General features: G+C 44.8%; 1 protein-coding gene across 1 annotated transcript; it reads right to left on the bottom strand.

The window, feature by feature from the left end:
* Positions 1 to 50,827: 50,827 nt before the first annotated feature.
* On the bottom strand, positions 50,828 to 143,958 carry TACR1 (tachykinin receptor 1). The gene is made up of 5 exons (XM_005312244.5): positions 143,116 to 143,958; positions 101,395 to 101,589; positions 58,800 to 58,950; positions 57,432 to 57,628; positions 50,828 to 54,822 (listed from the first exon to the last, which is right to left on the bottom strand). The coding sequence occupies exons 1-5, from the start codon at positions 143,658 to 143,660 to the stop codon at positions 54,531 to 54,533; spliced, it is 1,380 nt and encodes a 459-aa protein (XP_005312301.2). The 5' UTR covers positions 143,661 to 143,958; the 3' UTR covers positions 50,828 to 54,530.
* Between the last annotated feature and the right edge of the window lie 221 nt (positions 143,959 to 144,179).

Raw genomic sequence — 144,179 nt, 5'->3', positions numbered from 1 at the left:
GAACTTGTGCACATAGTCCTGAGCTTTGTGAGTGTGAAGCACCCACAGAAGGGAATGGAGAGCATAGGTGCTTGGCACCTCTGAAAATCTCTTTATACACACACTGCTCCAAACACCTCTGGAATCAATGGGAGTATTTAATTTAATATGGAGAAATACCTCTCTCATAGAACTGGAAGGGACCTTTAAAGGTCATAGTCTAGTCCCCTGCCTTCACAGCAGGACCAAGTACTGTCCCTGACAGCTATTCCCCCCCCCATCTCTAAATGGCTTCCTTAAGGATTGAACTAACAACCCTAGGTTGAGCAGGCCAATGCTCAAACCACTGAGCTATCCCTCCCCCAGCTGTTGTGGTTCGGGGAAGGACGCAATGTGTGGCAGCAGAAACTCCAGGCAGCTCTGGATGGCTGGTGGCAGAACAGACGGGCAGGCTGCTGCTCACAGCAGGCTCTCGCGTTGCTGTGGTATGTAATGTTTAAATGAAAATAAAGTAGTTGTGAAATACAAGCTCTAATGCAAAACACACCACAAGAAGGAATGGTATCTGGCCATTTCAATTAGACAGGTTTTTAGACTAGCGTTCATGGCATCCTACAGCTTTCATTTTTTTTGGACTTTTCCCAAAGCACCCCTTATGGGAAAGTGGCCCCTGCCTCTTCCCCACTGTTCAGGCAGGGTTGGTGGGTCAGAGTCTACAGGATTCTGTAACCCCTTCCTATTTCTCTTGGACACCCCTAAAAGGGGATATCGGTCACCCTGAATTCTCCTCCGTCCTGGAGGTGCACACCAGGTATAGAAGCAGTCTCAGCTGCATCTTACACAGTCACATGGAGGATTTTAAGTCCTCTATATGGATAAATGTCATCCTCTTTTTTTTGAGTTTTATTTGCAATTGCAAGCTCTGCTCTATCTCCATCACAAATCCCTTAACGTCTTAAATTTCCTTTCTATTAAAGAGATTGAATTAATAATGTTTGACTTACGAAACAGCAATTCTCACATTTTAACCATTCTACTTAGCAATAATTATTTCCACCCACCACACTCCCACTCCTAATAAGCTCCATTGCTGTTAATTTTTCTGCTTAAACAAAAGCATTACCCATGAAGAAAGCAGAGCCTTTGAGTTAAGTGCGTAGCTCCCCTAAACTCAAACAACAAAAAAGGAGCATAAACTGCAGCTATCCTCTCACACTTGTATTTACTTAACGAGTTTGTTCTCAAGCTGTCTTCTGCAGTTGATGTTTTTCAAACTTTTCATTAGGAAACAGTCAACCCATTTTCTTCAGTAATAAAAACTAACTGTGGTTTGTCTAAACAGGTCAGACTGCTGGAAAGCCGTATCTGTAATCTTCCATACTGTCACCACATTGGTCATTAAAGAATTGGCGAAGTCTGTCGTTTTGATAGTAGAACAAAAACCCATGTGCTAAATGATGGGTTCTAAATGAGCTATTACCACTTAAAGAGATCTTGGAGTCATCTGGATAGTTCTCTGAAAATGTTCTGTGAGCAGCTATAGTAAAAAAAAGACTAAGGCCTGGTCTATGCTAGAAAATTAGGTCAGCTTAACTGTCACTCAAGGGTGTGAAAAATCCACACCCAAGTGGTGTGGTTAAGAGTCCCCAAGTAGGCAGGGCTAGGTAGATGGAAGAAGTCTTCTGTTGACCTGGCTACCGCCTCTTGGGGAGGTGGATTTCCTACGCCAATGAGAGAACCCATCCAATCGGGTAGTGTCTATGCTGAAATGCTATAGCGGTGCAGATGCACTACTGTAGTGTTGCAAATGTAGACAAGTCCTAACAGAATGTTAGGAACGATTAGGAAAAGGATAGAAAAAGACAGAAAATTATTGTAATGCCACTATAGAAATCCATGGTGCACCCACGCCTCGAATACAGTGTCCAGTTCTGGTCGCCCCATCTCCAAAAAGGTCAGTGGAACTGGAAAAGGTTCAGAGAAGGGCAACAAAGATGACCAAGGGTTTGGAATGGCTTCCATACAAGGAGACACTGAAAAGATCAGGGCTGGTCAGCTTAGAAAAGGCACAACTAAAGGGGGGGTATGATAGAGGTCTATACAATCATGAATGGTGGGGGGAAAAAGTGAACAGATAAGTGCTGTTTAAACCAGGGGTCACCTGAAGAAATTAATAGGCAGCCAGTTTAACACAAACAAGAGGGCAGAACTTTTTCACATGATGCACCGTTAACCTATGGAACTTGTTGCCGTAGGCTGTAGTGATGACCAAAAGTATAACTGGATTAAAAAAAGAACTGGATATGTTCATGGAGGACAGGTCCTTCAATGGCTATTAGCCAAGATAGTCAGGGATGCAACCCCATGCTGGGGGTCATCCTAAACCTTGGATTTCCAGAAGCTGGGAGTGGAAAACAGGAGTGTAGCACTCCTAAATTGCCTTGTTCTGTACACTCCCCGTCAGGGTGGCTAAACACTGGAATAAATTGCCTAGGGAGGTTGTGGAATCTCCATCTCTGTAGATATTGAAGAGTAGGTTAGATAAATGTCTATCAGGGATGGTCTAGACAGTATTTGGCCCTGCCAAGAGGGCAGGGGACTGGACTCAATGACCTCTCGAGGTCCCTTCCAGTCCTAGAATCTATAAGATCTGGTACTGGCCACTGTCCAACGAGGTACTGGGCTAGATGGCCCATTGACCCAATATGTCAGTTTTTATGTACAATATAACTTCAGAACATCTAACCTGAAAAACGAATCCTATGAAAAATCCATCCTATTTTTAATTTAGTTTACAAAGCTATAATTGATCATAACAGACTTTTTTAAATGCTATGGAAACTCTTGTAGAGTCACAGTGGTGCATTGCTAAAGCTAATTAACTCTCCTTAATTTTCACATACTGCTGATATTTTTAGTTACTTTACTTCACGCAAGCGCTTTGGAATCTATCTATGTTAATTAAGCTGAGCTAGCGTCTTTCCCAATGCAGGTAATTAGGATGACGGCGTGATTTAATATCCTGCCAACCTGTCTGCCTTCTGTGTAAGCTGCGAAAAGATGTACCAATGTCAATAAAGGAGCACAACTTCCTGAGCTAATTTGCCTTGGAGTATTGACATTAACATCTTTCTACGCGAGATACATCTCCAAGGCAATGTCTTTCCTAAAAGCCAGTCAGATCCCAAAGGGAGCCCATCCATCTGTAACTACAGGGCAAAACCCTCTTGGAGCAGAGTTAATTTTTCATAGAAGAAAGTCACTTGATGCGGAGACTGGCTAGAACCAGAATTGGAGTACGGGTGGTGCAGTATGTTAAAGGAACTTGCTTCCACTGCAGTGTAGGCCAAACCACTGTGGTTCTCACTTAGCCAGAACTCCCTTACGGATCTCTGAAGACTAGGGATTGGCCCTTCTACATCCACACATGAAGGGACACTCTGCTCAGTGGGCTCCCCACTTCCTTGCAGCAGAGGGACCCAACCATCTCCATGATCAGGCACGCCATTTGTCCCTTTTAAACCAATCAGTCCCGTTTTTTCTGACCTACTGATAGAAAACCAGATGTGGTTTTGTCCAAGATCCCCATGGATGCACAGCAGATACCATTTTTCAGAATGCATTGCCCTACCCCACCTCTCTGTCCCCAGTGTGACTTCACACAGGGTGCTTGTGAGATCATGCCTAGGGGGAGTGAGGCGGTTATGCTAGTTGGGCATGCCCATGTCGTTCTGTAAGTCCTGTATTCTGGGGATGCATCAGCAGCTACCCTATCCATTTCACCTGGTCCTTGTGGAGGCCTTTCCTAACTGTGTCGTCTGGAGGAGAGGGTAGAGAGTAGGCAGATCAGGGCTGGGTAGAAGATATGTAGTGCTGTATTTGCAGCCAATATGAGCAGCTGTTCCAGCGGAGTCGGAGCAAGCAATGCATATGGGCCTGTGTAGAGGAGCGGACTCACCCCTGCAGCGCTTCCTGCTGGTGACTTCTGAAAATTAGCTTGTTCCAGCTCTGGAGCGCCCTCTGCATGCCAGTGGTCTGCCTGTCCTCTGGCCCCCGTGTCCTGCCCTGGACCCCGGTGCCCTTTTACCTGGGGTGCTGCCCCCTGGCAGTAACCCTTCAGTCTTAGGGTCTCCCCTCCCCAGGGAACCCCCCACCCACTATTTCCACCTTGCCTCAGCATAAGGCTACTGCCAGTCATTGTCTAGCCTCACGCCCTGGGGCAGACTGCAGTATCAGCCTACTCATCGCTGGCAAGGTTGGGTTTGGACCTGCTGCCTTGGCCTACCACTGGGCTGCCCTCTGCAACCCCTAGTACCCTTTGGCCTTCTGCTAGGCCACAGCATGGGGCTTTCCCGGCTGGAGCTCCCCAGCCCTGCTCCACTCAGGTACTCTGTCTCAGCTTCCTGCAGCCAGGCCCTTCTCCCTCTACAAACAGAGAGAGGGACTCTTGAGCTCCTGGCTCCCAGTCTCTTATATAGGGCCAGCTGAGGCCTGATTGGGGCATGGCCCAGCTGCAGCCACTTCCCAATCAGCCTAGTAGCTGCTTCCCCCTGCAACAGCCTTTTCCCAGGGCTATTTTAAGCCCTTCAGGGCAGGAGCGGGTGTCCACCCTGACTCCCAGCTCCTTCAGGAAAGATGATGCTGTCTCGGGCTGTCTGGTTCTTCTCCATATCCCCACCTCACGGCTGCTACAGCCAACAGGTCAGCCTGGTAGCATGGCTTGGATAGACTCTCACTGCCAGGGAACTGGGATGGGGGCCAGTGCAGGTGCATGCTGCTGTCTTAAAGGGTCCATTACATTAATTCAAGATGGATTAATCTGTTGGGAAGGAAGGACTCGTCTGACTCGCAGCCCGAATAAAATATTTGTTAAGGGTTAGGGAGTGTTAAGATGTGTTAACTCCAGAATCCTAGATAGGACAGGACATGGCAGAACCGGAACACCAACCCATATGGCCTTATGGGTCGTGTAGGTTGCTAGGACTGATTTTGTTTTCTGTGTACTGCACCTTTAAATATCTAGGCGCCTGACAGGCACAGCTGCCATTTTGTGGTCCTGTTGGATGTGGCATGTTGCACACGAGATGAGCACACTGCATGCTTGCTCTGTCTGTCATGGAGACCTTACTGTGTTGTCTATTGGTTTTCTATTTTCCTTTCCCTTGTGTATTGGGGAAACCATTGCATGGCCCTCTTGAGCAGAGCAGAAATGCCTGAAATCTTGCAAAAGAACCTGTTCTCCCTCTCATAAGATGTTGCAGGCAGGAGAGAAATAATGCTCAATTTATTCTGCCTTCCACTAGCCTCTCTATCGCTTTTGCTCTTCATTCTTGCCCTCTCTGGTTTTTACATGGAAGTAGTGCACAGGTATCTACCCACCTCAGCAGCTCCCAATAAAGTCAGCAGGTTCTTGGCACCTTGCAGAATGGAGCATGTGATCCTGAGTGGCCTGCAACGCCAGGAGCTGGCATTTATTTCAATAGGAGCCGTGTGGGTGCTCCGCATAATTCTGAGTGCAATGTGGCTGTGCTCGCCTGCTCAAAGCTGTTGTACATTATGCCACACCAGCTCGCTAAAGTGCTCCTTGAGTGTCCTCCGGCACATCAGATACCGCCATCAAAGGAAGTACTCATATGCCCTTGAGAATGGAGTGCTGTGCATATCCCGCTTCCTTGGTGTAAAATAACAGGCCCTATCTCAGATGCAGAGTATCAGCAAACAATCCATGCAGATGATGCTTAAGGGACCGATAGCTGTAATGACCAGTTGGGGTCTGTCATTTAAATGGATACCAGTTACTCCAGGGAAGCCATGTTTTATGCTGCTAACGTTCTGGTCAGACAAACCAACCGAGCAGAAAAATTACAATAGCTTATAAAAGCAGCCTTGAAATTAGAAATTAATGGAGATATCCCATCTCCTAGAACTGGAAGGGACCTTGAAAGGTCATTGAGTCCAGCCCCCTGCCTTCACTAGCAGGACCAAGTACTGATTTTGCCCCAGATCCCCAAGTGGCCCCCTCAAGGATTGAACTCACAACCCTGGGTTTAGCAGGCTAATGCTCAAACCACTGAGCTATCCCTCCCCTTGGACCAGCTATTTAATGTTGATCTGTCCACACCACTAGCACTTCAATCAGAAAAGATGAACTTTAGAGCTCACGGCTCTCAGTGTTTCAACACCGGTATTTGCTTGCACAACAGAAGAATGATGAGCAAGTTGGTGGTTATCGCTAAGCACCAAAGATGTGCCAAAATCCAGGGATTTGGGCTGATCTGATTGCTGAGCATCAGACCTGGGCCAGATTGTCAGCAATGCAGGGTGTGACAAAGTTCCTCTATCTTGGTGGGTCCTGCACTTATTGGTGGATTTTCTTGCCTCAAAGATTCACCATGTGGGTTGGGGAACAGCCCATAGACCTTCCCCTCTGGAAGAACCCACAGTCCAGGTCAATTGGGAGGTTTGGGGGGAACCCAGGCCCACCCTCTACTCCAGGTTCCAGCCCAGGGCCCTGTGGACTGCAGCGGTCTATGGTGCCTCCTGTAACAGCTGCATGACAGCTACAACTCCCTGGGCTACTTCCCCATGCCCTCCTCCAAACACCTTCCTCCTGGTGTCTGATAACACTTGTGCTCCTCAGTCCTCCAGCAGCACACCCTCTCACTCTCAGCTTCTTGCTCCCAGCTTCTCACACTACAAACTGAAGTGAGCTCCTTTTAAAATCCAGGTGCCCTGATTAGCCTGCCTTAATTGATTCTAGCAGCTTCTTCTTAATTGGCTCCAGGTGTCCTAATTAGTCTGCCTGCCTTAACTGGTTCTAGCAGGTTCCTGATTACTCTAGTGCAGCCCCTGCTCTGGTCACTCAGGGAACAGAAAACTACTCATCCAGTGACCAGTATATTTGCCCTCTACTAGACTCCTGTACCCCACTGGTCTGGGTCTGTCACAAGGGGAATCGGAGGGGGAAGGTTCCTATTCAGCCCTGCTCAGTTTGTGACTCCAGACCTCGGGAGGAGAACAAGGCGAGCTGCTCACGAGCCATTTCTCGCTGCTAGCAAGTGGGCAGAGCCGTGACTCCTGTCCTATCCACACTCCGGGATGCCCGGGAATCCCGATGTGATGGAATGATGCCGAGTCATCTTTCGGAGACGTCTCTTTTACAGCAGGTATTTATATTCATTCAGTTGCCAGACTAGCTAGGAATGGGTAGACCCTAATTTTCATTCATTCCAGTGTAGCTGCGGTAGCATCCTGATGGTTACCTGAGTCTGTACCCAGGATCCCAAGCAGGATTGTATTCAGGGGACTAGCCCAGGCAGCTATGCTGTCTCTTTTTTTTAGTGAGCTTGCACTCTCAAAGCTAGCTCCGGTATGCCACCTTCCAGTTGCTGTGTAGATAGACCCTTAGCGTGCTCAGAACTATACCCCCAGCAAAACTCTTCCTCCTGGTTCTTATGGGGCGGCTGCCCTCTTGGCCAATGCACTGGGGATTGCACCAGGGACCTCCAGAGCAAAAAGCATGAGCTACTACAGCTTGAACTAATGAGCCAAAGCTTGGTAGCTGAGAGCTGTAACATCCTCAGATCTGAGGATTGGCACAGAGGGGGACCTGTCGCATGTGCACACCAGTGGGTTACGCTTGCTTTAATTTTCTATCCGGCTGCTTGCCTGATTCAGGGGCTCCTCCTCGTTCACAAAATCCAGCTGGCACATACAGCCAGCAAAGGGTTGTCACAGGTTTTCTCTGCACCAAGCACACAGCCCTGTTGAATGCCATCAGTGTGTGAGACACCCCCTACAAAGTTCTCCTTGCCCATTTGCATGGGGAAAAAGTGGGAATTAGGGCTTTTTCCATGATCCCACTCCTCATAAGGTTGGGCAAGTATATTTTATTCACCTTCTGCCTGATTTCTGTCCTAGATCAGGAGCTCTGGGAGGCAGGGACGGTCTTTGTGGCATTTGTTGGTACAGTACTTTGAACAAGGAGGTCTTTTTAGTTCAACTGAGGTTGCATAACCGATCTGGAGCTGGGTTGATGATTTGGCATGACAGGCTGGTAAGGCTGGTGCACTAGTGTTTTTTTTTTTTTGTTTGTTTGTTTGTTTTAAACCATTCTTTTTCTCTTTGGTGTTACTTTGTAGGAGGTGTCTTTATTTCTATTGATCTTTAGAGACTATCCTGGGAGTAGGAGGAAAAACAAATCAATTATCAGAATTTTAAACACAAGCATTAACAATCTAACAGCCATTTCCCCTGGGTTCTGATTACAGTCAGGGTTGAAACTATTGATTCATAAGGAAGCCCCAGGAAGCACATAGTCGGCTCTGACAAGCAGCAACAAGTTTATCGCAGCACCCGTATTGTGTGAAAGTAATAAATCCCCAAATGGCAGGGCTACAGAAACAGTGCCGGAGGGAGGCTGCATTTGACGAGAGACATCATTTTTAATTTCCACATTTATCAATAGCTCTCAAAAGATCTGCACAGGAGAACTGGGTCCGGGATTGTGCTGAAACAAGTGCACTTACCTCCTGTGAAAATGTTCCACCCGTACTGCCCAAGCATGCTGCTTCTGCCATGCTAAGCTACGTCCTCATGAGAGGAACAATCTTTTTCAGCTTCAATTGCCCAGTGCACACAGCGTCCTCGTCTGCTTCTCAATGCAGGCAGACCATTAGTGGGAGTTCCCACCTTTTTGTTTTACAGGGACTTTGTCCAGCAATTTTTTATTTTTTTTTTTTATTAAGCTTCCAGCTCCTGGAGTGCTGCCTTTCACCATCTCAGAGCTGTTTAGCTGTTATTTTAGATTGCTTGGATTCATTTCACTTTTTGTTTCATAAAATGCTGCCCAATTTTCTTCCTGTTGTCTTTAGATACATCCACACTGCAGCCAGAGGTGTAATTTCCAGCATGGGTAGACAGATGTAAGTGTCCTGGATTGTGCTAGAGCAGGGTTTCTCAAACGGGGTCCATAACTCGTGGACCCCCTGGAGTACCCTTATGTCCAAGGCCGCCGGTCCCACTGATCAACTCCTCCCTCCCAGTGCCTCCTGCATGCTGCGGAACAGCGGCATGCAGGAGACACTGGGAGGGAGGGGGAGGGGTGGGTCCTTGGGGGAAGGGGTGGAACACTGTGCTAGAGCACTAAAAATAGCCGTGTAGCCACAGAGGCAGTGGGATGGCCTAGCCCTAGCCACTCAAGTACAATACTTTGAGACTCTAGGTACATACGAGGGTGGCTTGCTCCTGTTGCTGCTATTTTTAGCATGCGAGCTCAGTCAAAACTAGCAGGTGTATGGCTATAATAAAAGTGAGCAATAGAGCCTTGCCTTATTAGTTAGGGAGAGGGGTTTCAAAGGCGCCTAAGGGTCGGTCCACACTTTATCTGGGAACAAGCCTCCCACCCTGGGTTCCAGCAGGGCTTGGGGTAGTGCGCTAGAAATAACTGTGTAGATATTGAGACTCAGACCCTCAAGCCTGAGGGAGGGGTTGCGTGAGAGTCGGACCTCACGTCAAAGCAATATTTACACGGCTAGCGCAAGCCCCAGGGGCATGAGTCTGCAGACCCAGGCTGGCCGGATCGCTCCCAGATGAAGTGTAGACATGTCCAGAGTGGTTTAGGAGCACGCATCCCATTGAAAGTCAATCAGTCTCCTCCTCCTAGCTCACTTGGGAGCATATGAAAACCCAACCTGCAATGGCTAATGGAGGAGACGGGTCAGAGAAGGCTCTTCATATACAAGTCTGTCTCTGTTTCCCTAGCTATCTTCCGATCCTATTCCCTCTCCAACCACATGTTCTAACAATCCCAGCACCCAATAATGAATTGCATGCTGTACGGAAACATCAGGTGTTTTCTGTGCCCCACTTCCTTCAGGTGCAACCTGTGCACAGGTGTAACCTGTGAGACAGCGTTGTCCAGTGGTTAGAAGTGAGAAAACCTTGGTTCTATTCCAACTCTGCCCCTGTCTCACTGGGGCAACCATGGGCGACTCCCTTCACCTCTCTGGGTCTCGGTGTGCTCATTTGTAAAATGAGGCTAATACTTACTTACCCATCGTAACATCTCTCACAGGAGTCTTGTGTTTGTAAAGCAATTTGGGACATATTTAAGGGCTTGATATGCTGGAGGTCAGACTGCATGATCTAACATCCCTTCTAGCCTTAAAATCTCCAACTGCAAAGCTACATCCTGAGCTCTCTGAGTGACTGTAATGCTGATTGTTAGTTATCCATGCAAGCTCCATGGTGTTGGTGAGGGAGGAGGAGACTTGTCCCTCCCCATGCACAGATCTCAAACTCCATGGAAGGACTTCCCTATGTCTCTGGAAGAATCACTCCAGCCTGCTGCGATTCTGGGGCTGGGATCCCCTGCTCACAGATGCATAGTGTTTGAAACAATACTATGTTAAAGCACACATTTAGTGTGCACCAGCAGTGTCAATGTGGATCAATTTAATGTGCAACATGTTGGTGGGCGTTAGTGTGCATTACCCTGCCTAGTGTGCATTACCCTGCCATGTTGACATTCCCATCCTGACCATATGGCCCTAATCTATATCTTTTACTAAACAACCCTAGAGAAATAAATTTTGGAATGATTGCACTGAATTTACCCATTCCACTTAGTATGAAAAGGTCTGGGAATGGGAGGATAAGAAATGTAGGATTTCAGGCCATTTTTCACTGAATGGCTCATAAGCTTTTCTGCAACACCTCTAGATTATATAACAAGGCAGCAGGGCAACATACTACTCCAATGATCTATTCAACAATTAAGGTCTAATGTCACTTGTGCAAAACAAGGAGCTGAACTCACTTGCACTGTTCCAGATATAGACAATTGATGGGATTGGGTGCAGCTTTGCACTGTATGGCTGCAAACTCTTATGTAGCATTAATAAAAAGCAAATCCAACATAAGAATGCCCATACTGGGCCAAAGCAGGGGTCCATCTAGCCCAGTATCCTGTCTTCCAACAGTGGCCAGTGCCAGATTTTTCAGAGGGAATGAACAGAACAGAGCAATTTTGAGTGATCCATCCCCTGTCCTCTAGTCCCAGCTTCAGGCAATTGAAGGTTTATGAACAGCCAGAGCACAGAGTTGCATCCCTGACCATCTTGACTAATATCCATTGATGGACCTGTCCTCCGTGAAGTTATCTAATTCTTTTTTTCAACCCAGTTATACTTTTGGCCTTCACAACGTCCCCCGCTATTGAGTTTCACAAATTGACTGTGTGTTGTGTGAAGAAGTACTTTCTTATGTTTGTTTTAAACCTGCTGCCTATTAATTTCATCAGGTGACTCCTGGTTCTTGTGTTGTGTTGAATGGGTAATGCTTCTAACCACCTCTTTTAATCAGCTGTTTAGCCAGGGTAGTACTTTTTTTTTTCCTGGTCCTCTATCTATCTATCTATCTATCAAACCTCTACCTCAATATAACGCTGTCCTCGGGAGCCAAAAATTTTTACCGCGTTATAGGTGAAACTGTGTTATATCGAACTTGATTTGATCTGCCGGAGCACGCAGCCTCTCCCCCCTTCCCCCCCCCCCCCCGGAGTGCTGCTTTACCACGTTATATCCGAATTCGTGTTATATCGGGTGGCATTGTAACAGGGTAGAGGGGGGTGTGTGTGTGTGTGTGTGTGTGTGTGTGTGTGTGTATATGATTTGGCATATACATTTCATTTGAGCCTCTTATGGTGGTTGTAAATAGTCTCCATGCAGTTTGCAGACAGTTCACCCTTGTTACAGTACTTTTTTAGTTTTCATTTAACTAGCTTCCCCTTTTTTGTATAGTTCCCCTTTCTGAAGTTAAGTGCTACTGTGCGGAAACCCCTGTGTTAAATACTACTGTGGTGGCATTTTCCTCCTAGAAGGCTGTTAAATGTAATTAAATTATGGTCGCTATTACCAAGTGGTTCAGCTACATTCATCTCTTGTGCCAGATCCTGTGTGCCACTTAGGACTAAATCAAGGATATAAATCAACTGTCACAATCTGGTTTAATGGGAGGCTGACTACAAAGTCTGCCTAGCTTGCATGTACATTCATCCAAATTTAGCTGCTTCTACCAATTCCAATTTTAATTCACCCATTCAGAAAGGCAAGGGCAGCAGTTGTTAAAGGGGACAAATGAATGTTAAATCTCTTAGACACATGAGTGAAGCAGACCTTTCAAAGCAATGAAGAAGGCGGCGATGATAAATCCTTTTGTCATTTTAGCTTATGTACAAAGAGGGTCTAAGGTAATGAATATGGGCACTGGACCGGGATTTGGGAGATCTGGATTCTATTCCAGTTCTGCCACTGGGTGACCTTGGGCAAGTCACTTCTGTGCCTCTGTTTCCCCCTTTTTAGAAATGGGGGTAGTGATACTTGTCTCATCATTGGAAATGTGCTTTTGAGATCTATGGATGAAAAACAATCAATTAATGGCCCCGGAATCAGGTTCTGTAAGAGCTAGGCAGTGGTATTGATTCTTTTGGGCAATTTTTAGTTCACGTGAGAAGTGCTGCATTGACTGCTGGAGTTTAAAGCTGCCCCTCTTTAGTGGAGCAGAACCAAGGGTGGCTGCAATAGTACAAATGGTATCTCCTACACCTAATGGGATGAATCCAGTCAATGACCAGATGGAATATTTTAGTCTCTGTTCACGACAAAAGTGATGTCAGCTGGAGAATTCTGCTGTCGGTTCAAATGCAGCACCTGTCTTTCCTGTGCTGTACTAATGATCCCATACCAAAAGCCCTGAAATATATGGATTGCCCCGTTCATCTCAATGGAGTGTTGACTCTGAAGCCTAACGACACACATTTAAATATCCGCATTAAGTATTTCACTAATGACCATTTAACAGAAACATCCAGCTGCTTGGAGCTATGGATAGAGGTTAAGGAGAGCACTGTCACTTTCCCATCTCTCTGACCCAAAGAGAGAGAGGCATGCGAGATTCCAAACTGTAAGTGATTATGTGGGTGACTGGGCAACAGATCATTATAGGAAGCATAAAAGAGATGGGTTTTGAGTTTGTAACATCTCCCTGATTGAGCTGTGTCTGGGGATTGGGCAGGGGACTTCTGAATGCAAACGCATGAGCCTCTACTGCAACAGTTCCCAAACCTTTCACTGACATGACCCTATTTTAATGACTTATTTCTCCCTAAACGGCATGGAAGACGTCATTTTGTAGAGCAACGTGGCATCCTCCATAGGTGTGAGATCATACTGAATGAAGGATGCCATTTGCTCTGTAAAGTGGCATCCTCTGCAGTGCATGCGCCGTACACGTGAGGTCCCCCTCTAGTGGCTAGAAGTTACTGCTTGGGGAATTGGAAGGAGGCAGCAGTAAAAGATGGCTCTAGCATGGGAAGAGGGGGAGTGCCGGACTGAAAGCAGGGCTGCCGTAGCATTATGCACATTAAGCTCTTCTGAGAGGATGACAGTAACCCCCCCCACACACATACCCCACGTCTGTCTGTGTGGTTTAATCCCCTCCCACCATGCCTGTCTCCATTGCACTCTCTAAACTGGTTTTAGTTTACTTAAGACTTTTTCCTGTTTCAAGTACATTGCAATCTCTCTCTCCTCTCTCTCTCATAGAAACAACTTCCCATTTCAATTCATCCCAACTCCTGATGAAATACTCAGCTCGTTAATTCTTTTGCCACAGACCTAGGCAAGCGAGAGTCGAATATGAACTGAACAGCTTAAATGACCTCGATGTGTAATGATGGGTTAGGTTTCCTTTCACTTTCCTCCTAATAAATTCCATTATCTTTCCCTTTTCAGCCAGGGACTCGGTTGCTGTTAGACACAGTAGCGATGCGAAAGCTTGGGTAGCTTCGGGCTCTTATCAAATTAGGATCACTCTGTGCTATCAAAGGTTGTGCGTGGCTGTAATGAAGTCACTATCCCCCTGGCCCTTTCCCCACAGAAATAGGATGCAGTAACATCTCCTAATGATACCGTAGGATCTTCTATTACACAAAACACCATTGGTCTGAGAACATAACTTTTCATAGTCCTGAAAACAGAACTGAAGATAAAGCTGACTCGGAGCTCTAAAATCATGATGAATTAACAGAGAATATTGCTTTTCTGTGTAATTAAACCTCTTGAATAATGTGAATCACCATTCCTCTGTAGACTGTTATCTGTATTCCAAGACTGCAGCCTCATTGTCCAAGGTGTTAGACATACATGTAGCAAGAGCCAATCCTTGACCTGCAGAGCTTATGACCTTGTTAAACCAGACGGGCAGAGGTTGGAACCAAGTGGGGGGGAGTGACTTTCCCAGCATCACACAGCAGGTCAGCAGCTGAACCAGATGTCTTGAGTCCCACTCCACACTCCCTGGTCACTAGATCATGTTGTCTCCCTGCCATGGAGCTACAAATAGAACCTTTTAGCACTTTGTATCCAGTACCGGGGCAAATTCCCAAAGGAGATGTGACCTTTTTAAAACATCTCCCCTTTCTAACTTCTGATGATCCAGAAGCATCAGGGGCCCAATTCACTCTTGGCATGGGGTCAGCCCACAGTCTATGTCCCCATTTAAGCCTTACTCAATCACCAATTCCACTTCTTGAAGCATCTCGGTATTCCTTGATGGTCTTCTATCCAAGTCCTGAATGAACTGTGTCCTTCTCCACATGCAAATCCTAATAGAATCTAAGGGTACGTCTTCACTGTAGCTAGTGTGGGTGATCAGCACCCAGGATAGGTTAGCCCAGCTGGGAGCAGCTGCACAGTAAAGCCTTACCTGAGTTACTGCGTCTTTGATTGTGCTACACTCACCTGTGTGTGTCGCAAGGACATGTGGGGACATGTCACCTGCTGCAGTCAGCTGAGCTGCTCTGATTCTTTCCTGGCAAATGGTAGAACGTCTCCGTCCATCCTGGGCACACAGGAGGGATTGGGGAAAGGCACTGGAGGATTATCAGCGCTGGTCATTTGGCCTGCGCCCTCACCACAAAGCAGGTGGATTACCAGCCCGAGTGAAAGCCTCCTTCTGGCTTGAGCTGAAATCTCAAATGGGCCAGCTAGCCCTGGTTGAAAGCACCACCGAACTTCAGTGAGAGGGTTGTGTGTGGACAGGAGCAGGATTAGAGACAACACCCAGGTAAGAGCCTAGGCCAGTGGTTCCCAAACTTGTTCCATTACTTGTGCAGGGAAAGCCCCCGCGGGCCGGGCCAGTTTGTTTACCTGCTGCATCTGCAGGTTCAGCCGATCGCGGCTCCCAGTGGCCGCGGTTCGCTGCTCCAGGCCAATGGGAGCTGCTGGAACCGGCAGCCAGTATATCCCTCTTCCCGCTGCCCCCATTGGCCTGGAGTGGCAAACTGCGGCCACTGGGAGCTGCGATCGGCCGAACCTGTGGATGCAGCGGGCAAACAAACCGGCCCGGCCCGCCAGGGGCTTTCCCTGAACAAGCGGCGGAACAAGTTTGGGATCCACTGGCCTAGGCTAACTCTACAGTGAAGAGAGACCCTGATTTGAAGGTGATGGGGCTGCCAAAACATATGGTTTGCTACTCTCTCAGAAGAGATAATCCGAGCCAAGATCCTGATTCAAGACTATCCTTGAATGTTAGGAAATTTTGGGTCCAGGTCAAGCCTTTGCAGGTTGGGCTTGCGTCTGATCATGCTGCAGTGAACCTTCTGATTATCAGTAGAACCCACAAGAATTTACCCACCTAGAGCCACGTGAGTATAACTCCTGGCTTGATCAACTCCTCAGCTGTGTTTATGAAAATGTGTCATGTGCACACAGAGCAATGCTTAGTTGTTTTTGCTGTTATTTAGGGGCACGTTATCAACTGGCTCCATTAGAAATAATGAGGTCTGATTTACAATAATTGCACATGTGTGCCTGTAACTTCCCCACATGCTGCTTTTGAAAATGTCTTCCCAGCTCAATCTAGTAGTTCCCAGATAAATCAGACCCTAATGAGCACTCTTAATAAGGGATAAGTATCATAACGCGGGGGTATTTTATTTGATTTTATATTTTGGCAAGGACCTTCTCTGAGTTTTCGAAGCATTGAAATTGCCCATTCTCACGTTTGATTTAGCCCATTAATTGCACATGGCGTACTTAATCAATCAATGTACATGCCAAGATGAAGGAGAGGGACAAAAGCAAAAAGGAATATCCTTCCGTTCCAAGCTTAAACTTATTTTCTCATAAGTCCTTAGAGAGAATTTTAAATGAGGCATTCTCAGCAAAGAAACCTGCCTAAATCCTAGAAATTTATGGCTGGGAGGGACCTCCGGAGGTCATCTAATCCAGTTGTGTTTTTTAAAAGTGAGTAAACTGTGGGCTGGTATGCTGCTTTCCCAGCCCAAGATAAGTTAGGCAGCCTTCAGTCAATTGTGGTTCCTTCTTCCCATCTTCATGGGAACTTACAGAAAGTCCAAACAGCGCGAAACAGTGCTAGCAAAACAAAATCAGCAACTACAACCAACAGTCTCCACTGTCCTACACATCTGCAGGTGGGCATCTAGCTCACACTCAGTTGTTTCTCCCCACCCCCTCCTTCCCAAGGCAGCCCCTTATATCCCCCCTGGTCCTTCTAGTAAGTCAGTTAATTGGCTGATGCATTAACTCCTTAGGTTCTGACTAGGGACTGCCCTTATGCCCTGTCACACTAACCTTTTTGGGGTTCCAGGCTGGGCAGTTAGGCACTAAGGCTGTGCTGAGATGCCCCTATTTGGAATTGGGTTTAACGTGGGATAAAATGCTTTTTTGGCCCTCACAGTAAACAGACTGGCCACTCACAGCCAGCCTTTGCTTATCAGAGGAGAGCAGACGTGAACCAAAACCATATTCCTCGAATGAGAAGTGAGAAAACTCGACTCTGCTACTGAATTTCCATCACAGACGGGGGCAAAAAGTCCTAAATATCTAAACTTGTTGCGAAAAGAAAAGTGGGGGAACTTTCCGATTTGGTAGTGTGAAAACATTTCATTTCAACATTTTTTGATTTAAATCGTTTGATGTTCCTGAGGAGAAACATGACAGATTTTTCCCTGTGGAAAATTCTGCTCAGACTTATCTCTGTTCCTCCTTCCTCCTCCCCTCCCCTCCCCCATCCCCCGGAAAAGTTCCATTTTGATGAAAATCTGTTTTCAAGCAGGGAAAATGTTTTTTGTTCAAAACTCTTCAACCAGACCTGGTTGTTGCAACCTTTTCTTCCTGGGTCAGGTAGTGCCTCCATTGCACATGGCTCCACCTTTTTTCCTCCAAAGCATCCCCTCCAGTAACCAAACTGAAAGAGAAACCCAGGTATACACCCCGAGATCAAAAACTTCTGGTCTCCTCCGAATGGGATAGAGAACTGATTCCCTTCCAGAAGCATGTCGTCGTAATCCTGTACGGAATAGCTGTGATGCGCAGTACTCTAAAAATGCAGATCACTAACTTCTTTTTGTCAAATCTTACAGGCAAATGTTCTGTGCATATATGTTTTGAAACCCCTCTACCAGGGACCAAAAGAGAGAGCTATAGAGACAAGTTTAGGAAACTCCTAAACAAGCTGCAAGATTCATCTGTGTTGGAGGAAGACTGAGCAGGGTCCCAGTAGGAAAAGGCAAAAGCTGGGGGGGGGAGCTGACTGGAAAGCAGAGAGCAAACTCTATTCTTGCCATTTCTTGCAAACTGGATTCTTAACTCCTCTCCGGCTTTGATGGGGGATGCTGGAATATTTAAAATTAACAAGCAGCAAAGTATTCCAGCAGAATCCCCTTCAGATTGAGAAGGTGGGCAGATACTTGGTATCTCCTTGCAGACATTAACCACAACAGTTCATCCTCTCCATGCCCTTATCTGACATTCACCTTGGTATGTAGGGGCCAGAACAAGACCATGCACCGTGTAAGTTTTCCAAAATAAGGCTCAAGTGAGGTAGAGGGGTGAATTTTTCCTCTTCACTCTGTGAGAAGTGGGGCGGGGGGGAGTGGAAATCTTAGGTGGGTGGGGCACTGCAGCTCCACCTTGGCTCTCCTTGTGGTTGAGAGGCTCCTTTGACAGTGCCCCTCAGTGCTTTGCTGTGGATCTCAAGTTGTTAGGGGAAGTGAGGCTGCTGTCGCTTCACTGGTTCATGCTAGTGGAACAATATCTGGGGTGCCAGAGCAGCAGCGTGGCAGGGTTGCTACAGCTGGCAGCACTATCCAGGGATAGCTCAGTGGTTTGAGCATTGGCCTGCTAAACCCAGGGTTGTGAGTTCAATCCTTGAGGGGACCATTTAGGGAACTGGGGTAAAAATCTGTCTGGGGATTGGTCCTGCTTTGAGCAGGGGGTTGGACTAGATGACCTCCTGAGGTCCCTTCTGATTCTATGATCCTGTCAAATCAATAGCTGTAAATTGCTGTCCTGGAGAACTGCTGGGTGCTCAGCCTTGTTCTGACCCTCAGACCAGTCATTTCAAGGGTGGATATGGATTTAGGAGCCAAACTTCAAGATCAGTTTTTTGGGGGTTTAAAATCTTAACCTAAATGCTCATAATGATGAGGGGTGCTGTGTAAGAACCTAGAAAGAGTACCAGTAAGTTACTGTGTTGTAAAGTACCACTGTTGTAAATTACCTACTGTTACCATGTAGCCCATCGTCTTCTAAACTAAAACGGGATTGTTCCCTACAGTTTATTCTGTAGAAAATAGCTGAGCTTAGTTTTCGGTGTCACATGTGCTAAGGCTCCTAATACAAACAATGGAAGTGGAACAAATTAATTTTTCTGCCATAAATGGGTTTCATTTTCTTTATTTTGTCCAGATAATCATTTAACAAGCAAATGGTTTTAGAAAACCATGAGAACTTTGCTTCCCCTGCACTGCTGCCCTCCTCATTTCTCAATACACCAAATAATCTTTCGGATTGAAATCTTCCCTTTTAAACAAAGCTTTATCTTTCTCTTCTAACAAAACAATCCCACATTTGATATTTAAAATAGAATAAAACTTTGAGGGAGGGAATCAGTCATTCCCCTATAATTTTTCCTTCACGTTTTCAACAGGAAAGATAATTGTAGCTCAGATAAGAACTCCTACAAACTCGATTACTTTTTTTTCCTTATTGTACCCACACTAGTGCAAAATGAAGGCTCTGGACAAGGGAGCGGGGATGGGATGTGTAATGTGGATTGTGATAGGACCAGGCAGGCTAGTGGCTAGATCATTGGTTAGGGAGGCTGTAGGGTGACCTCACCCCTCCTTCTTCCTCAGGACCTGGCCCACGGTCCTGTATTGCTCAACCCCTAAACAGGGGAGATGGATCTTCCTCCCAGCCGTGAGGGGGGAGGTTCAATGCCTGTTTTCCTGGCCTGCTCTCTATGCAAATCCTTTTAGTTTGGGGCGTGGCCCCACTAGTCCAGTTGCCCCGCAGTAGGGGCTTCTCTGTAGGATCCCTTGGCCGGGAAAGACTTGCCTGCCAGCGCAGCCACTGGAGGCAAGTAGGTTGCTGGTCTATGCCTTCAGGCAGGCATACAGAGAGCTCCTGCCTCTTCGCTAGTCAGCCCCTGACTGAGCCAAGCTCCCTTCTTTTTTCCCCCCCTCCAGGCCTGGCACTAAAAATACCTCTGATCTATATTTATCGGTAATTGTTCCACTCTACTGGGTCTTGGAGAGGCTACAGGTGGTGTCCTTTTTCCAGTCTGGGGCTCCGCACTTTAAGAAAGCTAGGGACAAAATAGGGAATCCAGAGGACAGCAATAAACATAAGAGGTTTGGAACATATGACCTATGATGAGGGGCTGAAAGAACTGGTCATGTTTAGTCTCGGAGAAAAGGCTGAGGGAGAATGTACGTCTACACGAGTAAAAAGTTCTTATAACAATGATGGTGATCAATTGTTTTCCATGTGCACCGAGGGCAGAACAAGAAGTAATCCGCTTAGTCTGCAGCAAGGGAGATACAGGTTAGGCATTAGGAAAAACCTTCTAACTCTAAGGATCATTAAGCACGGGAACAGGTTACTTAGGGAGGTTGTGGAATCCCCATCATTGGAGGTTAAGAACAGGTTAGACAAATATCTGTCAGGAGTGGCTTAGGTATATTTCATCCTGCTTCAGCATGGATGAGAAGGGACTAGATGACCTCTTAAGGTCTGTTCCAGCCCTCCATTTTATGATGCTATGATGATTTGTTCCCATGCAACTTTACATGCATTTTACATATTGCGCTGACAACAGACGTTAAAAGCCAGAGTCATCTCCTCATTCTTGCCCTTTTGTTACTGCACTCCAGCAATTCCTAGCTGGTCGAAGGCCCTTTGGGAGGCCACAGCCAGTTGGCATAGTGCAGGGCAGCTTTTGGGTTGATCTAAACTACTCTGAGGCTGCAGCCAGCATAAAACTGGCCTCCGATTTGGGCAAACGAAACTGGCTCATTTGCCGAATTTTCTTTGGAAATAGAGTGCAGCAGAGAATCCAATTATAAAGCATTTGTCTGCACAATTGGGGTAAATCAAATTTGCATGAGTTAATTCAGTTGTACCCATGCAAGTGATGTTGCAAAAGATACTGCATGCTCACAAAGGCCAAAGCGAGTTATCCTTGAAAATTTAGCCTTGAGTTTTCAACGCCTGAGTAGACAGGATGCACTGGGAAACCCCAGAGGTGGGAATGACCAGTGTGTTATGTTCTTGTTCTTGTTAATGATTCACTTACTATTTGTGTGCGTCAAGGTTCTGTGAAAAGAGGAAATGATAGCTTCAGTCTTTTGTTCCTGGCCCATCCTTCCAGGGATCAAAGGGATGTTTGTCTGAACTAGAATGTTATACTAGTTTTCTTCCCTAACCGAAGGGCAGGGGTTAGGGGAAGGCAATATTGGTGCTGTTGAATCCAATCCAAGGAAACTTCATTTCTTTGCTGATTTTGAATTGATAATTTTGCACAGCCAAAGAACTATCCAACATACAAATCATTCCATAGAGTGTTCCTTATTAATCTGGTAGCAGTGCACCTACTAAAGACTTTTAAATGGGTTTGGTGACTTATGCTGGGTTAAAGATTTAGCAAAAATGACTTGTTCCCTATAGGCAGGGTGTGTGAGTTGAATGTTGAACTAAGGTTGTAGGAATGTGTAGCTACAGACTTCAGATTAAACCATGAAAACAATCCATTGACAAAAGACATGCACACCCCAGCCTTGGCCACTCTGCGACATGCCGTCTGCCATTGGAACGCCAATATGTACTAGAAGAGTTTTTGGTGCAGTGGTGTTACTACTAGACACCAAGTGGCATGATGAATGCAAAGAGTTAAGAATGTCCTTGCTCCCCAACTCCAGAAAACGAGTACATCGTTCAATGGGGATTGGTGTATTTTCTTGGCGTCAGTTCTTCATCCATTATTACATTTGGGATTGTTTAGTTAGCAGAGGAGAAGAGTGAGGGGGGATTTGATAGCTGCTTTCAACTACCTGAAGAGGGTTCCAAAGAGGATGGATCTAGACTGTTCTCAGTGGTAGCAGATGACAGAACAAGGCATAATGGTCTCAAGTTGCAGTGGGGAAGGTCTAGGTTGGATATTAGGAAAAACTTTTTCACTAGGAGGGTGGTGAAGCACTGGAATGGGTTCACCTAGGGAAGTGGTGGAATCTCCTTCCTTAGGGGTTTTTAAGGTCAGGCTTGACAAAGCCCTGGCTGGGATGATTTAGTTGGGGATTGGTCCTGCTTTGAACAGGGGGCTGGACTAGATGACCTCCTGAGGTCACTGCCAACCCTGATATTTTATGATTCTATGATCTCCATAAATAATACATTTAACTTATGTTCATTGCCTAACTAGTAGGATCTCTATAGAACCTAAAGAGAGAGCCCCGTTCTCAGCATGAAGCACCTGACAGCTCAGTAGATCTATCCTCCAAGATTCCTCCAGAGTGGTGGGCTCCTCTGGTGCCACCAGTGGTGGCCCATGCCACTCCCCCTTCCAGCCCCTCGCATCGGGTGACTTCCTAGGAGAAAAGGGGTGTGGCCCAGACATCCCTAAGGATGGCTGTAATTTACGTTGGGAGCCATTCCAACTCCTGGATTAGGGAAATGCAATGAGACATGAAGACTGACCCTTTTGCTTCTTCCTGTCTGATGCAGGGTCAGAATACTGGATAATCTGGGCTCATATATTCATTTAGAGGGAATTTTTAATTTCTGTTTTTAGGTCTTAAATAGTCCTTAGGCTTTGTATTGGCCCTCTGCATGGGGGTGCATCTCAGCCTGACTGGAGTGTCAAATGTTAATGCATTTTTCTGTTTAAATACAAATTTGGCCAAGATTTGAGAAGCGTCCAGTTACTTTTTTTGGGGGGGGGGGGAGTGCCTATCTTGAGAGACCTTAAAGATGCTTGATTTTCAGAATGGGTGCTTGGCACTTTGACAACTGGGCTCCTTTAAGATATTTCAAGTTGGATTCTCAAAACGGGAGGCCCCCAAAATCACTAGTAGTGTCTAAAAACCTTGGCTTAATTTTCAAGGGACTGTCTCTTGCTATATGTGTATCCTGCACCTAATTCAGTGGGGCCTGACCCAGTTGTTCCCTCCAGGGATGGTTTTAGGGACAGGCGTGAAGGGTGGTTTCACCCTAGGCACAAACTTCCCAAGGGTGTAGAAAACATTTTCTGCCCTGACTGGTAGAACGCCAAGGGCAAGTCATGATTCTACAAATTATCAGGGGGAGAGAAGTATGGTACCAATTTGCAACTTCTGTTTATTTTGTTTCCATCAGAACTTGAATATGTCTTGGATACTCTTACATATTTTATGACATAGGTATTTTCTTATAAATCAGACAGCTGCTTTCCTGAACTTCTCACCCCGCCCGCCTGAATGTTTGGCTTCAAATACCGAGCTCTCTGCACGCGCGCACACGTGCTGATTGACAGTGTATATAATAAAGCCAAGTTCTCTTTCCATTTATTGAGTGAAGACATGCTCCTCCGCACAGTGTTGAGCAAGCAGATGAAAGCCGTCAGACCTAAATTCCCCCTATGGCAATAGGCAGTCGGGTAATGCCTCTGCTGTCAACTCTGGCTGTAATTAAATATCTTCTCTTTTCTATTAAGAGCTTGCTCTGTGCTCTTCTTCTTTAAAGATAGATAAATAAAAATTGGATGTTCTGAGTTTTGGCCCTGCCTGTTGGAGGGAGCTGAAACTAGCCCAGGCATTGGCAAACCGGAGACCAACTTGGGGATTCAACATTTGCACATGCATATGGGATTGCAACTGGACTGGATTTCCTTTTCTTCCTTTAACTTTGTGTCATCTTGGGCTTAGAATAAGCAGTAAGACCCTTCCTGCTCCCTGCCCCCCCTGGCTTGTATTTCTGGCTCTGCTGCTAATTCTCTGCATGCTCTGGGGGGGAACAAGTTCCCTATTCTGTGCCTCAATTTCCCCATTTGTTAATGCTTGTTCATGACACAGTGATGTGACCGTGGGTTCCGTCCTGCAAGGTGCCAAGTGCTTCCTATGAAGCGGAATTGGGTTTGAATTCATTAGGCACATGAGGGCATCCAACACCTTGCCACAGGTGCTCAGAAGAATCCAGTCTAATGTTTGTAAACCTATTCTGAGCACCTGTATCTTCCAAAGAAGAGGTGGCTCTGACATTATTCTCCATTATACTTTTTGGCTGGAAAATTGGATTTTTGACCAAAATGAAACATTTTTGTGGAAAGTCCTATCCATGAAAATTTTCCTTTATAAAAAAAACAACAACAACAAAAACAACCAAAACTGAGACATTTTCTGCTGAAAATGTTGACAAAAACAATTTTTTTCATTTTTTGCCAAAGCTTTCCATTGGGCGTATGTGACATGGGAGAGTGGAGGGGGCAATAGAATCTTCTGAGCAGCTCCAGGGTTGTAGGATTCTCTCCTGATCATTCCACCATACTCAGTTATGACTATTGACAGCACTGAATACAAGTAAAAACTGACCCTATCTCGTGAAGCTGACAAAATTATTTTCAGGGAGAAAGTAGTTGTTTTAATGCCAGTTCTGCTAGAGATGAGGCTAGGCCAAAAATGCCAGATCCAGATATCGCCCAGCTTTGGCAACATATGACCCACCTTCAGATTCAGAGTTAAGTTTGGGGTCCACCTCTCTCATATAAAGTGATGTGGGACATTGAGTTTGAACAAGGTTTTGTAATGTAGACAGAGCACAGGCAAGCTTTGAATCCTGTCAGAAGTGAGCCTTTGATCCTGGGTAGGGGGAGTCAAAAGAATTTCAAAGGAAAGGGAAGGACGGCTGTACAGATGGTTTAATGAAGAAATCAACGTGGCAGCAGTGTTGAAAGAGAGTTAGATGAAAAATGCATGCCGGACCCTTTGGGTCTTTCTGAGGTTTTGGGAAAGCTCAAAAAATTTAAGTGCTGATCTTTTCAGAGAAATAAAACAATACTTGCACTAATTTCTCTCCTGAGCCTGAATGACCTCCCTATAATATCAAATTGTTTAAATATTACTCAGGCCAATAAAAAGCAGAAGGAATCCCTCACCACTACCGGACTCCAGTTTCACACTGGATTAATGGAGTTTGCCCAGTGTAAAATGGAAATAACACCGTGGTGATTTGGGCCCAGGAAATTCAAAGTGACTTTAATTCTGCAGCCTCAGCCCATGCTGCTCGGGTGAGATACTTATGCAGAATGGGCCGAATTCACATTTTGACCCAATAACCAGAGCTGTGAGAAATGAGTTTTCCCCTCCTGCATTTCCCAGTGTGTCCCATCCTCTTGTGTCTATTATTAGTAAGCTCTTTGGAGCAGGGGGGTCCTTAATTTGTGTGTATTGTTCAGTGCGGAGCACAGATTTGACTCAAAAAGGCACGAGATTGGCCGGGGAACTCTGTCTCCATTGTCAGATCAGATCAAAAGACAGGGTCCTGACCATTTGTGATAATCTCAGATTTCATGGTACTTTCCCCAAAACCCTAGTCAGAGAGATTTAAGGGTAGAAGGAATTGGCTATCAAGTAGTCTGACTTGTATATCCTAGGCCACCCATGCTGCCCAGCATCTGTGCACTCAACCCAACAACCGAAATCAGACCAAAGTAATAGACCCCACAATTTCAGGCAGTTTCATTCTGCCCTATCTAAATTCTCCCATGGAGTTTCAAGTGAATACAGTATTCTTTGCTTGCCATCCAAAATTCTTGGGTGATGGTGCTTGTGCACTGTGAAAGAGCTGCTGGTTTTACCGCTAGGGGTTTGCATTTCAGTGGGGGGAGAGGGGGAGAGATGATTGTTAGATAGCAAAATTGATTTGTAAAACACTTGGAAATCGTCTGGATGGCAGTTGCTGTGTAAATGTAACACTCAAGTCTGTTCATACCACTGATACATCAGCCCTACAAGTATAATAGAGGCAGATTGCAACACGGTTGTCCTGAGATACGAATAGAGGGTCACGCAAGTCATTGCTTATGGAGGCTGAGCTGTATACTAGTAAGCGAGAGTAGCATATTAAGCTGTGATCTATAAAGGCAGTAGCAGGGGGCTGTCAGAGAGAGTCCTCTGCCTGCAGCCCCAAACAGGCCTTCTGAGCCTGATTTTCCTGACTTACACCAGTGGAAATTAGACTTTTCTGGCTTTCCAGTTTTCACCAAAGTCAATAGGGCTCTGCCCACTGAGGCCTGGGATGTTCCCAGAAGCTGTTGAAGTGATCACTGGAAAGTTGTTGCATTAGACAGAAAGGCCATTGAGTTGAGTGTAGGGCCTTGTTTCATTTGGCTAATGGAAAGCCTTTTGTAGTGGTAGATAGTCTTAATCATGACTGGGCTAAAGGTTTGGACTATCCAAGGTTTTTAACCAAGTCTGAGGGATACGGTTGGGTCCTGTCTCCACTGCCGCTGTGAACAACGGTGTAAGGTAGGTCACGGAACAGCCATTCTGGAACAGGGCCTGTTATGCAGATGTGAACAAGCTCATTCCTTCATAGGTTGGTGCCAAGATACAGGGTCAAGATTTTGAAGAGTGCCCAGTAAGCTCTAATTTTTGGGTGCTTGACCTGAGACCTCTGTGAGGAACCTGATTTTCCAGAGGTGGTGGTGGGGGGTGCCCAGTACTTGCTCAAAATCGGGTCCCTTTAAAGGGAAATACCAAGTTGGGCATGCAGGCACGTTTTTTGTTTGTTTGTTTTTGTTTTTAAATCTTGGCTTAGATGCATAAACCTTGTCCATGTATAAACCACTGGTGAGCCTATGTTACAGGTCCTTGTCTGTGCCAATCCATAGAGGATATAAATTGTTTCAGCTCCCACTTATGTGGTTGCCGCCATTTTCACTGACACACTGGGGATTGAACTGGCGATCTCCAGAACTGAAAGCATAAGCTGCTACTTGAGCTACAAAGCCAAGACTCCCTAGTTGGGGCCTGTAAAAATTCATCTCCTCTATGGATCACAGAGTGGGATCTGTTACACCTGCTCAAAGGTGAGCCATTGAGAATGCAACCAGCCAGATGCTGCTGATAGGAATCTCAGCAAATGGGAGATTGTTTTGGAAGTGCTGATCCAGCCCTAACAAAAGCATCAGAAAGATGAATGCTGCCTCTTTAATATCTCATCTTACTGTATAATTTTGTCAGTGCTGTTTCTTTGCCTTCACCTGTGGGTTCAATTAAAGCTATATTTGGATCTTTTCCAGATAGTTAAACTTGTCACTCGAAAAGATGAGAGAGATTTCATTTTACAGATACAGAGATCAAAGCTTTTTCTGCTAAGCTGTCTAACCTGACCAGTGTGTCATCATTATCTTCAAAACTACAGCTTGTCAGGGGCCTTATTAAGGGGCTACATTTCTGCTTCAGATTGTGTTTAAAAACAGGTAGCTTTCCAGTTAGTTCCTCCAAGTAGTGCCCTGAATTTGTGGGAACTAAAAGTTTTCATTCTAATAAATGAAAAGTTAATGGGGCTGGGAAATCACTTAACAAAGTTTGTTGGGAAAGAAGACGGCCATGAGGTTGAGTCATGGTCTGAGACTTGGGGTTCAATTCTGGTCTCAGCCTCTGTGCAATGTGCAAACACTACAGCGATGGGAGGGATTCTTCAATTGTTGTAGTAAATCCGCCTCTCTGAGAGGAGGTAACTAGGTCTTCAGTCGACCTGACCTACATAGTGCTAGGAGTCAGGTCAGCTTAACTACCTCTCTCAGGGTGGGAATTTTTCATACCCATGAGCGACATAGCTAGGGCCACCTAAGTTTTGGGTGTAGAGTAAGACGAGGTCGCCCTTTCTCTCTTTCCAGGTGGTGTCTGTTTTAGCACTTGCCCTGGAAGTCATGTTGGTGGCATCCTTAAAGTGTGTCCCAAATATGTCCATCATTGTTGTTTTACAGTATTGGACGCTTTAGATTGGTTTGGTCTGCTTACAGTTTCTGATGTTACAAGAAACTCTTTCCAATGGACTCTGCAGACCTTTTGCAGGCATTGACTCTGGAATGAGTTGATCTTATCAATTTTTTGTTTCAGATTTCCATGTCTCTGATCCACAAAGGAGGACAGACAGGATGCCAGTATTAAAAAATTTGTCAGCACCAGTCGGGGTACTTTTCCAAATCTTTTTCAAGTTTATGAAAGGTGTTTGCTGCTGTTGATTTACTTGTCTTCTCTATTAGTCTTTTTTTTTTTTTAACATGTTAGTTAGCATATGTTTGCTAACCCATGGCAACATCACATCTGAAGTCCAGTGCATACAAAGCCTCTGTGACCTTAGTGAAGTCACCTAGGATAGGTTTACACAACCTGGGGCAGCAAGCCTCCCAGCTTGGGTCAGCAGACTTGGGCTCATGTTACCACACTAATGAGAGCTGCATAGATAGTGCTTTGAAGTTGTAATTTGGGCTCTGAAGCCTAGGGTGGGTTTCAGAACTAGTGGCTCAGCCCAAGCCGCAACTTCATGCACTGTCTACGCAGCCACAGGCTGACATACCCTTTGGGTTTTCAAAAGTGCTCTGCACTGACTGAATTCAGCTCCCACTCATTCTAATGGGAGTTCTACTGCCAACTTAACAGGGAGCCATTAGGCCAATGATGAACAATTATGAAAATCAAATCCTAGCCCTTGCCTGGTTCCCTGTGCCTCACAACCAGGGGTGTCGGACAGGGGACCAGGGGCCCCCCCACTTTTATAAATGGGAGGGCTGTGCCCTTCCATTCTTACTGGGCATAAGGGCAAACGACAGGCAAGAGGGGGCAGAGAGAAGCGAGCGGGGGTAGGATCTTGGGGGAAGAGGTGGTGCAGTGTCTTGGGGGAAGTGGCAGGTGGGGGAGGGCGGTGCCACAGTTTGGGTACCTGTGGCCCCCCCACTTTCAGGAAACTTCTGCTGCTCCTGCGTAGTATACCATCTGTAAAAACAGGTCTAATACACCTTCCTTTGTCTGGTGTGAGACTGTACGTACAGCACCGGGCATGATGGAGCCTCAATCTCAGTTGAGACTGCTGGATGCTACTGTAATAATAATACATTCCTGCCTTCAGCAATTTATATTCTTTCTCTCCCCTCCTCCCCATCCACAGTCCATTTAGCTCTTTGAATTAGCATTTTATAATTAGCATCTCTGCTTTCTTTGGCATGTTTTCGATTTCTTTTCTACCCAATCCTTTGTGGTGGTTGCTGGTTTGTTTTTTGAAAAGGGACTTGTGAAGTAAAGGCACATCCCAGGGAAGGTTAAGCTTGAGTCCAATTAGGCAGCTTTGTCACCTCTAATTGTGCTGCGTTTACGTGTGTGGCTTGACTAAGAATCTGCCCCTGGCTATGAAGGTGCCAGAGCTTTGCCAATCTACTCTTGACTGATTAAATTGATAAGCCCATACATACCTGAACATGGGGAGGCCCTGATGGGGAAAATGCAGCCTAATTTAGCCTAAAAATGGCTGTGCTGAAAAAGTCTCTCCAAGGCTGCAGACATAAGACATCATAACATTTACAGTTTTACAAGTGAGAGTAATTAAGCATTGGAACAATTTACATAAGGTCGTGAAGGATTCTCTCCATCACTGGCAATTTTTAAATCAAGACTGAATCGGAGCAGAAAAACGTGTTAGAAACCCATCCTAGCAGGAATTGTTTTGGGGAAGTTCTCTGGTCTGTGTTATACTGGAGATCAGATTAGATTATTTCATTGGTCCCTTCTTTGAATCTATGAACGTGGGCAGGAGGGAGTCTGGCTTTTAATGCCACTAGTGATTTAGGGAGGTGCTGGGGCAGTGTCATTGTGTTGTACCTGGAGAGGACACAGTGAGGCAAACACAGCCGGGGAACATACTCGATCATAGTATTCTGGCTACCTGATGTGATGGAGAGGGCTTTCTGCTCCTCATTGTGTTCCCACACAGGGGAGCCAGACCCTACCCCCGTTGATGTCCCACCAATGTTGTCTACATTGGAATTTTAGACACTAGTGTGGCTGTGATTGCATTATTTATGCCAGTGGCTAAAATCCCAGCACAGAGAAGGCATTGAAAATTTATTCTTTGTTTACAATAATCCCCAGGGGCAGTTTTAAGATCTCCAGGGTCTTCAGCAAAAGTCCCCTCATTCTGTTTTTGTTTCATGCACCGTATGCTGGATAATAACACGAGAGGGCTCCAGGCTTGTAAAACTAAATTGACTCTTTATTTAGAGAACTATTTACAGAGGTTCTGCAGCTGCAGTTAATTTTCCAGCCATTTGCACACAGACTGACTTCCTGGTGCATCTTCCAAACTCTTTCCTCTTGCAACCTGTGCTCTTCCCTCCATGTTTCATGCAAGTGTCTCTTCTGTTCCTCACCATTGTGCTTGCAGGGCTATCTCTCCGAGTGACAATCAGTGATCCATGACTTCAGAAACCCTGTTATCCTAGAGTTAATGAAGATCTTGCGTCCGCTTTGAAGGTCGGCTGGTTTTGGCAAAGCTTCAAGCCCAGGAAGATTGAAAGAAAAGAGGGATGAGGGGGAATAAGGAGGGAGAAATTACATATATTTTATGCAACTGCTTGGAGAAAGGCCTCTCTGATGAGCTGTGAACTGACAGTATTGTTCAGGGAAATACAGTATCACTGGGGACAAGAAGAAAACTCATGGAAGGATGGGAACTTCAAGCCCCTATGCAGAGTTCACAAAAGCCTCAGGCAGAAAATAGTATGGAAAGAACAATATTGATTCAGTGTGAGAAATGTTGTTCTGTAGACAACCAGAGCAGAATTGGAAGGTACACTATGAAAAGTGAATGAAGAGGTTCTTGATGGCTGCTAACCTTTTACAGAGCTAATTTATAAAACAGAACTGAAGAGAATTCTGTAATAACCATCAACAAGGAGCCTCTACAGCAGGTCTGCTTTCCAGAATGGCAGTTGACGCTGCAGAAAGCCAGCTCCTAGAGATTTGAAGCCGCTTTTCACGCAGAGCAAAATAAGTCACATAACTGCAGAACATCATGCAATGTTGTCAGGCTGACATTTTCTAACCCAGCTAGGGGATTTAGCTACACAACTTTCATTAATTTCCAGTGGGAGTTGTAGGCGGTAAACCTCAATGTTTGATGCAAAAATGGTTAGTTTAAAAAAAAAATTTATGTTGGGTTGGAATAAATTTTTCTGCACCTTCATTAAATTGGAAGAAATACTTGGGGCTTGGCGATTAATAATATACAGCAGCTGTGAGGAAAGGTGCCAGGGAGTCATGCTGGCTTCTTCCCCGCTGGTGCTTTCTACCAGGCAAATTAGTCTGTCCCTGCAGCCTCCAGCAGATCGAGGGATGTGATCATTCCCCTCTATTCGGCATTGGTGAGGCCTCATCTGGAGCACTGTGTCCAGTTTTGGGCCCCACACTACAAGAAGGATGTGGAAAAATTGGAAAGAGTCCAGCGGAGGGCAACAAAAATGATTAGGGGGCTGGAGCACATGAGTTATGAGGAGAGGCTGAGGCAACTGGGATTATTTAGTCTGCAGAAGAGAAGAATGAGGGGGGATTTGATAGCTGCTTTCAACTACCTGAAAGGGGGTGTCAAAGAGGGTGGTACGAGATGACAGAACAAGAAGTAATGGTCTCAAGTTGCAGTGAGGGAGGTTTAGGTTGGCTATTAGGAAAAACTTTTTCACTAGAAGGGTGGTGAAGCACTGGAATGGGTTACCTAGGGAGGTGGTGGAATCTCCTTCCTTAGTGGTTTTTAAGGTCAGGCTTGACAAAGCCCTGGCTGGGATGATTTAGTTGGGGATTGGTCCTGCTTTGAGTAGGGGGTTGGACTACATGACCTCCTGAGGTCCCTTCCAACCCTGATATTCTATGAATGTGGGGAGGGATAGCTCAGTGGTTTGAGCACTGGCCTGCTAAACCCGGACTTGTGAGTTCAATCCTTGAGGGGGCCATTTAGGGATCTTGGGCAAAAATCTGTATGGGAATTGGTCCTGCTCTCAGCAGGAGGTTGGACTAGATGACCTCCTGAGGTCCCTTTCAACCCTGTGATATTCTATGATTCTGTGAATGGCCACTTGGCTGTGATTGTCAGTTGTATGTGATGGCACCTGGATGGAAGATTCAGCCTTTGTTTTGGTGGGAGGGGAGGCTGTTTATGTGCTCTCCAGACTTGTCTGATTCAACCACATTTTTGTCTCATATTTGTACAAACCTTTTGGCATTTACCATACATACACCACACAAGAATATTGATCAATGTGGTGGTGGTGGTTTTTTCCAGTGATACTGTATGTAACCCCTATTAGATCCATATTATTGCATAAGTGAATTGGGGTCCACTGACCCAACTGACACTCACTATCCGATACCAGTGAGCGAGTCCCTTGCCCTCTGGCATAAGGATGCTCTTAGGGTCACACTTTGGTGGGAGCTTTTAATTGTGAAGCTACTGTCGATTTTGTAATCTTGGGAACCCTTTGGTTAAAAGGCAAACCCCCAACAGGAGTGTCTTCTCAAAGAACTAGCCACCTCCCCCTTTGTTATGAAATGTGAAGATTCTCCTCCTTTTTCTAAGATCTTGAAGGGAAGGGATGTATAGCATCTGGCATGTCAAGGCCACAAAAGCTAAGACAGGTGCCTCCTTTCTCCAGCTTCATAAAGAAAAACTTCAGTTTTAAATTGACACACAGAATTTTCAGAATATTCTTATTAAAAATGAATTCATATTTCCCTTAAAGTTACATGCATAGTTGGGACACCATTTGTAGAAAACTTTTATTTCTTAAATCCTTAACAATAGCATAAGCTTCCTTGAGATGTTTATTTGCAAATGTTTTTTGTATTTAAATGCAAGCCTTACAATAATGGCCTGATGCCATTGTTATATAAACAATAGTATGTTGTATGCACATATATACTATTGCCGACTGCTAATATAAGAAGCCATTTGAGTACAAGGTATTGATTGGGCAATTAATTAGTTACCTAGCAGCGCTTAAGCAACTTCCCTACCAAACTCAGAAAGCTAATGCTTGGAGAGGTGGTTGTTAAGACAAATCAATGCCTTTATGGAGGACTATTTAAGCTATAGACTTTTTAAGAATCACCTAAATTTAAAAAGACTATTTCAAAGCTAAGAGACTTGTTTGAAACATGGTTCATGAGTTGAAGTTCTAATAAAACTCAAGGAATATCTCAGACATTGGATTTAATACAAGAAAGAGCTAAAAGGCTCTACAATTTAGAGATAATCGGAGACTTCAGAATTCTATACTTTGGTCCTATCTAGAGCTACCAGAGGCAGGGACACTCTCAAAGGTGTAATGCCTCATGGCTGTCTGCAGACAGACATACAAAAGAATTTGTAACTAAAATAAACATGGTTTATTGTTTGTGTTTAATTTCCTCCCTTTAATAATAAAACAGCCAGTTAGTCATTGTAATTATTTTGTTTTTAATCATGGCATCTCCTAAGGCCTGGCAAAGAACCTCATGAAATAGTGGGAATCACATCCCTGAATGGACATTTGAGAGAGAACTTAAGATTTGGCCCCTGTGTTTTCTTGTTTCTCTAGTTTATACATTTTAATAATTTGTTGGAATACCATTACTTGGTGCTCAACAGCTTGGATCTAGTTCATGCAGTCTTGTGACTTAACTCCCTAGTCGTCCTGCAAAATCTCAACCTCAGACTGTGGAATCAAAGTGAAGAACGAGACTCCAACACATTGGCAGTGTTTTGCTTGATTTGAAAGGACTGGATAATTTTATGACCCACACCATTTGCAGCGTGCAGGATAAAATAATGTAAACTAGCTCTTGCGTAGCTGGTCATTGGAGGTGCCAGGGAGGAATTCTCCACCCAGGCATAGCAACATGTATAGCACTGTGTAATTGATTTAGATGCATTAGTTTTCCCCCTTCCTTTAGAAGCATCTGATATTGGCCCGTGCTGGAGGCAGGATACTAGACTTGTGATCCCATAGCAGCAGCTCTATCCCTGTGTTAATATGGGGGCAGAGGGCAGGTGGTTGGGTCTCCCTATTAAGGAGTTACTGGGGGCTGGGTCAGCTCTCAGTGCATGGTAGGGCAGTTCCATGGGCTGCTCTTACTTGTGGCCATGGTGCAGTGGCCTTTAGGACACAGGTCACCCTTGGCCATGTCTCCATCTGCCCCTGGCCAATTCTAGGACTGCTGCAGAAGCAAGACAGAGCTGATGGATTCAGCTCTGTGCCTGGCATAAAGAGGATGATACCCTGGGAGAGGTTAAGACCAAGACACACCATAAGGCAATGACTAATCTGGCCCATAGCAGGATCAGGGGAGCAAATTTTTTTTTTTAAATGAGTCTGGAGGAACCCCACGCCCTTGTGAATCAGGTTGGCATGAAGCTGGTATCTCTTTGGTCAGCTTCCATCCACAGAAAGGGCACATAACAATGCAGGTACCAATACACAGTGTAAGTACCCACAAACACAATGGGATCTGGGGACCAAAATAGAAGCAGCCCACTGCTTGCTAGTGATTCTCTACTGGGATCAATCATGTTTTTTGGAGCTCGGTAGTAACTTTGCAAGTGAACTGATGGTAGGTGGGTATGAATTTTTATAATTAGTAGAAGTGGACTCTGCTTGGAAATAAGGAAGATGAAGTTTCAAGGCGAATAAGTGGCTGCACAGTAACTTGCTAAATTGGAGGTAGTTCTCCAAGCATGTAGAAAATAATCCCTATGCATTTTTCTCTGTTAAAATTTTCCATGCAGTTTGGATTCAGTCAAAATTGTGTTACTCTTGTTTTTGACAGTTCCTAGATATGATTGATGGTTTAGTTCGAACACCAAGTTAATTTGTTTTGTTGCTTCTTTAAATCACTCTTTTACGGATTTTGGCAACGTCTTTAATCTTCCCTTGGATATAAATTACTTTTCAGCAGTTGAAATATGATTTTCTTTTGTGGTCTCTCTGTCGGAAATGTAACCACCAAAAAAACAAAAACAAAACCCTTTTTCCTTTGCACAAAACAATTCTCTCAGGAGTTTCTCATAAGCTGTCAGCCAACAACCCATCTGTGTCTATTTGTTCTCTGCCGTTTCCGCATGCCAACATTTAGTTTCACACAACGTAAAATCATCCAAAGATCAGGGTTGAGGCCACATAATAGTAAACCCAAAGTCTATTTGTTTTTATACAACTGTACTTTAGGACCAAAATGCCCTCATAGAAGTGAATTGGTATTTTGGCAGTTCATTTTTGTAAAGGAAGAACCTGGGTTTTCTGTTCAGGCCAATAATTCTTGCATTTAGATTTAACCTTACAGTATCTTAGATTAGATTTCAGAAGCTCTTCCCTTCTGGTACCTTGCCTGTGATCTAATCGTTTGAAAGCACAGGGTATTGGTTGCCTGAATTCTCTGCCTGTCTCTGCCACTGACCTGCTGTGTAGCCTTGAGCAATTCTCTTAGGCCAACAATTTTCAAAAGCGTCCCCTATTTTGGGATGCCTCAAGTTCTTGGGAGCCCAATTAACCGCCAGGACCTGATTTATTCTCCCCCTACCCCGCGAGGTGCTGAGCGCCATCAGATCCCAGGGACTGCAGCTGGGGCTCTCAGCATCTGAATCTCTGCAAACTGGGTCAGACCAAAGGTCCATCTAGCCCAGTGTCCTGTCTTCCGACAGTGGCCAATGCCAGGTGCATCCTTAGTCTTAGCTAATATTTGTAAAACACATTGTAATGTTCAGGAGTTAAAATAATTCTCTACTCATCCCCGTCCCATGCTCCTGGCTCTTGTCAATTTCTCTTCAATTAGAGCTGACCCAAAATTCCTCTGTTCCATTTGTGTTATTCACAGGTAACATCAGATACTTTTGAGAGCACACGCATTTGCTACAGGTCCAGTTCAGAGCACAGAAATTCAGAGGTTGGGTAAAGGTCATTTTGAAAATGTGGCCCAAATTTAACAGACCAAAATTAGACTCTGAAACTAGCATATAAAATTAATCTCCCCTTGCTAATGGAAGTGTTTTGCATATCCCTAAACTTTTCTGATATTTACTACTTGTTATCAAAGGCACCTATTGTGTAGACAGCTGTCCACACACAACAAAAATATGGTCTGTGCCTGAAAGGGATTTTGCTGTGTTGTGAAAAATAAACCCAGACTTATAGGTAATGTGACAGCTCCGGTTTCTGTGCCTGCACATCTGATTTATAAAGCTATTAGCTCGGTTCTCAACTGGTGCAAATTGGCATATTCACATAGCTTGAACTGGGCATCAGAGCTGCATGGATTCACACCAGCTGTGAATTTGTGTTCTAAATCTAACACAAGTTACTCACCCTTTGAAGACTGATTCTTCTTCCTGACATCTATAAAATAAGCATTGCAGTATTTAATATCTTCTTAAATGTATATGTGGGCTTTAACGTTCAGCGGTGCCCATTTTATTCTAGAAGCCAGTGACAAATTCAGACTTGTCAAGACTCTGAATGCTCAACTCTGCTCGGTTACATTTGAATAAAGTGGCCTATTGGTTGTTAATAGAGAGAATGAATTTGTAATGCATAGCAAGTCAGTCTTGTAAAACATTTTTGACTTGTCCCTTTTCAAACTCTACATAAAACTGTTTCATGCTGTGAAGTTATACTTTAGTGGTAAAACACATGGGGCTTTTGATAATGCTAAAGCAAATATTCTTTGACTGTAATTTTTGAGGGGCAGGGACTGTTTGTGTGTGTACAGCTTTATACACAGCAGGGAAATACTGGAAAGTGACTAGTAAATATTAGGGCAGGTGTCACTAGGTGGCACTGTTACAAAGCTGCCAAGTTCTTTTTTTTTTTTTAGCATGCGAGCAAATGTTCAGTTTTGGGAAGACATTCGGTGGTGGTAGTGTTTGAAAGTTTTGGGTTATACAAAGTCCTATATGAAGGCAATGCTTCTTGGGGAAGGAAGCTGGATAGCAGCAAGAGTTTGCTCTCTCCCTTAGCCTCTGTTGGAAGTTCATTCATAAGGCAGAGTTGTTCCTTGGGAATTAAGCTTTGGTGTGGGGTGGAGTCTCCTAGAAGAAGAGATTGCCTTGCATGTTTTTTGACCATCTCTGTTCCAGGACAGGTGTAAGGCCCGATCCGGTGAGTGCCTTGTGGCGATGCTGAGCATGCTGAAATCTCACTTCAATAGCAATTGAGGGTGCTTGGCATTTTGTGGGATTGGGCCTTAAGAGGACAGCAACATACTGCAGTAACTAAAGTTCTTTACTGGTTTTGAAGATGTGCACCATGGGGTGGCAGGTGAAATTCACTGGCCCAGGTAGGCCTTCACAATAGAACTCAGGTGCTGCTTAGGTCTTGTTTTAGCACTTTACACAGAGTGTGCTTTGCACTGATCTAATCCTTGAGGGGGCCACCTAGGGTTCTGGGGCAAAATCAGAACTTGGTCCTGCTAGTGAAGGCAGGGGCCTGGACATGATGACCCTTCAGGGTCCCTTCTAGCTCTATGAGATGGGTATATCTCCATACATTATTATTAATCGGGAGGGGAGAAAGCCTGGTGTGGTCCTTATCTGTGAAGAAAAGTCGCAATCTATTAGCAGGGCAAATTGGAAGAAATCACTCCCTGGGAAACCAGGACCTCTGGCTTGTTAATCTCCACTAACAAAACCTGACTAACCATACCGGATGTATATCAGGCTACAAACCAGCGGTGTAGCTAGGAGTGGAAATTTGGGTGGGCCCCGACTTTCAGGTGGACAGGCAATGACAGACACTGCTAGCTCAGCCTCTCCACCGATGCCTCGCCCTCTTCCTAGCCCTGGTGCCCCCAGCACAGGGCTTCACCTGCCGAGCTGGGCATGCACATGGGGCGGCTCAGAAAATGGCCAGGCAGAGCTGCCGGAGCGTAGCTTTCTGAAGGGCAGGCGCAGAGCTCCATCCTGGATTTCAGGTGCCCGAGTGACGCTCCGGGCTGCTGTGGCAGCACTACACCCCTGCTCGAATTTGGGTGGGCCTTAATGCTAAGCGGCTGGGCCGCAGCCCACTCAAGCCCACCCGTGGCTACGCCCCTGCTACAACCTCTAGCTAACGATGCATTCAGCTCTGCAGCTGTTTAAAAACACCTGTAGCATGGCATGCCAGTCCTGGCAGCAGCAAAGAAGTTGAAATTGTTTCCAGCGTAGAAGACTGCCCACTTCGTTCTCTCTCAACACCGGTGACCTCTTGCCAAATGAACGTGCTCGTTGCAGGAGCTTTATTAGCCAGAGTGCGAATCTCTTCCCCCTGGCAGGCTTGCAAAAGGAAACACATGTAGGTGTTGCCTTTCTGGTCCGGAGGAAGCAAACAATTCGTCCTTTCAGAGCTGAGCAGAATCTGCATGGAGAGAAGAGCCTTCTGCTGTTTGCTCTCTGTCTGCAGAGATTCCATGGAGCACTGATGCGCTACCCTCTCCTGGAGTCTGTTCTTGCCACAGCCAGCTGGTTTGAGGGGTGGGATGTCCCATACTGAGAAACCATGGTGCTGGGCATATTAAAAATACCTAGCAATTAGGATTTATTATTTCTATTGCAGTACAGGCAAAGGGGCCCAATGAGGACCATTGTAGTAGGTGCTGTATAAACAAATAATACAGATAGCCCCTGCTAGGGGGTTCGCAGTGTAGGAGACAGATTAGATAAAAGAAGCAAACAGGTTGACAGCTTCCCTGTATTTATATAACTTCTTGGCACTCTTAAGGGGTTATATGCAACTCACTATATCAATCTTAATATATCACACACACACACACACACACACACACACACACACACACACACACTGGTTTAGCAATTATTTATCCCTCCAAGGTGTGGCTCTTCAAGCCTTGCAAATGCTCATAATATGAGATCACTCGGTTAAAAGTCAGAGACATTCTACTTCCTGAAATGTAATAACACTAATAATAATCCTTAGCTTTTACATCAACAGATCTCAAAGCACTTTACTAGGAAGGTCAGTCTCATCCCCTCCATTTTAAGATGGGGAAACTGAGGCACGGCAACTTGGTTCGAGGTCACCCAGCAGGATCGTGACAGAGCTGGGAATAGAATTTAGGTATCCTGAGTCCCAGCCCTGTGCTCTGTTTACTAGGACACCCTGTGCAATTTATTTCGTGCTTTTCAGCTAGGAGATCTCAAAACACCCCTCAACAAGAAGGATGTGTCATTATCCCAATTTTTGTAGCTGGAGGAGCAGAGACTTTTCCAAGCAAACTGGCAGAGCTCTCCTGACTCTAGGTCCCATTGTCCTTACCTTATCCACTGGACCATGCGTCCTCTCACTTAGGAGTTTCTGAGACCTGTGCCAGTCACACTGCCCTGGGTTCTGAGCGATTTCGTCACATCTCATGCACTAAGGAGCGAATCCTGTGAGGTGCGGCCTCAACCCGAGCTAAGCACGTTCAGACTTAAGGGCATTCAACATTCTGTTTCAAGGAGCCCGATTTAAGCAAGGCCTATACTAGCTGTAGAGATGTGGGGTGGAGGGACCATCTCTCTGGCTAAGGGGTAGTTTCCTACAATACATTTTTCTAGTGCTTTGTTTGTTCTGTACTTAATGCCCAAAGCGATGGGGTTTCCAATCCCATTCCATTGGGAGACTATTCCATTGCTTGAATGTATTTTGCTGTGAGGAAGCTCTTTGGGATAATCAGGCTACACAACCAAGAGATCGGTTCTGCAAATCCTATGTTCTTAAGTACTAGACAAACTCTAATATTTTCTGAATGGCACAATAACTGCGCTCCTGAATGTAATTATTTCATTGAGAATGCAACTTTCTTCCTCCATAGACTTCAAACCAGGCAGGGCTGATGTAGTGTGAATTCCAATGAGCTCCTAGGATGCAAAATCATATCAGTTTTGCAGGGGAGGCTTAATTTATCATTTTTTCCAATAAGCACAACCCAGACATTTTACTCAACGTAGGAGTATGTGTTTAAAAACTGGGATAGACATGGTGAGACATTGATTTAAATAAAATATATACCTCAAACGATTGTATCCTGGATCTAAAACAGTGAATTTTGAAGAGACGTGCCATTCTTGGACTTCACTTTTAAGGGAAACCATGTAGGGAAACAAATATCTGTGCATAATGCAGCTTCCGTTCAGCATCGAACCAGAATTGTGTTTCAGACGTCTAGTACGTACTCCTACTCATGTGTTTGTAATAATAGCTTCTAGGTGCTGCTGAGCTCTTTTGCAAATCGGGCCTCTTTGCGTCTGTCTACACTGCAGCAGAAGCCTAAGCTCAAACTCAGGCTCAAGATCAACCCCCTCTTCTGTCTACACACAATTCTGTCTGACTCAGGCCAGTAAGGGAGCGGGTTGGAACCCGAGTCATACTGAGGGTGGGTCCAAACTCCATAACTTTGCAGCGTGAATGCAGCTCGGGCCTGGGTCCCTCAGACTCTGGTCCTGAGAGTCTGCCACAACACCCTGGGCCCAGGGTTTCTTGTTCTTTCTATCCCAAGACTCGCCAGTCAGCTCCCAGGAAACAGAAGCAACCCCCGGTTCAAGTACACTTGCTCAGCGTTCTTTGACACTGATGGTACCTGGAGTCAGGGAACAAGGTTGTTGCCATTCTGCAAATGTCTAGCAGGCAGAGCTCGCACAGGTGCAGAAAATCCTTGTTTGAAAGAGAGGTTAGCTGCAGCAGTGCAAATTGCCATTTACCTTGTCTGCACTAGAGTTTTGCATTGGTGGATGGCCTTCACTGGCTAAAATGACAGTTAATCCTCAATATAGACAAGCGCTTTCTCTGGAAATACCTATTGGCATATAAACATAAACTATACAACATGCCTGGAGCTGGTCAAAACATTTTCAATGGAATGTTTTTTCTGTAGGGAAAATTCCCTTTCATCAACATCTAAACTTTCTGCAAGAATTTGCCAATTTCAATGAAATTTCATTGTAGAAAAAATAATCCAAGCACAGCATGTGGATAATGTCAAAACATTTTCATTTTGATTTTTCACATTGAAGTGTCATTTTGTTCCAAAATGTATTTGATAAGTTATAAATTTTTTTTAAAAAAGAACATTTTGATTGACCTAACGTGAATTTTTTTCTCATAGGTTTAATTTTGCAGGAAATTTTGAAACTCTTTGGCTTTGTTCCAATTCAGAATGAAAATGAGGATCGAAATGAAGGAATTAACTCACAGAACAGCAATTCTGGTTTCCGCGAAGCTCTAAACATGGCACTTATTTACTGTGCATTTACAGTGGAGTTGGAGGGGTAATTTCCACCCCTGTGTTAGCTCTGGTTGAGCAAGCATGCGAAACGTAGCTGGGGTGGTGTGAGCGGCAGCAGGACTAACCACCATGAGTACAATCTTGTCTGAGACCATAGGGACGTACTCAGGGTGGCTAGCCCCTCACCACTCACTCAGCTGGGGCTACACTTCTCTTTTTAGCACCCTAGCTCTGATCAAGCTAGTGTGGGTGCGTCTACATGAACTGGATTTTATCCCTCCAGCTCCAGTGTAGCTATAGCCTTAGCGTTTGCTCGAGACATAGGCCCTGATCCTATAATTGTTCTGCCTGCAAAAATTCCCCACTGAAGCCAACAGGAGTTTGAGCTAATGTGACGCCAATTTTTAAAAAGGGCTCCAGAGGTGACCCCGGCAATTACAGGCCGGTAAACCTGACTTCAGTACTGGGCAAACTGGTTGAAATTATAGTAAAAAACAAAAATTGTCAGACACATAGATGAACGTAGTTTGATGGGGAAGACTCAACATGGTTTTGTAAAGGGAAATCATGCCTCCCCAATTTACTAGAATTCTTTGAGGGGAGTCCCTAGCCTCTGTCTGCCAGAAGTTGGGAATGGGCGACAGGGGCTGGATCACTTGATGATTCCCTGTTCTGTTCATCCCTCTGGGGCACCTGGCATTGGAAGACAGGATACTGGGCTAGATGAATCTTTGGTCTGACCCAGTATGGCCGTTCTTATGTTCTCGTTCCACTGTTAGAGTGATGTATAGGAGCCATATCAGGGGTGAAAATCTCATCTCCCCCCTCAAAGCCTGAAGTCTCTGGGTTTGCTCCTCCTTAATCTGAATGAGTTGGCTGGGGGCTGGACTGTTGAGTTAAGAGCTGTCATTCAAATTTCTTCTTTCTCAATCATCCTTTAAAACGAAGCAGTGATCAATTAAATTCAGACCCCCCAGCAAATTCTGCTCCAATAAGAACCCTTCTGAGATGGGTTTGATACAAAATCCTTCCCTCTCGTCTTCTATGAAATATTTAATGTTTTGCTCTGAATGGTTGGTGATCTCCCAGAAGCAGAATGGTGCTGTTAACTACAGAGGGAATCTGTTATATGGAATGAAAGACATTTTTAAAAAGCCCAGACTCTCCATGTCCCTGAAGAGGCAGGAGAGAGATTTTTAAACTTCTAACAAGGGGCAGGAGAGAAATGAAGAGGGCATAGGGACAGGCAGAGTAAGGTGATGGTCTCTGGATCACTTCACATCTTGCTGATCAGAATGTAGGGATTGCCAGACTGGATCATGTGGGGGTTATTAAAACTGTGAGATCTGTCACTTTAAATTTCTGCGGGTCTTCCTGGCCTTGCTTCCAAGCTAGGGGGCTCTGGAGGGAAATGGAGGATCTGTGTCCTCAGCAGTCAGTTCTGCAGAGAGCCAGCCTTAAGTAAGGTGGGATGAGTTTAGAGAGCAGCCTGTTTTCTCCCTCTCTGATTGTGGGTACTTGTGTCGTATTCTGAATTCTAAGAAACAGTCATGTTACATTGCAACCTTCCATCAAGAGTATTTTGTTTTTATCTAGCATAGAATCATAGAACCATAGGTTTTGAAGGGACCACAAGGGTCATCTAGTCTAACCACCTGCCAAGATGCAGGATTTGTTGTGTCTAAACCATCCAAGAGAGTTGGCTCTCTACGGTGTATGCCAGGAAACATAACAGATGGGGCATTCCATAATACTCCAATCCCAGCTGTATCAGTGGACAGCGCAAAAAGCGGGTAATGATGGGGTAACCTGCCCCCAGAGGAAATCTGACTCATTCAATCTGTCTTTCAGAAACAGATCTCAGCCAATAGACTTCAGGTAGGATTATTAAGGAGGAGCTGATGCAAAAAGGATCAATTGGAGTAAAGATTTTCAGGAGAGACTCTTCTGTCTTTAATGGCTAACCATTTTAATTCTGTCAGCAGCCTTTGCTACCATTGGTCATAACATTTTCTTGACTAGGTCAGTCTTCAACGGCTCTGTCCCTTCCTCTCGAAGACAGCCCTGGGGAGGAATTGCTTAATTGCTTTTCTACCCCGAGGGGGGCTCTCTCAAAGGGCTCTGCAGAAATCCATTGGAGCACAGTCCCTGTTCAACGTGCCTATGGGGTCTCTGTTGAAATGGGGAGAGGTGCTTCTATCTGGCACCCAGTCAGTGCAGGAAAGGGTTAACAACATATTGCCTTGGGATCAGGCAAGCAAAACAAGGCTTTGAGAAGTTTAGGGCTTCATAGCACAGTTGAAAGCAAAACTTAGGAACACCCCAGATGGCTGACTGTGCAGTTCAGTAACGCTATCTATTAAGTCATTTGGTGGAGTGATAAGTAGTCAGCAAATGCATTATTTATTGCCCTGCAAATGTCTGCTTTGCAAAAGGAATCCTCTAATATGGTACATACTCTAGAACACTGCCAACGTGGGCTGGAGCCAGGTCAATTTATGATACCCCTGAGGCATCTGCATTATTCAGCGTGCTCCAAAAATAACTGGGAACTAGCGTTCCCCTGCCTTATGATTCAATTCCAGGGCCGTTTTTTTCCTCCATTGCTCTGCGCAGTGTACAGTCATCTGCAGCAGTCCAGTGTGGGTGTCCAGTACTCCCATTCAGGTTTGTATAAACGTGCAAGGCACTGGAGAATCAGACTTTAGATTCTTCCGGGTGTGAAAACTTATATTGCACCTGTCCTTGGGCTGACATGTCCTGTGACCCGCTGTGTAGCATATCCCAACAGTGAGTAGGCGAGGTTATAGGTGCAAAATCTGGGATGTATAGAGAAGAGAATAATAAAGAGAAGGTACCAAGGGGAGACTAAGGCTACATACACACTACAGCTTAAGTCGGTATAAATTACGTTGCTCAAGGGGGTGGCTTATTCACATCCCAAGTTGCACTGACCTAAGCGCCGGCGTGAACAGTGCTATATTAGCAGGATAGCTTCTCCCACCAATATAGCTACCACCTCTTGCAGAGGCTGGAGTAATTAAATCAATGAGAGAGCTCTCATCCGTCGGCGGAGAGCATCTACAGTAGCAGCACTGCAGCAGTGCAGCTACATCGGTACAGCTGGGCCAGAGTAAGCTCTGCAGTGTAGCCATAGCCTGAGTAAACAGTGATCCAAGAAAGAGATCTGGGACATGCCTGTGGAGTATCACTTGAGAAGCAGGCGATGCTGTATGGGAAGTGTGTCTGGCCCAGGGCAAGTGGCAATAAATTGCTGCAGAACCTACCCCCATCAGCTCCCTATCATTCAAGTGTTGTCACCATTGGTGAATTGATTTGGAGATGGTTCATCTAGTGTGTAAATTTAATGATCCACTGCCTAGGGCATGAGTAGGGAGGGATTCTCAGTGTGCAGCTCTCTATCTCTTGAACTAAAGGAATAAGTCCCTTAACTGGTAGCCATAATAGGCTGTTATCCTCTAATGAACCAGCCGCTAGAGGGAGATGCATCATACCCTTTGCCAGCAAGATAGGAATGGTAAGATTGTGAGAGCAGTGAATACTTTACCCATATGGCTTCAGCGGGAAAGCGTTGACTCTTGTTCAGTGACCCACAGGGCATTATTTGTGGTTGATCAGCTCACGCTAGGGAACAATCTTGCATTACAGGGACAGATACTCTAGTTCAGGAGCCTTTTGCTGAGAGCCAGAGCCTCCAGGCTTAGTTTAGCCCAACCCAAAGGAATGTACAGTTAATAAATTGTATGGTCAGTTGCTTGACCATGGTTTCGTTAGGTGTGGAATATATTCAAGAAATCAAATAACAAATATCAACAGGTTTATTGCTAAAAGTCAATAGTAGTATAGTACAGGAAGAAAGGCTCAATATGATACCAGTTTCTGGAAATCCATCCCATGTAGAGTTGTTGAATTCACCTTATGCAGAAGGTGTGCTTCCAAAGTTACGCATTTCAACTAGTAGTATTTATAGGATGATCGTACAGGTTACAAAACTCTTTACACATCACTAAAATCCAACCCATCCGTTTGTACTGGTTCCTTAACTTCTTGTTCTGTACCTCCCTTAACTAAGTTTTGGATACAAGCATTTGAGGTACTGTTCAGTGAAGGTACCTCCCCAGTTTGTACTGGGACAGAACAATGATGTATTTTGCCTTTGATAAATTTTGCATTTTCTAATGCCAAAGATGATTTTCAGCTTTGCAAAGCATATGTGAACCGGGTTATAAAAAGACAGGCCAACTGCTAGAAATACATACACAATATACTGTTATATTGATATGGTGTGTGTAATGCATATTAATATATGGAATGTGAATAACCCATATTGATAAGGTGATACATTGGCCAAAGTTATAAAAGTTAGGACGGGAAGGAAGACCTCTGAGGATCGAATTGAATTCAGTATAGTGGGGGAACTAGATTAAGCCATTTTGTGACTAAGCTGGAAGGAACCAGGTGTTCACAATGACTGACCCTGGGCTCTCTGGACCTCAGAGGAAAAGCTCCTATTGCTTGAGCTAAAGGACAACCGGCTGGCTTTTTAAAGGTATTTAGACACTTTAAAATGTAGATGGTGCCCAGTGAAATTTTCAGGTGTGCCTAACTCCCACTGATTTCAATGAGAACTAGGAAACTAAGCCTTCTGAAAACCCCACTGGGCACCTATCTCCAATTTAAAGTGCCTAAATACCTTTAAAAAATCTAGACACACCTCCATTAGATTTAGCAGACGCACAAACCACTATACGTGGCCTTAGCACTAGAGGGAGACAGAGTTACACCATATTACTTTTGTTTTCATATAGGCTGAAACTAATTAAATTTGCTCCATCCCAGCTAATTTGGGTAATAACTTGTCCCTCTGAGAAGAAAGGGAATTTGAATTCTGCTTTGAGGCCAGCGTGGGATGAGAGAAACCTAGGCTGGCCTCTTAAGGAGGAATTCTTCCAGCATTTGAGCATGACCACTGGGTAGAGGTATTGCCAGTGAGAAGATCAAAAACCAAAAAAGCAAGATGCTCTGTCAGAGCACGTAGGGCTGGATTCTATGGCCCAGCATGGCTGCTTTGCACCAAGCATTCTGAAAGTGATGCAAAGTGTCCTTAATGACTGTAGATAGATAGCCAGTGGAGAATGTAAAGCTCTTCGAGACAGCTCTGCCATAAGGGGATTGGGAGTGTGACATATTGCAGGCGAGTTGGAGCTCCACTACCCCATAGCCTCTGGCAGCATAAGGTTCTTTATGCAAGTGACGTAAGTTAGAGCTGCTTCTGGGTGGCGCTAACTTGCATTGGGGCTGGGTGACAGCTGAGCAGGGATCTGCCTCTGGCTTCCTGCACTCACTTTCCCTCACTCAAAGCGAGCTCCAATCACATAAGGTGGAGAATCATTCCTACAGTCCCCTTTTCCCCACCTGACAGACATGCAGCTAACAAAGAACATGCATCCAGGAGCTGTAAACTCCCCTCAGCTGTGATGTTCTCTCGTAGCACGGTCAGCCCAAAGCTGTTCCATGGCAAAAATACATTAGGGAGCTGCCTCCCCTCCCCCCATGAAGTGACCTGTAATGAAAAGGGATCTGCCGAAGGCTTGGTATATGAGCATGTGTGTGGCTGGGACTTCAGCGGAGATGCCAATCAAGTTTGCCTTTACAGCACTAGTTCAATTAAAAATTGTAAATTACAATCTGCTGGAGATAATTAAAAGGGGCTGTGTGTGTGATAGGAATAGTCAGCTAATGATTGCAATACAGTCTATGCTGTCTTTAGGTATGAGGATGGGGATGTTTTCCCCCTTAATGGGAATAGTCATGAGTGGTACATCTACAGAAAACCACTTAAATATGCAGGACTGCACTGACTGTTGTGGTCAAGGCCTGATTTAGAGGCAAGTGACCCTGGGGTGCCGGGTTTGGGGGATGCCAGGCTCGGGGGGCTGTTTTTGTTGTTAGTGGTCAATGGGAAAATAGAACGTTTGAAGTCAAATATTTCAGGTATTCCATGTGTGGATTCATTCTTCACTAACCTCCTAGAATGTTTCGGGCCTTTGTAGACTCTTGTGGAACCTTCCAGACTTTCTGAGACTTTCTGTAAATACAGATTTACAGATCCTAGTGTGCAAATTTATCTTATGTGACTGGGATAAATCATGCATCAAAGTTGTGAAATGGGCTACAAATGCAATAAAAAATAAGGTATTCTAAAGTTTAACAAATGGGGGGGGGGGCGCCAAAGACCCTCTTTGCCTGGGGTGCCATTTGGTTTAGGGCCAGCCCTGGTTGTGGTCCCATTTTTAGAAGTAACTGTAAGAATACATATCATGATACAAGCACAGAAGTGACCATACTAGCAGGAGGACGATATATTCATGCCAAGCCGGGATAGATTGCCAGGAGCATGTCCGGTGTGCTTGAGAAGGCTACAGAAACTTAAGCAGGCTCGGGTGATGCAGTGAGTTCAGTGATGCCTTCCCCCATGAAACCTGAGAGCTGATTAGCATCACGGTATTAACATTTTAATGGAATCATCTGCGACGCGAAGGACCAGATTCAGCCCCGGCATAAATAGACGCAACTGTTGTTGAAGTCGATGGGAATTGTCCCTACTCGCACTAGGTCTGGATTTGGTCCTGTATTTATATTGCATCTTAGCAGTGTTACTCTTTCGTTTGTGTAAGTCCCCAATCCGGCAAAGCCCTTAAGCTCATGTGTAACTTTAAGCACATGAGTTGTCCTATTGGTCTCATGCACTTGCTTATATGCTCTGTCAGGTCTTGTACGTCTAAGCTTGTTGGTGCTACATAATTGAAAATAATTGTGTTGTTACAGGATACTGCCAGAAGGGTCTTCCCAGTTGTCCTACGTAAGCTCTTCATGTAAAGAAAGGAGCTGGTAAGTACATTCCATTTAAAAATGTTAGATGTGTTGCACTTAATGGAATGTTGATCTGCTCTCATATGGTGGTTACCCTGATTCCCTTCCCCTAGCTGTTCATCGGTTACAGTAAGTAATGACAGATGTATCATTACTCCTTGGGACTCTGAGTTCTGCAGCATCTCCTTTTGCTCTTGTGTATCCCCTTCGTTCAAACCCAGAGAGAATACCTCTCACCCACCCACCTTTCCAGTTCTTGACTGGCATTGCCAACAACCCCCACGCAGCTAAAATCACTGTTTATCCAGCAGCCGGTTTGCAACACAGCCTCACGAAATAAACATTTATTTATGAAAATATGTTCTGACTTAACAGTAAACAAAATCAACATTTTTTTTGTTTTACATAGACATTACCACAGAATGCACGTCATACAATACTGTAATCATTAGCTGGACCATGAATTGAACATCACAAGCCATTGGTACATCACACTGTGATTTTTTTTTTTTCTGAATGTATCATATTGCACAGAATTAGAATCACTTTGTCCAGGGCTGAAAGCTTAGACTCAGTTTCATTCTGGCCTTAAAGGCGATAGTCTAGCATGATCATCTAGTCTGACCTCTTACCCATTGCAGGCCACAGAACCACACCCACCCACTCCTGTAATAGGCCCATAACCTCTGGCTGAGTTACTGAAGTCTTCAAATCTTGATTTAAAGACTTCAAATTACAGAGAATGCACCATTTACTCTAGTTCAAACCAGCAAGTGACCCATGCCCCACACTTCAGAGGAAGGCAAAAAAAAAAAAAACCAGTCTCTCAGGGAAAGCCAGGTATGATCTTTTACCTTTTTCCAGCTGTTGTTCAGATTTATAACCCCCTTCTCCAGGGCATCATGAAGCTCAATCTAGAGGTTTTACTGTGATTCAGCCAACTGTGTGCAAACCATTTCAGATAGTTTAAAATACTGGCCTGTGGATTTTGTGAACGGACTGACAAGGTGATAAATCTTTTGAGTCTTGGACTGTGACACTCTTTATATAGGGTGTGGGGCGGGGAAATCATGAACATGACATTAAAAGATTTGAGTATGGAGGTCTCTCTCTAACGACAGGAAGAAGATTGAATCTTGTAGAATAGGTCCATGAAGCCCGCTGTGGTTATAAAATCCTGCAAGATTATTCTAGCTAAGAGGCAACTGTGCTTTCCCAGCTCAGAGCCTTGCGGGCAGTTTGCCAAGAGCTAGTGGCTTCACCTATGTTGCATAACTGTAGCAGACTGTAGACACTCCTCTTCCATACAGGAATGGGACCTGTTGGGACAGCATGGTAGAAACTCTAATGCCTCAAGATGAGCCAAGCAGCTGGTTTTGGATCATTGTGTGGCTAGTAATGGTAGTTTGAAGACCATGATAGCTCTGTGCACTGGACAGGATGATCTCTGGCTAAGTGCATTTCTCTTGCATGGGCCACAAGTGAAGGCAGTTTGGGTTACACCTATCACTTGAGCTACCCCATTTCCCCTCTCTGCAAACTTATTTTAGACTGTGGCAAATAAAACAGAGCTAATAATTTTCTTCTTGCTGTACGTGTGTTGATTACTGACAATAACGTGGCAGGTGTCTGGGGATACATAGGGAAGAATGTTTTAGTGAGTTGGTATAGCCCACAGTCGGGGCTAAAAGATCTAATCAGCTGTGTGTGGGAACTCCAGTTAAGGGTCAGTCCATTAGCCTATCTGAAGCCACCAGAGACAGACAGCTAAAGCAAATGCACTGTGTTCCGGAGTGGTTCTGCAGACATTGGTTTTGACAATCTGAAATGACGTCCTTATATCATGAGGTTGTGACTTTGCTTCACTTTGGCATTGTGATTTGTATGTCATCTTGTTGGGCCTCTGTATGTGAGGACTGGCCGTGAAGACCAGCTCCTGAACTCCACGAATCTGGCCTATTGTACTTATCTATTTTAGGGCCCAGGCAAGACGGGGGAACCAGGTTCAAGGTACAAGTGCTACCAATTTTCAGCACCAGTCTGTCATCAGATGCACAACTGGATACCATACGCCAGCCCTTACAGAGATAGGACTCATTATACCTGTTCCCAAAAGAGAATATTTTAGATGCTGATTTCAGTTTTGGGGTGTTCAGACACAGTATTTTGGTTTGGTTCCTCTTCAAAAATATAGGGGTTGCTTGAAAACCTAGGTTTGGGTTGCAGAAATCCCCTCCCCTTCCCAATGTTTTGGGGTGGTTTGAGGTGTTTTGGAGTCAAGTCTGCTTGACAGCCTTAGATTTTGAATACATTAGAAAAAGCTGTATTTGTCCTGACACTCCAGTGTTTAGCGTGCTTAATTAGTAAATATACTGCTGTTTATTGTACTCGTGCATCTCTTCGCTGTCCCAGGAGAGAACATGCAGCTCCCATTAATGTTGGTGGGAGTAATATGTATGGGTAACAAGGGAGGAATAGATCTCCTATGTGACTATCTCAGAATATTATTATTCAGCATTGCAGAAAGCCTGGAAAGAAATCACCATGCTTTGGAATTGGATTTCTGATAAAAGAAGCGAAAGTAAACCTGAAACAGATAAAGCCCAAGGACTCTGCACTACAGTTACACTATTTGAAAGGAAAGGTATAATAGTATTGAGACTCACAGTGTATTTGCAGGGGGGCGGAGGAGGTTCCCCATGTCTCTTTCATGAGCTCTTCAATCAGAGTAGAAGATTTACATGCCAATATCCCTATCTTATTGCACAAGAGGGTCCTCTGAGCTAGGTAACTTGTTGCATACATGTACGTACATCCTATTTATTTCTAATAGATGTGGACCTGAACCAAAAGGCGAACTCCAGATCCTAATTCTATAGTGTCTCTACAACAGGCTGAGGCCAACCCCCTAATGCAAATAACCTTCCATTTTTGGGAAAGTTTGGCTCTGGACTCCCTCTAGCTTTTAACTATGCCCATTTTATACTGAACACTTTTTGGTTTTTACTAACCCAGTCCCCACTGAATAGAAATAAATACCATTGGTGGCTTAGTCTTTGGAAATGTCCTAGTCATTGGGCCAAATCCTGAGCTGGTCTAAATGCTTGAGGCTCCATTGAAGTAATTGGCATTATACCCATTTACAGCACTTAAGCATCTGGCCCACTTTATTTCAAGAGACAGATAAAACCATTTTTCGAATGATCATTTGGATGCTGCAGGATGCCTCATTTTAATATTCTGACCCTGCACCTATGATATAGTTTACACACACGTTAATAAGAGTGACCCCCTGACCTAACCTTGTAAACCAGTCAAAACTCTTTGTAAACAGTTACAGCATAAGTATTTTGATGATTGTGTGTTCCATCATTTTTAATTTCGTCACAACAAAAATGGTAACATTACTTACTCCTTTCTCACTGCGTTATTACTTCAAGTAAAAACACTTAGTATGAACGGAGTTGCTTGTAAAGTGGTACAGTATGAACAAGAAGTATCTTATATTGTGAATTATGGCGACTTCATTAACCCTATACATGTCCTTAGGGCTCTCCCATCTTTAACATATTGTGGTGGTTGTAAACTTACTGTAAGTAGGCCACTGATAAAAGAAACCAATAATTCTTGTTCTCCTTGTGTGCCTTGTAAGTATGGAACATCTATAGCATAAAGCTTGCAGGAATGTAGGGTGGTTAGGTGTGTGGTGTTGTTTTTTTAAGGTCAACCTGTAGCTACAGGCCCAGCACAAATTTTGTGTATATAATTCTGGGAGTATAAGCCAAACCTTGCTTGCCTTACTCATGTATGTACTCATGTAGAGCTTTACTTTAAATCATTTGGTTTTACTTGGATTTAACATTTCTTTTGGGGCTGCTTGTCTGAATAAGTCAACCAGCATTTCGCTCGGAACTGGCATAAAAATGCACTCCTGCTTTTACAGCACCTTCTTAATGTAGTGCAGCGCTGATAAATTTTGCAAAAAAGGGTATTATCCAACATCCATTTAAAAACCTCCAATTAGATAAATTCCACAGAACTTTGTCAGAGCAAAAACTCATGGCTTGCAACATAAACTACGTTGTTACTATCCCACTAAGGCATTTCAGTTTACCAGGCTCATGCTGTGCATTGGGTACTTGAATGTTGTACGACAGCGTGATACCAAGTAGTGTAAATGTAGGGTCAGACTTCAAGCAGTGGGTCTGAAGTCTGCATGTAAAAAAAAAAAAAAAAAAAAATCCCCTCCTCCATCTGTGATCCTTCCTTTTTTCCCACATCATGCAAGCTACTAGAAAATTATTTGAAGAATAAGGCGGCGGCAGCAGGAAAACGAGTGTGAAATCTTGTCCCACGAGACAGGAAGCATGAGAGATCGTCTCACGCAGGACTTGGATGAAAGGAGACGTTGATAGTATATGGGAGGTGGTACTGTAGCAAGTCTATGCATGAAGTGTGGCACCCTATAACCTTATAGGGTCATCACAATAAAGAATGGCAGGCTGATATGATATCCAGAAGAGCTGTTTTCCAGAAGCAGTGCTTAGCGGAATGTAGACTAAAAAAGTATATCATGGCTTTTGCCAGTTCTACCTAGCAATAACCATTGGAGAAATCTGTGAACTTACTACTGGTATCCTTACTTAAATTAAATAAAGGTATTTCTACCATCTATAAAAACAGTTTGGGATGGGGATTTATTTAACAGCTGTATTTTCCTGTGGTCAGTTCACAGGCTGCATAATAAAGTACCGCTCAAATTTAATCTCTGACTTAATTTCATACATTTCAGGGGATTTCACCAAAGGATAGGCACCCCACAGTTAGACCCACCCAGGTATCTGCAATGTATTTCAGTCTCTTACAATGAATCAGAGTTTTACAAGCTGCAACTACAGTAGAACCTCAGAGTTATGAACACCTCGGGAATGGAGGTTGGTCATAACTCTGCAATGTTCATAACTCTGAACAAAACATTATGGTGGTTCTTTCAAAAGTTTACAACTGAACATTGACGCAATAGAGCTTTGAAACTATACTATGCAGAAGGAAAATACTGATTTCCCTTTATTATAGTAGTTTACATTTAACACAGTACTATACTGTATTTGCTTTTTGTGTGTGTGTTTGGTTGGGGTTTTTTTTGGTCTATGCTTCTGCCTGATTGCGTATTTGCAGTTCCAGATGAAATGTGTGGTTGACTTGTCAGTTCATAACTCTGAGGTTCTACAGTAATGGTGTTGAAATGCAAGGCATACACTGGAAAGCATCTTCCACAATAGAAGTATATCACTTCCTTTTTAGTAGGTTTTGTTTTTGTAAATGTGTTAGACATTCCTTTTTAGCTTTCAGTTACATCAGACATTTGTATTCGATGATGCATGATATTCTTTCCTCTTAAGCCCTTATTCCATGCTTATTTACAAAATTACTTTCCGCTGGCATTGTTAAACCTAATCTGACTACATGCACTATCTACTGCTACCTCTCTCATTATCCTTGGTATAGCCCCACATGCACACTGATGAGGTTTCATTCATTCAAAAGATGCCTTTTGCCATCTCTACTGTCCAATTGCATGTGTTGGAGACAGATGTCTCTTGGCACTCTCCTACTGCTCTCGTGTCCCAAATGAAGCATAGTCAGGCCTGTTCAGCACTTACTAGGAAACATCCAAGGAAAGCCCAGGTCGTGTATAGGACCAGTACCCAAGCATGTTTTGAGGGGCTGGGAGGGGTGCACTGCTGACGGTATAGGGCCTGTTTGCAAACTATATTTATTTCCTGACAATTAGGGCTAACCCAGACATTTTGTTTCTTGTTGTATTTCCCTTTATATACTAAGAATAATTTGGTGTGTGTTGGGGGTGCTTGGGTTAAAAAGGGAAGAACGTAGTAGTGAATTTGGTATTGTGTGTCTCTTGGACTATCCAGATAATGATGATAGAAGCCACAAACCCCATATAGAACTTTAAACAAAGGCATTTCCAAGCTCTAGAGTGTCAAATTAGCTTTGTGTAGGAATTAGAGTGAGGCCAATGGGTTGAGGTGTATCTGAAACCCCCCAGAGCCAGCCAGCTAGAGCAAACACCTGAGGTTCTGGCTTGGTTCTGTAGTCCTAGATCTTTAAGTCTTCGCATCATGAGGTTAGGATCATGCAAAGAGTTGAGTCTAGGAGACCCAGAGGAAATCAACGGTTGTGCTAGAACCTTTTCGCGGTAAGAACAAAAGAAGCTGAACAGGTCACTTGGTCAATTTTAACTTGAATCCAGTAAACTCTGCTGGACTACACTACAGATAGGATCCTTGGGAGAAGGAGGAGTATACCTTGACAGAAAGCTGAGTAGTGGAGAATAAAGAGAAAGGCATGGTAGCAATAAACCTCAAGAGCTCAATCTTTCCTTCACCAAAAAGGAACTGAAATTCTCTGTGTTTAACATACCATGTGCAAGAGAGGCAGCCTTTGCTGTAGTGTTGCCTACTAAGCTGGTGGAGGTGTATTGGTTGTTTCATAAGTCACCAGCCCTATCTTCCTCTTTTGATACCATTTCTCCATTTTGCTAATCAGCAACAAGTGAATGGCAAGTAAGGGAGGAGATATGACAACAAAAATAGTGGGGAAAGGAGATGGGAAAAAGCCCCCCCAGTGGAAATTTATATTGCATTCAGACACCGATCAATGGCAGAGCATAGCTTGAGAATGAACAGTAGTACTGAAGGCCAGGTTCTGATACCTACCATCTTTTTTCTGTAATGCTGTATCATAAATTAAGATCTACTTTCAGTGAACAGCATCGGTTAAGCATTCAGCCCAGCAAACGATTGCAAGATACCATAGAGAGAGAAGATATTGTTGATGTTAATCGATGCAATTACACTGGGTCAGACAGGCACACTGTTGAGAGGTGGCTACTGTCGCAACCAAGGCATAGCATCTTCATCAGGAAAAGGTGAATACAGGCACACCTGGATATATGGTTAATGGAGACCTGGGGCGTAGGTATAAGCAATATTTTCTGACCCTTGCTCAGTTGGATGGCCGCTTAGGAGAGCGTGTTGGAATAGAAGCTGAAGCTTTCGGAGACGGTTTTAGAGTCACTGCGGGAGGAGCCGTTGGATGTCATATCCACGGACAAGCGCTTAATTTTGTTGCTCTCTTCAATGTCTTCCTCAGTGTTGCCGGTGACGGAGGATACAGTTGTCTCAATCCGGCTGACCTTATACATGCTGCTCTGGGTCTGGAGGTACCTGGCAGACTTCATTTCCAGCCCTTCGTATTCCCTAGCATTGATGAAAGGGCACCACCGGAAGGCGTGCTTAAAGCCAATGCGGAATCTGAGGAGACAGCCAAGTGCAGGGATGTTAGGCCTAGCATGTGCTGAGCTGGTTACAGAACGTTTTCAGTGCAATCCATAGGAGGAGTCACCCAGCATATGCATTGATGCAGTGACCAACTCTCAATCCTTAATACCCCTATCGTCCAGTATTCTGTTCACTAGACCATGCTGCCTCATTCTGTTCCGAGCTCTGCTGCTGACTCACCATGTGATCTTTAAGTCACTTCCCTTCTGTGTCTCGGTTTACCCTTCTGTAAAGTGTGCATTGGGATATCAGAGAATCCTAAAAATGTTGGGTTGGAAGGGCCCTCGAGAGGTCATCCAGTCCATCCCCCCTGCACTGAGGCACTTTGAAGTAAACCTAGACCATCCTGGACAGGTGTTTGTCCAACCTGTTCTTAAATGCGGCCAATGGTGGGGATTCCACAGTTTCCCTTGGAAGCCTATTCCGGCACTTAACTATCCTTTGAGTTAGAAAGCTTTTCCTAATATCTAACCCAAATCTTCCTTGTTGAAGATTAAGCCCATTTAGGGTGACCAGATGTCTCAATTTTTATAGGGACAATCCTGATTTTTGGGCCTTTCTTATATAGGCTCAGATAACCCCACCACCCAGTCCCGATTTTTCACACTTGCTGTCTGGTCACCCTAAGCCCATTACTTCTTGCCTTACCTTCAGTGGACATGGAGAACAATTGATCACTGTCCTCTTTACAACAGCCCTTAGCATATTTGAAGACTGTTATCTGGTCCCACCCCAGTCTGCTTTTCTCAAGCTAAAATGCTCAGTTTTTTAACCTTTACTCATAGTTCAGGTTTTCTGAACCTTTGTTCATTTTTGTTGCTCTTGTCTGGACTCTCTCTGTCTCTCTGTACAGTTCACCCACATCTTTCCTAAAGTGTGGTGCCCAGAATTGGACACAGTACTCCAGTTGAGATCTCACCAATGCCGACCAGACCTGGACAATTCTCCTGTGTCTTACATGCGACACTCACTCCTGTTAATATACCCCTGCCAACAGTCAATCCACCATCACTGCCTTGCTATTATACTTGGTAAAAGAGAGAGGCTTGCAAAACTCTTTTGCAGTTGAGGCATATAACTGACAAATTTATTCAGAACAAGTTTTCATTTACCCAGTCCCTCTTCACATTTCAAGTTCTTATTTCCAAGGGTAGAGCCCTTGATGGCCTTTATGCATCCATTTACATAGTAATATTGATTTAAGGGCTTTACCAATGTTATGTGTTTCTCGCCAAGTTTAGATGCAAACTCTTGGGAGCCTGAAGTATGCCATACTAAATTTGCATGAACCTATGACATTATATACAAGTTTAACATTGGATCAAATCCTGAAAACTTTACTCCGTCCAAATACCCACTTGAGCCACAGGAGTTTAACCGACTAGACACTTCAGGATTGGCCCAGTTTTATAATCTTGTATCTGCTAGAACAGTAACAATTTTATTTAAATGCACTTACATGTGTCTCTATATAAAGCAGGGATTATAACTATGGTGGGAGGGTAGGATCAGTATAATCTATTAACCCAGAGGCTGCCATTCATGCCATGGTGATGGGTACCTTTACAAATACCCTCTTACTGCCCATCTGGGCCTGTATCTCATTCCAGGCATACTGCTGCTATCTGCTTTCTGGGCATGGATTAGAGCCTGCTGATATTTGTTGGTATTTTTGCAAAATATTTCAAAACTGGATTGCTTTGTTTTTGAAATTTCAGGAATTAAGATTTGCCTAAAGATTGTTTGACAGGAAAATGTTTCATTTTGAATGTTGGGGTTGCCCCCTTTAACTTTTCTTCCTCCTTCTTGCCCCTGGAAAAGTAGGGGATAAGGAAGAGAAAGTGGGGAACAGCCAAGCACTTTTTCACCCCCATGGAGAAAAATGGAAAGTGTTTCCTTTTAAAGGAAAAACAAATTGTCGAAATGAGAACTTATTTCATGCAGAACTTTTTTCATTTAAGAAAATACAAGTTGACAATCATTAAAGCGATTTGATTATGCCCCCCCCCTTTTTTTTTAACTGAATAAAGATTGGATATACCCCAGCTCTCGCAGAGATTTTCATCTAACTAAGATGGGGAGTGCCGTTATTCTCCACTAGACTGCACTATTGGATCCCAGAGGAGCTATAAGAAATATATACGCTGGCGAGTCTGATCTACAGTGTCTGCTGTAGCCCTGTTGACAAGGGAAAACTGTGCTGGAAAGAGCTTGGAGTTTTTATTTGACTTTGGCCGCCTAAAGCCTTTGAAAATGTAATGCCTGATTATTCAGAGGTGCTCAATACCTGCAGTTCCCATTGACTTCTGATGAAGAGGTAGGTGCTCAGTACTTGGGAAAAATCAGCCCCTTAATTTAAGAAACTGTGGGAGGGAGAAGCCTTGGTGTAGCTGTTAATTTGGTACGCTCCGGCTGTAGGTAAACCCAAACAATTTTCTGAGTAATTTTAACAGCCACCCCAATGTGTTAGCTCCCTGCTAAGCTGCAACTCACCACCATGTCTAGGGTCCTCTTCTGTACCCAAACCATCCCCCACACTTTCCCTTTATTGCACTCAGTCAGTAGCCAAGCTCATAACTCACCTGTCATTGAGGCAGCAGTAGATAATTGGGTTATACATGGTGGAGCTCATGGCCAGCCACATGACTGCTAAGTAGACCTGCTGGATAAACTTCTCCTGGTACCAATCGGGGTTAAAAAAATGCAAGAGGAAGTAGATGTGGTAGGGCAGCCAGCAGACAGCAAACGTGCACACCACAACAATCATCATCTTCACCACCTATATGAGAGTGAGACCTGGTTATAGCAGAAGTTGACACTGTACCCTTTGAGCAAAGCATACCTAATAGAACTGAAGCCAGTGTGAGCAACTATGGGGGAGAATGGTGGGGTGGCCCTCCTGGGAAGAGAAGTCCTCTGTTTATCCACAGGAAAACAGATAGGCAAGGCAGAGATGTGCTTCAATTCTGCCGTGGAAGGAACCACTTCAAGGAGTAAGTAGTGGTCTTCTTCATTCAACCTTTGGTCTTTCTATTGTGATTTTCAACCAGGGGAGCCAATTATTTTTGTTGTGAGAACGGTGGGGGTTTTGGATACCTGTTTTTAGGAAATGGATTGAACCCAAACATATTGGGTGGCAGATGACAGAACAAGGAACAATGGTCTCAAGTTGCAGTGGGGGAGGTCTAGGTTGGATATTAGGAAACACTATTTCACTAGGAGGGTGGTGAAGCACTGGAATGGGTTCCCTAGGGAGGTGGTGGAATCTCCATCCTTAGAGGTTTTTAAGGCCCGGCTTGACAAAGCCTTGGCTGGGATGATTTAGTTGGGGATTGGTCCTGCTTTGAGCAGGGGGTTGGACTAGATGACCTCCTGAGGTCTCTTCCAATTCTAATATTCTATGATTCTATGATTTCCTCTCCTCCTCCTTGCCCTATATTAATGACTTTTGGCCACTGCTGTCAGGGACTGGATTTGAAATGATGGCTCTGTCCCGAGCGTGATCCCATTACCAGTTATCTGAGCCATCGAGTCTCTCCAAAATATAACACACACCTTAATTTGAATTGGGTATCAGAGCACTCAGCGCCACATTGTTAAAAATTTACCTCTCCTGTTTTTGCGCCTGAGTTTTTGGGTATCCAGCTGGCATCTGGTTGGACCTGATTTTTCAAAGGCGCTGAGCAACTGCAGCTCCCATTGATTTCATCTGTACTTGAAAGTCTCAACCCTTTTAAAAATCAGGACTCTGGGTGTCAAGTTGTGCACCCCAAAAAAAAAGACATCCAAAGTTGGTGGCCACTGTTGAAAAGTTTGGCCACTGTGTATATGTTACGTTCCATTTAAAGAATGGCTGAGAGAGAGTAAATAACCATAGACCCAAGTTTGTTCAATTGCCTTTGCACACCCACTCCCCAATCATTCTGCCATGAGGTCGGAAAGCTGCTTACCTTTCGCTTGGCGGACACTTGCTCGTGGTAGCGGTCAGAAGAATCGCCGGGTATCTCGCTAGCCCACAGAGTGATGCCAACCACCGTGTAGGCACATCCTATCACCAGGAGCGGCAGGATGTAGATCAGCACAGTCACGCAGAAATGATACCTGAAAGTTTGTCATGGTAAAATGCTGTTGAGTGCACAGAAAAACATGCAGGATATTTCGGGTCTGATTCTCAGACGTGCTGAGCACCAGCAGTTCTCATTGATGTCAACGGGATTTGTGAGTGCTCAATACTGCTGGAAAGTCTGGCCATCGGCTTTCAGCAAAGCATTCGGCACCCTCATGAAAACATTGCACGAAAAATGTTAAGGCTGGGTGTAGTGTAGCACCCAGATCACTGAGATAGAGTGACAGAGAAGTTTGCAGGCTTAACTGGAATCAGTTAACCCAGGGGTAGGCAACCTATGGTACGCGTGCCGAAGGCGGCACGCGAGCTGATTTTCAGTGGCACTCACACTGCCCGGGTCCTGGCCACCGGTCCGGGGGGCTCTGCATTTTAATTTAATTTTAAATGAAGCTTCTTAAACATTTTAAAAACCTTATTTACTTTACATACAACAATAGTTTAGTTATATATTATAGATTTATAGTAAGAGACCTTCTAAAAACATTAAACTGTATTACTGGCACGCAAAACCTTAAATTAGAGTGAATAAATGGAGACTCGGCACACCACTTCTGAAAGGTTGCCAACCCCTGAGTTAACTTATTGTGAGAGGGATTGCTGATGTTTGTGGGACAGTGATTAGCCCAATAAGGGGAAAACCCAATTGGCAAGAACTGGAAGTAAAAGGGGAGCTCAGAGAGTCAGCTGGGTGTGGTAGAAAAAGCTGGGTGCCGTGCTTCTCCTGACACATGCCTTTCCTGTGTTCTGCAGTGCCTGGAATCTGAAGGTTAAAGGTATAGAATCACAGAACATTAGGGTTGGAAGTGACCTCAGGAGGTCATCTAGTCCAACCCCCTGCTTAAAGCAGGACCAATCCCCAACTAAATCATCCGAGCCAGGACTTTATCAAGCCAGGCCTTAAAAACCTCTACAGATGGAGATTCCACCACCTCCCTAGGGAACCCATTCCAGTGCTTCACCACCTTCCTAGTGAAATTGTGTTTCCTAATATCCAACCTAGACCTCCCCCACTGCAACTTCAGACCATTGCTCCCTGTTCTGTCATCTGCCACCACTGAGAACAGCCGAGCTCCATCCTCTTTGGAACCCTCCTTCAGGTAGCTGAAGGCTGCTATCAAATCCCCCCTCACTCTTCTCTTCTGCAGACTAAATAACCCCAGTTCCCTCAGCCTCTCCTCATAAGTCATGTGCCCCAGCCCCCTAATCAGTTTTGTTGCCCTCTGCTGGACTCTTTCCAATTTGTCCACATCCCTTCCAGTGGCGTAGCCAGCTTCTGAGTGCAGGGGGAGCAACCATAAAAAAGGTGCCCCTCCTGGCTCCTCCTCTGGCCACACCCCCCTTGGCTCCTCCTCCGGCCACTCCCCGCCCCCAGGCTCCTCCGGCCACGCTGCTTCCTTCTCCCGGGGGCTGGAGGGAGCGGAGCAGTGAGGCGGGCAGCAGCTGGCAAGATCCCCTCTCCCCGGCAACTTCCTGCTTCCCCGGGCAGCCCAGCATTTCTTTCAAAAGCGGCGCCTGCCGGGCCGCCGCTGGGCTCCTGCAGGCAAGGCGGGGGGGTAGGGGCAGCACGGCCGGACTCCGGAGGAGCCATTTGGGGGGGCGGCGGGCGCGGCCGGAGGAGCGAAGCGGCCGGGCTCCTCGGCCATCGCACCCCACGCTCAGTGCTGCCGCCTCCTGCGGCAGCTCAGGGCTCGGCGGCCGAGCGCTCCGCAGCTGGCGAGCAGATCCCCTCTCCCCGGTAGCTTCCTGCTTCCCTCGGCCCGGAAGCAGGAAACTGCCGGGGAGAGGGGATCTGCCCGCCAGCTGTGGAGTGCTCGGCCGCCGCGCCCTGAGCCACCGCAGAAGGTGGCGGCGATGTTGGGGCCGCGTGGGGCGCTATGGCCGAGGAGCCGGCCCCTTCGCTCCTCTGGCCGCGCCCGCCGCCCCCCCAATGGCTCCTCCGGAGTCCGGCCGTGCTGCCCCCCAACTTGCCTGCAGGACTCCAGCGGGGGGCCTGGCAGGCACTGCTTTTGAAAAATGAACTGAGGGGAAGCAGCTGCTTCCCCTGAACCCCCCTAGCTACGCTACTGATCCCTTCTGTAGTGGGGGGGACCAAAACTGGATGCAATACTCCAGGTGTGGCCTCACCAGTGCCGAATAGAGTGTGTATGTTGTGAGTTAGAGACCACTCAAATGGGCCAGGCAGTGTAGTGTATTGGGTAGATGAGGGAGTGCTCTGTGACAGCCTACTTTAAACTACCTGTTAGTTTGCTTCCTCCACCTGTTGGATCTTTTCATACACCTTGAAGACTGGGCTTTTCAAAACCACTCGAGAGAATTAGGCCTCCAGTTCCCACTGAAATCCAATGCCCTTTTGACAATCCCGGACACACATTCTTTGGGATGGAGGCTGTCTCTTTACTTAATTTCTGTGCTTGGGGCCACTAGATGTGAGCAGTCTACAAATCAGTGTAGTCTCCAGAGTCCAGTCAATTTCTTTTCTCAGCTGCAGCTAATCTCAAGACCTCCTGAAGTCTATTATTGTTGGGGCATCCTCCTGAGCTGTGATTTTTTTTTTTTAAAGCAGTGAATCATGAGCTGTTTCTAGAGCTGACGCTGCTTCATGTCATCATCGTTTTATTGAAGAGAGATCCTATTATCCCATACAAATAAAGGGCTTCACACCCCAGCCGGCTATCAATCAGGCCATCCCCATCCCCGATGGGAACACACACAGAGCCAGCCTGAATAAGCAGCTGTCCAGAAAGGAGATCTCCATCCCCGTGCATGCTATCGTTCTTGCTGTCAAAATGTTACAAGTGGCATCCACGCAAACATTTGAGTGAGCTCACAAGCAGAACTGGAACATTGCTGCCTGTTTTCAGTTCCCCATGGAAGCAATGCCATGTTCCGTGCTGAACTGAGTTGCTGTGTTTTAGTTGTGACTGACATTAGCACCTTTCCAAGAAAAAGGAAAGAATGCACTTTACAAACTGTGTTCTAATTGGACACGGCACTTCCTTCCCTAGAACGCAGAATCCTACTTATCTTTGCACCTTCCTCCATACAGCACCTTCTTCCTGAAACCCCATTCTCTGATCCAGTCTACCAGAGCTCCCCTTCAGTCCCACAGGCAATTCTGGTATTTCAAAATCTGGTTTTGTCCCAAATCGGAACAAAGTCAAAAATCTCAATTTTTTTTTTCAAAATGAAATATTCCAAAAAGTTTTGCATTGACTGACCAACACATTTCATTTTGATGTTTATAAATTATAAACGTCAAAATGAATGTACCATAATTCAAAACAAAACATTTCATTGACTTTCCATGAAAATGTTGATAAAATGATGCATTCCCATGAAACATTTTGGTTGTGTGGAATCAGCATTTTGCAACAGAAAACTGTTCCATTGGAAAAAAATTTGACCAGCTCTACCTCTTACAAAAAGCCTATAAAGCCCATCCCTCACCCAGCCTTCCCTACACAGAGGTTTAGCTAATCCACAGATGACCTCAAAACACTGTACATTCCAAATTTGAAAGAAGTTTTTAAAACATGGCCCCAGACTTTGACTTATTCTCTTCTACATCCCTTTATCAACTGAGACTGGAAGAAGTACACAATTGAGAATTCACTTACCTACGGGGGACTGAGCTAGTTATCAAGTCACTTGAAACAGAATGTGGTGGTTTCTTTAGGCCAAGCGCGGTATAAAGGGAAATAAACACTGAGCTATAAGACATGCGTCTGACGAAGTGGGTATTCACCCACGAAAGCTTATGCTCCAGTACTTCTGTTAGTCTATAAGGTGCCACAGGAGACTCTGTCGCTTTGAGCTATAAGAGAACTCAGTGTAGAGATAGGGTTTAACATTATTCTTTGTTACAGTAGCAACTAACACTGGTACTTCATTGTGCTAGGTGCTGTACATACACATAGTAAGATGCAGCCCTGGTCCTGAAGAGCTTACGATCTAAATACACATCAGGGAGAAAGGAAGACTTATCCCCATTTTACAGGTAGGGAACTGAGGTATAAAGATACCAGGTAACTTACTCAAGACCACATAAGAGCCAGGATCTGAATCCACATTTCCTGAACTGCAGTCCAATGCCTTAGCCACAAGATCGTGCTTCCTCTATAGGACACTGAGGAAAATTCAACCAGCTTTTTTTTTTTTTTTTTTTTTAACCTGTGTTAGTAATCTGTAACCATCCGTTTCCTGATTGCTGTGTATCCCCAAACTCTGGGGAAATTCAGATCTGTACTTTGCTGCTTGGGGTGAAATTTTCAGAAGTGCCTATGCTAATTAGGAGCCTGTGGTATACGAGGACTATGTTGGAACTGCAAGCTTTAAAGGCAGAGGGTTTTCCTGTTCCTGCTTCAAGGCTCGGGGGCTCTGTAGGGAAGCAGGCAATTATCAAAGGCAGTCTTCAGAAAAGCCAGCCTCGAGTAAGACTGGGTTAGTTGTGGCTCTCTGTTTTAAGGAGTAGCCTGTTTTGTGTCTCTCTGTTTTGGGGTTCTTGTGTGTTTGGGTTCTGAATTCCAAGAAATAAAGGAGTGTTATGTTGCAGCTTTCCAGCAAGAATATTTTTTTACCTAAGTTCTCTTTGTGTATGCCATGAACATAACAGAGCTCTTACGCCCCATTTTCAAAAATTACTTAGTGAAATTTTGCTTCTGGTTCCTCTTCTAGTTTACAGTTGGTGCAAGATGCTTCTCCCCACAAGAGTTTCTCAAATGCTCTGCTGTGCTTACAATGGTTGCAGTTTCCTGCCTTCTAACATTGTTCCTCTCATGCCTTCAAGAGCAAAATCATATATTTGGACAGCAAAGATATTTGGAATCCGCCAAAACAGATGGCGGCTCCCTGGAAGCTGTTCAGTTCAAGCATTTCTCCAGTATCTATTACCTCGTTTACATTGTCTGCCCCGGTCTCGGATGGTGCAACAGGACTTCAGCTTTTGGAAACCAGATATTGCTTTAGCTCTTGTCACTCGCTGTGTCTGGTATCTAAACACGACCTGAAGATTACCAAGTGCATTACAAGTATTAAATCTCTCAGCATTCCTCTCAAGTAGCATTGGTTATGTTAGATCCGTTATACAACTGGAAACAGGCACCAGGAAGGATTAAGGATAAATTCCTCACTCAGGTGTGTGTGATTTCCATTGGGAGTTAGTGGGAGCCATGCACAGGTATCCATGGGTAGGGTTTGGCTCTGCGAGCTGCCTTCAAGTCTCACCATACAGCAATCCTTTGGCAAAGCTAACAGAGCCAGAAGTGCCCACTCCCAGTCTTCTTCTAACCACTAAAAGGCACAGGGCCCTTGGTTCAGTTACTCAGTGCATTACTCAGTGTCAGGAGAAAATCTATTGAAGTCTAACTGGCTGTTTTAAAAGTCAGTTTAAAAATCAGGCCCGTTGGGGCAAGTAATGACCTCAAATACAATGGTAAGCCAGAGCTGTTAGTCACTCTGGTTTAATGCCTGGCTGGAAGGCACTCAGATACAGCGGCGATGTGCACAGTCTAAGCACCTATATAGAATGGAATAGAGTAACTCTATTTCCAGCAGTAGATCTAATCAAGGGGAGGATTTTCCAAAGTGCCTAGATAGTGCGGGAGTGGAAGTCCCATTGAAAGTCAATGAGATTTAGACTCTTCTGAAATCTACAGCAGGGTAATTTAGGGGATTTGGGCCTATTCCAGGTTGATAAATGTAATGGATTTTTTTTAAAGCTATAAACTTAACCACTCCATCTGAAAACAACTCAGGTTCCTCCAACTGCCCTTTTGCTCAAGCTTTGTCTAAAAGCATCGGATTTTTCCAGAGGGTATGGAAATGGGAACATAAAATGATGTCATCTACAGAATGGTGTATTTCTATGGTAGTTATTGCTTCAAAGGCTTTCCAGCAGCACCCTCTTTCCCATGCACCCCCCCCCCCCCCACCTCCCATACATTAGCAATTCCAGGAAGGCACTAGATCACGAAAGCAAAGCTAGAAGCGCCCTCTAGTGGCTGAAGACTAATCACTGCAGGTCTGCACTGTGATCGCAGTCCTAGGCGAATAAGAATTTATTTTGCACAAGATTGCAACTCTAAAAAACAAAACAAAAAAACCTCCGTTGAAAAACATATGAAGAGATTGGCCTGACTCCCTCAGTTGCAAATCCAGTGGGCAATTCAAAGTGCCCCAGCAAAATTATAAGTAAAATAAATAAAGCCATGAGCTCACTTGATGGCAGTTCAGTGGCAGATGTGACATAAGTTGGATGCCTCCGCCCAGTTTATACTTTGGGGGTCCTGATCAAGTTCTTAATGGGTGAGCAGCTGTGTCACAAAGGCCACCTTCGTCACCGCATGTCTAAGGAGGAGGCGCATGGATCAGCTGGGAAAAATGGGGAAAGCTTGTAATGATACATGTGCATTAGTTTCCGGGGAGGGGGTCAATCGAGCATCTGTTGCCAGAAGCAATTGACTTGAAGAATTAAGAATGAGGGATGTGGTGCGGTGTACAGGGGGGTTGGTGCTGTATACTTAGGCCCAAGTCCTCAAAGATAATTTATGCTCCTAACTTCCACTGATTTCAATGTAAGATAGGAGCCTGAATACCTCTGAGGATCTGGGCCTTCCTGTGCATGGCTAAGTTTAGGGATCTGCATCTTGCTTAATACTAAAGGAGAATATATGGACAGCTGGTCTGATCCAACTCTCACACCAGTTGGACTATACGGGCTACTTTCTGGTTTACGTCGGTGCAAGAGGAGAGGTTTGGGTCCACTATATATGCAGACTGCAGGAAGGCCAGCAGAGGAGCTTGGGATCATGACCATGTCACGCTGGATGGTGTGATGAGACAGCAGCTTTAAGGCAGCTGCGTTTCAGGTCTTCCCTGCCTCGAGGGTATTGCTGCGTAACACTAACAAGGGGTGAAGGGGACAAGCAGAGAGTTTTTGTGATATTCTATGACTAGAGAATACTGAGAAGAAGAACCAGACTGCAGTGGAAAGAGGTGTCTATCACCAGAGTCCCTGCCTCATGGGGATGGGGCAAGGAGAGGAATAAAAAAGGAGAAGTGTGGTCTAGTCGTTAGTTCAAGAACTCTTGGGTTTAATCCCCAGCTCTGATCCTGATCCAGTGCGTATCCTTGGCCTCCAAAGGCACCATGTTCAATGAGCGTCTCAGGTTTTGCGTGCCTGACGTGGCCGCCTGGGCCTGATTCAAAGATACTGAGCAATGGCAGCTCCCGTCTCTAAAAATCAGGCGTAAAGTCTCTCAAGTTGGGCACCCGCAATCCACAGCCACTTCTTAAATTGTTGGTCTCCCCCTCTTTGTGCCTCAGTTTATCCTTCAGGAAAACAGAGAGCAATGCCTGGGCTGGAGCTGAGCCTCAAGTCTAGTAAACCAGCAGCTCAAAGCAGGGAGCTGCTCCAATAGGCAGGGCTTTGATTTGGTCCATTATAGAGACAGGAGTCAGTTCTAAGTCTGCGATCAGGGCTCAGATCCTGAACCCACTCAGAGTTGGGGGTGGTTCAGATCAGAGTTTTGATTCAGGCATCGTCGGACGTTGTGTGACTTAATTAGCATGTAGGAAGCACTCAGCTGTAGGGCCTTTCATCTGATCGTCTCCACGGGAAGCACCATTACAATGACACAAAGCAGAACACTGACTCCCCACTGAATAGGAAATGCCATAAAACAAGGCACTATGGGTAGGGCTACATTGCAGTGCGGGGTATGAATGGCAGCTCGTATAGTTGGACTGACCAGCTGTACAATAGCTAGCTCACTAAAATCAGAAGTGGGGCTGCTTTAGCACTGGCTTCAGTACCAGCTGCCCTAGCGAGTATGTACCTAGAGGAGACAGACGGCTTGTGCGGCCCACACTACAGCGTCTTCGCTGCTATTTTTAGGCAGCTAGCTATTGTATAGTTACCACGGGTACATGTACACCAGCTGCTGTTCGCACCCCTGACTGCAATGTAGACTTACCTTAGGGTTAGGGACACCCATGCTCTGGGTGTTCCAAAACCTCAGACTGTCAGAAGTTGGGACCGGACAACAGAGAAAGGATCACTCGATAAATTGTTTTGTTCATTCCCCCTGAAGCACCTGGCTCCAGCAACTGTTGGAAGACAGGATCCTGGGCTAGATGGACCACGGGTCTGACGCAGTACAGCCGTTTTTGTGTTACCAAGGGAAATATTCCAACAGTTGAGCAGTGAATTGTTAAAGAGGTGATTCATCATTAGAAGAACTATAGCGTACCTGGCAAAAACAGAAATAAAGACGGTCTCTGCACCAAAGGCCCCAGAGTCTAAAAGAGACATTACAGTAAATTTTTTTTTTTCTAAATCTGAAAAGTCGGTGGAGTTGAGAGGCTGGGAGATGTGGTTACATGTCTGAGATTGGTACATCTTGGCAGTGTCAAGTAGTAAGCTGTACTGGTAATTAACTAGGAATTCCCATCTCTTTGGGTTGAGTGTGATCCCATGAATACTCTTCCGGATAGCCCAGGGTGTAATTTCTTGACAGGCTCAGACGCATTTATTAATGTGGGATTCTAGAAAAATAAGTAATTAAACATAGAATGAATTGGAAGAGAAAAATCTGCTTGCTTGCTAGCTGCAAACTAGTGAAGCGGTGGGATGTTATTAAACCCGGCACCCTGTCACCATGGCTCTGTGTGAGATTTATAACTCAGCCTTGGCTCTTAACAGTGCATCCAAAAATGGGCGAGAAAAGAAAGTGATCTGTACCCTGCTTGGGTCACTGGATGCCAAGTATGGCTTTGCAGGAATTTTTTAATGATGATTTTCTTAAGTGAAATGCCTTTAAATGGGATTAATGAAAAGTAGGATAACTCTTTTAGCAGCCAGTGGCATCAGAGGCTAGTCCTGGCCTGTGACCTTTCATATCCCAGAGTCAGGTCAGATGATAGGGGTCAAGGGATAGACTTCGATCTCTTCCCAATACTATTGTCACGCATGTATTGCAATAACTAACATTGGTTGCTGCTCACCAGTAATTTTCTTTGTGCTCAAAACTGTATAGCAAACCAGTTTGTATACTCTCACAGGCACATCTGTGTCTTGTCTGTGACTCTCTGTCCATCCATCTGTATTTATAAAGTATCTGTCACTGAGGTATCTAAGCACAGAGAAATGCTCTTTATGCCATAAATACTGCCTGGGGTCTAAGCTCAAATATTACAAAGAGAAAAGGGAATCAGCCTGTTAGAAGAAGAGCAGGGGGACCCAGAGGCAGATTGAGTAGACGGGATTCTTTATTGCGGTATTTGTTCCCCTCAACCCAATTGTCGAGTAAGCACTGAGTTAATTACATCAGACTTCTTTATTTACGTTAATATGTAAATACCCACACTTAATACAACACCCCCAAAACCCTTATTCGATAATACGAACACCCATATAATGAATATTAATAGCTATATACTGAATATCATTATACCCGCCCCTGTTTACAGCATTAAGCATGTTATACAGAAATTTTTACCGTGAAACTACATTTCTTTGAAGTAATTATAGTCACATGTTCCCTTAATCAGCAGTTCACAGGGGAGGGAGGAAGGGGCCATGACCCCGAGCTCATCTATGTAGCTGGGAAAGGAAGGGAGCGGGAGATAACACTTCTTTACTCAAAGGGTATTCTTTAAACAACCACATTCCTTATGCAGCTGCAACGCTTATCTATCCTTAACAAGCAGAAGGGAAAAGGATGGCTGTGTGCCTGTGCCTTTCTCCCTACTACATGGTGCCTGCCTCTGCCTTACTTCCTAATAACATGATAGCAGTCACCTGGAGTAGGTTTTTACTTAACTCTTACATACCCCAACACAGCTGTACAGAGTCTGATTAAAATTCTGCTCTCATATCCCCAGCTAAAGTGACCAAACCCGGTCAGGGTTGCACAAACTGGGCTCTTAGGGTTGATACCCCGCCAAGCCCTGCTGTATTGCTTGAAGGTTGGGGTTTTGGTCTTCCTCTCACAGAGCACTGGAGTGGTGAAACAGCCTACTCCTACCAAAGCAGCTGCTGTACTGGCGGCAATGACATAGACACCCCCTAGGCCTTTGTTCTGTAGCTAAAAATAGGTCAGGCTAGCCAGCAGTCCACACTGGATAAAATGCCCCATAACATACAGAGTATGGATGCTAGAGAACGCCAGTGCTTTGTGGGCTCTAAGAATACACCGGCTGGAAACAGGAATTTCTGTTCTGAGGGAAATTCTGACACTTAATTTTTTTCCGTTCCAAATTGGAACAAAAGCCAGAATTTTAAAAATTTCCCCAAAACAATCATTCAGAACTATTTTTATTCAGGATAATCAAATCGCCTTGTTTCAAAGATGTCAAAACATGTAGTTTTAACTTGATCATTTTAATACATTCTGGTTTGACTTTTACATTCAATTAAAATACTGAATACAGTATATTTAAATCAGTATGTTATGATATTCAAACTGAAATGCATCGAAACACTCATGTTGAAACAAAAGGTTTTTACTTGATTAAAACCTTTTGACATTATCAAAATGAGACAGTCGAAATGATTCTTTTTAGATTTTTTTTCCCATGGAAAATCTTGTTGAAATTGACATGTTCCTGTGAAACGTTCTGATTTTGATTAAACTGCATTTTTGGCAGACCACTGCTCAGCTATTTTTTTAGCAGCTCCAGACCTACCGCAGATCTTCCTGACTTGGGGGAGGAGCTGTTATGGCTCTCAGCTGTTGCCCCATGTCTCCCAAGGCTGGGGGAAGTGTCTCCCGCACCCACCCCTCGAAGACACTAGGAGAAATGGCATGTGCAAGGCATATAATCTGTACCTAGTTAAGACTTGTTTTATGAATTGTACCTGTGGAGCAATTATGGGGGTAAGGGTAGGATGGGAGGAGAAAGGGAATTGCTGGGTCCTGGTGGGAACCTAGGGCTGTGAAAACTGCATCGACCAGTGTTTGCAGCTCTAAGTTGGCCACAAGGTAAATCAGAGCCTGACTCCACCCTGGCTTCTCGTGGGTTTACGGTTCTGCTTTAAGAGGTTTATTATCCTTAATCGTAGCTGATAGTCTGCTCTTCCTGTGGGCTCAGGTCTCGTGTTACAGAGAGAGCAAGATACAGTCCAGCCTTGGCTTGCCTATCCTAGAGCAGAAAGTTACCCTGAGCAATTAGCCTTGTAGCACAGTGAGCTCTGCCAGTAAAATCCCAGCATTCAGGAAGAGCCTGGAATCGAATGAGAAACATTCTTCAAGTCTCATGAATTATCATCTACCTTCAGAGCAACAGCCTTCACCGGAACCTCTCTGTGTCACAGCCTCAGATACCCACGGGGGGCGGGGAGTTTTCTGTTGTGGCTTTGAGCCTGGATTTCAGAAGGCGAGGGAGCATTGCAGATAGAGGCAGGCTGTTCCTAGCCTGACGGGCACAGTAGCTGTGAGCTCTGAGGCAAAGTGGGAATTGCTCAACGGCTAGATTCACGGGACCCTTTCTGGGACTAGGACCTGAATCAGAGGCATTGAGCTTCTGTGAGTTCCCCTGGAAGTGGTGGTATTTAGCACCTTCGTGCAGGGCTGGGTTAACTCTCCCGTGGGCCCAGAGCTATTAGATTTTGTGGGGCCCCTGGGAGGTTGGAGTGGGCTCAGGGCTGGGGCAGTAGATTGGTGTATGGGAGGGGGTGCAGGGTGCAGGCTTCGGCCAGGAGGCGCTTACCTCGGGCGACTGTAAGTAGGGCTAAGACAGGATCCCTGCCTGCCCTGGTTACGTGCTGGTCTGCTCCCCGAGGTGGCCGGCATGTGCCCACAGGCACTGCCCCTGCAGCTCCCATTGGCCACGGTTCCTGGCCAATGGGAGTTGTGGAGCCGGCGTTGGGGTCGGGGGCAGCGTGCAGAAATTCCCTGAATGCCCCTCACCTAGGGGCCGAAGGGGCACATCGGCAAGCTGACGCTTGCAGATCCAGGCCGGGGGGCGGGAGGGGGGGGGGCTGAGGTTTGGGGACTTGTGTCCGGCCCGCGGCGTGGAGGCTTGCCATGGGCCGGAAGAAAAGAAGCAGCGGGCTGCATCCGGCCTGCGGGGGCCCCCTTAGCCCGAGGCCTTGGGCTGCAGCCCCTAAAGCCCTTGCATTAATCCGGACTTGCCTTCGTGGTGATTGTTCTGTGCCTCCCCCCCAGTAATTGCTAGACAGTTTTGAGGTGTATTTCATTTCTGAGCCATAGGAACTAATGGAGCCATCTTAAACCTGGGCTCGATCCTGAGTTCTTCCCATCAGCTTCAGAATCAGGCACTTTAAAGGCTGTGATTCAGCAAAGTACTTCAGCAGGTGTTTAAGGGCGTTACTGTATTGGGCCTTTTTCAGTAGTTAGCCAGGCAATCAAAGAACCATTAGGATACCTGAAAGTGGCTCAGTATTAAATGCAAGAACAGAATTTCCTCCTTCTTTCCCTCCCCTATTCTCAGCAGCCTCCCCCCTCCCCAGTTTCTGTCTCTTCTCATTGCGCTAAATTACAGAAAATACCTTCCTTAGCAGGTAAATACAATCTTTGTTGCTGGTATCGTACAAATGCACCCACTGCTCCTTTGAACCAGTGTCTGACATCATGTGAAGTTTGATGTGATTCAAAGATTCATCCCCTTGGTAAGCAGTATTGTGCTGAGGATGTCTGGTTATCTCAGTTAGTGAAATTGCAGGTGTTAGGAAGAAGCCTGTGTTTGACTGTCCACACCACTGGTCTTGGGCAAGCGTTGAACTTGGACTTTCAGCACAGCCTTCTACCACTTCAGCTAAAGGAATAACTCCATTAGCCAGCAGTAGGCCTTGATCCTCCCTGTGGACTTGCCACCGGAGGGGGATGTGACATGTACTTTACAAGCGAGTGACTATTAGATTTTTCTCCTGATAAGACAAACAGGGATTGTCATTTCCTTATGTAACCACATCGAGGTTGATCTCTACTATATCCAAGTGCATCGCTGTTATAATTTGTACAATGCTCACTTTGGGTCCATCATTCACAGCGTTTGGGATGTACAGTGTGTGAATTTCTTAGCAGTGGGACAACTTCAAACTCATTGGGAAGTTGGATTCGTGCAGGAGGCTGAAACTCCAGATGCTTATCTGGAATTTATCTCATGAGCTGGAGCCTTCAAAATTGGACTGGAAATAAGATAACAGGCTTTTTTGCAAGATTTCCAGCTCTTCCACTAGTCAAGGCAGAATTATTGCAAAGACACCATTTCTTGGAGTATTTCCAAATCCCAACTAGTTCCAAAAAGAACAGAAACTGTGGAGAAGGAAAAAAACTTCACTGAACTTTTTCAAACTTGATTCTGTTCAGATGTTTGGATGAAGATGCAGTTTGTCCCTTTTATTGAAATCAGTTAGCTCCTTCTTAGTAACTTGGAGCCTGATCCTTAGATGCCCCAAGACCCTAGAACTTCCACTGAAGTGGGGAAAAATATGTGACAGAGACACAAGATTCAGATGCACCTCGAAACCAGTGATATACCTAAGATATATGAAGATATTTGCATCCTCTGGACAGACGACTTAAACTCCTTCAGAGATTTCCACCACAACGTCAACAGCCATCACCCCTCCATTAAACTCTTTCTAACGCTCCCAACAGCAGCATCAACTCCCTGGACACCACGATCAGCTTCAGCAGTGGAATCCTACAGACAACCCTATACAAGAAACCCACAGATCACCACACCTACCTTCATAGATCCGATACCCACCCCAAACACACCATGAAATCTGTTATCTATGGCCAGGCACTCCGATATGACAAAATGTGCTCCAAGGAGAAAGTCCGGGATATACACCTTAACACACTCAAAACAGCCTTCACCAGACAAGGGCACTCCATCAGCCTATCACAACGTGTGGTGCACCTCATCCAGTGCACTAAACACCCCAATAACGATGTGGGTGAAACCAGACAATCACTACACGCTCAAATGAACTTGCTCAGTAAAGTGCTAAAAGTCAAAAACACCCTATCTCCTGTGGGGGAGCTCTTTTCACAAAGAGGTCAGCTATAGAGTAATCAATTAGTTCCCATCCTCAAAGGAAACCTGCACAACGCTTTCAAAAGATGAGCCTAGGAGCTTAAATAAATAACTTTATTAAGACCATGATTTATAGTGCCTAGCAAAGACACTGGATTTATGGCTTCTTATAACAATCTGTTACCCTCTGACCCCCCCCTTTTTGTCTATGGCTACACTTCACCTTGAATGGTCTCTTAGAATATGCGCTAACTACTTATGCTAAACTATCTGTTCGACCTTGTATTTAGCTGTAACTCTCAGAATACCTTTCCCAAACCTGAAAAGGAGCTTTGTGTAGCTTGACAGCTTGTCTCTCACACCACCGGTCCAATAAAAGAGATCATCTCATCCACCTTGTCCCACGAGATTCATGAGGCAGTCTGGGGCAAGCTAGTGGAGTCGAAAGAACGAGGAAGGCAATTTAGGCCAGATTGATGAAACGCCAGGGGAAAATGTTTGAGGCTTATTAGTGTTTCATTTCTTTGCAGATGAAACACATGCGTCTACGGTGCAGCAAAGAGTGGGCCATGTTATTGATTAAGGGCCTGATTTTCAAAAGGATTTAGGCATCTAAACATGGAGATGGGGTACATAATGAGATTTTCAAAAGCACTTAATTGGGACTGTTTGTGGAGTAAGATGCCATTCAACTTGAGTAAAGGTATCAGAGTCTGGCTCACGAAGGGTGGTTTTGAAGCTCTTTGTGAAGCACAATTTTGTTTCCAATCACATAGAGCGATCGGTGTGGCCTAACACATTGTATAGGATGGGCTGGTGTTTTGCTCAAGCAGAATTTATCAAAAAGGTGATTGCTCCATTACGTTTATTATGAAGCTCCAAACTTTTGGAGCTGATCTAATAAGCTTAGCTGAGCTGGAAATTTTATCCAGTATCCCAGTGAGCACTCATCAAAACTACAGCAGCAGAGAGAGCTGTTCTCTCTGAAATACTTACTCTGTCGAGCTTCTGAAGAATTCTGCCACATTTAGCTCTTTATGGGAAGCCTATCAAGAGTGCACTTTGCTCTACGCTGAGGAGAACAGAGGCGCAGAAACAAATGCGTCTCAAATGTTGTGCCGTATAAGAGGGCACTAGTTCCAAACAACTGGGAAGCAGTAGAATTCTGTTGGCTCAGCCATGTCTTGGGGCCAGATTCTCCGTGCTTGTCAATCGGTGCAGCTATTTACCTCAGTGGAGTGACACCAATTTACATCAGCTGAGGAGCTAAGGAACTGGTACAGCTGCCTGACAAGGTTGGCCTGGCGGATATTTGAAAATGGATAGCTTGGCTGGATGCCACAGATAGCTCCATGTTCTTCTGGGGCTCTTATAGCCTGGCAGGGGCTATTGAATCTTTTCTGGCCGATCACCTTTGTTTTTAATATACCATGCGGCCTGTTCCTTCACGGCATTGCACGGGGAGTAAGTCATTTACACCCGTGTCAGGAGGGTGTGAAAATCAACTACTCCGCCGTAGAGACTCTGGCGCTGTGTCTGTTTGCAAGTGGCTGCTGTGTTTTATGCAGCTTGCTGTCAAGTCTGCGTGGCATACACTCTTAATGGATCATGATTGCAGTCTGTAATCACCCAAGTTCCATACCAGTGTGGTTAATTTCAAGGCCAGATGTTATCCTGTAGGTTCGGAATGACTGTGTGTGTTTTACATAACAGAAAATTGTATGATTGAATAAATGCTCAAAGCAGTGAGCAAACTTCCCGACAGCATGAATTATACGTAGCATTATTCTTCCTAAACACATCTTTGTGGCAGAGGTTAATTAAACCTTAGGTGCCACGCAGTAATGGCATCAGAATCTCAGCATTGCAGCAAACACCTAAAGGTAAGAAATGAGTAAAGGTTTTAAGCAAACAGTTTCTTATGTTTTTACGTGGGAGCCAAATCTCAGCAGGCCGAACATGTGGGACATTGCTTCCGGATGAGAGATGCAGCGTGCGCGTTGTGTGGATGTTCTGAAGTGGAATACAACCCTGATTTTCTGGAGGTGTGGAACAGTGGCCCCCAGGAGCTTTGGGGTGGGGGAGGGCATAATTTGGGGTTCAGGAAATAGAGGGGATCTGAGCTGCAAGGCCACAATTTGTGCCCTGGATTCCCCCTTCCAAGTAACATAAGTTTTGCCGACATAAGCGGTAGTGAAGACATGGTCTGACTCCCTGTTTAGAAAAGTCCCCAGACAGTCAACGCAGGCTTGCTTAGAATGTCAAGTGTTCCACTCTCGTTGCCCAGCCTTAGCAGCTACATAAAGTAATTAATACAGCACGGAGGAAGATGGGTTCATGAACTCAGACGGGTTCCTGTGAGACTGTCACACATCTATTACTTACATTTCAGGACATTAATGTCAGTAGAAGCGAATTTTAATTGTCATTAGAAGTGTAATGCAATTAGAACTTACTAATTACAGTGGCCTAGATATTCATGGAGACTGAATAGTACAGTTCAAGCCTCCACAATGTCCACATATTTTTCCTTCTTGTACTTTTCTAGGGGGGGAAATTCAAGCCGTCATATTTCAGAACTCACCACTGGGAACGATGGTGGGTTTAAAATAAACAGTGACTGCATTAGCCAGCTGCTACCTTTTCTCATCTTCATTCTCACCTTTTGATTTACTGATGCCAAAGGCCTTCGAACACATCAGTGAGGTGTGGTTGATATTTTAAGGAGCTCTCCCATAGTTCAGGAAGCAGGTGATGCTCCTTGACAGACAAAGTATGGAGCAACCACTAATTGCTCCATGGTTAAGGTGGCAGCTAAATTTCTGTTTTCAAGCTGAATTTTGCTTCCCCCTTAACATCCACCTACTTGGATAATTTGAAAACTGGTTTGCCATTTCCAGAAGTGGGGTAGAGTTTTGGTGCAGATCTAAGGCCATTTGGTCAAGGTATTCTCAGTGGGTGAACACTGTGACTGATGTCAACAGCTGAGGATCTATCTCACAATTGCTACTGATCGCATTACAGCATGGACACCAAAACCTAACTGGTAAAATGCACATATTTGTAACGAATGAATGTATCTTTGCAGCTGATCCGGACAATGTCAAAAACCTCAAACTATTCCTAAATAATACTCTCACCACATGGGAGTGGACTAGCAAAGGCAGTGCTGCAAAAACTTAGCCTGGTCCTGTTTGTGTGAAGGAATGAAACTAACAAGAAGGAGCAAAAGGGAGCGGCTGCAAAGCACTTTGTTTATTAAAAAGACCCGGGCTAGCAAAATAGCGTCCATGATCTTGACACAGGGCATTTCTGGGGGCACGAACCACTAGCTAGGGTTAATTGACTCTCCCAGGTGGTCGCTAACCCTCTGCTTTGACTGTGTTGGTGTTTAATGAACAGCCATGCAAATCAAGCATGCAAAGATTCAGCTAAACTGGCAATGCATCAGTAAAGCAGAGTCTCTTCGCTGTGTGCTCATCCAAGCCTTTACAAACATGTTTTTGATCAGCCCATTGTAGCTAGGCAGCATGTGCCATTTGCTTTTTTTAGTACAACACTCCTGCAGATCCATCCTCGTGTTCTAATCACAAGCCGTCATTTGAAAACCTATCCAGTCACCCTCCACTCCATATATGTCATCTTTCTGCCAAATTTCTCATTGTCTTTAGTCATTGGGTCCCTGGGGTCTGTCCCTGCCTATGTGTTACATGTCCTTTGACAATTCACTTAGGGCAAACTTTCTTCCCATCATTCAGCCTGGGTGAAATTCATCCCTGTTCAGAAGGCCATGAGGGCTTAAATGGTGAATAGACCTCGTGCTGGCTCTGAGCAGGGGTGACTGTGCACTACGGAGGTCGGCTGATTCCCCTCCCCACCTGCTCAGGGAGAGAATGACCGATGTCGCTTGCTACGTGTCTTAGAGTAACATCTGCTTTTCTCCACTGCCACAAACTAGATGTTGCTCCTCTTTAACCCTGTGCAGCTTGTGACGTCGTGCAGCAAGATTGTTAGCTAGCGCATAACCCTAGAATCGTTAGTACTGTATCCACTGTGGGGCTGTGATCAGTGCTTCAGAAACTGTGGATGGAGCCCTTGCCTACTGCCCCTCAGCACGGCGTATCTGGAGAGCAGTGAGGGGAGCACACAATCTTCCCATTAACCTGTGCACCATAGTCTCTCCACCTCTGAGTAGAATGCTCATTTGCCTCGTGGGGGAGATTTAAGTGTCTACAAAGTACTCTGAGCTCATAAGAACATAAGAATGGCCTTACTGAGTCAGACCAAAGGTCCATCTAGCCAAGTGTCCTATCTTCCGATAGTGGCCAGTGCCAGGTGCCCCAGAGGGAATGAACAGAACAGGTAATCATCAAGTGATCCATCCCCTGTCGCTCATTCCCTGCTTCAGGCAAACAGAGGCTAGGGACACCATTCCTGCCCATCCTGGCTAATAGCCATTGATGGTCCTATCCTCCCTGAATTTATCTAGTTCTTTTTTGAACCCTATTATGGTCTTGGCCTTCACAACATCCTCTGTCAAGGAGTTCCACAGGTTGACTGTGCGTTGTGTAAAGAAATACTTCCTTTTACTTGTTTTAAACTTGCTGCCTATTAATTTCATTTGGTGATCCCTAGTTCTTGTGTTATGAGAAGTAGTAAACAACACTTCCTTATCTACTTTCTCTACACCAGTCATGATTTTATAGACCTCAATCAGAGCTCCTCAGACAGAAGGTGCTGTATCAATGTCTAAGTATTTTTAGGCCAAACACTGTAAGCCATATTCAATTCTTGCTTGGACAAGACTCTTGTTAAGCCTTAATGGGAGCTTTGACTGAATAATAACTCCAGGGTTTAGCACATAATTACTGGGTCAGATTCATCCCTGGTGTACCTTCACTAGCTCCAGTGGAGCTGCTCCAGGGATAGGTTTGGTGCAGTATCAATTAGAGGGCCATTTTCTACTCATTTTGTATGTGGAATCTCATTTGGCCTCATCTCCATGAAGTACTAATCCAATTTACATTGGATTTTGTAGGGCTGTTTTCTATTTGGTTCATTACAGAAGCGTCTTCGCGGCACCACAATTATGGTTGCGTTGCGTTCCCCTTTAAACGCAGGGTCTAAAGCAGTCTCAAAGAGCTGAATCCAATTGCTCAGTGGCAGCAGAAATATCCCAGTGCAACAAGGGAGGATGCACTTGACTCTGTGAGTGACGTCAGACAAATGAGGTGTAGAAGTAGTGTGTGTGTGTGGGGGGGGGGGGGGAAATTGGCTCCTTTTGGAGCAAGAGTGTCGTGAGTTTTCAGATCCATGTTACTCAGGATTGACAACAGGTAGCCATTTGAAATTTCCTGCGTCTTTTCTCTGAATGTTACGTTGCTTTTGAGGAATGGGGACTAGTGTAAATGTCTAGACCTGGGTGAAATTTGCTTGGTGAATTTCTCAGCAGAGAATCTAAGGAGATTGAACTGTCCTCTCTAGCAGCCAGGTCTGAGTTTAAGCAGAGTTCCGAGGGTGATGAGTAGGAAGCCAGGCATCCTTCATCAACACAGAAGCTAAAAAATACACTGACCAGTGAAAGGAACCCCATGACGCTAATGCACACTCATGATAGTGAGGAAATGCAGCACTGGGCAAAGATGAGAAGGATTTCAGTTGCAGTACTTGAATGTCTTTATTGTTCCAGCAAAAGTCCTATAAAAAAGCCCGCAGTGGCCCTCCATCTCTTTCTGCATGCACAGGCCAGCATGCAGATTACATTTCAGCTTGGAGATTCAGCTATTTAGTGTTTACTTAGCCACTGCTAGAAATTAACATGGGACTCTTTCTATATTGCTATTATCTTAAAAAAAATAGCAAGTGGAACAGCATGTGCAGTCACAGAAAATTATTCCAGGGCTCTATTCATCAGAGAAGAATCATTCAGTTCGCCTGAGAGTTAGTGAGTGCACTTGCTCTGTCTCTCCCTCCTTCCTTTCTTGGAGGCAAATATTAAGCCTGGTTGAGTGAGGTGGGTTGAAAAAACCTGTTTACAATGGATTTGGGATCCAGAGAGTAGAGCTGTTTTTTTTGTTTCCACAGGAATTGCATTGTGATGGTTTTATAGCGTGCACATGCTGCACAGATGTGAATTTTCATTCATAAAAATGCCAGGTTTAGCCTCTTTTAGCTGTGTCGTTATCTCAGGAAGCAGCTATTTTCAAAGGCACAAACAAATCCCAAGTGCCGTTTTTTAAGAATACTGGTGTGACGGCTGTCTTCTTAGCTGACAGACTGGGGATTGAACTGGGGACCTTTGCAGCTAAAAGCAATGGTTAAAGTGCCAGGGCTCTGCAGCTGAGGGCTGTAATAGCTGATAGCTGGGGCAGCACAGAGGTTTTTCAGGATTGGGGCAAAATCTGAAACTGAGGGCCCCCCCACCCTTCGAAAAATGATCACTGAGGGAGGCATTTGATGGTTGGACAGTGAGCCCACCTTGCACTCATCCTACAGTGGCTGCTCCTAGGGATGCGGGAACAGTTTTTATAGTGGGGGTGCTGAAGGCAGAAACCATGTGTTTGAGTTGTTGTTACTACTTCAAGGCAGGAGGCGTGGCAGCACCCCTATTTCCTATGGCAGCTCTTGGCCCGTAGGCCTGGGCTCAGCTCCCCACTCGAGGTGTTGTGACCTGGTATGCAGGGTCACAGCTCCATTCAGGTTTGGCCCAGCTGTCTCTCCATCACAGCTATAGATACAGCCAGGCCTAAATTTTTAGAATTCAATTAGTGAGTTTAGGTGGCTCACTTTTTGGTTGCTTAACTTGAGAGAGGCCCAATTTTCCAGAGAGGTGAGCATCTACCCTCTGCAAATGAGGTCCCTTTTAAGATGTCTGAAGCAGAGCGCACAGGAACTGTGCCAACCAAAATCACTAGTCGCCTCTGGAAATGTAGGCCCCCAGTCTTGGAGTCAAGCTAAGCTTTCCATGCCCACTGCTTTAGACCAGACGTTCTCAAACTGTGGCAGTCTGCGAGTTCCATTCAGGTGGTCCGTGGATAGTTCCCTCTAAGTTGCGCACCTGGGTGGCCACACACAAGCAAATAAAGGGCTACCGACCTAATTAATGGAGCCACACCTGGGCAGCTCCACTAATTAGGTGCCTGGACCCTGGAGAAGACGCACATGTAAGGTGAGGTGGTGGGCCTTGGGGGGGAATAGGGGGTAGTTGGGAGGGGGCAGTGGGGTGAGAAGAGGGGGTGGGAGGAAATTAGGGACGTGCAGGGCTGCGGTGACCAGAGAAAGAGGTGGCTTTCCCCAGCTCAGGGCTGGGGCTGCCGGGGAGAGATGGCCCTCCTTCCCAGCTCCAGCTCAGGGGCTGCTGTGGTGCGGGAGAGACCCCCCTCCTTCCTAGCCCCAGCTTGGAGGCTGCCACGGCGGGGGAGGGGGCATATCCATCGCATTCGAAAGGTAAGACTACTGATATTAAAATATGAGTTGTGTGCTTTTATTTGTAGAACAAAAAAAGTTAATTATTGTTGTGTTTTTTTTATATAGCACATTTAACCAAAGCACTTTTCAATAGTTAGCTAATGGTACAAACAACATTTGGAAAGCCCATTAAGTGGTCCGAGACCCTCATCAATTTTCAAGTGGTCCGCAAAAGAAAAAGTTTGAGAACCACTGCTCTAGACCATCCTGGCCCTCAATGAGAGAGGTGTGCATTTACACACACACACACTCACTCTCTCTGCACTGGGATAAACTGAGACCTTTTTCTGGAAAAACCCAGGTGGTAGGGAAGGAGAGAGCCCCACCCCCAAATAGTCCCATGTTTAGAGCACCTGGTATGTAGGAGCTCACCTTCAAGTCCCTACTGTGTCTCAGAGCAGAGCCTTTCATCTGAGTGCACTAACTACCGGTCAGCCTTTCTTGTTCTGTGGCCCAAAGAATATTTCATCTACCCTAATGCAGCTTCCTTTCAATAAGGATCAGTCGAGGGCTCTTATCAAGAGAAGAGATGCTTGATCTGACAAGTTTGAACAGCAGGTGGTTGGTAGTGCCAAATGTAACTCTACTCTCCAAGTGTAGAGACTGCCTGTTAAATTGATCAAACGTGTCTTATGACAGCCCACTTGTGAAAGACTTGTTCATGTTGCACCGCACCCTGAAATAGCCACAGGGGGGCTTAATTCAGAATCAGGCCCAGACCTATAACAGCCGTTTGCTGTCATTAACTTTGGTGGAATTTGCAGGTGTTCAGCACTTGCAGAATCGGGCTTTTAGCAGGTGAGGTATTATCTTATTTGTATTACAGCAGCAACTAGCAGCCCTGAGTGAGATGAAGTGCTGGGTGCATACACGTAAGAGTCATAAGAGGCCCATGCTGTAAGTAGGCAAGACAGACACTAATAACTTTTAAACTAGGTTCCATTACCCATTTCCCCACCTTTCTCATTGTCCAGATACCACAGCCAGCCAGGGATTTGGACCCATGCTGGTTTTATGCCAAATTAAATCTTAAATGAAAAACTTCAGACGCTAAAGGCCAGATGGTTAAAAATGGCTTTTTAAAATGTGCCAATAGAATTTGCTGGGGGCATCCATGGTGGTACAAATGGACAACTGAGTGCACAATCCATGCAGACTTCGGTTGCATTTTGAGGCCGTGCCTCTCAAATTCTTCTTTCCTGGTCAGAGCATCAACAAATCACAAGTCGAATCCACATGTAACTTGGCAACAATGGGCCAGATTCTCGTCTCGTCTTCATTAGTCTGAATCAGCAGTTACCTCATAGAAGTCAGTGGAGATACCACTATAAAGCAGGTGCAAGGGGAGAATCGATATCTTTTAAAACAGATATTAAGCTTGCAGAAGTGCAAAGAGGTGAGTGAAAAAGAATGAGAGCGGAAAGAGAACATCACTTAACCAGCTGGTCTGGCATTCAGAAAACTCCAGATTGTGAACTGTAAATCAGTAAGAATCTGTCCTTTTATTTTGCAAATGAAAGAAAAATAAGCATATTTTTCTTGGCAGTCAAGTGCAACCATCTTTCCCTTCTCCTAAATTTAAAAGCATTGAATCAGCAGCTAATGAAACTAGAATAGATTAAAAACAAAGTCAATTGTTTATCATAATTTGTTAACAATGGTAAGTTTTAAGTTATAAGTAGATATAAGTAGATCAAAATGGTGTTAATTCACAGTGGCCTACACAGGCATGGTATTTTATCCTCTCGAGAGGGGCTTCACTTCCTTAAAGAAAGCGGTTAAGATTTACTTTCTCAGTATCCATTATAGCAGAAAAGAGTAGTCTACTAACTGGAGCAAGGGACGTTGATTTGGGACTATTGGATTCCATTGCCAGCTCTGCCACTAACTTAAAATGATCTTGGTCAAGTCATTTAACTCTCTGTGCTAGACCCTTGCAATCCAACCCCAACCCAACTACAAGTGTCGGGTTCGGGTTGGGTCTGAAAGCAATTTGACCCTCTTGAGCTTGGGGTGGGTAATCTCTGATTGATTCCTTCTGCCCATGGTGGTCAACCCGGCAGTGGCTGCATGTCGTGCTCCCGGCTGGCTGCTGCCATCTTGCTGCGTTGAATATGCTGTGGTGTGAGCGTGTCAGAGAGTTGCAGCACGTCTCACTGTGCTGCATGCATGGCATAGAAGAGGGCAGGACCGGGGTGCACATGCCAACCCCATGGGCAGGAGGCAGCCAGAGGAGGATTGAGGGCATGGAGCCAGGCCCCAAAGACAAGGCAGAGATGGCAGCAGTGACACAGCATTCAGGGCAAGTTTCGGATTCAGGTTGGGTCTAAAAATGACTCAACGTTCAGGATGGGTTCTGACCAGTTGTGGGTTAGTTGGGTTTGGGTTGGCCTTTAAAATGAGACCTGAGCAGACCTCCTCTCTGCGCATTTGTTGATACATATCTAGGTTAGTTGTTGTAACTACTTCACCTCACCATGGTACTGAGACTTTATTTGTCTTATTCGTTCACGTCTGAGAAATGCTCTGACTTTTTAGGAAAGGTTCTTTGTAAGTGCAAAGAGGAGAATGAACTGGCTAGTGTGCATGTGCACCCTTGCCATCTACTGGATAGAATTAGAACTGTTCACCTGTGTGTCATAGGTCCTATACTGTTAGCAGCCCACTGACTGATTCTCCTTTAACTCAAGTGGTAGATGCATGCTGTTTTGGAATAGCAAGATCCAAGTTCTATCCTCTCTACCTTGAAGTTCCAAGTGGCCATGGTGTGTAGCTTAGTGGCAGCTAGGAAGTAATAGGTGCCCAGGTTTGTTATGTTATTATTAGAATTGTTCATGTTTAGTTAGCTTCCCAAATAAGGTATCTCCTTAGATAAAGAAGCTCTTTCCTTTTGTGATCCACCTCCCCCCATGAAGTATATGATATTGCCTGTTTGCTCTGTGTCTGGCTACCAGAGACAATGTTTCTATTATAGCCTTTTCTTTCCTGTCATCTTTACTAATTGTCCTAACGTTTGTGAGTTATCTGAATTGGGTTGGGGTTTTTTCTGAAAAGAGATGGGATATGAAATGCCAAGCGGGATGATAAATATCACCAAATCTCAGGGAACAAAAGCAAAAGAAAAGTAGATTCATAAGGGGCTGTTGTGATCCTCTATCTGACCTCCTGCATAAGACAGTCCTGTAAAGAACATCTATGAATTATGCTCTAGTTCAAACAGGAATGCTCTTTTAGAAAAACATCATCCTGTTTAAATACTGGCACAACATTAGCTTTCTTCTAGTCTTCTGGAACTTCCCCAGCACTCCAAGATGTATTGAAAGTCGCTTTAACAGTCCAGATTCCTCCTCAGCCAGCTCTTGTAAAACTCTCAGATGCTGATTTTAAAATGTCTGACTTTAGTAGCTGCTGTTTAACTTCCTCCTGAGTTACTTCTGAGATGAATAGTGCCTTGTAGAAGCCCTATCCTGCAAACTCACTGACATTAGTAGTCCCACTGGAGTTAATGGGATTTCTCCTTTGAGTAAAAGTCTGTAAGAAAGTCTTGACAGGACTATGCCCTAACAGTGTATGTTGTAGACTAGTTCTGGCTAGAATGAAATTGCATTGCTAGCTGTTTTCCCTTTTCAGATTTTCTGTGTGCTCAGAATATACAAATCCAAAGAACAAGAAAAATGACTATTAATGGGGAGGGGGAAAAAATCAAACAATCATTTAATTTAAAGCAAATAACGTATTGATTTTTTGATGGCCTTCTTTGTGGTCATGGTACGTAACTATGATTCATGCTCTCTTGCAGTTATCCTAGCAAATGCACCATGAAATTTAATGGTTCATGTTGTGCATTAACAAGGCATCTCCATGGCTACGCAGAGCCACTGGCCAATGCTACCTGCAGCAGAGGAGAGTACGTTGACAAAGATGCTGTGTGGTCTATGCCAGGAAGATTCTGTGCCCAAACAGAGAGCCTCAGCCCAAAGTCTGTTTATCTGGATTTGTCTCTAAACTGGATTCTGAGAAATGAAAACTGTCAGGCACAAAAGGCCAAATTCAGACTTGCTGTAACTCTGCTCTGTTGGAGAGAGTGCTTCCAGCTACCAACGCAAGGCATCGGATAGCTCTTTGGTTCCAATTATTCTTTCAATTTCTTCCATAATGGGGAACCTGGTTACAAGACAGTAACCCCAGTCTTGGTGAGTACATGGCTGGATCTTTCAGTGGAGAGAGGACCAAATCGCATTCCAACTAAGCACCCGGTTTGGGCCACAAAAGACCAAAGCATGATTCAAGAATACTATGTAGCCATGGTTCAGTGCCATGAACACGGCAAGACTAAATGATGTACTATCTGTGCCTTGTTATGATCAGGAGTGCTCCAGTATGGCAGTACTGGAGCTCTGTCCCCACCTGTCTTGCCTCTGTCTTTCTTCCTCTCCTTACTTTCTCTCTCCTCCTCATTTCAAGCTCTCTGCCCATTATCTCGGCCCTGGGACTGCAAACAGGCTAGCAGTGACAGCATTTCCTTCCTTAAAGAAACCCAAGTCATTCCACAGTGTCTGAGTGGCATTTGACACCAGCCCAGCCACCTGTCTCTTCAAAGTTATTTTAGGAAAAGCAAAACAGCATCTAGAATGAACACTGGCTTCCCATTACTAGGGCAGTGTTTAGAACTGGGACCCACAGGCCTTGCAGCCTGCCAAAACCCAATTCATAGAATATCAGGGTTGGAAGGGACCTCAGGAGGTCATCTAGTCCAAGCCCCTGCTTAAAACAGGACCAATCCCCAGACAGATTTTTGCCCTAGATCCCTAAATGACCCCCTTCAAGGACTGAACTCATAACTCTGAGTTTAACAGGCTAATGCTCAAACCACTGAGCTATCCCTCCCTCCAGTTGCAAGGGAGATCAGGGACACAAGATGGTAACAGTGCAGGGAATTTAAAACCAACAGGGGATGAATGGTCCTGATTCTTTTGCTACATTATTTCAGATCCACGCCACTATAACAGCAATGATTTCCCGGGGAGAATTAGACTTAAAATCTTGAACGGATTAAGACAATATTTTTAAATGAGCACTGATCCCTGATGTATCCGCATCTCTGCAATAGTGACAGGCCTGTGTGGAACTAAAGAGGTGCCTTTTTGCTCTGAGCAGCATGTGCCATTGCAAATTGCTTTGCATTCCTACAGATCGTTCATGCAAGCAATTGGAGCATTTGGCCAAGATCAATCAGTATTAATCATTTAGTGCATCCCTCTAGGAGGCAGGTTTTAGGTCTATTTTATACATAAATGAACTAACAAAGAGGAGCAGTACCCAAAGATAATGCCTATTCCTTCATGTTTATAGAAAGCTGTATCCAATACACCAGGGAGCAGAATAATAATTCTAATTATACAGGCATCAAAACTTAACAGTTCACAATCACCACATATAGACCTTCCAGTGCAAGGGGAAATGGAGAGAGTTCAGGGAGCAGCCATGGGAAAGATTAAAGGATTGGAAAACCTGACTTATGACAGGCTCAAGGGGTTCCATCTGTTTTCTTTAACAAAGAGAAGGTTAAGGGGTGACTTGATCACCATAAGCTCCTATCTGGGGAACAGAAATTTGATCAGACATCTCTTCAGTCTAGCAGAGAAAGGTCCAATGGCTGGAAGACAAAGCTAGATGACTCCAGACTAGAAAGAAGGTGCAAATTTTAACAGTGAGGGTAATTAACCATTGAAATAATTTACCAGGGGTTGTAGTGGATTCTCCTTCATTGAAGTTTTTTAATTCAATCATGACTTGCTGTTTTTCTAAAAGATCTGTGCTTGTTCAAATGGGAATTACTTCAGAGAAGTCTTCTGGTCTGTGTTATGTGGGAGGTCAGACTATGGGCCGATCTGGCCTTAGAATCTATGACCAGCAAAACTGTCTTCCAAGGACAGGTGCTGAAATCCTCACCACTCATTCACATCCAGGTGAACTGCAGATTAAACCTTATTCATTCCATCAGGGTTCTATGCCACTGGAGGGAGGCAAAGTTCAGGCCCCCCCGTCAAGAACCAGGACACTAGTGTAACCCTTCTGCCCATCTGAGTTGGCAGCAACAAGGGATGGGTTCAATATCTAGGGGTTCCGTTTCAATAACGCAATGCAAAACCGGCTCGAGCCCCCCACCCATTGACCTGGGACAATTACATACCACCCCCTGGGCGCCTCTAAGAGGCAATACTTCCCCTCTCGCAAGCACGGAGACTGAGTGTAGCAGAAAATGTTTAATAACATGAGGTAAACGACATCAGCATTAAATTGGGAAAACACCACAAACAGGATTCGTAACACAATCCATGAGCAAAAGACCCACCCCCAAAAGTCCAAAATCCCAAAAGTCTCTTAAGTCCAGCAACCCAAGAATCACCCAAAAGTCTCTGTCCCTGGTCAGTGCAGCCCCAGAGTTCAAAAGTTTATCTGCAGAGTCTTAAACCCCGCCCCCCCCAGCCTGGGTGGAAATCGGGGGGGGGAAGAAGAGGCACGTGGGGTATTAAGGGGCACCTTACATGGTCTGAGGCCAACTACCCCACCTCTCCATGGGGTTCTGCTGCAGCCTTCACCACGAGCCGCTCCGCTCCTCCAGCTGTCCCATGAGCCACTCCAGCCGTCCCACAAACTGCTCCACTCCGCTTATCGTCCCGTGGGCTGCGCCAACCGTCACACAAACTGCTCTACTCTGCCAACCGCTTAGCGATAAATCTTCAGGCTCCCCCAACTAGTTAACACAGCACTCAGTGATTTCAGCTTGTAGTAGGGGAACCCCAGTGCTGGTGCACCATTGGCCCAAAGTGAATTCAATATAGCAGCCTGTAACTAGACTCTTAATGGAATCAAAATTAGCTCTGCTATTCAACAGTGGAGAAAAAAGATGGTGCAATTGATGTTTCAGGCCCTCAAAAGAGACCCATACCATCAGGTACAAATACCTGTCCCTAACCTCTCTTAATTCACTGGGTTTTGGAACCCATGTCCCTTGTCTACGAGTGCTTCTTAGGTGATGGTGAGACCCTCTGTCATAACAGTTTCATTGTCCTTGATTCACATAATCAGGGTAACAACACTTTATTCCTCCTGCCCCAATAACAGAGAAACTGGGGATCCCACAGCAGCCAAAGTGACCATTTTGGGCTGCCATGGGCTCATGCTAGGCGGGGTGGGTATGCCTATGCAAACAAGGTCAGCCCCTGAAGTTCTTTTCCACACTCGCCGTAATTCAGAGAGAACCCCTCTCCTTAAACCTCTAATCACAGTTAAAATTTGTAATCAATTATTGGTTATCAATTCGTTATTAATTATGGGCAAATTATCAATACTGTGCACCAGAGATTAGTTTCACCCTGTATGAGTCAGAGTAGCATCTGCAATGGCACTTGTCATCAAGCCTTACATTTCCAAGGTATAATCTGAGGGCACAGATCACCATCTGGGCTCAGGGAGAAATCTGCCCCCTCTCCCACGCTTCTCCCCCATGGTGTAGTGTTGCAATTAGGTTCATTGTATAATTTATATGCCACATTCAAAGGAATCCAGTGCTGACCGCTGTTGGCGGCAGAATGCTGGCTTAGATGAACCAGAGATCCTTCACAGAGGTGCAAGAGTTATCAGCTCTGGTATGAGGAAGCTTGGGATTTCCCAGTCCAGCTTTCAGTGCAGCTCTAGTTTTGGCAGAGGGTGTAAACTGACAATGAAATGGAATGAAATATTCAGTGCTCGGCATGCCAACCTGGAGACCCTGGTAAGAACATAAGAATGGCCATACTGTGTCAGACCCATGGTCCATCTAGCCCAGTATTCTGTCTTTAAAAAGTGGCCAGTGCCAGATCCTTCAAAGGGAATGACAGGGCAATTATTGAGTGATCCATTCCCTGTCCTCCAGTCCCAGCTTCTGGCAGTCAGAGGATTAGGGACACCCAGAACATGAGATGGCATCCCTGATCATCTTAGCTAATCAGAGAGAGAAGGTGGATGAGGTAATATCTTTTATTGGACAAACTTCTGTTGGTGAGAGAGAGACCCACATTGTCCAACACAACTACACTGCCTACTTCTTGGCCAATAGTCATTGATGGACCTATCCTCCAAGAATATATCTAATTCTTTTTTTAACCCAGTTATACTTTTGGCCTTCACATGAACCCCTGGTACCAAGTACCACAGGTAGACTGTGCATTGTGTGAAGAAGTAATTCCTTATGTTTGTTTGAAACCTGCTGTCTATTAATTTCATCGAGTGACCCCTGGTTCTTGTGTTATGTGAATGGGGGAATACTCCACACAATTCATGATTTTTACAGACCTCTACCATACCCCTCCTTAGTTGTCTCTTTTCTAAGTTGAACAATCCCAGTCTTTTAAATCTCTCCTCATATAGAAGCTGTTCCATATCCCTGATCATTTTTGTTGCTCTTCTCTGTACCTTTTCCAATTCTGATGTATCTCTTTTGAGATGGGGTGACCAGAACTGCATGCAGTATTCCAGGTGTGGGTGTACCATGGATTTGTATAGTTGCATTATGATATTTTCTGTTTTATTATCCATCCCAATTATTATCTAGCTGTGCCAATTAATTTGCTTCTAATGCCTTTCCAGCCACCTGGTTGATTTCCTGCAGCTGAGGAGACTCAAAGGTTTGCCTCATTCAGGGGAAAATGCTGCTCCATCGTGCACTGAATCACGCTGGAGTGATTTGCTGTTTGCTGCCCCATTAGGGTAATACACCGAAATGCACTTAGTTCAGTTTGAGATGAACAGCAGTGCTTCGGAGAAGAACCTTTCAGTGCAATTGCATGGTGGGCTGCAGGACAAATGGCTTGTACAAACCAGCCTCTTAAAGCTGCTTGGACGTACAGAAGGATTCACCAAAACACTGGTAGCTAGATTCCATCTGCTCCGCCATCGTAGGGTGCACTAGCCTGGGGCGAGGACCCAGAGAGCCCTTCCCAGCAGGTTAATCTGCTGTCCTAGGACTTGTATTTTCTGCAATATCAACCCTAGATATTTGTACAAGGAATTGATAGAAAAATGTGACACGTTCGCAAAGCATCACTGATTTCCTGACTGCCTCGGTGAAGATACTTAGGTTTTAAACGGGGGTGATCCCATGCAAGGCAAGATGGTTCTGCCAATTCAAAGCCAGAGGCCTAGAGCGCTTAGCTGGATATTTTTCTTCAGCTGACGAGACACTAGACAACCATCAAGAGTGCCAGAGTACCTGGGATGAATTCTAAACAGGATCCGAAAGGCTTTTGTTTGAAAGCAATAGTGATGAGAATGGATTTAGCCAGCCCCTGAAAAGGATACACAAGTTTTCCCAATTCTCCCAGGGAAACAGAGTTGCAAAAAGAAGAACAGGAGAATCTGCACAGAAAAGCAGCCCAAACTCGTCCTCCAGCAGCTGGGACTGGACAACAAGGGATGGATCACTCGATAAATTACCCTGTTCTGTTCTCTCCCTCTGACGCACCGGTCATTGTTGGAAAACAGGATACTGGGCTAGATGGACCATTGGTCTGACCTAGTATGGCCATTCTTATGACATTGTAGTATGAACAACACATAATTGGGAAGTCTCATTTTGTTTGCGAGCACTCAGAGCAGTGTGTAGGAAGCCTCTGATGACAGCAGCCTGCATTTGATTGTAGTTCAACCTGGAGATATGCGGATTGCTCCCCGACAGATTTTTTTTCCCACCCAAAGACAGGGTGTCCTCTGTATCTTTACTGGAATCCTGAGGATCTCCCATTCAAGCTATGTAGCAAAATCTCTCGGCTCAATAGGACTCATGTTGGAACCAGTCAACATGGCTCCTTAATCATCCGAAGTCTTGTTTCACTCGCATCCTTGCCCCTCCTTCATAACTAGAGAACACTGGTATAGCAGCACTCCCAGGCTGAGATGCAAGAGAGTCACTGAAATACATTCTTCTGTAACGCTAGTTTAATTCTATTTGAGTCGATGCATTTTTAATGGCCCAGCTGAGAGGATAATTTAGTTTCAGGGCTTGGATTAGGGCCTCAATTATGTAGCAATTCCAAGCACAGCTACTGAGCTGGCTCCACAGCAGGTAACTGCATAGTGTCTTACGCAATACCTTTCATCTGAGGGTGTTAAACTCCCCAACACTTATATGTTAATTAATATTCCCATTTTACAAAAGAAGCTGAGTCATGGATGAGTTCTGAGGGAAGTCCTTTTGGCTGAGCCAGGAAAAGAACCCAGAAGTCCTGACTCCATCCTCTGCTTTTAGCAAAAAGGCCTTGTCTACACAGAGGAAACCGACTGGCATAACTACTCCAGAATAGCTATTCTGCTGTAGCTATTCCAGTGTAGCTCCCCTGTGTGGACGCTATTCTGGAAAAAGAGATTTTATTCTGGAATAATCACCCTGCCACCAAAGTGACGTTAATATTCTGAAGTAGTGTCCACAAGGGGAGCTATTCTGGGACAGCTATAGCAGAATAATTATTATGGAATAACTATGCTGGTCAATTTCTCCATGTAGACAAGCCCCAGGATACTGCCTTGATTGCTTCCTTTTAAACAGTACTCCATCGTTTCGCCCCCAGAAGACAGACTATTGTACACTTGTGCATGTCCTGTGCTGATAACTGAAGTTGAGTGGGGAGGCGGAAAGGAAGTGTGTGCATGACCCTGGGCCTAGTTGGATAAGATCACCACGTTGTAAGCTGACGATATCCAAAGTGGTTACCATGCGAGGAATTGAGGCAGACTGGAGAAAGTGTTCTGTTACTCTGAAGTCTCTGGTAGAGATTAGCGCACACGGGGTATTTATATTCTGACACCTGTCTGCAGAGAGATTATCAAAGAATTCACTCTGTGTCCAAGCTGAGAGGTAACAATGCAGAGTCACAGGTGCAAGAGCAAAGCATGTGCTTTTTGCTGTCACACTAACACATGCAGCGTGTTTTGTGGAAAGATTCATAGATTATAAGGCCAGAAAGGACCACTTTGATCATCTAGACTGACCTCCTGAATAAACACAGGTCATAGAACTTCCCTCAATTCCTGTTTTGAACTTGAATTTATAGTTTAGAAAAACATCCGTCTTGATTTAAAAAATGTCTACCACAAACCCTTGGTAAATTGTTCTAATGGTTAATTACTCTAACTGTTAAAAATTTGCACCTTACTGCTAGTCTGAATTTGTCTAGCTTCAATTTCCAGCTATTGGATCTTGTTTATCTTTCTCTGCTAGATTGAAGAGCCCTCAATTATCAAATTTCTGTTCCCCATACGGGAACTTCTCGACTGTGAACAAATCACTCCTTAGCCTTCTCCTTGCTAAACTAAGCAGATGGAACTCCTTAAATCTCTCATAAGTCAGGTTTTCCAATTCTTTAATCATTCTCATGGCTGTTCTCTGAACCCTCTCCAATTAACATCCTTCTTGAATTGTGGACACCAGAACTGGCTCCAGTAGCAGTTGCATCAATGCCAAACACAGACGTAATATATCTTCTCTGCTCCCCTGCTTATACAACCGAAGATTGCATTAGCCCCTTTGGTCACAGCATCGCACTGGGGGCGTATGTTCAGTTGATTATCCACTATAGCCCCTGGTCTTTTTCAGAGTCACTGCTGTAGCCTATAGGACTAACCTGCTTGCTTGCCTATATATCTTTTCTTATCGTTTAAGTATTTGGTTTATTGTAATAGGTTTATAAATTTATATTAAAGTAAGTTTGGCTGTAATGCAGGAGACCTACAGGCCATATCCTGTATGTTAAATTAAGGCAAAGTTAGCATATCTATATTAAGACCTTTTACCCAGAAAGTAAAGTTGACCTGTACCTTGTTACCTAAATAGATAAGTACCCATGCCTATGTCTATGACCTTTTATCTAGACCAATAGACAATAGAGAATGGCATAGGGGTTTTTTCAGTGTTGTACCCACAGACTTAACAGGTACACCATAAGGAAACTTATGTGCGTATGTACATGTCATCAATACGCACAAACATACTAGCCTATGGGGTACGCGTACCCTAACATTTTGTGGGCGAGGAATGAAGCATAGGAGGAAGGATTTCTGGCACTTGTGCCCTATAGAAGAGGTGACCCACCTCGCTAGAGCACTCCGCTCTATCGATCTCACTTACATTCTATTTCTACTCTATCTCTCGATCTATTCTATCTATTTACGATGACTACTACTATTAGAAGGCTATACTTGTCCTTCTTAAACTTTGCCATGCATCTGAAGAAGTGGGTTTTTTACCCACAAAAGCTTATGCTCAAATAAATCTGTTAGTCTTTAAGGTGCCACCAGACTCCTTGTTGTTTTTGTGGATACAGACTAACACGGCTACCCCCTGATTCTTAAACTTTAAATTTCAAGGGAACTAAGCTAAGCTTGGTTTCCTAAGTTTTATTCTTAGTTTTGTTTATTAGGTTTTGATTTTAAATTTGTTAATCAAGTAAACCCTAAGTAGCATTAACTTTTTTTAAGCACTGCATCCCTCACTCAAGAATTGAGAAACCTGAACTGCAAGGCTAGTCTTGTCTCTCTTACCACCAGGTTATCAAGGAAGGGTGTGAGTATATTAACCAAAGCTTTGTTGCATATAATCCTATGTTATCATATGTATCTTTTAAATAGCAGTAATGCAATTGTAACTTTGTAACTCTGAGTATTTTACCATTTACTTACTATTATTGATTTTACTAAAAAGTCTTTAAGGCTATATCTGTCACAGTGTGAGCTTCCTGTCATACCCCCGAGGGTCCTTTGTAAATTCTGTGGAGCCTGATTCAGGACAAGAACCTTTATCTTCTGATTAAACAGATTGGTGAGCCTAAAACCCATGCTATTAATATTAATAATTAATTATTATTAATAATAAAATTAATAAATTAAATCCCCATATTATCCAAATTAATATTATTAGTACACCCTAAGTCAGGCTACACTGCTTCCCAGGAGAGAGTCCCCTATCCTGTAATTATCGCATACATTCTTTGCTTCTAGGTGTATGACCTGTATTAAAACAATACATTGTGCAGCGTCTCTCACCATGCATTAGAAAGAGCAACAGAATCAATCATTGTGCACCGAGAAGCATAAAATCCTCATTCATTTTAGACTGGCACCTATATTGTGGGGCTTATCTAAGTCTCTGGACCTTTGAGACTTCCCTTATCCTCTAATACCGTGGTTTTCAAACATATTTGATTGCTCTCCCCCCCCCCCCTTCTTTGTGTCTGTAGTAGTTCATCTTCCCTGGGCACCCAGCCATCAGCTGCCACTCTTGGTCACCCAGCTCTGACGGCAGAGTGGAGAGCGGCAGCTGCTGTCTGGGCACCTAGTTCTGAAGGCAGCCCTGCCGCCAGCAGCAGCAGCAGTGGAGAAGTAAGAGTGGCATGGTATGGCAATGCCACACTTACTTCTCTGCTGCTGTTGCTGGCGATGCTACCCTCAGAGCTGGGCACCCAGACAGCAGTCACTGCTCTCCAGCCACCCAGCTCTGAATGCGCGCAGTAAGTTGTTCCCCCCCCCTTCCCTAATGCATCTCATATATCCCCCCCAGACTACATTCTACCACGTACCGCAGTTTGAGAACCTCTGCTCTATTACCTACACCATGATATTAAAAAGGGAATGGAGTGTCGGGCAAGCAGTATCCAAGGCTGCTACTGCCTTGTCCCCGTTCCTAAGGGCAGTCAATGGACACTTGCCTGTGTAACAGAAGTCAGGATTTTGTCCCAGCTGTAACCTGTGGAAGCGCTTTGTTTCATCAAAGGCAAAGGATTCATGGAGAAATGAGGCTGTTCCGAGTCCAGGCTCCCTCGCTCTTGGTATTTATTAATGCAAGAAATAATCTGTTCAGTGATGTGGTGATTAAGGCCCCCAAGCTGTTAACAAGTATTGGATCCTCACTCTGCCTCCAAGCTGAGTCTGAAGACTTAAGTTAATGACCTGCCAAATTCTGAAAACCCATTGGCGTAATTAGACTACAGTGCGTGCTCCTAAATAAAGTAACAAGCCAGCTATGTGCCGCCTGCCAATAAGTCAGTCACTGAAAATGTACGACAGGCTGGAGGTGAATATGGCGGTGTTTCATAGGAAGCTGATCTTTGCTTTCAATTTTTTCCTCCCGCCCCCATCAGATGAGTTTGTGATCAGAGCCTGAGCTCCTTGACTTTGCACAAAGAGTATAGTGTGGGCAGTGGCAGGGCAAGCTTCCCTGCAGACAAAACCCAAGCCTGAGAATAGTTGGGGGGGAAGGGTGAGGGCAACCGGCTTCAGCAGTGTTCGTGTCAGTACAAGCCAAGCATTCAATCTGGGGGCAGGGGGATGTGATCCCGCCTGCCCCCCATGCATTGCCTCTGCTTCCCTTCATTACTCTATGCCAGGGATACTGTGTATTTAGGCTCGGTTTTTGAAAGGAGCCTAAAGGATTTGGAAACCTCACTGCCTTAGGCTCTCTTGACATATCAGGGCCATAATCCCATGAAGTGAAGTCACCAAATACTGCCCAATTCCAGCAAGTCTTCACAGAGCTATCCCCACCCTACCTATTATTTTTTTTTAATGTAGGCCATAATTACAGGATAGGGGACTCTATCCTTTGTACCTATTATCTGTCGAGATATAGCCACAGCACAAGAACTTAAAACACGCCAAAGACAACCCAGAACTTCCCATTCAACATGTTATGGATAACGTACCCAACAATGCCTGAAATCACATCTACCAGGCCAAAACAAGCACACTATTACTATCCCAACAAGCCACCCTCCCAGTTTCAACCTGCCACGCAGACTTGGACTGCGTTGAGCTGGGTCTGAACAAACCATGGAAGATGCAGCTACTTGATGCACCAGTTGAAGATCAGACTCTCCTTTGTGCGACTATGGTGAGATCATCCAAACCATCAAACACATCAATGCAGTGCCCCAAATATGGATCCAAAAGTGAATTGGATGATATCCCCAATGTCACAGAGGAAGCCTTGAAATGGCTTGTGGCCCTACAACTGTTTCTAGAGAATGTTGCTCTACAGATGCTGTAGCACATGTGCGAGAGAGAGAGACACCCTACGTATCATCCTGCATTTGCTATTGAGATGTTGACTCCCACCTCTCAGCCCACAATGCCAGCCTCCAGCTCCCACATGTTACACCTTCCTGCTTTCTCCCATGCTGCTCCTCATGAACCCCCTGCAAACCCCTCCTTAAAACTCTTCTTTGCTGTGATACCTACAAAAAGCTTGACGAAGGTTAGGAAGCTGGGGTGGTGAGACCACAGCCTATTGGGCTGACCAGCATTCTTTCCTTGTGCTTCCATGTCTATCCTATTGTCTCCTGTTGTCTTTTGTCTTGTACTTAAATCAGAAGCTGTAGGGGCAAGGGACCATCTTTTTGTTCTGTGTTCGTACCACACGTAGCCCAATGGGGTCCTGGTCCATGACTACAACTGCTAGGTGCTAATATGAATATATAATAATTTCACAGCTTGTTATACATTATGCAACCAAGTTCTGCTGTAGCAGGTAGAGCCAAAGCTGATATAACTGTGAATAGCTGTGCTTGGGATTTCAGAGCATTTTCATCTTAGCAGTGGCTAATTTTATCATGAAAGGCGTAATTAACATTCTCCTCCTTAGTAACTTGTTTGCTACTCACCATCCTCATAAGAAAATTGCCCAGGGCCTCTAAGTCAGTGTGTTGTCACTGTAACTAACAAAATGCAATTAAGGGATGAAACACATGGGGCACATTGAGTCTTCCGGTTGACAGATTGACAAGAGAACAAATTTCCCAGTGTCTGGCATTCAGAGTGAGAGACATTGTCTCTCTTTATAGAACCATGACCAGATAAATTCACCTATTTGTAGGACTTGTTTGCGGCTTGTAGAGCCAAAAGAATGTAGCTAAGGAAATATTGAGAGCTATGCTTAATTTATTTTTCTGCGTGAATTGTACGCTGAGGCCACATGTAATTCCAGCCATCCAAGACAATCCACCCGAAAGCTTCATGGCTTCTCCAAACTTTTCACTGTCACAAATCCAGAGATTATGATGTGTAAGGAGCTACATGTGTAATATAATCTATGCAGTGGCAATAATATAGATACGTTAGCTCATATAGCCCATCGATAGATTAATCTGCCTCACAGTGGCACTTCTCAAAGGATTCAGTCAGTAAACTAGCATGAGATAGTGTTGTCAAGTAGATAGGGCATTGGGCTGGGAATCAGGACATCTGGATTCTAGTCCCAGTTCTGCCATTAACCTTCTGTGTAACCTTGGGCGAGTCCCTTTGCCTCCCACCCATTCCATTTTGTCTATTTAGACCACAAGCTCTCTCAGCGATGACTGTCTCGCTATGTATTTGCACAGTGCCTACACAAGGAGCCTAAGTCAGGACCCTAGGTGCATAAATACAAATAATAAATAATACTAATTATCTGAACCTCCCAACGTTTGATGTTCCCTAGCCACTATAATTGACTAGATCACCTCTACTATGAACTCTGCGTCATTACATGTCTCTGATTTGGGGTGCTGCATCAGGATTTGATACCCTTTAAATGGCTCTTAGAGAAATAGTTGCTTTGGCTTCAGCCAACCAACCAGTTTGATAATGAGTTTAGCAACCTGAAACCTAGCTGATCATTCCTCTGGATTTTAGATTGCTAGTGTCTTTTTGAACTCGTGACATTTTACTCACCCTCTGATTAAGCTTCTACAAAAGGGAAGTGAAACAGCCAGCCTCCCTGACATCAAAGGGCAAAACAAAGACGGCTGTAGCACTGTCAAAGCAGTGGGGTCACCCAAACCTTTTGAAATGCTAGAAATAATTAGAAGGAACCTCAGTGGGAGGAAAATATATTCATGCTAGAAAAACTCCCACCAGATCTTTCATCTGCCAGTCTTGCTCAGGCTTTATAATAAACACAGGTATACAGAGCACTTGGGTGATTTGCTGTTAAAGTATTTGTTTTTTGGCATGAGTTTGGGATGATTATATTACGCACTCAAACAAGTGGCTTAAGTGAAAATTAAGGAAGCAGTCTGGAGCTCTGTGTGACCAAGTGGCTAAAAGAGTTAATATGATCCTGGGTGGTATAAAAAGGGGAATCTCGAGTAGGAGCAGAGAGATTATTTTGCCTCTGTATTTGGCACTGCTGGAATACTGTGTCCAGTTCTGGTGTCCGCAATTCAAGAAGGAGATTGATAAAGTGGAGAGGGTTCAGAGAAGACCCATGAGAATGGTTAAAGAAAACACAGAAAACATCCCTTATAGTGATAGACTCAAAGAGCTCAATCTATTTAGCTTAATAAAAAGAAGGTTAAGGAGTGACTTGATTAGTCTATTAGCATCTACATATGGAATAAGTATTTAATAATGGGTTCTTCAATCTAGCAGAGGAAGGTCTAACATGAGCCAATGGCTGGAATTTGAAGCTAGACAAATTCACACTGAAAATAAGGTGTAAATTTTTAACAGTGAGAGTAATTAACCACTGGACCAATTTACCAAGGGTCATGGTGGATTCTTCATCACTGACAACTTTTAAATCAAGATTGGATGATTTTCTAAAATCTCTGCTCTAGGAATTAATTGGAGGAAGTTCTCTGGCCTGTATTATTCACGAGGTCAGACTAGATAAGTGGTTCTCAACCAGGGGCCTGGGGCCTACTAGGGGGCTATGAGTAGGTTTCAGGGGGAACACCAAAATAAACCAGAGAACAGGGCCGGCATTAGACTTGCTGGGGCCCAGGGGAAAAAGCCGAAGCCCGAGCCCCACCAAGGGCTGAAAGCCAAAGCCAGAGCAACTTAGTTCTGTGGTGTGGGGCCCTGGGCAATTGCGCTGCTTGTTACCACCTAACACCAGCCCTGGCTTTTAATCTACTGGATATTCAGAAAAAGAGTGGGCCATGGCATTTTTAAGCATGTTATGGGGGGGGCCTCAGGGAAGGAAAAAAAAAAAAGTTGAGAACCTCTGGACTAGATGATCACAATGGTCCCTTCTGACCTTGAGTCTGACCCTCTTCAAGATTGGTCCCAAGGATGGGGCAGCATAAGGCCAAAGGGCTGATTTGTACTAATTAGGGCTGGGTTGATGGTTTAGAAATAGATTGCTCAAGCCTTATGGAAAATTCCTGCAGAAGTTTATATAGGGAGCCATCTCCTTTCTCTTACCCATGCTGGTGAATTTAAAAGAGAATCCTATCCCTGCTATAAAATTTTACAAGATGGTTCAAAACACCCTTAAGAAGGATTTCATTCGCTATTGAATTCTATAGGATTTTCAGAGTCGTTTTTAATATAAACCTATTGGCTCCTCCACAGGATTTTTGTTTTATAAGCAAACCCAGCTCTTTTAGGTGTCCTATGAATCTGAATTTCTGTGAGCTTAGTTTCAGCAGGTCTTAAACCCTGCAGGGCAAGGTCATAATGCCACAATAGCATCCTGGAGGAGCGCATGCACTCCAAGGGAGCATATCTGCATTACAAGATAGGAAAGGGTCAGGTATATTGGGGAAATGGCTGCTGTTGCCACATAATCATGGACATAAGCACTGGAAAGGACCTTTTCAGTCAGCTGTTCCATCCCTCCCAGCCAACGCAGAACTCTTCTATACAGCACTGTACGGTTTTAGGTTCTTTGCCAAGTTTGCATGGCCTTCTTTGCGAGGCTTTTCCACAGTCTAACATTCCTCATGACAATGAAGTATTTCCTTTTCCTAACTTTGTGCCATTACTCCTAGCTTTTCACCTTTGGCCCACCCTCGCCAATTCTTCTACTGCCTCAGTATTTACCTCAGCGTGAGCCCCTTTCAGTCATTGCTTAGCCAAGCCATCCATACCAAACTCTTTTCATCTCTCCTCCTTCAGTCCAAACCCTTAATCATTTTAGTTACTTGTCCCTGAATTTCCTCCATTTTGTCAGCGTCTTTCTGACATAGCTCCATTTTGCCATTTCATTCTGGAATTGTACTCACTCTGTGAAGCATTTTAAGACACAGTTCACATGAAAGGTGCCATACAAAACAAAGCTGTATTAAACTGCAAGCATAAATAATGCCCTAAGAGCAATGCAGAATCCATCTGCATCCATAGAGACAGAATATCATGTCCTATCATCCCTTCAATGAAATTTCCATCAAGAACTAGCTTTAGAGGACAGAAAGCAGCCAGGCACAGCAATGGCTCTGGTGTAGCATTTTGATCATCGGTAGTACCACATCCAGTTTAATTTACATTTCCATGTATTCCAAGATGACACGCAATAGGATTTAGTTACCTAGGGATCTTATGCTGAACAGTTCCTTAATCCACAAATGCAATCAATGAGAACCTTCCTCACTCTGAATAGCACGTTACCTATGAGTTATCAGAATCTGGCCACCAATAATCCACGTTGGTTTTATTTATTTTTGTTTTTATATCCATTTAGTTGGTTGTTCTTCCCAAGATGATCATATAAATTAAATTGTAGAAAATTAATCAAAAAATTTCCAACAGAATTTTTCCATTGGAAAATGTTGCTTTGTCTAAATGTTCTATGGGAATGCGTCCATTCCAATTAAAATTTTGTTTAGGGGGAAAAAATCTAAATGAAGCATACAGAACATTTTGATCTCAGCTAAATGGAACATTTTGATTTTTCATTTTGAAACATTTGTTTCAAAAGATATTTTTATAATATAATGTAAAATAATATAACATTCCAAAAAATCTAAATAAAAATGACATTTTTCAATTAACCTGAAACAGTTTTTAAAAAATCATTTCATGGATTCTTTGAAATTTGAGGTCTCATTCTGAATCACAACAAAAGCACATTTCAAAAGTGGGGAATTTCTCTGCAAAATGGAAATTTACAGTTCCTGCATGGGACTACTGAATTGCAGATTGGTGCAATGAGCCAAATTTATCTTTGGTGTAGCTCTTAGAGAACTAGAGCATGGATAACTGTGGCCCAATTAGTTCAACAGGGATAAAATACATTACCAGCAACAGCATCTTGTCATGATCAGCAAATGAGATTTTCTTTTGCGGACAAGCTTGGTCAATATTTGTATGGAAGGCCTTCAGAGAAAACCAACCTATTGTTCTGTACTGACCTCATTTCCCTCCCTCCTATTCAACTGCTTAAGAATGGGTCCATGAGAGAGAATATTTAAAAGTTCTTGACCTTAAGTGCCTGTACCTTGTCTGAAAGAGATAATAAGTCTATTGTTGTGTAAAGTAAACATACAATGGATGCAATACCATGGGATTTCTTAGGGTTTACTTACATCCTTTCTAGAATTAAAAAAAGAAAATTGGTAACTACTTGTACACTTATATGCTGGGTTGTAAATGGAATTGGAGGCTTGTGTTATATCAGAGGCTGTATGGTCCAGTGGTTAAGTCAATAGATGCAGAGTCAAGAGACCTGAGTTTTGTTCATGGCTCCATCATTCTGCCTTCGGGGCAAGTCCCCTCAGTTCTCTGTGCCGGTTTCCTCAACTGGTGATAATGATAACCTCCTTTATGTGTTCTGAGATTCTCAAGTAAAGGAAGAGCTACAATGTATACGGGCTAAAATATTGCCATGATACTGAATCTTGCTTCAGGGGCTCAGCAGATTTAGGAGCAGGAAGACATTTTCATCATGGAAAATAATAGTGGGAATATTTGTATGGGAAGGTAGGACCCCTCCCCCAGCACTGAGTAGGTGGCATGCATTGAAATCAGATGGGTTTATCCCCCTCAACCAAATGTCCGGTGATTGCCAGGAGCCTGCACCCCTTTCCATCTCTCCCCACCTGCTTCTGTGTCTGTATATTTCACATTGTTTTTTCCCTCTGTGGAATGCATCCTTTCTATACTGTGTAGCCTCCCTCTCTGCCTTGCTTTTCACTGTAGGAAAAGGAATGACTCACGTTTTTTCATACGCCCTGGTGTCATACTCTGGCCAGTCCACCAGACACACCACCCTGTTGGGAAGCTCTGCTGTCATTGAGTAATAACCCTGCGGGAACGCCAGCAATAAAGCCAGGAACCAAATAACGGTGACGACCACCTTGGTGGCTGTGGCTGACAATCTGGGTTGCAATGGATGGATAATAGCCATGTACCTGTAACATAGAGAGAGAGAAGGGCTTTAAAAATGTAGCCGTGCAATATGGGACATAAAAGACATGGATTCTTATTTAATGAGACTAAAATAGTAAAGAATCTTCTCCATGGATTACAGGTAGCAGAATCTGGCAGAACAAGAATAGCTGAGGTCCGTTTATTTTGTAATGATCTCTACTCATGGGGTTTGAACCCATGACCTGCAGCATTAAAGCACTATTTGAGCTAAAATACTATCTCTGTTAGCCTCTATATGGACCAAGCAGGGAGGGAGGGAGGATGCAATACACACGTTAGACACCCCCATAATACAACCCCCCCACCAAAAGAGTACTGCTTGTTTGATAGTGATTTGGTGGCATAAAGTTGGTGGTTTCTCAATTAACTGGTGTTTTCTCACGTCTTTTTTTTTTTTCAAACTCCTCCTTTAATAGCTTTTTACCATTTTGGGGAGGCTCTTTCCCACGGAAGCGCATAGAGCTTGATTTCCCTTTCTAGTTCTAGCCAGTTTGGGATGAAGAATGATTTGCAGAAGTTCTTTGCATAATTTTGAGTGAGGAATAAATGTGACAACCACTGCAACACAGTTGGAACAGAGGCGACATTCAACAAATGGTGCACCCAGCACTACATCTGGCAGCTGTTTGGTGACTAGTACAAAGTGATTGCTTAATCCAGTTCCTAACATGTCATATAGTTATCTTTCCAACTGGCACTAATGAGTAAACTCAGCAGAGGGACAAAGGGATGAATCTGTAGGTACTTTAAGACCCCCATCAATGTAGTATTGGAGCACCTAATAATTTCTATCCACACTGCAACTCTGTGAGGTAGGGATATGTTGTTATCCCCATTGTACAGATAGTGAACTGAGGCACAGAGATACCATAGTGAGAAGGAGCCAGATTTTAAAAGGTATTTAGGCCCCTAACTCCCATTGAAATCAATGGCAGTGAGGTAATTAAATCCCTTTAACAAGTCTGACCTAGGGCATGATTCAGTTGGGGATTGGTCCTGCTTTGAGCAGGGGGTTGGACTAGATGACCTCCTGAGCTCTCTTCCAACCCTGAGATTCTAGTAGGAAGACTATGGCAAAGCTGGGAATTGAACCAACGTGGTCTGAGTTATAGCCTGTTGCCTTAACCACTGGACCATCCTTCCTTTTCGAATGCCCCCCCTGGGAATATGAATGGGGTAACTGTCTCAGCCCTTCCTGTGGCTGCAATTCATAGGCATGGGTTACAGATATCACTGACAATTTTCAGGTGTCTCCCAGGGTATATAAGTAATAATCACATGGTTTTCCTTGGAGGATTCATGCTGCAAGGAGTTTAGGGGGGAAATAGGCTGAGTGCTGCTGATCTGACTGTTTTAATTGTTCATTTCCCTTACTTCCTTGGTCATTGTGAGTATATAATTACATGCCATTTATGTTATATAGTGCTAATTCCTTTTCCTGACTTCAGGTATTCAATTTTTTTCAAGCCCGAACCTCAGTGCATCTGATACTTTCACCATACAAAAAGAGGGGTTATTTTGTGCCTAATCCCATAATAATAATTTGTGTCTGCTGAGCTGGTCAAGCATGTGTTCATGTTAAATGTGGTGCTAAATTGCCGCCAGAGCCATTACTCCTTTCTGTGTCTGAAAACCTCTGTTATTTGAATGTATATTTTGTAATCAACATTAATACCTCTAGGCAGGTTGCAATTTCCCAGAGTTTTGTTCCAGGGATTTGCTGATTATTTATTTTTTCTTTAGAATAAAGCCAAATAGGAGGAAAGGGGGAAAATCTATATATCTTATAGATGTTTTTGGTGGTTTTCTTTAAATAATTACAATAATAAATGATTTCATAAGAGCTCAAAAAGCAGGGATAATATGCGAAAGGGCTTATCACTGATAAAGATAAATAATATTGAAGGAAAAAATAGTGTTGCTGCTAGCTGCCCTGAAGTAGCAGATGCTGATGCCTTGCAGGCTGGCTTCCTGTTAGAGGAGAAATCAGTGATGCAGTGTCTGGGTGTATTGTTAATGCAACTGTTTGTTTATGCAATATACACCAGTCCTTGAACAGAAGTAGTCACAAACAGCATGCAGGCAATCCTTTTTTCAGGAATCTCAGCCAAAACTCTAATGCCCACGTCCTCGGGGCAAGAATTGACTCTAGTTAGCGAGATTAAGGCAGAGAGCAACTTCTCCGTCTGTTTGCCACAGCTCCCTTGAAATGGAACATCACCACAAAACAACAGTGCAACATTTCTTCAAAGGCTGATCAGTGCACATAGGCTAAGGGAAATATTGTGTGTAATGGTGCCACTGGTGATACCTGCCATAACAGGAAATATTGTATATTGTGGATATTACTGTGAAGTCTTATAGAGCAGTCATTCTCAGCCTTTCCAGACTACTGTATCTCTTTCAGGAGTCTGGTTTTTGTCTTGTGAACCCTAAGTTTCACCTCACTTAAAAACTACTTGCTTACAAAACCAGACATAAAAAATACAAGTATCACAGCACACTATTACTGAAAAATTGCTGACTTCCTCATTTTTACCATATAATTACAATATTTATTTTCCAATTGATTTATTTGATACTTACATTTCAGTGTATAGTATATAGAGCAGTATAAACAAGTCATTGTATGAAATTTTAATGTGTACTGACTTTGCCAATACTTTTTATGTAGCTGCTTGCTGTAAAACTAGACATATCTAAATGAGTTGATATACCCCCTGGAAGACCTCTGTATACCCCCAGCGGTACACATACCCCTGGCTGAGAACCACTTTTATAGAAGGTGAATGTCTAAAATGAGAGTGCTGGGTTGAAGGGGGATCTTTTAGGTCACATGATCTGTTTTCTCAAATGCAATGAAAAAGGTAAAGCTTCAGTTACGTGTTGCAAAACGAGAAAGCTCTGGGAAAGGAAAAGGTGGCATTAAGGCTGGAATGGGGCTTAGGAGACTCGGATTCAAATCCTGGCTCCGCCGCAGATTCCCCATGTGATCTTGGGTAAATCACTTAACTTCTCTGTGTCTTAGTTTCTCATCCATGAAAAAGAGAAAAAAATGTCCTGTCTATTTAGATTGTAATCTCTTTGGGGCATAGACTATCTCTTGTAAATGTTAGTCCACTGCCCAGCAGTTATGCCTGGTCTTGGTTAGTGATACTGTAATACAGCTAACTAACTGTAATACATAAGGCAGGGTGTTTTTACTGTGACAAAAACAGAGGGTGAAATTCCTTTCTAAAATCTGATTTTGCAACGTAGTTGCTAGCCAGCCATTTTGGAAGAGTTAATTGGGCATGGCAAAAATTCCCTCTTGCCTCAAGTGCTTGGGGAAAATGTCATTTTCTGGTCCAAGGAAAGTGACTCTTGGTTTCAGCATGTATACTGGTGCATATGTCATCTCATACTTGGAGAATGAAAGACACATGCAGAGGAGTCTCACCATCTGTACATGCAGTAACTCTGTACTCTGCCAGATTTCTGCTTCCTGCCACTTCACTTGCCTACAAGTAAAAGTAGCTCTCTTATATCACAAGTCAAATGTAAATATTTCTGTAGCTCAGCATGGGCTTTTAACCCCTCCCAGAATAAAACAGGAGATAGGCACAGTCTCTATTTTCTGTATTATGGACCCTGAGTTGCCTTGAATCTCTCTAGCTACTAAACAGCCTCAGGAGAAACCACTGTCTCCATAGGAATTAATGAGTTATGCAGAAGGAACAGGCTGATCAATGTAAAACAAAAAGTTATTAAACAAAACACGTCTTGTGTCAAATGGAGGAAAGAGAAACTTTCCCTTTTCTCCCAGATCGGAAATGTTTCTCTTGTTTACTGGTCGGAGACTCAACTTCTGCATCCCAAGCTGAGCCAAACTCCCCTCTTCTCCAGTAGCGCTGCCCCAACAGCTGCAATGGAATCGCAGCAGCATAACCAAGAGGAAAACTTGGCCCTTTCTATTCAACGCTTCAGTGACGCCTTGGGCAAAGTTACTTTCTATTGTTGTTCTGGCCATTTTAAGGCTATGATGTTTATCTCTTTCCCCCCACCGCCCATCCCCCGTTCTCCTTTGTTTTTGGTTTTCCTCCCTATGGGATTGGGATGTAGAATAGCTTAAGTTTCAAGGTTTCCTTTTCTTTATTCTGCCCCCGTGTTCATGCCTCACATGCACTCCCAGGCCGTATGTGGCTGCATCTGTATTACTATCTATTATTTGTATCACAGCTCCTAGAAGCCCCGATCATGGACCTGGGCTCCGTTGTGCTAGATGTTGTGTTCGGTGTTGTGTAAACACAGAACAAAGACAGCCCCTGCCCCAAGGAGCTTACAATACTGTCCTTGTCTCTCTGCGGACTGGATGTGTTCACCTCCAAAGCCCTTGTTCAACATTTAAGTTTCCCAAAGCAGGGAGGAGGAGGTGTCAGAGAGAAACAAGAAGCACTGCCTCCTTGATGGTCCATGAACTCTCCTGTAAAATGGACCTGGCAGCATTTGACAGCAGAGGTAGGCTCAAGCCATAACACTTGGATCCAGACTTTGACCACCCCAAATTTGGAGGCGGATTCAGATCTGGAGTTTGGGGTCAGGCCTTTCTGAAGATAGGGGCCATTCTTCACCCTCTGTGTATGAAGGCAAGTTCTGATGCAAATGCCTCCCTTCCCTTCCCCCCACCCCCAAAAAATTGGATCTAGGAGTTTGCTTTGAGCTCACCTCGAGTTTGCAGTAATGGCTCAAAACATTAGTGCTTATTATATGGTTGCTACCACTTCAGGTTGCTATTACTGCAGGGGGCTGTCGTGTTTTAATGGACTGAAATGAGCTGTGACCCCACTGCATGGTAGCACATGCCACGTCTGAGATGGCTTAGCACTGGTCTCCTTTGTAAACACATTTAGGGTTTGACGCTGCAAGGTCCTGAGCACATCTGTTAGATGCTGAGCACCCTCAACTCCCACTGAGGGTAGAGAATTGAGGGCAGTCAGTGTCCTATAAGAACAGTCCACACCTTTCAAGACTCAGGTCCTGAGACAAAATTCTGTGTTTATGAAAATGAATCCGAGACAGCTCGGAAGGGTAAAGAATCCCATCACAGAGGAGGAATCATGGGAAGGGGATTACACTGGAATTATTCACAGCTGCAGAAATACAGGCACAGCAATGTGGAGCTTTTTGTAATAAATTCCCTGCATTACTATGTGGTCTGTCAACCCTACTACTGCTGATCCTACCCCCAAAGCTGCCAGCCAGAGCTGAATTCTTCCAGCCCATCAGCTCACAAATACTCCGAGCTGCTGCATTTGGTGTTTGATGGGCAGGAGTTGAGTTTTCTTTTGCAAAATTAAAATGGACAATGTATTGCCCTTCCATGAGAAATTGACCCTCAGTGGCGGGAAAAATAAAGAGAGAGATTTATGTAGAAACTTGCAGGAGACACACCTTGCCAGCTATGTACCTCTGCCCACAGGTACCACAAAGCCTTATCAGTCTCTCACAGTTTATCCAGCCTGATAATTATCCATCTGAAGTCTCGGTCAGCCATTTGGTACCTGAATTCAAATCTAGTTCTAAAGATGCAAGGAGGTGGGGCTTCCAGGGCTGCCCTGGGGAGAATATTTAACAATCTAATTAATCTCACTGGGAAGGAATTTTTCCACCTACACAGCTGAAATTTGCCTTTTCTTATTTTCACCTCATTATTCCTAGCTTTGTTTGCTGGGGCCACTCCAAAAGAATTCCTCTTCCTTTTGGATGCCTTTTGAATTCTTCTTGATCGTTATGCCCTTCTGTCATTAGCCAGCCAAGCTACGCTATACGTTATTCCCACTCTTTGTTGGGGCCATTGATTCAGAGTGTCTCAGTATTTATGGCACCAGTTTGAGACAACGGAGGCTTGATTTGAAAGAGGACCGAACTCCCATAATCCCACCTGAAGTTGACAGGAGCTACCCAGGGCCGGTGCAAGGAAGTTTCGTGCCCTAGGTGAAACTTCCACCTTGCACCCCCCCACCAGCCCTGCGGCAGCTCCTCACCCCCTCCTCCACCCTGAGGTGCCCCCCCGACCTGGGAGCCGTGCGGCAGCTCCGCACCCCAGCTCACCTCTGCTCCGCCTCCTCCCCGAGCACGCCGCCCCTGCTCTAATTCTCCTCCCCTCCCAGGCTTGCGGCACCAAACAGCTGATTGGTGCCGCAAGCCTGGGAGGCGGGAGAAGTGGAGCGGCAACTTTGCGCTCAGGGAGGGGGCGTAGCAGAGTTGAGCTGGGGTGGGGAGCTGCCGCGGGGGGGGGGGGTGCCTCAGGGCGGGGGGGGAGCTGCCGCAGGGCTCCCTATCCCAGCTCACCTCTGCTACACCCCCTCCCCAAGCACGCCGCCCCCGCTGGCAATGACAATAATTGCATGGAGCGGCCGCTGCACTGGGAGGGGGAGTCTGAGCCGCACGTGTCAGCGCACCGCCAGCAGCCAAGCCCAGAAATGCTGTAAAAAAAAATTGGGGGCACCGCTTTTTGGCGCCCCCAAATCGTGGCGCCCTAGGCAACTGCCTAGTTTGCCTTAATAGTAGCACCGGCCCTGGAACTACCGGTTCTCAGCACCTCTGAAAATCAGGCCTGTGGTTGATCAAACTGGACACCTAAAATTGAGGCAGCCAAAATCAGTGGCTACTTTTGAAAATTTGGACCCTAGGACTCTGTTTTCAGCCACATGGGGGAGAGGAGGTATTTTTTAAGGCACTGTAAACAAGTTGGCCACCACCTGTGTGCCCCCTCATGACTGGGGTGCCTCTGCCTTGCCCCACTTTTTATTTTCCCTCTTCTAGGCCCTTTTACCCAGACTTCATGTGTTGCTCATCCAAACAACGCCCTTACTGGGGTCTGGGTTGACTCAAATGAAACAAACTCCAGAGGGAAAACTCAGGCCCAACAATCTGTTCCAGGGCCTGGCTCTTACCTCAGAGCCTGGGTGAGAGGAAAAGTCTCTTTATCAGTTCCTAAGAGGTGACCTGCTTTGGGGTTGGGCTTGCAGCAGCCCTGCTCAGGGCTGATTACTCCCTCACAGATTTGCTGGAGTCAGCACCTCTCAAGAACTGCTTCAGCTCCCTTTATAAGGAGCCAGCTGCTCAAGGTTCCTTCCCTGCGCCATATGTTTCTGGCTGGCTCATACAGCAAGCCAGCTCCAGGCTTCGAGTCTCCTGCAGGCAGCTCCCTCACTCCTTCTGCACTCTTAGAATTAGGGTCCTAACTCCCCTTGACTTCCAATGTGAGTTAGGCACCTGGCTTATCTATGCCTGGGCACCTAAAGTTGGGCACTCAGTGGCCTGATTTGGAAAGATGGCGAGCATCTGCAGCTTCAATATGACCTGCAGATCCCTCAGCACTTTTGGAAAATCATAACATTGGTCTGCAAGTGAGCTCCTGGGTCATTGAGTTCAGTCCCTGCTATCACAGGCAACCCCACCATTCTATTCCCCTCATAAACTTATCAAGTTCCATCTACCTTAAGGAAGAGATTTTTCTAAAACCATCCAAGTGATTCACCATCACAAATACCATTGACAGTCAATGGGACTGGTGCTTCGGAATCACAGAGGCGCTTCAAGAAGCTTCCCACCCTTTAGCGCCGACTTTGTCAAAAGTGTCCCTGGACTTGGTTGCCCCAGCTTGCAGTTGCCCGACATGAGATGCATTAAAAGGGCCAGATTTGAGAATGGATGCTCAGCATTTCTGAAAATTGGGCCCCTTTTAAGGCTTTTGGAGTTGGCAGACAAGAATGAAGGTGCCTGGAATCCTTAGTTGCTTTTGAAAATTTAGGACTTGAGTCCCAGATCCTCAAAGGGAATTTAGGCTCCTGATTTCCATTGAAATGTGGTTACTTACATACTTTTGGCTTTCAAGCCAAAAAATTTGAACCTTGGGTGCCAAAATGTAGGCATTTAAGTGACCTGATTTTCAAAGATGTTGAGCACCTGCAATTTTCATAGATTCCAGGAACAGAAGGGACCATTATGATCATCTAGTCTGACCTCCTCCATAACACAGGCCAGAGAACTTTCTAAGATAATTCCTAGAGCAAAAGTTCCTATTGATTTTTTTTTTTAATGCAAGAGAAGGCTATTCAGCCCCTCTGAAGGTGAGACTTTCTTCATTTAGGTGCCCAGCCATGGATTTATTGTGGATTCATCCAAGTATGAAAATTTTGGCTTGGAGTTTGAAAATTGGGCATTTACTTCCCTTACTCAGTGCTCAAGTGCAACTTTAAAGGATTTCAAGTCATGACATAAAGCAGACCCATTGTTTGCTGGGCTATGCAGTTTCATTCGTTAATAGCTGATTGCAATCAGATGTAACTAACCACGTTTACATCTCAAATCGAATTTCTGGCAACACACTCTAGAGAACTTTCCTCCTCAATTAAAATGCTTCGCAGCTGTGAAAACCTTCCAGATGATGAAATGGGCAAATAATTGTCATTATGATTAAATAAAATCCAGCCAAATAGCCAAGAGATCCCTTTAATTGTCATCTATTTGTCTATGTCACTGGCTGCTGTAGTGCTCCTGATGGCGGCAAGACACCGGAATAAATGTGGCAAGTCATACAGAGGAGGAAAAGACACAGAGAGAGTGTGAGAGACAGAGGGAAAAGAGAGCGTGGGGGAAAGAGATAATTCTGCAATACCACATAGGCATACTGATGAGGAAAAGCAATACAGACAGGAGAAAGGATGATTAGGGGATAGCCTCGGGACTTAGGAGACCCCAGGTTCAACTCCTTGCTCTGGGCAAGGACCTTAGGCCGTCACTCAGGGCTGGCCTATGCTAGAAAGTTAGGTCCACCTAGCTGCGTCACTCCAGGGTGTGAAAATTCACATCCTTCAGAGATGTAGTTAAACCAACCTAAGCCTCAATATAGACAGCACTAGGTCAATGGAAGAATTTTTCCTGGGGCCGGTTTTGTTCAACATCTTTATTAATAATCTGGATGATGGGATGGCTTGCACTCTCAGCATGTTCACAGATGACACTAAATTGGGGGGAGAGGTAGATACGCTGGAGGGTAGTGATAGGGTCCAGAGTGACCTAGACTAATTGGAGGATTGGGCCAAAAGAAAGCTGATGAGGTTCAATAAGGACCAGTGCAGAGTCCTGCACTTAGGATGGAAGAATTGCATGCACTGCTACAGGCTGGAGACTGACTGGCTAAGCAGCAGTTCTGCAGAAAAGGACCTGAGGATTACAGTGGATGAGAAGCTGGATGAGAGTCAATAGTGTGCCCTTCTTGCCAAGAAGGCTAACGACATATTGGGCTGCATTAGTAGAAGCCTTGCCAGCAGATCGAGGGAAGTGATTATTCCCCTCTATTCAGCACTGGTGAGGCCACATCTGGAGTATTGTGTCCAGTTTTGGGCCCCCCACTACAGAAAGGATGTGGACAAATTGGAGAGAGTCCAGCGGAGGGCAATGAAAATGATCAGGGGGCTGGGGCACATGACCTACGAGGAGAGGCTGAGGGAACTGGGGTTGTTTAGTCTGCAGAAGAGAAGAGTGAGGGGGGATTTGATAGCAGCCTTCAACTACCTAAAGGGGGGTTCCAAAGGGGATGGAGCTCAGCTGTTCTCAGTGGTGGCAGATGACAGAACAAGGAGCAATGGTCTCAAGTTGCAGTCGGGGAGGTCTAGGTTGGATATTAAGAAACACTATTTCACTAGGAGCGGGGGATGAAGCACTGGAATGGGTTTCCTAGGGAGGTGGTGGAATCTCCATCCTTAGAGGTTTTTAGGGCCTGGCTTGACAAAGCCCTGGCTGGGATGGTTTAGTTGGTCTTAGTCCTGCTTTGAGCAGGGGATTGGACAAGATGACCTCCTGATGTCTCTTCCAATCCTGATATTGTATGATTCTATGATCAACCTACCTACCATCTTTTGGAGAGGTGAATTTACTATAGCAACAAGAACCCCAGCGGCACAGTTGTGCCACTGTAATGTTTCTGGTGTGGACATTCCCTTAGGCTCCTATGGCCTAAGTCTTGTGGCCTGTCAATGGGACTTAGACAGCTGGGAGCCTAAGGGCCAGGTTTTCAAAGGTATTTAAACACCCAAGATGCAGGTATGTGCTTAGGAGGACTTATGCTGCTGCCTAAGCAGGTAAGAAAGCCAAACCTGCTTAGGTGAGTTTGAAAATCCCACCAGGCACCTTCCTGTACCTTTAGGCACCTAAATACCTTAGAAAACCTGGCCCTAAGTCACTTTTGAAAATGGGATTTAGGAGCCTACGTCAGTCAGGTGGTTTTTTTTTACTCTTAGTGTCTCTGGGCCTCAACAACCCATCGGAAAGAAAATTGAGATATTTCCCTGCACATGGGTGTTGAGCATATAAATACAATAAAAGGCTTAGGAGGTGCTCCAATACTATGGTAATGGGGGCCATGAAAGCATTTCAGTTAGATGGAAATGTCTAAAGATATGATGAGAAAAATTATACCACTATTTCATATTAAAGTATCTTGTAATTATATAAATAACTGTATCACTGTGCAGAGAATAATGATATAATCATCACAACCGCCTCGTTTTTTCCCTTCTTGACATGAACATGTGACGAGAAATACAATGTCATCCTGCAACCTCCTTAACTCCACGATAAGAGCGTAGAACCAGGGCTGTCAGCTCGCTTGCGTTTGTGAGAGAAAAGTATCACGTTCTCCCTGCCAGTTTCACAGCTGACCACTCCCTGCCCATGCACCAGACATTCTGGCAAGTTCTGGAGCAGGACTATTGAATTTAGTAGTCAGTGAGCTCATTCCTAGAGAATTGTATCCCAGTGGTAGAATTCTAGAGGGCAGCTCACAACTTCTAGAGATTAAATTCTACAGTGTTTAAAGATAAATGTCTATAGAAACATATTGGGAGGGGGTATATAGCTTCTTCTGAAGCGCTCACCTGCTCTTATGTATAAGGATATGTCTGTACTGTAATCAGGGGTGTGTTTCACAGCTGGAGTAGTCATACTTGAGCTAGCTTTAATCTAACTAACTCGGGGACTGATAGCACAGGCTAGTTCCTTGAGTGATTACCCAGGGTTCCAGGCTGCCGCAGCTTCGCTGCTCTGGGACCAGAGCTAAAGAGATTAAAGTTACCTCAGCTATGGCAGTTTGAGCTGTAATCTCAGGGTGCCTTGTACCCTTAGAATCAGGTATTTGATTCTCACCTGGGCAGGGCCTTGCAATACAGTGTGTGACATGCACAGCCCTTTCTCATCTTCTCGCCTAGATTCTCCTCACACCTCGTTAACTCCATTGACTTCAGTGGAGCTACTCCTGATTTACACCAATGTGAGTGGAAGGTAAACCAGGCTTTTCTCTGTTTCTGTATGAAAACCGTTGAACATGCCAGTATTTTCTTTTTTTTCCTACAGCACTCAGAGATGGGTCTGAAGCAAAACCCCAGAGCTGGACACTCCTGAACTACAGGAAGGGAATCCAGGCTTTTAAGGGTTAGGCCCATCTCTAAACAGTAGTTTCCATCTGTGTGTATCTGAATGGGAATTTCCTGTCTCCTAGCCTTGCTTCTCCTTCATCTCAGCTCTGCCTTGCATAGTGCAGTTAGCAGTTCCTTCTCTTTACCAACTTTGCCCAAGCCAGGATTTAGGGAAGACCCTGTTCGGTGAAATTAGGTAGCACAAGCTCTTACTCTGGGAGTTACAGACCCAGAAAGAACCACACGGTTGGTCTGCGTCCAGCAGCCTCAATGAAGAATCCCTCTGTGTATTCATAGCAAACTGCATCTGTCTCTTCTCTGACCCAAGGGACACGACCCAGAGCAGTACTAATCCTGTGCTTGCAGCTCGTTGCCGTGGAATGTGCAATAGATAGGTACATATAGATATTCACACCCTGAGTTGCCAAGAGACAGCAATTCAACATCAACACAGTTCCTGGGTATGTTCCGAGTGGTGTTTGTTCTTATGATTATTTCTGATTTTCAGTGTTTACTTTTGGAACACGATGGCTCTTTTTTTCCCCCTTGGAATCAAAATTGGGTTTTATTGGTATTTTCAAAAATTAGTTTTTCTGGACTTCTGTTAAATCTTGTATCAGAGGGGTAGCCGGTTAGTCTGTATCCACAAAAACAATGAGGAGTCCGGTGGCACCTTAAAGACTAACAGATTTATTTGGGCATAAGCTTTCGTGGATAAAAAACCCACTTCTTCAGATGCAGAAGTGGTTTTTTAACCCATAAAAGCTTATGCATCTGAAGAAGTGGGTTTTTATCCACGAAAGCTTATGCCCAAATAAATCTGTTAGTCTTTAAGGTGCCACTGGTGTCCTCGTTGTTTTTGTTAAATCTCAGTCTCTCTTGCACCTCTTTCTCCCAGGGATGAGGTTGCAGAAAAGCCACCACCTATCTCAAATAATTTTCAGCACTCCACAAATGCAAATTTTTTTTTTTTTAAGTAAAAACTTCTTTTCCAACACTTTTCTGCTTTGGGGGTTTACTGAGCTTAACCAAAATATATTTCAGGGAGAAAAACGCAAACTGGAGGTGTCATGTTGGGGCTCAGATCAGGGAATTCCGGAGCATTCTATCCCAGTTCTGCCACGGAGTGACTGGCTTCGTATGCAGTTTGGTTATCGCCATGGCGGTCCCAGGATAGTAGAGAGACAAGGTGGCTGAGGTGATATCTTTTATTGGACCAGCTTCTGTTGGAGCGAGAGAAAAGCTTTCGAGCTACAGAGTTCTTCCTCAGGTCTGGGAAAGGTACTCAGAGTGTCACAGCTAACGACAAGGTCGAACAGATCATTTAGCATAAGTAATTAAGGCAGAGGTTTTCAAACGGTGGGGTGTGCCCTCCTATGGGGGCATGGAGGAACGTTTGGGGGAGGGGTCGTTGAGCTGCAATACCAGGCGGCTCGGGCTCAGGGAGGGAGTACCATCTCCACCGCTAGGAGTCAGTGTCCACATCCACCGTGGCCACATTGATTTCCGCTTCTGGCAGCCTCCTCCCCTAATAAGTGTCGCACTCGCCTTCCCCCACCCTGAAAGCCTGAGGGGGGAGGGGCAGGTATTGTGTTTATTTTTGTCTGGGTTGGGGGGCTCAACCAAAAATTGTAACTCAAAGCGGGGCCTCCGCTCAAAAAGTTTGAAAACCGTGGTTCTAGGGGATGACCTCTTGTAACTCACTTCCCTGACACATGGTTCAGTTTCTTCTTCTTTAAAATGGGGATAAAACACCACAGGAAGGGCGTTCTCAGACCCTACAACACAAGATGCTAATTATTAATGTTGTTAGTGTTCAGATCCTATATCTTACAGTAGTGACATCATGGCTTCTGTCTATGGCTGTGATCTCTTGGCAAGGAGAATCTTAAATAAGCCCCTCAGTATGATTCTTTATTAGAGCTGGTCAAAAAACTGACATTTCAATGAGAGTTGAAAAACACGGACAAAGTTTTCAAGAAAAAGGCCAACTCTCTTCTGCACTAACTGCTTTCCCTCTCCCTCGTCCCGTTTTGTTCTCATCTGTTGTTTAACACATCATACAGGAAGGGATTAACGGGACTAGAACGAACGTTTTATTCCCTCCTTTTCCACAGCCTTGCCCAGATTTCACTTCTCCTTGAGCCATTTACCTTCGCGTTTACACCTGCCTGAGCTCGCTCTGGCTGTGGTGACTCAATAGAACCATCTAATAATATTTAGTGCTGCTATCGTGCATTTTGTTCAAGGGCCTCACAGAAAATATTAAGCCTCAGAACACCCTTTCAGGTAGGTGCTGCTATGCCCATTTTACTGAATGGCTAACTGAGGAACAGTGGAGTTGGGTGACTTGCCCAGTGCTGTACAATGACTCAGGGGATTGAAATTCAGGACTCCTGACTCCCAGACAACCTGATTTAATCACTGAGACCACACTTCCTCCCAAAGCAAGGATAGAACCCAAAACATTGTCTCCCTGTCTTTTTGGCTCTAAAACACTAGATGACTCTCTCCCTCTCTATGGCAAAGTGTTCACTCCCAGAGGAGGGTTATTTATATAGTACCAGCCATCTGATAAAGCATCTAACATGTGTAGGAAAACAAGGACCCTGCTCCAAAGAGTGATGAGTGGGGATCGGACTTGAGGCCAGCTGTGAGGGAGTGAGGCTTGGCACCAAACATGGGCTGGGACTCCCATCTCTTTGCTTTAACAAAGCACTCTGAGCTGCAGGAGCTAAGGTAGGATGTCTAGGCTGCATGAGGCATGGAGGGCGCACATCCTATTGTACAAAGTCAGTTGTATGGGCTCCGCCATAGCTAGCACCATCCCTGGTTTGGCCAGTACCAGCCGCTTTGAAGAAAGATGCAAGATACTCTGCAATAGGCAGTTTAGAATAACTTAGCCCCAAAGAAAGTTTCCTCCTGACCCCCGGTAGTTAGAGGTTGACATATGCCCTGAAGCATGAGGGTTTGTACCCTTTCTGTAACTTGTATGTGAAATTTTTGTTAATGTTCACCCTTCGCGAATGAACAGAGGGTTGTTTGGGGGCAGAGTTCACCTGAAAAGCTCCTTCCTGCACAGTTGATGGTTTATGTTTTTCCAGAGGCTCCCTTGGGAGGAGGGACATGAATTTTAAATTTATTTTCAAGTCCAGCTGACATGAAAACATCTGATTCAAAGGGAAAAGAGAGACCAATTCTCCCCGCCATCTAAAGATTAGATGTCAGATAACTGATTGTGGCATGTACTGAAACCAAATCAATGTCAATAATTTATTACTGGGGGAAAATAACACGTCAATTGCAATTTTGCTTTAAAAAAAATCTCTGCAGCTTTTTTTTAAAATGAGCAAGTTTCCATTAAAATGGAAATTAGATTTCACAGGCAGGGTACAGCACATCTGTGGTGTGCAGGACTTGGGTGGATAGATATGACCTGATGGCAAGTGCAGGAAAGCAAAAAGGAGGTTGAAACAGTTAGGGCAGATTCAGAAGGACAGCCTTGTGGGAAAGGCACTGGATGGAATTCAGAGTGGGTATGTCTACACAGCATTTTGGAGTGAGCCTCTGAAGCCCATCTCCCTCCCTAGGTTTCAGAGCACATGCCCTAACTTCAAATTGCTGGCTACACAGCTTTTTATGGAGCACCAGCATGAGTCCTGTTAAACCGTCTGTCTGTCCACCAGTCTGGAAGGCTCACTCCAAAATAGTGTAGACAAACCTTTAGGGGTTCTGTGACTCAGTTTCCCCATCTATAAAATGTGTTCCTGGTGCATAGGAGGGTGGTGAACGTGACTGTTAATGGTTGTGAGGTGCTCAGATACTGTGCTGGTGATGGCCATAAATATCTAGACAAACAGTAAAAGAAAGAATAAGTCACAGCCAGATCCTGCGTTTCACTTGTCCGCACAAAGGAGGAGGAGGAAGTCATATGGTAAAGGCACAGGCCTGAGTGATCTGAGTGCTGGCTCTGCTACAGATTATCAGCATGTTACAGGGCTTGTTTTCCAACATGTTGAGCATCCCCAGCACTCACTGCGTTCAATGGGAGTTGGGGGTACTCGGCAACTCTGGAAAACAGGCCATTAATCCCCGCGCACGTCCTCAGTTACTCCACTGTAAAATGAGGCTAAGCACACCTCCCCGGGGGCGAATGTGAGGTCTGAATGCACCAGTGCCCCAGCCCGCTATGGAAGTGAACAAGATCGCTTCCTTGCTGGTGTGTACGCAAGGGACCACAAAGGTGTTTGTGTGTGAAAAGCACAGCACTAGCCTAGCAGACTTTGAGAAAGGGCTGCTGCTCAGGGGAGGATAAAAGGATACGGAGCCTTTCACCTGTTGCTCCCCAGTCTGAATCCAGCCCAGGTTTGTATCTGGAGGAAGCTTGGTGTTCTGTGGTAAGATAGATTCATAATGGGCGTGTAGGGTTCAGCATTGTAATGCCTAATGCCTAGGTGCCCTGCTGGCCAGTGGAATTCATGAATTCACCCAAGTTAGGAGCCCAGGCTCCTTCTCAATCTAGCCCTTAGTGGGTTCCCTCCAGTTCTCAGTGAACAAGTGACCTCGGAGTGACCTACTGAGAGAGGGGAGAGTAGGGAGGCTGAAATACCCTCACCCCAAGAGAGGGGAGTCACTCCAGGTCAGAGAAGAGGGATAAAGGGGTGTGAGGCTCCTCAGTTGACAAACTCTAGGACGGAGCTTGTGGGAGCCAGAATATAGGCCTCTCCGTGAACAGGTCCACAGCCGTCCAACTTGCTTCCAATGGAGATGGGTCTCAGCCTGAGCCTTCCTACATGGAGAGCACATGGCAAGAGGGGGCTTTGCTGTCGTGCACAAAACAGCATTTAAACATTATTCACAAGGCTGGATTTATGATGGAAGTCAAGCTGTGATCAAAGACAGAAACCAGAATTTAAACTGAACCAGCCCTTTTATTGAGCTCAACAATACAAGTTCCAGTCTCTGATAAGGAAGAATATTATTTAATAAGGAGGCTAATGATTCTACTTTTAGTTCATGTCCCAGCCCAGTAAATTCTGTGTGCACAGCCCTGTTGGTTTGCTCTAAGAGACTGCCCTATTAAAGGGATGTACAGTTGACTCTGTTACGTATTCCAATGATTTCCTTAGTTTCACCTTAAGGGAAGAGAACCTGTCAGCGGGTAAAACACTATGTTCAATCAGGCTTGTTTAAAAACCAACATACACCTTTGTGCAGCACTGTTTGGTTTAGGTAAATCTGCAGAGTGTGGTACCAGGATACTGAGCTCCCTGTGTGTCCTGAGGATGCTGTACTTTTAGTAGAGAGGGTTTTGCTCTATTCGGCATATTGCTCTAAAAGCAGCTGGGAAGGGAGAAAAATCAGTGTAGCATGGTCCTCTCTCAGTATAGTTATGGGGAAGGCTCCTGCATCTGTTGTATTAGCATGAATATTTCAACCCCTCTCTGCAAACCACACTAGCAGTTGAACTCTACATGACTTCCCAAAATCCCCTGTGAAACCTGTGTTACGAGTTATACTCTCTTCCTGTTGCATGAGAAGTTACCTGCTCTGTGCAGGGCTGGTGTCTTCTCTCACTTACAGCAATGTAAATCGATTCACCCTGCCTTCCCCCTTGAGGAGCTGTTTCCACCTGTACAAAGTGAGGTGTAAAATGCTACCCTCCGTGTGAGGCAGTGGAGAATTCTGATTCAGGAGCATTTCACATCCATTTTGCTACACATTGGGCGAGACAGGTGTAAATCAGTCTCACTAACTTCAGTGGAGTTACTGAATTTACAGCAGTTTCAGAGCAGAATCAGCCCCCCAAGGCTTTTTCTACAAGGTTGCTTGGGAACCCTCTTGATCAAATAATTAGAGCTGGGCAAAATCTTTTGGATTAAACTTTTTTCCTCCTCCCTGAAAATGCAGTTTTGGGTCGACTGAAGCATTTCACAAATTTGTGTTGAATTCACTGAATTATTTTGGTCAGGAAATCCAGCTCCCTCTCCCTAAAAAAATCTAAATATTTAATTGATCTTTTTAAACAACGCATTTACATTTGTTGATACTTTTCATTTTGAAAGGTACTTCAATTTCATTAAAAAAAATTTAGAGTGGGGAAAAAAAAGTGAGAACAAAATGTTTTGTTCTACCTGAAGTTAAATTTTTTTCACCTTTTTTGGTTTTCTGAAAAATTCCAAAACTTTTCATTTCAGGTCGACCCTGAATTTTCTTTCCTGATTTTTTTCGGTTTGGCCGGTGAACTGAAAAATCAGATAGCTATTCACACAGCTCTGTCAATAACACCCTGAACCCTGCTCACCTCAAAGACATTACAGGAGTATGTTTCACAGCTGTGTCAGTCTCTGCTCATCCCATCCTATGACTGAACCATGAAAGGAGCAAGCAGCTCAAGACAAATTCTGCAGCACATCAGCTTCTTTGCTAACAGTTTCCTCCTCTGCCAAACATCCCCTGTCTCCACTGGAAGTTCCCAGGTACTTGCTGGCATTTGGCTGAGGGCGAAATCTCATCCCAAAGGCTGCCAATGATGTATGGTGTGTGATTGGAAATTCAGTTGTTTTCTCTGGGAATGTTACCAGCCACAGATGGGGGAAGAGAGATGCTGTGAATCCAGAACCAAAACAGCATATTTGAAAACTGCTTATTATAGTCTGTCTTGGCTGTGTCTCCCTTGACTGTACTTAATATTTGCTTTGGCAACTAAACAGAGAGAAAGGGTGCATGTCACGGGGTGGGGATTGTATGTTTTTCTTCAACCGCGTGTGGAAAATTACATCTCATCCTCTCTTTCAATACAAAAGGACAAAATCTGAGTTGTTTTCGTTCTAATTGCTATCAACTGGCACTGTATTTATACAGGGTGTTGTTGAAATTCGTTATATTCAAAATGCTATATTCACAAGCCCCAAAATCAGATGGTCTGAGTAATGGTTATAGCAAAGTAAAGAGAGAAAATGTTTATTATGGTGTAAAGTTCATTTATCTCAGTTATACCAGATGGGTCAAGAAAAATTCAAGACCTGCCCACAATTCTGATCAGCTGTTTACTAGCATTGCCAGTTTTGGTTGGCCATATTCCTGGAGGTTTGATCACACGACATCTTTAATTAAAGATTAATCTTTAATTTCTGGAGACTCCAGGACAATCCTGGAAGGGTGGTAACCCTACTGTTTACCTAGGGTGAAATTCCTCCTGTGCAGAGAACCAGTGCACAGCCTATACACTACTGAAGCATGACTTTAAAAAGCTTAGCAAGAATCCTGTACTCTAATCCAGAGGAATGGCTACCTAGCAGTTCACAAGCTGATGTTACCACTATCTGGCCATCAGCATCCTGGCTGGAGTCTGCTGCACAGAAATCCATCCTCACATAGAGACATGCACTGGAGCTAGCTGCAGCCAGAGTGGATTCACCTATGTCTGCCATATTAAATTGGACTGGACTGACACTAGGTGCACAACCTATCAGACCAGATATTTTCTTGCTTTAAAAAAAATTACGTCAGCAATGCTGTTTTCCATTATTGAAATATTTTATTGGGGTTTTTTTTTCAGTTGTTACCATGATGATAAAATATTCCTGGAGTATCCGGACAGCTGAGAGTACATTTGGTTATTAAATAAAAATAAAGTTCAGGGTAGTATAGTTATGTATTCCTTGCGTCTAGAAATCAAGAGCATTCCTGGATAACTAACAGAAGGCAGTTATCTTCACCCCTATGGAGGCAAGATGAATCTAATAATAAAATCTTCATTTATGAAGCATCTTTCATCCCAAAGGCTCCTGAAGTGCTTCATACACTAATACACATGCTATATATAAAGGATGATTGCACCAACCATTGAAATACAGCAGCTGTTTAGCAGCATACGGCAACAATGCACAACAGTTTAGGACAGGAAACAAAGAAGAATGTTGTATCCAACTAAAACTCAAGGGGGAATTTCAGTTCAGCGGGCTGCCATTGCCCCAAAATGGAATTTGGACTGAAACAGGGAGATGAACAACAATAACCTTGCATGCCTGCACACACAAAAAAGGTGTTATAAATAAGACTAGGTATTGTTGTTATTATGGGATTGGACTGCAAGCAGTTGTAGGTTTTATCTGAAAGACCGCCAGCAGCACAGAGCCCCCTTAACACCATGCTAGGGGAATGGTTCATTTCTGTTATAGAAACAAGAGAGCTGCCAACTGAAGTAAATAAAAGGTTCATGAGTAAAGTCCTATGAAAGAGCAGCACATCAAGGACCTGTAGAAATCAAGACAGAAGACTAAGGGCTGGTTTCTTATCTTAGTTATGTAGGTGTAAACCCGGGTATGTCAACACTGTATGCTCCTTACGGCAGTGTGTAGAGTACGTACACAGCAGGTATTTATACTTAGCACAGATATAAAAAGCAGTGTAGACGATGAGACACTGCTTAGGTAAGTAAAGCCATGAACCTACGGGTATGTATGCTGCACGGCTCACTACGCACCCAAACAGTGCCTCCCCGGTCTGCCCTCCTATTTTTAGCAGGGTCTCCCTGCTGCCAGAGCCTTTCCCCACTGCCTCCCTCCTGCCAGAGCCTTTCACTGTCATGCCTCAATTTCCCCTCTATGTAAAATGGGCCCAATGATACTTATTCCCTTCTTGGCAAAATTCTTTGACATTAATGGGTGATAAGTGCTACGTTATTTATTCAGCAAATACTTGTGATACCCATAAAACCAGTGCACTATAAGGGAGTTTTTCTTTTGATCCTGAATAAGGAAATGAATAGTATATCTGAAGCTGTGTGAGCCACCTGCTGCATGGATGTACATCTGGGGGACCACAGAGTCTCCAGTGGAGTTGAGAGTTTAAACAGAAGGCAAAGGGAAGCCCTAGTGGCAAGGGGACCAGGACACAGACAGCCTGACTGACTTGCAATGGAAAGAAGAACATAAGAACGGCCATACTGGGTCAGACCAAAGGTCCATCCAGCCCAGTATCCTGCCTACCGACAGTGGCCAATGCCAGGTGCCCCACAGGGAGTGAACCTAACAGGCAATGATCAAGTGATCTCTCTCTCCTGCCATCCATCTCCACCCTCTGGCAAACAGAGGCTAGGGACACCATTCCTTACCCATCCTGGCTAATAGCCATTAATGGACTTAACCTCCATGAATGTATCTAGTTCTCTTTTAAATCCTGTTATAGTCCTAGCCTTCACAACCTCCTCAGGCAAGGAATTGCACAGGTTGACTGTGCGTTGTGTGAAGTAGAACTTCCTTTTATTTGTTTTAAACCTGCTGCCCATTAATTTCATTTGGTGGCCCCTAGTTCTTATATTATGGGAACAAGTAAATAACTTTTCCTTATTCACTTTCTCCACACCACTCATGATTTTATATACCTCTATCATATCCCCCCTTGCAGAGAAAAGGAAAAGAGCAAATCTAGTAGAACTTCAGTGTCCTGTCATGCTCAGAGGAGTCTTTACTGACCAGCTCTGGGGGAAGGGAGCAAGGAAAGGCTTGAAGTTTGGCAAAGCAAAAGTAGGGCCTTCAGAGAAAAGCACAAAGCCAAGTGATGCTATGGCTCATGAGGAAGGGACCAGACAACAAATACTCAGCTGCTACAGCTAGCAACTCCAGTGTCAGACAGGAGGCAACTGCTAGGTGTAATATATCTTCACCGAAACAGATGTTTAATAGCAAAGCTGACCCCCCTCTAGCCCCTTAATATCCGCTCACCAAATGTCTGGATTATAGCCTAGAAGGATTGCTGACCTCTGTATCCTCTGAACGTAACAGTGACAGTGAGGCAAGACACGCCGTTGCTTGTTTGTGCATATTGCTTTGACACAGGACAACCCTGCCCCGAGAGAGAGAGAGGACCAGATCTCTAGCTATTGTAAAACAGCATAGCTTCTGTTGTATTGGGTGCTCTACAGACATATAGAAAGTGACAGCCTCTGACCCAAAGAGCTTACAGCAAAGGTCGGCAGCCTTTCAGAAGTGGTGTGCCGAGCCTTCATTTATTCACTTTAATTTAAGGTTTCGCGTGCCAGTAATACATTTGAACATTTTTAGAAGGTCTCTTTCTATACGTCTATAATATATAACTAAACTATTGTTGTATGTAAAGTAAATAAGGTTTTTAAAATGCTTAAGAAGCTTCATTTAAAATTAAATTAAAATGCAGAGCTCCCTGGACCGGTGGCCAGGACGGTGTGAGTGCCACTGAAAATCAGCTCACGTGCTGCCTTCGGCACATGTGCCATAGGTTGCCTACCCCTGGCTTACTATCTAAAAATACATGGACCAGTGTCCAAGCCATAAATTAATAAGGAGCACTGACACTATTACTCCCCTATATTCCAATGAGGGGAAAAAATCAAGATACCACTACCATCCTCTTCCTCTCCCCCCACAAAATACCACCCCCCCCAAACCACCAATTGTTAAAACATAGGCTAACATTTCAAACATTTGCTGGAGAGTGAATATGGACAGTATGGCAATTGAGACTAAAGCCAAGAATCAGGATTCCCGGGTTCTACTTCCAACTCTCCCATTGATTTGCTTTGCAACCATAATAACCTTAACTCCCTTCACAAATATTCACATCCCCCCCCCTTATAAAGCATGTTAAGATCTGGGTGTGAAAAAGCACTGTATGGATGCTATGCAGTATTGTTTGTTATGAATGCACATGTTCAGATGATAAACAGGGGCTTTCTTTTCTACATTTGTGATTACGAAATGGGCTTTTTGATGCCAAGCACTCCAGGCGTCACATGATCATGGAGGTCTGTGTATGCATCTTAGTTTCTGCTTTCCAACATGCAGTTCATCTGTTGCACTCTGATTTTTATAGTATCATTTCCAAAGGTCATAGGCCAACGTTTCCTAGAGTGGCTAGAGATTTTAGGTGCTACAGCTTTTTAGGTGCCTAGCTTGAGACACCATAGGCCTGATTTTTTCAGGAGAACTGAGCAGCCACCACTCTAACTGAAGTCATTGGCAGCTGTGGCTAATCAACACTTCTGCAGATGAGCCCCAGGGCTCCTAAAAGTTGAGGCATTCAAAATCAGTGGCCACTCTCTAGAAGGTTTTGGCCATAACAAGGGATTGGCCAGAGCCATCAGCTCAAATGTTCATAACTGGCTGCTGCTTCATCATGGGACAAACTTGAAGACTGGACCTAGTAAGTCAGCAGGAGTCAGTCAAGATGGCATTGACCTGGGTTCAGTGCTAGTTTGGCCAGTGACCTGCTGCATGATCTTGAGGAAGACACTTTCTCTTGGTGGCTCAGTTTCCCGATCAGTATCACACTCCTCATTTTACAGACTTTCCTTTTCAACATCAGAGGGGTAGCCGTGTTAGTCTGAATCTGTAAAAAAGCAACAGAGGGTCCTGTGGCACCTTTAAGACTAATAGAAGTATTGGGAGCATAAGCAAGTGCATCTGAAGAAGTGAGGTTCTTACCCACGAAAGCTTATGCTCCCAATACTTCTGTTAGTCTTAAAGGTGCCACAGGACTCTCTGTTCCTTTTCAACAGTAGATCTCCAAGGGCTACATAAGAGCCAAACATTAGATCCAAAGCTTGAAGGAATCCTGCTCAGTGGGTCTGATTTGGGCCCTTCTAACTTTGGAAAACTTTTTACTTTCCCCTGTCCATGGTACCCTATACACATTTTTACAGTGGAAATGAAAGATTTGGAATGCCTTTGAAAGAAAGCATGTAAGGAGCCAGTTTCATCCTTGCTGGCAACTGAACTACTTATTCTTCTTGAACCAAGTGTTTACAAATGGATGCAACAGACCTAGTGTCGTATCTTCAGTAGCTAGAGAGCAGAACTTGGATACTATCTGTATCGACAAGCCTGGTCCCTCTTCTCTGCAGTGATTTAGTTTTCCAGACTTTTGTGCCACAATAAAGAAGACTGTATTATACACCAGTAAAGGGTAGAAAGGAGAAAAATGAGAATTTTCATTACTTTGACAAAGTACCTTCATAGCCTCATCTGATTCACAAAAGACCTTTTGGATTATCAGCCTACAATGCATTCTGAACCGCAGGCAAATATGAAAAAGATGTCACGCTTATTAACATGGATCTTTATAAATATGCATGTAAAGGAAAAGAGAAAACCTTTAACCAGAGAGTGACTGTGGACATGTTCCCACCAAGACTGTGAATGAATTTTTCTATGAATTCTTTGCACGGTATTTACACTACTGGAGATAAGCTTCAGTGAGTCAAAACAATCCCCCACAAATTTCCTATTCTCCCTGACACATTTCTTTATTGAGAAACTAGGTCTTCTCATTAGATTCAATTAGTAACCTAGGTCTTATGCAGATCACACATTCCAGCTCTTTTTCTGTGTCCATTGGAGTTTGTTCCATCTGCTGAGTTTATTCCCTTGCCAAAAGTCAATTGCATTATCCTTCTAATCTCTTTATTTTCAGCTGGAGTTCTTACCCTGTGCTCCTTGAATGGGTTTGTAATTCTAGAACGAGGCAGGGGAAGAGTACATGCACACAGTAGAGGTGATAGCTATGCATTGTTGGCATCCAAACAGAAAGAGGATGTGATTTAGTTTTTGAGATTTTTGCACCATTGCATGTACCTTGTCAAAGTACGAAAATTCACATTTTTCTTCTTTCTACTCGTTTCTGGTGCATAATGCTCCTACCCCAGAACTGGAATGGAATCCATTGCATTTGTCTCATGAAAGTCTCAGAATGGGGCTAGGTTGCAACATCTGGTTCTGATGACTCACGTAAATGGACGGAGGTGACATTAGAGACTCCAAAGCCGATAGCGCCTGATGACTTTAACATCCACACGGATGCTGAATGCTTACAATCAGCTTGTACCAACTGTGCCAAAGTCAACCCAGGAATGTCATCTAGCCAGAGTTCAGAAACATGTAAGGGCCTCTCTAGAAGCCTGCAAGTGCCATCTATACACATCTCCCCGCCATACATAATCACAGGGACTAGACCACAAGCCTCATCCCTGACTACAGCATGGCCTGTTGACACTTTACAACTTCCATAGTTAGTATTTAACAGAATATGTTTAAGACTGGGGTTGCCCCAAAACTCTTGCATTCTGCTGGTCTCTCTGCCACCCATTATCTTAAGGTTCAAAGAACTCACAACAGATTGCCCCTGTTTGATTTCCATATCCTCAAAGTATGTTCCATCTCTCAGCCACCTTAAGGTGGTTATCAAAGGGAGATAGCTGCTGAAGCTACAGGTGAGAATAAGGGTCTTGAAGCTTGTCAAAGTCATAGAATATCAGGGTTGGAAGAGACCTCAGGAGATCATTTCGTCCAACCCTCTACTCAAAGCAAGACCAATCTCCAACTAAATCCCCCAAATGGCCCCCTCAAGAATTGAACTCACAACCCTGGGTTTAGTAGGCTAATGCTCAAACCACTGAGCTATCCCTCCCTCCAGCTGTACAAATCCCTACTCCATACTTAATCTAGTGCCTCATTTGCTTTTTAATTAAGGATGGCCTTCCTATTCTTGGTGTAATTCCATTCTTCTGCTCTGTGTGTCTCTGCAAGGCACACAGTCTGAAATACGTGAAACAGCATTCTCAAAGCCAGCGCTAATGACAGTACAGCTGCTCTCTGAAGTAACATCAGTGCTGCCTGCTTTCATTTCTATTTTCTTCCTCAAGCAATGAGATCTGACTGATACTGAGCTTTCATTGAAGCTGATTCATAGAGCAGACGGCTGTAGGGGATATTTGTGCTGTTTCCCCAAACCTCTTCCCTAGCCAATATGTTGCCGCATTTTCCGTTCAACAGCAATTTGCCATTGCTCTCAGGGACGTTCTCCTGACCTCCCTACAGAAATGAATATGTTATATACCAGCAAAAGTGACCTGAGATTTTTCCGAAAAGTTTGCAAACATCTCTGTTTTTTTGCACTCAGAATATTAGCTGTACTGAATGCCCTGCAGGCATTTTCATCTTTAAAAGATTCTGACTGTTAAAATAAATCCCAACTGAGTAGATGCAAGGCATATCACTAGAGGTTATTTTAGAGGGGCGAAAGAAAAGAAAATGAAGTGTTTTCGCTTTCAATTTTACACATCACTTTCTGTCATAGCACTTACATGCTGCAGTGCAACGTATTACACAGGTGCACAGAAGCCACGGACAATTTTAAAGTGATATGTGACAGATACAGCTTTAACAAGATTTAAAAAAGGTTATTTTCAGCAGCGGCACACTGTACTGTACTAACTATAACAGATTTTTACTGCCAAAATTTCATGCCTATTCAGTGGATCAGATTTGTGGGCAGGAGCTAAGTAAAGCAGTTAGTATAAGAGGATTCACTTTAGCTCCAAAACATGTATGTGATAATACAGTCCGATTTGTGTACCCATTTAATTATGGATTTTTGTTTGTTTTGCATCATGGTTCCTATATCATCTACAACTCAAGATCTGTGCAAATACTATTATCTAACTCATTTGTATAAAGCAGCTGCAGCCCACAGCTGATCCCTAAAAAGTTCATGCTCATCTGCTGATCCTGCTGTTCAATTATTGCAGTCAGACACTTTTTTTGTTTGCAAATATTCTGTCCAGAGTTTTGAGTTTCCCGCCCTTGCTCTGCTTCAGTTCTTGAGCCAGGGTTTTTAAACCTAGCCTGTTAATTTTCCCATCATAGTTAATTATACTGGTAGAAAAAGTGAGGATTAGCTGTTCTTATTTGAGGTAGGCAATTAGTAACAGTCCCATTTTATAGACAGGAAAATGGAGGTAGAGTTTTAGGCCAAGTTTTTCCAAGTGGCCTTATACTTTTGGGTATTTAAACCCAGATACTTGGAGCCTGATTCTCAGAAGTGCTAAATGCATATGGCTTCAGCTGAAGTCAATGGTACCTACCAATGCTGAACACCTCTGAAAATCAGCCCCTAGATGTCCCAAGTTGGGCACCCAACAGTTGGCAGAACTCAGAATTTAGCGGCCACTTATGCCTTTTGGCAAGTCACTTAAGCCAACATTCTATCAGGCCCTATGGGGGTCAGTGTCACAACCAGAATTGGAATTCAACTTCCTGCCTCCCTGGGCTGTAGAGAACCTTCTGCCTCTACTCATTACTCTGTGAAATGTTCCACTGTTTACGTGCTGTTTGCTGGCTCATAGCTACATCAGAGAGTCCAAGGAGAAGGAGATCATCATTGGCAGACAGCCTGGAAGCCTGATAGATTCACTCCATGTTCCTCCATTCCACCTTTGAAAATAACAGTTAGTCCCCTCCTCACAGCTGCTATCAGACAAAATAGACCTCATGCTTTCCCAGGTCATCCATCAATTCCTTTACAAGGGGTAATGTTTGCCCAGGTAACTTCCTCATTCACAGGGATTTCTTTGAATTGACAGCTCTGCAAAAAGGCTTTAATTCTCTCAGCCCTGCTTTCAGAGAGTTTGTCGATGCATTTCTACATCTTGCTGTAATGCCAGCACTGTCCTCTAATTCTCCACCCCCTCTGATGATGTTCCATGTGTTCTCTTCCCTTTGATGTGATACTTTAAAATCCCTAGGAATCTGACTGCCAAAATGAAAGTCCTTGGTGGTCTCCATAGAAGCATCATCTCATCTCCGTTTCTAGGCGTCTCTGCTTGGGGTGTAGTGATTTTTGGGGAGTGGGCATTTATTGTTCTTTTTTTCCTGGAGGATGCTGTCAGCTTTGGTAGGACTAAAATTTCAACCCATCTTGACATATTAAAGGATTTGCCATCAGAATTTGAGGGAAAGGATGGTTCAGATGATAGGCGCTAACGTCGGTCATGCGAGACCCAGGTTCAAGTCCGATTTGTCATTGACTGTGTGACTTTGGGCAACTCCCAGACTCTGTAGGCCAGGGGTTAAGTACCTAAATATCGTAATAAATCTGTGCCTCAGTAGTCTTATCTGTAAAATGGGGATAATAGCATTTCTTTGCCTTACAACTACATTGTGAGGATAACTACAGTAATGATTGTGAGATGCTCAGATACCATGGTAATGGTGTTTTACATATAAGTATGACTCTTAAAACCCATTTCTTTTGCAGAAGATCACTTTTACCTGGGTTGATGAGAGTGGCCAGGAGAAAACAGATTGCTTTTGGTAAATAATTCCTAACTACATTTTCCCCAAAAATCATAAGGAAGATGGTTTTAATTTATGCTGACCATTAACGGTATATCTCCAGTGGAGTTGGATGCAAGCCTCCCAGCCTGGATAGGGAGATTTGCACTAGCTCCGCTCAAGCTAACCTGCTCAAAATAGCAGCATGAACATTGCAACATGGGCAGTGGCTCAGGCTAGCCATCCAAGCTCAGACCCAGGGGCTCAGGTGGGCTTGGGCTCAGGTGGCTAGCCCAAGTCTCCACCTGTGTCACAATGCCCACGCTGCTATTTTTACCACACTAGCTCAAGCCAAGCTATTGCCACTCTGTCTATCCGGGCTGGGTAGCTTGCCCCCAGCTGCATTGTAGACATACCATGATAGCCGCCAGGGGTAGAAGATGCAGCCTAGGATCCGTGTGAAGTAGGGACACATCCTGGTCTTGCCTCCTTTTTTTCTTTTCTTGCAACACTGGCAGCAGGGGAGGGTAGGATGCATCTGAACCCTTATAGCAGCTCTACTGGAGTACAGAAACACTCTGGAATTGGGATGACCCTCCCTGGGCCAGCGAGGCTGGCTTCTCAGCCAAATTATGCCAGTGGGCTGGTGCGACACAGTGCACTGCAGCTGCACTACTGTGGGTGATCTGGCTTCAGAAGCAAAGTCCTCTGGCAGTGCCCAGCCAAGGCCAGGATCTAGGGATTCCTTCTTCCCAGTGCTGACCCCCTTCCCCAAAAAGAGGAGGGGTGACTCTGCTCAGAGAGCAGAAGGGGAGCTGGATGAGGAATCAGCATAGCAGAACCTTGATTAGAGCGGAGAGAAGCTTCACTTAGCAGAGTGAGCTGGCCCTATCCCCTGCCCTTTCTAGTCTGTATCCTGTAGCCCTGTAGACTGAGTGTCTAGCTGCTGTAATCCTGCTGGGCCCTTTTTGACTCCCAGCTAGTTCTGTGGTGTGTGTGGATGTTCTGGTCGGAGGGCTGCTGTGGGTGCCTGCTGAAACACAGAGCTTAGAAGAAAGCCTGGTTAAGTGACCTTCTCCAGCCCCCAGCCAACACAGCTTTGTTTCTCTCGCAAATCTCAACTCCATTATCCTAAGTGTAAGTCTTTGCTGCAGTGTAAGCCCACGCTCGAGCCTGGGCTCAAGGCTACAACTCCCCTCCCCGCGCCCCCATTGCATCTATACTACAGTTGCGCTAACCCTGGACTCAGGGTTCCAGGACCTTGCAGGGCTGGGGGATCCATTCTGAAGTCAGGCCAGGACCCGGGGTCCGAGCCCTGTTGCTTAGCAATGTAGCCGCAGCCCTGCTTGACTCAAGTTCCTGGAGCCATCTGGAAGTACCCCACGATTCCATGGGACAACTTCTGTCGTCCTCTCTAGCCCAACAATCTGCAATCTACACTATTGAAAATGGAAGCCCCCCGCACACACACTTGGCAAACAGCAGCAGCGCAGGTCAGCATTTAACCCATTCTCTCCTGATCACCAATCTGTAAGCAGAGAGCCTCCTGGGTCTGCAATGGAGAGCGAACCCATCAAGCCTTTTGCAAAGTGAGGTGCTTCCTGGTAATGTGCAGGGCGGGCAGTAAAGTCTTCCCACAGTGCACCATGTTCCTACGGCTAGAGTGGCCACATGTCGGAGGGGTGGGGCGCTCAGGCCTCGGGGATATGGTTACTTTGACTCGGGTCTGCACACTGCGAGTGTGGATACCGGAGCCCTAGGTTTAAGCACGGGTCAGAAAATGTTTAACCTTGGATTAAAATACAATGTAGACGCTCAAGTCCAGGGTTCCCTAACACAGACCAGCTGACTCGAATCCCACTAATCCTGGGCTTACGTTGCAGTGTAGACATTACTGTAATAGTTAGGAATTCTCCTATGGCCCTTAGTCCAGATTCACCAGTAGCCTCTGGCTACTTTGCAATGCTCCAGCAGGTTAAACCGTGTTTACAGCTGCTCCATACGGCAAATGGCACAAAGCAGCTAGAACATATGGCCCCTTCTGTCCTATGATCAGTTTAATTCTGTTACCCCTACTAATACCTCTTTGGATTCCTTTAACTCCATCCTCGGCCTTTACACACTTCGTGTTACATTCTTGTAGAACAAGTGCTCAATGGTGCTGGAACAATTTGTATGGTGGGGGTGCTGAGAGCCATTGAACCAAACTACAAACCCTAGATCTGATGGAAATAACTTCAAGCCAGAGGGTGCAGAAGCACCTCCAGCACCCCTAGTTCCAGCACCTATGCAACTGCTATCTTTTGCTCTACATGGTGTTCAGATTGACAATAAAAACTGATGAAGACATGATGATAAAGGAGCTACATAGAGGCTTACAATGACTAATTAAAGATGTCAAGGGTGACAAATTACGTCAAATTACAGCCAGATGAATCTATCGCCTTTCAAAGAATCTGCAAGATCATCCATGAATTCATTATTACACATTTGACATTCAGATGATTCACAAGATTATCCCAGCTACTTGTGTGCAGACGGCGTGTTGCATTTTAGAGAGAGGCCTAATAAAGCCCACGTTGCTACATGACTCAAACGTACCTTGTTAAAGTGCTTTTAAAAGCCAAACAGTCAAAAGAGGGGGCTTTATGGCTAAGAAAAAGTGATGTCACACACCAATTTAAAAGTGTATAAGGATTCAGAAGAGGGATTTCAAAGGTGCAATCAGTTACTGACTTAATTGCAAGTCAGTCATAGAATAATAGAACCATAGAGTTAGAAGGGACCACAAGGGTCATCTAGTCTAACGCCCTGCCAAGATGCAGGGTTTGTTGTATCTAAACCATCCAAGACAGATGGCTACCCAGCCTCTTTTTGAAAACCTCCAATGAAAGAGCTTCCATGACTTCCCTAGGCAGTTTGTTCCCTTGTCCTACTGTTCTTACAGTTAGGAAGTTTTTCCTGAGTTTTAATCTAAATCTGCTCTGCTGTAGTTTGAACCCATTGCCTCTTGTTTTGCCCTCTGTGGCAAGAGAGAACAACTTTTTTATGGTGGCCTTTAAAGTATTTGAAGATTGCTATTATGTCCACCCATAATCTCCTCTTTTCCAAACTAAACATGCCTAGTTCCTTCAGCCTTTGCTCATATGGCTTGCGTTCCATCCCTTTGATCATCTTTGTTGCTCGCCTCTGGATCCTTTCCAGTTTCTCTACATCCTTTCTATACATTGGTGACTAAAATTGGACACAGCTGAGGCCTAACGAAGTGCCGAGTTGAGTGGTACTATCATCTCCCATGACTTGCATGCTATACCTCTGTGAATGCAACCCAACATTTCATTTGCTTTTTTCAATAGCACCGCATTGCTGACTCATGTAGCGATTGTGATCCACCACTACTCCAAGATCCTTCCCAGCAGTGCCGCTGCTGAGCCAGTTATCCCCCAGTCTGTATTTGTGCATTTTGGTTCAAACAATGCAAACAAAAAAATGTAGCCTCAGTTCCCGATTGCAGGCAGTAACCGTTTTATTAGCCATATGGGAGGAATAAAGGTTTATCCAGATTTACTGTTTCCTCTATGATTGCTGTTTGCACATTGAAGAGTCTTTAAACTTCTCACTTAGCTGCATATTATGACAGTGATGGCCCTCTCATTTTGCTTGCTGAATTCCAGCACATCCCATGACAGCAGGGGGGTCAAACTGAAAGCAGGTGTGACAGCAGGGTGTGCAAGTGGGTGGACAAAGGAGTTGGAACAGAGCTAAGGTTAATGAGCCTCAAAATATTCAGAAAAATGATTGGAAATCCTACTCAAATATGCTCCCTAGGTGAAATTTACCCCTGTGCCCAGGGCCAGCACAAATTTGCACCACCTAAGTCCTCAAAATAGAACTTCAGTGGTGCATAGGTCTTGTACTGGCTCTCTGCACAGGGGGGAATTGCACCCCATATGTATTCAGAGTCAGAGCTGGCTACTTCACTGACAGAAATAAGTGTCTTTTTTCCCTTCATTTAGGCCTGTTCTACACTTGGGGGGGGGGGGGAGGGAGGGATCGACCTAAGATACGCAACTTCAGCGTAGTTGAAGTCAACGTATCTTAGGTTGACTTACCTCGCGTCCTCGCAGCGCGGGGTCGACTGCTGCCGCCCCCCCATCGACTCCGCTTCCGCCTCTCACCACGGTGTAGTACAGGAGTCGACGGCAGAACGATCAGGGATCTATTTATCGTGTCTATACTAGACACAATAAATCGATCCCAGATAGATCGATCACTACCCGCCAATCCAGCAGGTAATGTAGATGTACCCTTAGTCCTGCAGAGCCAGTACAGCAACAACAGAAGGAACTGTTTTTTATTTTTTTTTTTTCAAAACTTTTTCTTACAGGTCAGGTTTTTAACTTGTTTGTTGGTTTGTTTTTTACATTTTTGTTGCTCTCCTCTGGACTCTCTCCAATTTTTTCCACATCTTTCTTAAAGTGTGGCACCCAGAACCAGACCCTGTACTCCAGCTGATTCCTCACAGTGCCTAGTAGAAAGAGACAATTACTTCCCATCTCTTACATACAACACTCCTGTTAATACAAAAAAAGAACAGGAGTACTTGTGGGATTTGAGCATAAGCTTTCGTGGCTACAGCCCACTTCATCGGATGCATAGAATGGAACACATAGTGAGGAGATATATATACACATACAGAGAACATGAAAAGGTGGGAGTTGTTCTACCAACTCTAAGAGGCTAATTAATTAAGAGAAAAAACTTTTGTAGTGATAATCAAGATAGCCCATTACAGACAGTTTGACAAGAGGTGTGAGAATACTTAACATGGGGAAATAGATTCAATGTGTGTAATGGCTCAGCCATTCCCAGTCTCTATTCAAGCCTAAATTGATAGTATCTAATTTGCATATTAATTCAAGTTCAGCAGTTTCTGGTTAATACAGCCTGGAGTGACATCAACCTTTTCACAACTACATCACACTGTTGACTCGTATTCAATTTGTGATCCACTGTAACCCCCAAGTCCTATTCAGCAGTACTGCCCCTTAGCCAGTTATTCCCCATTTTGTAGTTGTGCATTTGATTTTTCCTTCCTAGAGGTAGTACTTTGCATTTGTCTTTATTGACTTTCATCTTGTTGATTTCAGTCCAATTCTCCAATTTGTCAAGGTCCTTTTGAATTCTAATCCTGTCCTCCAAAGTGCTTGCAACCCCTACCAGCTTGGCAAATTTTATAAACGTACTCTCCACTCCATTATCCAAGTAATTGAAAATATTGAATAGTGACAGACCCCTATGGAACCCCACTAAATACATCCCTCCAATCTGACAGCGAACCATTGATAACTGCTTTATGAGTGCAGTCTTTCAACCAGTTTTGCATCTACCTCAGAGTAATTTCATCTAGACCATATTTCCCTAGTTTGCTTATGAGAATGTCACATGGGACTGTGTCAAAAGCCTTACTAAAATCAAGATACATCACATCTACAACTTCCCCCAATCCACTAAGCCAGTGGCCCTGTCAAAGAAGAACCACTAACCTAAACCTAAAGAAGCAGCTGCAGACAGAGGTGTCAGGCATACATACTTCACAAGAAGTTACCTGCACAGTCATTGATGGCTCTGCAGTTCTTTGGATAATACATTGGCTAGTACATAGTATCGTCAAGGAATCTGTGACCAATTTCAGAGTCTCATTGAACACCTGCTAGCAGCAGGTGGTATATACCTTGTCTTTGAGGGGTACAAAAACTTCAGCACAAAGAGTGTCACAAGACAGAATTACAGGAACAAGCAAAGTGCATCAGTTGCGTACAAATACACAGAAATTTGTTAGGTTAGGTTGTTTTGCCATGGTTTGCTCTTAGCAAATACATGTTGGCTATTACTTATAACCCTGTTATACTCTAGGTGCTTACAAATTGGGCTTGCTTCATCAGCTATGAATGCAGAAAAAATTGCTTGAGCCCTGGCACCTCTTTCATTACAAATTAAGCACTACGTGGACCCCATCTCTTCCAGCAGACCTCCTTCCCAAAACAGCATCCCATGGTTCAGGAAGCCAAAGCCCTCCCATCAACACCATCTTGCAGCCGTGTGTCCCTGCTTGGACCCTTACCCTCAACTGGGTAAGCCACCTGCACCCCCAACCCTTTCATGCTCACTCCCAGAGCCTTGTAGTCACAGCTGATTGGCTCAGGGTCATAGCAGGCAGTATCATCAGTGCCCATGTGGATGTGTAGCATGGAGTAGTGGCTAGAGGGATGGATGAACCTCAGCAACCTTTCTGTAATGTCTCAGCCATGGGCTCCAGGTAAGCACACATCTCCCAGGATGTCAGGTCAGCAGATGGATGCCTCTGACCACCTCAGAAGGGAGTCCCTGACCACCAGCACCCTACATTGCCTCCTGTTGGGTGTGGTGGTCATGATCTTCCAGCCTTGGGGCCAGGTGGCAGTTCCTACTCAGCCACTGGGGTCTGCTCCTGTCCTCTTGTTGCCAGTACAACATACCAGTTCTTCACCTCAGTGGACAGGGAACCTGATGGTGGGGGGCAGCACTGTCTAGTGCTCAAGTGAGCCAGCAGCCAGTTTCCTCCCCATAGAGCAACCGATTCTCCTGTCTCCTCTGGTGCCACTGTAGTCCATCTGTGGTTAGCTAGCATCCTCTATCCCAGATGTTTCCAGGTGCATCCTGCCAATAAAATCCTCGCTCTCCTGGAGGCTACGCAGATGAGCCACCTCCTCCTGCAGCTCTTACCTGCTTCCAGAGGGACTCCACCAACAGACACCTTTCTCACAAGATGGTTCCCCCAGCCTGGCTTTCATTGGTGGGGGCATGCAGGTTGCATTCCCAGCAAGTCGAAACAAGGACCTGGGCAGAAACCTCTAGAGTCAGGAAGCCTGTCTGGCCAGGACCCCCACAGGTGCAGTCAGAGGAAGAGCTAGCAGTGATATTGGCAATGTGCCATTTTCCTCCCATTGCGGGTTCTTCCTTGTAGAATATCTGGAAGTTAAGTGAGGGGAGGGGAAACCTACCTCCCTGCCTTCCTCCACTGGTGAACTAGGCTGGCTCTTTGCAAACTGACTGCTGAAGACCTAGATTGCACACTTCTGTATAAAGTCCCCTAGCCTGCAAGCAGGCCCAGGAAAACCCATGAGAATTTTAACACTGTTTTCAACACATCAGAATTAGAATCCAAATTATTGTCACATGCAATCATTGCCACCTCACCTCTTTTCCAGACCAATAAACCGAAACACTGATCTGAGTTCAGAGCCTGGAGACTCCCTGCTACAAACCTGTAGCCGTGCTGAAAACTGTCCATTGACGCCACATATTTATCCCCTACTCTTTCCTTTCGTCTCAGCCAGTTTCTAGTTCATGGTGGTAGTTTACTTCTCACCCTCTGATGTCATTTCCTTAATAGTTGTTTCTGAAGGACTTTGTCAAAGACTTTTTAAAAAGACCAAATAAACTGTATTAACTAGTGAGTAAAGGAGAACCAGGGTTTTCTTAGCTCACGTAATAGATTAAAAAGGCATGATTTTTCTAGGCAGGAGCCATCCTGGCTTGTCCTTTCCTAGCTCGGTGTTTATAATTCTGTCTGTAATTATCATTTCAACTGGTATTGAATTCCGTCACTGGAAGAATTTGAAACTGGAATCTGGGAAACGACCCTGCAGATAGCAAGCGCTACTGTGCTCCCAGTTGCATAGAAATGAAATGCTGCACAGCACCAGACTTGTGCAGCAGGTTCTTACCAAAAATCTAAAGGGAGGTAGCTGTGTAGCCCTTGCAATGCTTCTGCCCAATCCTATGTAGTGCTGAGTGGTCTCAATTCCCTTAAATTTGGCAGCGGTTAAGAATGCACTCATTCCCTTTCAGGAGCAGGCCCCCTATCTGCTGTAACAATTAGCTCCGAGCCTTGCTGTAACGCTGTGGCACTGGAAGATATTTTCCAAGGGAGATGATAATCAGCCTGATTTTTTCAGAGCACCTGCAGCTTCTGTTAACTTATACTAGAAATTTGACACCTCTGAAAAAAACAGACAAAATACACCTCTACCCCGATATAACGCGACCTGATATAACAAGAATTTGGATATAACACTGTAAAGCAGTGCTCCGAGGGGGCGGGGCTGCGCACTCCAGTGGATCAAAGCAAGTTTGATATAACGCGGTAAGATTTTTTGGCTCCCGAGGACAGCGTTATATCGAGATAGAGGTGTATTTGCAAGTAAAAGAATTTTTTTAAAGCGACTTGTACAATCCAGTTTCAGATTCTGTATACCTAAATTCTATTATGTGTGAATTTTACATAAACATCTTAGCTTGTAAAATGTTTGCTGATTGATTGGTGCATAGGGTTTGTTCATTCTTTAGAAGGCAATTTCGCATCCTCTGGCAAGTGTGTTATAGAAATTATTTACAGAGGGCACATTTTGAAATAGATTGAACAGCTTTTTGTAAAGCAATGTTCTTGTGAATAACTTGATGGCTAATACGCCAAGCATCCTTTAGATTACATATCCAAGTTAAATAATAAATTTGTTAGTCTCTAAGATGCCACAAGTACTCCTATATCCAAGTTACTGACAGAGATGAATCACTCCACTTGGGGAATATAAACCATATTCAATTCTGTATGTATTTATTTCCCCCCCTGCCTCTACTGAAAATAAGTTGATTTCAAGTGTGTTTTCCTCAGCCCCTGCTTTGCTAAGACTACATAGCTGTCACTGGTTGTGTCGATCTTATAGGGTATGTGGAATTCCGGTAAATGTTTTCACCCTTGATGCATGGGCTATCTTTAGGTTTGCGGTTTGAATGGGAAGCATTTGTCCTAGCCCTTACTGGAATGAGATACTTAATTTAACCCACACTATAAGCTCTTGTCTTGAAACACTAAACAACACTCAAAATTGATTCCTCAAGCACACAGGTCTGGAGTGAAATACCTGGCTAAAGTAGTTGAATGTTTTCATCCACCCACCATTTCATCTAATTACTGATGTTAGATCCAAGAGCAAGATAACAAGTGATTTTACAGCGTTATCCATGTTTCTCGACCGAAGGAAAAAAAGAAACAGAGGCTACCCTGAATCCACATTCCAAAGAACAATAACTCATGTGAGATTTGGCATCAACAAACTAATCAGATAATTCACTGCCCTCAGCATCTTATTCTGTAATACTGCGGCCTTTACTATATTTGCCTATTGTCATTGCAGATTTCCTTGATCAGTATCTCTTTTTCCCTCAACTCATACGTTATCTTTGAACTGCCTGAGCCCAATTCTTGTGAGATGCAGCACCTAAGAACATACATACTGATGCCACATGCACTAGATTTTCTGTACATTAAATTTAATTTGTTATTTAGCAAGCTACAAGGTACAATTTTCAACAGCACCTTAAGAGCCCAAGAGCCTTTTTGGAAAGTGATTTAGGTACTTGAGAGCCTAAGGTTATGTCTACACTAACACTTTTGTCTGTATAAATTATGTTGCTCAGGACAGGGTGTGAAAAAACACACCCCTGAGCGACATAAGTTACCCTGACAGAAGCGCCGGAGTGGACAGCATTAAGTCAGCAGGAGATGCTCTCCTGCTGACATAGCTACCACCACTCATTGGGAGTGGTTTAATTGCATCAATGGGAGAGAGCTCTCCTGTCGGCATAGACAGGCTACACAAGAGATCTTACAGCGGCACAGAACAGTGGCAGATTTAGAGTTAGTGGGGCCCTGTGCGCAGCTTTGTTTCCCCCCCCCTCCCCACCCAGGACCCAGCCAAGAAAAAGAACATTCTCTTTTATCTTCTCCCCCCCCCCCTATTTTTCATTCTTTTTTTCTTCATCCTCCTCCTATATTATAAGTAATGGGAAGTAATAGAAAATAAAGCGAGGTACCTTGATTAGGGCAGAGAATTGAGGTGCAGGAGCGAGTGCGGGCTCTGGAAGGAAGTTTGGGTGCAGGGTGTGGGCTCTGGGCTGGGGCAGGGGGTTGGGGTGCTGGAGGGGGCAGGGGAGCGGCGCTTACTTAGGGTTGCGCGGCTCCCAAAGCGATCAGCACACACACCCCTCCAGCAGTGGCTCCTAGGCAGGGGGAGTCCAAGGGGTCTCCACGTGCCGCTGCCTGCAGGCACCGCCCCCGCAGCTCCCATTGGCTGCAGTTCATGGCCAATGAGAACTGCGGAGTCCATGCTAGGGGTGGGGGCAGCATGCGGACACACACACACACACAGGGGCCGCAGGGACATGCCAGCTGTTTCCAGGAGCGAAGCGGCGCGGAGGGAGGGAGGCAGAGCGGGCAGGAAACCGCCTTAGCCCTGCTGATGGCAGTCTCTGCGCACCCCTTACGGGGAGGGGGCAGCAGGTCTCGGTGCACTGCTCCGTACACTGCCTCCCACTCCCACCAGGGGTGTACAGAGATGTGCCAGCTGCCAGCCACTTCCGGGAGCAGCGTGGGGCACCAGCCACAGCATGCAGGCAGCCTGCCTCTGTCTGTCTGAGCCCTGCTGTACGGCCGTCAGGGACTCGGGGGCAGGGTGTCAGATATTTGTCCTGCATTTTGGGGGGCCCGTGCCACCCCACAGTTTGTTTCATGGTAAATCCACTCCTGGCACAGATGTATCAGTACAGCTGTGCTGCTCTGAGTTCTCAAGTGTAGACATCGCCTGAGTCTCATTACAAGTCAATGGGATGCAGGCTGCTAAGTCACTTAGGAACTCTTGAAATTTAGATCCACTGTCTGAGTGCTAGATTAAGCAACTGACAAGACCCCATGATTGTTTACAGTGTTGTTGTAGCCGTGTTGGTCCCAGGATATGAAAGAGACAAGGTGGGTGAGGTGATATCTTTTATTGGACCAACTTCTGTGGGTGGCAGAGACATGCTCTTCTTCAGGATGTGAACATGAGCTCTGCGGAGCTCCAAAACTTGTCTTTCACCAACAAAAGTGGGTCCAGAAATAATTCTATAGTATTTGTGTGTGTGAAAGTCTGGAATGTTAATTCATCAGATGTTCAGCCCCAGGCCTCCGATAACCGACTTGTGTTCCATTAACTGAAAATACTCATTGGCAAGTAGTGCGGATTTTCCAGTTTTCTTTAGGAAGGTTCTCTTTACAAACTAGTTATCCTTGCAGTCAATGGGTATTTGAGAACGGTGCACTAACTGAAAAATCAAGCTACTAATAGAGCATCACATTTATAATGCTTTGTAGCCCATATGATCTCTTTCCACAGTGATGCTGTGTAGGTACAACACCCCTGAAATACAGATACTGCTGGGATGGAGGGGAACCACGAACTACATATTTGGGGAGGGAGGAATTAGAGCAAAGATCTCAGGGCAAACAAAACCCATCTACTTTTACGGAAAATGCGATGGGATCTTCATTTTCAATGCAGAGCAACTATGATCTTAAGACCGTGCTTTTCAGCCTGTGGTCCACAGACGCCAGGGGGGGCACAGACTATGGTTGTCATTACCATAGATGGATGATTTTTCAACATGTGATTCATGGACCCCTAAAGGTCCACAGACTAAGATTTCCAAAGGGGTCCACACCCTCCGTTCAAAATTTTTTAGCTGTCTGCAAATGAAAAAAGGTTGAAAACCACTGCCTTAGGATAATGTTTTCCTAATTGCAGGTGGCGTTACCATTTGGGGTTTGATTCTCCTCTTATTTCCACCAGCATAACTCCATTGAGTTCAGCAGAGTTACTTTGGATTTACTCCAGGGTAAGTGAGAGGAGAATCGGGCTCACTCTCTCAAGCCCGGCATGATAAAGAGATTAAACTTGTCAATGACTTCCCGTCCCCTCGTCATTAAAAACAAGCTAACAAATCTTAAACTACATTTCACAAGCTGTAGATGAATGAGTAATGACATCACTGTCAACTGCCTTCAGAAATTTCCATTAACAGTTTGCATTTCACTTTTCAAGTCAGTCTAATTCTAACACGTTAGCCAACATGCCCTCAGCAAAAAAATTATCTTACTCGATCTCATTTCTAATTACTGCAGAACATGCAGATGAGGAAAAAGAACAGAAAGAGGGAAATCTTAGAACATCACTCTCTATATATTTTGAATTTTAGATACCGAGTGTCAGCAAAGAACCACGACATTTTCTAGGAGGTACCAACAAATAAAATGCATCATCCTTTTAGAAAGGAGTAAACTGAGGCAGAGAAAGGCTCTGATTTGCCCTCAGTCACAGAGCAAGTCAGTGAAAAGATCTGCTACAGAGTAGCAAAACCCAATTCAGCCCCAAAAGTCCTAACCTCTAGTCCTTTTCTTTGACCACTAGATCACAATTCATCCCTCCACTGACCTGTGTTTAAACCCCAAGTGCCAGTCTGGACATTTGCTTCCTTGCCTCAGCACCACATTGGCTGGTTGCTGAATTTGTGTTCTGAGAACAAAATGTAAGCGAGATGCTGGTATGTGCTGGCAAGCCACAGAGAAAACAGGTGTATCCATCACTCACTATAAGCTGTACAAATCACAGGACAAACAGAACAGTGATAGATAATAGCATTTTCCATCCCCAACTTTGTAATAAAAGTAACATTATTTCAACAACCCAGTTGCCTTCAGTCAACACATTTGTACCCTGCTCTAAAATTTGCACAAGTCTGTCTCAGAACAATATAAAGCAGGAAATATTGAACAGAACCTTTTCCAGACAGAGGGTTAAATGCTGGAGGTCTTTACACAGGCTATCTCCCACAGGAAAATGGTTAAGACCTATCGTATCTGGCCCATAGATATCTCATCCATGTTCAACTATAAATATATCTCATGTAATTGGATTTTACCATGCTGTTTTAAATATAGATTTTAGTCTAAAATGAGGAAATCAGGAAAATTAATTTAGACAGTGAGTGAAATTGTAGAGGGCAAGACTATAGATTTCCTCTGATTAAAAAAAAAAAAAGAAAATAGCCACAGGCATCTCTGGGGCACAATTAAAACAGACCCTTTTCATTAAGCTAACAGCATTTTCCTGAAGAGAATTATCGGCCGGGGTGGGGGAGGGAGGTATCTCTTATCTCGAGTGCTCTTTTTAAAAACGGGCCGTTATCTCTCTTGCAATATTTGGGCGGGGGGAGGGGAGAAAGAGATCAACAGAATGCTAATGCTGCAGAAGGAACTCCAGCCGTGATTCTCGACTGGGGTACCTGTACCCCTGGGCGTACACAGAGGTCTTCCATCAACTCATCTAGATATTTGCCTAGTTTTACAACAGGCTACAGAAAATGCACTAGGGAAATCAGTACAAAAGTAAAATGTCATACAATGACTTGTTTATACTGCTCTATATACTATGCATTGAAATGTAAGTACAATATTTATATTCCAGTTGATTTATTTTATAATTATATGGTAACAGTCAGCAATTTTTCAATAACACTGTGGCTGTCACACTTTCGTATTTTTAGCTCTGATTTTGTAAGCAAGTCGTTTTTAAGTGAGGTGAAAGGTGGGGTACACAAGACAAATCAGACTCCTGAAAGGTTGAGAGCTACTGAACTACAGAACTTTATCATATAAAGTGTGAGAGCCCCAAACGCTAGGGAACTGAATAATAAATACTCTTATTTTTTTCATGTCCCATGGGCCAGCTCTTTTGCATACCCTGATGTCCCCCCTCTCCCAGATCCATCCAGAGCCTCAAAACTGGATTGCTGCAGAATTATAGCCAGGCAGGTTGGAGTGGGGTCTTTATAGTCTAGTGCCTGCAACCTTATGTTTTATGACCTGTTGACTAAGGAGGAGCAAGGACCAGATTAAAAAAAATCCACCCATGCTCTGAAAACAGATGTGGTGGTGACTGTTGCCTGTAGTTGGGAACCCTACCAGTGCAACTCTTGGGCCCGTTCCTACCACCACCCCACTCACGCAGCCCTTCTGGCTCATGCTCCCAACTGTCCTCACCTGTCCACGGCGATGGCCGTCATGGAGTAGATGCTGGCAAACACGGCGGCGATGGGGAAGAAGTTGTGGAACTTGCAGTAGACCAGCCCATAGTACCACTCGTTGTGGATGGCATAGGTGAAATTGACGACGGTGTTAAAGGCGGCCATGGAGGCTTCTGCAAAAGCCAGGTTCACCAGGAAATAATTGGTCACCGTCCTCATCCTCTTGTGGGCTAGGATGATCCACATCACAACGATATTCCCCACCACCGCCACGATCACAATGAGAGAGTAGGCGACAGCCCAGAGGGTGATCTGCCAAGCGGGCTGCGCGAACTGGTTGGCATCGGATTCATTGGCAGACCTGTTGTGGGACAACAGATAGTCTATGTTCTCCTCCACATACAAGTCATCATCCATCTTCCCCTCTCTCCTCCGCTCCAAGAAAATGCGGTGTGTGGGGGAGAGTCCTCCTCGGCCAGCAGTGCTAGAGCCAGGTGGCAACTGGTCATGAAGGTTTGGGTTAGGTGGGGCGAGGGGGAGTCGTCTACAGCTGTGGCACATCTGTAATTGTGAGGCACATCTGTGAATTCTGTCTCTGGAGCCTGCCTCCGTGGCTCGATTGTTCTTCAAAGGAACCCGGACAGCTATATCAGTCACTGCTCAAGCTACAGCTATGTGCAGGGAGAGGTGGTGGAGTTGTTTCTCCCCCCCCAGCCTTTCGGGGAGAAAGTAAAGCCACCCCGGTGTAAACTTCTCTGCACCGATCACAGCCCGCGCAGCAGCTGTCAGCCCAAGGTGACTCCAGGCGCAGATCGGGAGATCTCCTCGCTTCTCATCCCCTCGCCCTCCGAGTCCCAGCGCCGGGCTGGGCTTGAGAGGGGTTTTATATAGGCACCGCTGACACGTCAGGGGAGCTGGGCAGAGCCGGCGCTCAGAACCCTCCCTCCCAGCTGCGGCGCAGCAGCTGGGCAGATGTGGCCGCGCGGGCATCACCTCTGGGGGGGACCTTCCCCGCAGCCAGCCAGGCAAGGGGAAAAGCTCGCTCGACCCGGATCCTGCTGGAGGCGTCAGGATCTGGGG

This window comes from Chrysemys picta, chromosome 2, assembly GCF_011386835.1.
Source record: "Chrysemys picta bellii isolate R12L10 chromosome 2, ASM1138683v2, whole genome shotgun sequence".
Lineage (NCBI taxonomy): Eukaryota > Metazoa > Chordata > Testudines > Emydidae > Chrysemys > Chrysemys picta.
This window is presented reverse-complemented; position numbering and strand designations above follow the sequence as displayed.

Coding starts and splice junctions, on each gene's coding strand:
- TACR1 (XM_005312244.5), bottom strand. CDS start 143,660: ATGTGCCACAGCTGTAGACGACTCCCCCTCGCCCCACCTAACCCAAAC. Junction 101,590..143,115: donor ACGGCCATCGCCGTGGACAG/GTGAGGACAGTT, acceptor TCTATGTTACAG/GTACATGGCTATTATCCATC. Junction 57,629..58,799: donor AAGTGTCCGCCAAGCGAAAG/GTAAGCAGCTTT, acceptor ACTCTCATATAG/GTGGTGAAGATGATGATTGT.